The sequence below is a fragment of the Helicoverpa armigera genome, chromosome 2 (genome assembly GCF_030705265.1).
Source record: "Helicoverpa armigera isolate CAAS_96S chromosome 2, ASM3070526v1, whole genome shotgun sequence".
Taxonomy (NCBI): Eukaryota; Metazoa; Arthropoda; class Insecta; order Lepidoptera; family Noctuidae; genus Helicoverpa; species Helicoverpa armigera.
In genome coordinates this window covers 9,189,254-9,301,860 of record NC_087121.1, presented here as the reverse complement: position 1 = coordinate 9,301,860, position 112,607 = coordinate 9,189,254, and the positions used below count along the sequence as shown (strand labels likewise).

At 35.3% G+C, this 112,607-nt stretch overlaps 4 protein-coding genes across 5 annotated transcripts; 3 read left to right on the top strand and 1 right to left on the bottom strand.

Moving 5' to 3' along the window:
- Nucleotides 1-2,874: 2,874 nt before the first annotated feature.
- LOC110378426 (globin-2 A chain) lies at nucleotides 2,875-54,552 on the bottom strand. Of its 2 annotated transcripts, XM_064039350.1 has the most exons (5): nucleotides 54,249-54,552; nucleotides 11,579-12,302; nucleotides 5,616-6,060; nucleotides 4,127-4,355; nucleotides 2,875-3,447 (listed from the first exon to the last, which is right to left on the bottom strand). In XM_064039350.1, exons 3-5 carry the CDS (start codon nucleotides 5,768-5,770, stop codon nucleotides 3,322-3,324), a joined length of 510 nt encoding a protein of 169 aa, XP_063895420.1. In that variant the 5' UTR covers nucleotides 5,771-6,060; nucleotides 11,579-12,302; nucleotides 54,249-54,552; the 3' UTR covers nucleotides 2,875-3,321. The 2 variants fall into 2 exon arrangements, with proteins under 2 accessions (XP_063895420.1, XP_063895423.1); XM_064039353.1 differs by lacking the exons at nucleotides 11,579-12,302; nucleotides 54,249-54,552 and adding an exon at nucleotides 6,846-7,000.
- Nucleotides 7,591-10,821, top strand: LOC110379136 (deoxyhypusine hydroxylase). Its single transcript, XM_049843553.2, has 4 exons — nucleotides 7,591-7,969; nucleotides 8,355-8,678; nucleotides 9,815-10,004; nucleotides 10,396-10,821. Exons 1-4 carry the CDS (start codon nucleotides 7,690-7,692, stop codon nucleotides 10,514-10,516), a joined length of 915 nt encoding a protein of 304 aa, XP_049699510.2. The 5' UTR covers nucleotides 7,591-7,689; the 3' UTR covers nucleotides 10,517-10,821.
- Nucleotides 52,612-53,453, top strand: LOC110378780 (glucose 1-dehydrogenase A). Its single transcript, XM_021338185.3, has one exon. The coding sequence runs from the start codon at nucleotides 52,661-52,663 to the stop codon at nucleotides 53,420-53,422; it is 762 nt and encodes a 253-aa protein (XP_021193860.3). The 5' UTR covers nucleotides 52,612-52,660; the 3' UTR covers nucleotides 53,423-53,453.
- An 873-nt stretch (nucleotides 54,553-55,425) lies between the features above and the next one.
- LOC126053484 (glucose 1-dehydrogenase 2-like) lies at nucleotides 55,426-56,342 on the top strand. The gene has a single exon (XM_021338193.3). The coding sequence runs from the start codon at nucleotides 55,474-55,476 to the stop codon at nucleotides 56,233-56,235; it is 762 nt and encodes a 253-aa protein (XP_021193868.3). The 5' UTR covers nucleotides 55,426-55,473; the 3' UTR covers nucleotides 56,236-56,342.
- The last annotated feature ends 56,265 nt before the right edge of the window (nucleotides 56,343-112,607 follow it).

Here is a 112,607-nt window from a genome sequence, read left to right as displayed (position 1 = left end):
CTACAGTCTGAAATCACCAACCCGCATTGAGCAAGCGTGGTGATTAATGCTCAATCCTTCTCCGTGTGAGTGGAGGCCTGTGCCCAGCAGTGGGACGATAAAAAGGCTGTAACAGTAAGTAATGTCAAGTTCCTATCCCTGATACGCAAAGCAACAGTCAGATAGATTATGGGGAAGGGTCCTTAACGGTCGAGGTGCGTATGGCGTATGTTAACGATTCAACAGAGAATTCAGTAATAGAATTAATATTAGTTTAACACAAATATGGCACGCTCATTTGCATGTCAAATATTTACTGGCTAATGTAGTAAGTGCGTGCCGGGTAATTAGATGAAGTCTCAGGGGATGGGATGCCGATAGCTAATGCCGTCCCTACGCTGTGAGGGTTGGTCGGAACACGATATGGATTATAAACGGGGAAATATCAGGCGTATTTTAATATGAAGTAAAATAACTAGGATTATTTTTCCGACCCAAATATCGACCAATAGAATTGCACCATTCGACGTCACGTGGTACAACCTACATGGTATTATACTGATAATTTTTTTTGAATATTTTCTCTGGTCGTTGCTATGTCAAACTGACAGGTTGTGGCCGACATTTGGGACGGAAAAATAATCCGAATACACACGAGCTTCAATTCTCTGGCATTTCCCTCACTGCAACAATAGTCGTCAAGTTTTCCAGGAAAAATCACTCGCGCTTCGCGCTCGTGATTTTTTAACCTGAAAAACTTGACTCCTTCATTTGTTTGCAACGAACCTATCGGGAAATACCCGATAATTTTGAAGCTCTTGTGGTATTATAAGTGAATATTTTTGTTGGTGTTACAGAAATTTCATATTTTTCATCAATATAAAAGTGCATCCAACCGAACAGCCAGACATGTGTTGCAGGAGAGTTTGGTGCACAACTTCTTCTTCTGTGTTTTTTCTGAAAACACGGGCTGGTTGCTGTTGAGGCGTATTGATAACTGTCTTTATATTTTTTAACGTTCAAAAAGTGCAGATATTCAGCCTCCTTTGATCTAATAATAAAAATAATAGTCATAAACAAAGACGAATGTGTATCGCACAAATATTTGTCGCGGAACAACCTTGACTTTGGAACAATGGAACGACCTTGAACTACATTGAGATATACATTGTCAGGGTACCCTCGTGGAATGCCAAAATTTTCGGAACATTTTCGACATTCTTTGGTAGATATTGCAGGTAAGTACCTAGAGAGCACAGAAGTAGGCCAAGACAATTTTGTCTACTTTAAAAGTGAATCTAGGAGTGCTAAGTGATTGTTAAAATTCGCCAATATCACCATATATAGTACCATAATCGAAGTTAATAATTGAAATGAGGTTTTTTGTTTGTTTTTGTTTTTTGTAATGGCTCCGTTCATCATGCAATATTAAGTACCTAGAAAGAAAACACATGTTGAGTACCTACTTAGGTAAATGAAAGCGAAGAGCGAGATAACGATTTATTACAGATTAAAACGATAAAATGGAATTGTTTGAGATAACGGAGATTTTTCAATTAGGTACCAGCTGTAACACATCGTTATAAAGTAGCCTATGTCGTTTTTCGGACTTTACATTGTCTGTGTACCAGAATTCATTTAAATCGGTTCAGTAGTTTGGTAGTAGAAGTATCTGTTCGAGATGAAGTAGTTGACATTGGAAAATAATTAATGATAATTAATAATTAATATTCTTTGATGAAATCACATCTTATTATCGTATTCACAAATCGTACGTTCGTTCGTACAAAAAAATAAGGTTTGCAAAATTAATACGGCTACGCTAACAGAATGTAAATTTCGTTAACTGTCCTAATATGCATTGTCGACAAATCACTGTCAACTCTGTGTCAATCATCAATAAAATATGTACATAAATACATGCCAATTGTTTACATAAAATATTTATACCTCTCTATTGAATTTTAACCGGGAGATTTCTCGATTTATTTGATCGAATTTTCAAATCACTGGTACTTACTTTTTTTTTCATTTTTTTTAACGACATCAAAAATCACCAAATGACCCCTCCCGCTGTGGGTTAGCAGCGGTGAGGGAGTGTCAGACTCTTAAGCTTGGGTTTCCTAGGAAAGCGGTGCCGTCATATAGCGGCCGTCTTATTACGGACGCAAATAGACGGTCGTCTTTATGGTGATTACATGTGGAAAGTTCCACGGCCGTTTTAACACACCGTCATGAACTTTTTGTTAGTTGTATCATACTTACTAACCTGTTTAATTTAATATTTCTCAAATTTCACAACACCAATTCTGATTTAGTTGACTTTTCTATAATCTTTACTTTTTATGTTAGATATTGCCTTCGTGGTTTCGAACGAAATCTATTAAAATTTCGTTGTCCTCGCCGCTCCAAGAGTTGTAACAAATTGACGTTGTTCCGAAAAAAAAACACAAATACGTATTAAAAAAGCTTCACCGCTTTCAATAAAACGTTCACCAAACTATCTGACACCGTAAAGACGGCCGTCATGCAAATGGCGGCACCGCTTTTTGAAGTTACGGTGTCAGTTACCGCTCTCTAGGAAACCGCCCCATTTTGTTAACATAGACAACGTTCTGGTGATGTCTTTCACCGCTGTATTACGGTCGCTATATGACGGCACCGCTTTCCTAGGAAACCAAAGCTTTACTGACTAAAAACCGTCGTGTTCCGTCATAGGCCTTTAATGTACCAGGGCCGCGGTAACACTTTCGAACAATCCCGCAGCCCCGCCGCTGCATCTGGTGAGACAAGAACCTCTCCAATAACAAATTGGTAAAAGGGTAGGCGAAGGGAGAAATATACAACGCTTTGGTTTCACCTTTTCATTTGTCGGGGGTAAAAAAAACACAATGATCTTAATAAATCACAATTTAATAAAAAATTGGATTATATGTAATGTAGATAATTATGCAGTCAAATATTAAATTTTTATGAAATTATCAATACTCTTGATAAATACTCTTGGTATTTAATGAATCCGAGTTAAAACTTATAAAAAGGTTTACCGTGTATAGGTAAATAAACAACAAAATATAGCGAAAAATTGAGGTGGAAAGAAATTCAAACTTAGTTTTAACACGCTTATTTGTTCCGCAAGTTACAATTTTTTTTTAGACCATGCATGAGTGCAGAACTACTTATGTAGGTATATAAAATACTGGCTGAAATACTCAATGTGATATAAATTAAAAACTATCTGATTGATCTCGATCCACAAAAAGGACGCGTCTCCAGACTAGATGACCTTAGTAAACGTGCAAAAATATAATAAAGTTGAGCTATTTTGCCAATTAGTGCAGGTTATGAAGACAATTTCGGTAGTATATGACTATATATGAAGGTGACGTATCTGCCCCAAGACTTGACGATCGGCTCACTTAACTTGAGGTCGTTCTGCAAAATGTTCACCAGAACATCTCTGAACACCTGAAATAAAATTTCATGTTTTAGAAGGTTCTCCAAAAACTAAAAAAGAATGACTAAAATGTGTAGGATTGGTAGTAATTTCTAGGGCAGTAAAATGTGAAAGTAGAATAAAAATCATAAGAGATAAAGCAAACTCTACCTACTTTGCAAGTAAGTCATTAACGTAGGAACGTGTTTTTCTAATGAGTTTTTCTATGCCATTTAGTTTGAATATTGCTGTGACTATCTTCACTTTCTCATATAACGTACATGCTAATGTATGTGCCAAAATATTCTATATTTATCATCTGAGGATCATATTTCAAAATAATGTCACCCGCCAGCGTTCATTTGATATCAGACTACGAAAGCTAAAATTAGATAGGTACTCGTATCTTACGCTCTCTAAAAGTTGCGCTTGTTGAAGGGTAAATCTACTAGATAGGTGGTCCCAGCAGTCATTTGAACATCTTTAGCTGTCATTACGGTAGGTCAGAAGCAAGAAAGTCTATGTTATCATCTTATTTATCATTTGCCCTATAACTGGGTTGAGGAGTTCAGACCGGCAGTTGCTCTATGTAAAACGCCCACTGGTATGACTAGCTGCATCAATTACACTGGAAGCCGACCCCAAAAAATTTTGAAAAGACCTGGTAGATAACGATTTTATTATCCTTCCTTGCCCAAATCAAAAACTCACCCAAAAATGTCGTTCCCGGATATTAAACTTTTGATGTGCGGATCCTAGTTTTTCCATCCACACCACTACAACTTCAGGTTTGTCTAAATTCACTACGGAGTTGTTGAGTGCCCCCATAATGTTCAGGATGTGAGCTTTGAACTTCACATTAGCTTTCATATCGGCTTCAGACCTCGTGTTGTCTAGGATCTTGAAGAAAGTCTTCGTTTCTGGGTCTGCTTCGAAGAGTCTGTGAGAAAAGTATATAATTGGTACCAGCTTCTTATTTAGGTTTTACTTCCCTTCATGGCTTTTCGCATATAGGCAAATAATGTTCTATTAAAGTTGTTGTGCGGTCAGCAATTCAAAAATACGTTTATAGTTAGGCAGATACTTTATTTATTCTTATACTAATATTATAAAGCTAGGGTTTGTTTGTTTGCTTGAATGCGTTCTATTAAGTACCTATATAAAATGCATATAAAATGCGCGAAATAGTCTCCACGGCACACAAGTGCTGGTAACTTAACAAAAACCGGTAGTAGCTTTATCAGAATTGCGAACAATTTACCAATCTTTAACATTCGCCAAAGATAATGTGCACTTAAATGCTTTAAGGAAACTAGTTAAAGAAATATGAAGAAATACAAAATGCTGTATAGGTACTACCATTGCATTCGCTAGTCACAAAGCACAATAGGTCATTCTTAGGTAGGTACTTTATTTGTCACGTAACTCTACACGAATACATTGCTACGATCTCTAGATTTGTGCAAAATGTATAAACTAAAATAATTTATGAAATAATTTATGAAATTATTTTAGTTTTCAGTTGTTAAAACCAAAATATAAAATAACAAATGGATTGAGATGACGCACATAAAGAAAGCACATAAGTGGGGTAAAGCACATAAAATAAGTAGGTATACGAGATTGCGAAAATTACGTAAAAGTAATATAAAAATATGCCAAAAGAAAGAAAAATTCAAAATTCTTGCCAATGAATAAATGTTTCAAAATAAAACTACGCTGCAAGATCCTGGCCGTTTTTCATGAAAACTTTATTGTGAAGCCTTTAACTTAAGAAATATAAATTATTAAAAAGAAAAGTCAAATGGCATCTCACATTTTTTTCGACAGAGACAGCCAGCTTTTACACTAAAGTAGGTACCTACCTAGGTACAACCTTTTTTGTTATTGACCGTTCAACCTTTTTTTTAACTAGGAGTTTTATTGATTAATACTATAGTGTACATTCGTGCCTGATCATGATTTATTTTTCAACGGCAAATATTTTTTCTAATAAGTGAAATTTCAGCAACGCCGCAAGATAAAAGCGTAAATATGTTCAAGAGATCAGACGGCAAATTAAGGTAAGATAGTTGGATCCTAGGAGACTAACATATAGGTTACCTAGGTACCTTCAGCAATTTTCAGCTTAAAAACTCTATTCTCTCTATTCCTTATAATTAGATCTAAGCTCAAAAATTTTCAAGAACCTTTTACAAACCTAAAAAACATTAGGTATCCGTTATCCAAGGGATTTGCGTGAATGGTCTTCCAGGACTGTTGCACATTGTAAACATCCCTCAATGACATGCCAGATATTACATTTATTTGGTCCGGGTTCCCGCCCCACCACCAGCGGCTGAATGTCTCACCCATACTTCCAGAAGTCTGGAGAATACTTGACTACAAAATCTTTGGTGTTCTTTTATAAGATATTCTGGGAAAGGATAAACAGTTGGTGTGCGGTCCAGCGATAATTTGCCCGAAGCATAAACAACCAACAAAGGTTTGTGATGTTTTCGAATGTAGCGAACAGGACTTGTATTTTCTTTTTGGTTGGCTGTGTTTTGATTCCTTTGCTTCTCGTCGTTGCTTGGTATAAAGTTTTCGTGTTCACACCTTTGGTTGCCAGAGATGCTCTAAATTATTTTCATTTGTTAGGATTCCTAAAATAAATAAAAAGATATCAATTGTGTTATCATGTTGTGTTCATTTGCGAGTAGAATCTCTATTTAGTAACCAGTGAGTGAAGGGCCTATGAAGAGCAAAGTGGAGAGCCTTGGGGAGGCCTTTGTCCAGCAGTGGACGTCTTACATCTGACACGAAGGGCCTTTGCGGAAGATGATGATTAAGTGGGTGTTTGATTATGGCAGATATCCAGCCCACAGATAAGTAAACAAGAGGGGTTTACACAATACCCACACGGTTTAACGTAAGGACATCTGTATTTGCAAGCCACTCACAACGCGACCTAATGTAGGTATACCTACAAGGAGATTGAATTCACTGAATTTATTTGGAGATTCCATAGACGAAATCAAAAATAGAAGGACCACCTACTGCATTAGGTAAAGTAAACTAACATGAAGTTGATTGACAAATTAATAATCGTTAATTGACTATTGTTTGAAAAAGCGATGCAAGATATACTACTTGACTCTATCTCTCTATCTAGTTAATGTTGTTTTTAAGTACATTATTATTTAAAATGATTAGGTACTAAAGCGTATTATCATAAACACTTGACTTGACAATGACTTTAACAATAACATTCAATTTATTATAACTGAAGTTCAAGGTTTAAGCAATATTTTGATTAGCACTTTTTGTGTTCCAAAAAAACAACGGAAATTAATTATGTCACGCACTTGCAAACATTCTTTCACAAAAAGTTTTGATACTTTTATGTGCATACGAAAAAAAGATTAGGTACTAAGATATTATTATTTACCAATAGGTCCAATGTTAATTGACACTTTTAACTACCGATATACAATACTGAATATTAAATTCTTATCTTTTTCGACGCAAGAGCATTTGGACTGAATGACCGCGATAGACTGGTACCTAGTTGGAACTTGATCTACGATTATGGATTTCATTGTATTTTATTGCATTTTACGAGTTTCGAGTAGCGTCGACGTGACAGATTTTGCGTACCTTTGTGTAAACCGGTTGCAGATACACGATTATAATAAAGGTCATATGAGGATAAACACCTAACTTTCATTGCAACTTTATTATTGTTAATAACAAATAATTAATATATAATGGCTTGGAATGGTAAATGCAGAAATCAAACATGTGATTTACTATAACTTGACAATATTCATCCTTCAACTATCAGAATACCTAATGCATTTCATAGGTTTAGAGTTTAGAATGTAAATATGTTTTGTTCCTTATCATTATTTTTTGTGTGGTTACAGTAGTGGGATTATTTTAGAGCTCTGGTAACTCTGGGCTTATTCGGATACACACACATAATGTACCAATTGAAACGGAAGGACTCATAGTGTTATCTGGATGTGTGAATTGGTTTTCCATAATATATATTCCGAAAAAATCGTACCATACAACTGGTTGTACAAATCAAGAAGCTTAAAAAAATCACCTATAATATCTAGATGGTATGCGTAATCTTGTGAAGGTATCCGATTATTTATTTTAACGTCATCTTTGACGTCCATGTCAGTGTTGAATCGGTGTCTGTCACTGTCATTACCGCATGTTGTTTCTCTGAATTGGTCGAGAAAGCGATTCTGTTTTGTTTTCTTTCATAAAAATATTATAAAATGGCAAAGGCCAGCGAATCTGCTGTGAAGAATATTGGAAAAGTCCTCAACGATCCGTCGAGGCCCATGAAGGAGAGGTTCCGTGCTTTATTCACGCTTCGGAACTTGGGAGGCGAGGCTGCAATCGAGTGTATCAGTCAATGTTTTGTCGACGAATCTGTGCTGTTAAAGCATGAATTAGCTTACTGTTTGGGTCAGATGCAGGATGAACGCGCGATCCCGGTGCTCAGGAGCGTGCTGGAAGACAAAACCCAGGATCCCATCGTTCGCCATGAGGCAGGTTGGTCCTTATCATTGTTATTGAAATGCTTGAGATAAATTATGTGATAATAAATACGTGAGGCAGTGCATGTAAGCATGGGGTTGTGAGTCATAGTTTTTCCATGAAGTGCACTCTACATTGAGTATGATTGTCTCAAGATTTATTCAATAAATAGATATTTGTTTATACTGCAGCTATTTAAAGTTGCATGTGTGGTTTAGTTCATTTTCCTTCTATTGGTAGGTACAATCCTTGCTTGAAGCCTTTATAATGTCATTGTTGTGTAATGTAAAAAGCTATTTAATGAAACATATTCAACATCTTTTTAATTACATTATGTTTAAAAAAAAAACAAATATTTTTCTCTGTTAAAACTATTAAGTTTTTTACTGACACATTCCAGGTGAAGCATTAGGAGCTATTGGGGACCCGAAACTGCGAGAACTTCTAGAAAAGTATCAGAATGACCCTGCAATTGAAGTGGCAGAGACCTGTCAAATCGCACTACAGAGGTTGAACTGGGTTGCCAACGAAGCCACTAAGGAGGCCAACCTATCAAAGAGTTTGTTTACATCCATAGACCCAGCACCGCCGAGCAGTGAGAGTGATGTAGAGAATTTGAAGAATACTCTTATTGATGAGACAAAGACCTTGTTTGAGAGGTATAGAGCTATGTTTAGTCTGAGAAATTTGGGCACTACTGAAAGCATTAATGCTTTGGGTGAAGGTGAGTTTTTCCTTTAATAATTATTAAGGCTTCATCAAAAATTTGTGAGGGTCTGACACCTACGCTGGCTGCTACTAGTCTAGGGTATTAAAAGGTCTATTCTAACAAACTGATATTTCTTTGTTTTAACTAAGAATGTTAGAGAAAACTTTCTAAAGACATTGATAGCAAAGTAATAAGTTTAAAGAATAATTTGGTATATATGTCACCGTAAGATTACAAACATCGTTAGATTACAATCTTTCTCGAGAGATTGTAAACTGTCGAATTATTGTGAACCGTAACATCTGATTGCAATTTAACACATTATTTTTCGCTATATTATAATCTATCGATGAGAAATTGTCAAATTGTCAACTGTCCGAAAGCTCTCCCTGATTGGTCAGTCTTTTGTAAGATCGACCAATAATCCGTTCTGTTCCCATGGAGTTCCCGTAGAGTTAGGAATGAAATAGAGGTGTCAGTTAAATAAAATAAATGCTCTTCAAAAATTCTTCAAGTATTTATTATTTACTACGAGTATGTAATTAATATTCCTGACATATGGAGAGAACAAATTGTAACGAAATATTTATTCTTCAAACACAAATTGAAATTGGAAACATATTGATTTCTGACACTTACGCGAATATTAGACATTTAAATAAAACTACTTTTACGGATTTTATCGCGGTTATATTATATTATTTAATCCCGACGTTTAAAACCGACCGCGAAAAAATCCGTAAAAGTAGTTTTATTTAAATGAAATTGGAAAATTATAAGAAACTTTTATAAAAAAAAAAACAAAACAATTAGGTAGTTTGTCTTCAAACACAAATTCATTCCTAACTCTACGGGAACTCCATGGCAACAGAACGGCTGGTCGTGATTGGTCAATCTTACAAAAAGACTGACCAATCAGGGAGAGCTTTCGGACAGTTGACAATTTGACAATTTCTCATCGATAGATTATAATATAGCGAAAAATAATGCGTTAAATTGCAATCAGATGTTACGGTTCACAATAATTCGACAGTTTACAATCTCTCGAGATAGATTGTAATCTAACGATGTTTGTAATCTTACGGTGACATATACACAGAAAACTTCATTGGAAATGAAAATATTTTTACCAGCACATTCTGGCTTTTCAGGTTTCAAAGCATCCAGTGCATTATTCCGCCATGAAGTGGCATTTGTCTTCGGTCAGATGCAGGATGAGCGCAGTGTGCCCTTCCTGACAAAGACTCTAGAAGACACCAATGAACATGAAATGGTGAGGCACGAGGCTGCTGAGGCTCTCGGCTCTATTGCCACCAAAGAATGCACTGAGGTTTTGCAGAGGTATATTCATATTGTATTTTCGATTTAGTTAGCCTAAATTAAATTGGAAATGTGTTGGGGATGTTAGGCTGCTGCTACTAAGCAAAACAAGTCTAGTGTATCAAATATTTGATATAGAAATTGTTCACAAGTCGAGTATCATTAATCATCTCAAGGTTTGAAAATAGGATGTGTGTAATTTAAGTATTGAAAGCTCAAGTTTTTTGTCTGTATATGAATTCTAAGTATGCTTATAAACATGTGCAGTCAAAGAAAACATTTTGACATTATGTATAGAATTAAAATAGAACTAACAAGGCTACAATAGTGTTGAATAATGTCTTGTAAATTCTGTAAACCACTGCATATATATATTTTAACTTTTCTAATACGCATTTTTATACATTTTCAGGTACTTAAAGGACCCCCGCCCAGTTGTTCGTGAAAGCTGTGAAGTGGCATTAGACATGTCAGAATATGAGAATAGTCCAGAGTTCCAATATGCAAATACTCTGCTTACCGTTGAAGGCTGATACTTATCTATGATATTAATTTTTGTAGTTAATTTTTTCACTGATATATGACAATTTTGGAACTTAAAATTCAAAGAATTATGTTTACAAGACAGTGTTTTGATATTGTGGCGAATATTTAGCCCAGTGGTAAATTTTATATCAACCAAACAAACTAGATGATTTATTATTTTGATTTTTCATATTATTTTTTCTGCTGGATGGAAAGACTCCATTGCAATGACAAAAATATCATGGCGAATTCTGATTATCATATAATATTTATTATAATGCCAGTATTTTTGTAAATAAATTCTAGTTTTCGATATTTTGCTTTTCTTTTGAATAACACTGAGTTTTGACCAGTTTTGGAGAGCATTTATGACATGAGTTTTTATAGTGTGTTGAAGTGACTGAAAATATGGTTTCAGCCAATATTTATAGAAGTTATCGGTTTTATAAACCTGGTTGAGAGTATTCCAATTTATTTTGCAACGTTCAATAGTAATAAAATGTAAGTTATAGTTTATTATCAACATTTTATGTCTGAACTTTGTATTAGAATGTTCGACAATATCCGCTGTGTAAACATTTTTGACAGTGATATACTTTTTTTTAAGGAATTGTGAAGTAATAATTTTGGGAAAATAATGTTGTTAATATTTTATGCTATTCACGTGCAATGATTATCGTGCCCAAGCAATATTGCATAGTTTTATTTATTTACGTTTCTACTGCAATGGCGGTGAGTACCAAAATAGCATATCATCAGCCTTCTTATAGTTTTTACTGTCTTTCCGTACGTACAGAGAAGGAATGGGAGGCAATCACCACGCTTCAAGTGGGATTGATAATGTCAGACTTCGAAAGTCCAGGTTTTTTTTTGTTTTCCTTCATTTAGTTAATGGTGTCTAAAATACACTCGAAAGTATATATAATTTCTGAGTACATAGTACATAGATATGTACTTATGATTTCATAACTATGTTGCTGATATGACTGAAGCTGTACCGTACAGGTGCATTCGAAAAATATTGTCTTGGCATACACATAGATCATCACTTGATAAAGTTAGATACTTACCAAATATAATAGAATCATCAAAACTTCATCGAATGTGGTGTGTAGAACTTATTAATATTATTGATTTCAAGCCATAATGTTGAACGTTCTGACTCCAAAAGACGCGTAGTTTCCATTCTTTTAGAATGTAGTTTTCCTTTTTCTAAACATTTTTGAAGCCTGTCCCATTAAATTCAAAGTAACTGATCCGAGTTTAGTGTACTGAGGCGAGTTGTAACTATGGTGACTCCTAATCTTTACCATCCCGATTTATGTTTAGGTAACTTAAGACTCAATTGATTCTTATACCTATATGATTTTTACTGATACAAGCTTTAGGTACTTTTATCCAGGGATGATACGTGTTTGGCTAAGGGTACTTAAACTAACTAATATAATGTTTCGTAAAACACCCTTACGCAATTGTACTTACAACATAACGTATTTGGGAAAAGACTAGGCAGATGAAGACATGAAGGGACCGTCAAACAATAGATACATCACAATAAAACGGCTGAACTTTAATAAAATCTCACAAATCTTTATTCATAGACTTCAGATGTCCTGGAGACGGAGCGAACCTCGTTCCTTGGGTTCACCCACGAGTTGGTCCTAAGTTCCAGCACCATGGAGTTAGTGGCCCAGCTCACTGAAGTCGTGTTAGACAGTAAGCCCGGCGACCGGCGGGTGCGACGCTACTTCGAGTATTATGACACACCGTTTGTGGGAGAACGGCGGTCGGGCTCTGTAAATTAAGGTTTTAGATTAATTAAATGGTTGTTAAATGTTGGTTGTGTTATTTGTGTGCCTCGAAAAAATTATCAGAACAAGTCCTGAAAATGTCTACTCTAAGTCTACATAAATTTTGGGCCACTAGAACTAAGTAGGTAATTACATATAGAATGTTGAAAGAGCATAATATGTTGAGGCAATAAGAGAGAGAGATTATTAATTATATCTAAATACCCTGATCATTAGCCTATATCCTCTAAATTCTACTACATCCTATATCGATGTATATATGTAGGAAGAATATCAAATCCGACGAGTATCAAAAGACGATTCAGACAATAAAGTCAGTCATAACAAAGCTGACCAATCTTCCAAGTGGAGCCATTATTCCTTTACTCCACAATACAATATTTTATACGAGCCACATCCCAGTCAATGTTTACTATAGAGGTTTTATCCGACGCTCGCCGGGGGAGGTCTGAAGAAAATTGGATTGTCAGTAGCCTCCAGTGAACACCTGCACTTCTTGAATACTAGACGACACGACCGAGCCTTTTATGACAAGATATTTTATTTAGAAACGGATTACTGGTCTGCTGGGATAAGTGGAGTCGGCTATGTAGTGTTAAGGAGTTTGTCTGCAGGTGGGTTAACGGAATTTTGAAGTTCAGTGAATACATGGGAAGATCGAGTTTCATAGTTTTCAATCTAACAAATTGCTTATAAATATCCTGCCGTAATACTATTGTGAAAAACATCATATTTTACGTAGGCAGACATTAAGTAAATGAGGTTTTACTCTTCATTGAGTCGAGAGGTAAGGAAATGTTAATAATCTTTCAGTGTTCAACATAGCGTGTTACACGTAGGTGGGTGCAATTTCTATAAATAAACATTTAATAGGTATAGGTAACAAGTCTGTGAACTCACAAGTCCTGTTGAAATTGAGATGTTAAAGGAAATATTTTGCTAAGCACTCTAGCAGTCAGTAATTAACAGACGTTGTTACAACAAGATTTGAATAACTCACACCCTGTACCTATGGGGTTTTTAGGTTAGCAGATCGGAACTTACAGGTATGTAGGTAGGTACTGCTGGAAGACTACTAAAGTAAATTATATGTAGTGAGAAGTAGAAGTTGACATTGTAATGTTTAATTGTAATGACATGACTGTAATAGTAACTTCATCAATTCAGCCATTAGATCACTCATATCATGTTCAATACTCACTAGTAGTCGACTTCACAGTGGCAAAGTTACCTATATCACGAGAGCTGAAGCTAAATAAGCCACAGCCGCATTATCCTTTTTTTTTTTTTGGGAGGGGGAAATCCTCATGGACTTCCTCCGCCTGGGGAAAGGCGGAGGGGTATGCCGGACTCCTACCGGCTAAAACCCCCTTGTGTCCTCCTTGCACGTGTGCGCGGGGCCGCGGGAATCCAGATTCTTCCGCAGCCCCACACTAGTGCTGGCCCTCGCACGGGCCTCGTCTCTTGCACGGGGTAGTGAGGTGTTCGCCTACCCCGTGCATCATCTCAGGGGCACGCGCCGACACACGCGCGTGCCACCGCCTCGGGTCCACTGAGTAGGGGCGGGAACTTCCCCAAGTCCCTCGCCCTTGAACCCATTCATGGGGGGCGGAAGAGGGCGTTGTCCGCCCTTCTCCTGCGCCCGGTGCGCCTTCTGCGACCGGGGAAGGGAGTCAAAATCTCCTCTCCGTTCCGCAGATTCCTTCTGCGACATCACGTCCTCGCAAAGGAAACCACCGCGTCCCACGACTCTGCACTGCCGACCATCCTCTGCACCACAGCCGGCAGCGACAGATCGTCTCCGATTTCGTTTGTGGGGACACGGCGCTGCTCCTCCCAAGCTACACACTCAGCGAGCGTGTGTTGCGCCGTGTCCTCCCCGCAATGGACGCAGTGGTGACACCGAGCGTCCGGCTCCCTGTCTAAGCGACACAGAAACTTGCCGAAGCACCCATGCCCCGACAGTACCTGCGTCACCCTGAATGACAGGGAGCCGTGCCCTCTCTCGAGCCAGTCGTCGAGTACTGGCCGGATCGCCTCGACGGTAGCAAGGCCGGCGGTAGGGCGCATCAGCCTTTGCCGCCATTCCGCCACTAGGACTTGACGGAGCTCCTCTCGGCGCAGCTCGATCTCCCGCTGCACCGGCATCGAGCCCCGTGCCCGCTCTTCCTCGCGCCATCGGTATAATGACGCGAGTACTTTCGCCTCTAGGTCCCAGGGCGGGGATCCGGCCAGGACACAAGCCGCCTCGTAGGAAATCGTGCGGTACCCTCGGATGACTCTGACGGCCATCGCCCTCTGCGGTTTGCGCAGGATGGCGAGCGTGCCGGCCGTCATGTCCATCGCCCACACGGGGGCCCCATATAGGCCATGGACCGCACGATTCCACGTACAACCGCCTACAGGCGGCGCTCGGTCCCCCCAAGTTGGGAAGCAACGATGATAGCGCGCCCGCAGCGCCCATCAGCTTGGGCGTCAGCCGCCGGAAGTGAGGCCCGAATTCCCATCGGCTGTCGAGCACCAAGCCCAGGTACTTCATGGTGGGGCCGACAGCGATCCGGGCCCCGCTGACCACGATGTGTGATCCCGGCGGCGGCGCACGTCGGGGACCATGGAACACGATGGCCTCCGACTTGTTTAGGGCCACCTCCAGGCCCAGGCGCCGGATGCGGTTCACCACCTGTGATACCGCAGCTGTGGCTATCAACGTCGCTTCCCTGTGCGAGCTCCCCCGGGCAGTGACAAGCGTGTCGTCCGCATAACACGTCATGTCGGCGCCCGGTGTGAGCTCACCCCTTAGCACCCAGTCGTAGCCGATGTTCCACAGGAGGGGTCCCAAGACCGATCCCTGCGGAACACCGCACGACATAAGGTGCCGACCGGCACCGTCACGTCCCCGAAAACTGACGCATCTGCCCTCAAGGTAGGCCCCTACTATACGGCGGAGGTAGGGAGGAACTCGATGATATTTGAGAGCCTCCCGAAGCCGCATTATCCTAAACTAACCCAAACCACATTTAGGAATATCAGCGGCGCACTCTCTGCATAAAATACCTGCATTTAAAGAAACCCCTGAAAGCTGGTCACGTACAGTCGAGCGGGCAGGTGTACATATGCGGCCACTTGCGCACGACTGCTCACGACTGTACCTATTCAATGTGTTACCTAATCTCGTGGGAAGCTGAGATATTATATGCTTGTTTAAAGGCGCTGATGTTTTCTATAGGATCTTCGTACTTTTTGTGGAAACTGTTCCTCTTTTCTTATAATTTTTTTAGGGTATTTTGTAATGCTCTACATCACGCTACGCTACCATTAGTTACATATTTTTACAATGAGGTGTAATGATGGAATATGAAATGATGAATTAGACTTTTTAGATTCAGAGTCTTAGCGACAGTGGTGGACCGTCCAGAATCTAAGGAAAATTTACGCTTCAACATATTCACATACCTATCGTTCCTACGTGACGTAGGTACCTATTTACCTTCTTAGAAAGGTATTCTTTACCTCGAAAGTCTCTAATATTCCAAAATCGTTTAGCTACTTCGTGGAAATCTGGCCTAAACTATCAATAAACACTCTCGCAGGTCAGTGCCACTCTTGATCGCATTGCGCCAAAAATTACACAAAGTAAATAAATAACACTAAGCAGGTAGGCTGTACTTCAACGTTCTTAAATCTCCGTAGATCTGAGCATATTTTGTCAAAGTTTACCAACTGAATTATTAACGAGCGACCACGCTTAGTATGCTGGGAAGTACCACATAACGTATGTCACTCTAGTCGTATTTGTACACTTTGGTCCCGTGGCTTAGGCCCTTAAGTAGTCCGTTTGACATATATAAGCCTTTAAATAGATAAGCAAACTTCTTAGGACAAGGTCCCGGTGAGGAAGGCACGTATGGTGATGGTGTTTGGAGTATAGTGAGTTGACTTCCTGATGCTAAGTATATACCTACAACTTGAATTGAGAGCTTGAAATTAAAGCTAGATAGCTAGGTCTGTTCCTTTGTCTTATCTAGCTTAATGTGTATCAGAAAATTAATAAAACGTTACGAAACTAGAAGATTAAATACCATATTTTATTAGACCCAACTTTGTTTACACATTGATTTATTTCAGCGCAAACATCAACACCGCATTACTTCACCAGGACCGCGGAGTAAATAAATCACAAAAACGCCTTCCCAATATAATTGAGAATCTATTTACCCTGTTTTTGCTACGGGACCGATGCTTATTCAGCAGAAAAATCAGTAACGAAGAGCTTTCCTTTACAATTTGCATCTCAAGTTCGCGTTTTTCGGTACATTTAATCAAGAAATTGCTTCAGCTAGACTCGGTTCTATTATACTTAAATAAAATGTAGTGTAAGACAAGAGAGTTTAATCAAAGCCTAATTTTGTAGTGGATCTCTTTATATAATATATTAAAAGAAAGGTAGGTTTTATGCATAAGAACTAGACTGGCCTGTTAAATAATAAAATAGTTTTTCAAAATATCTTACATATGTAGAGTACCTACATTATGTAGGCCTAGGCGGTCAAATTGAAATGGCTGTGCTATGAGTTTTGCGTTATACATTTGGTACTTTTCATACTGTACGGAAAAAGAAATATTAAACAACATTAACATTAAAATTTTATTTTAGTAGCCGCATACGTGGGTAAATATTAATATTTCAGAGTTACTGCCGTTCTGTTCCGCAACTAAGTTCGAATTGAAATAAATTCCAATTGGAGACTTCGAAAGTCGAGGTCCGTACTTTCCAGTTATGAAAACGTTACTATTTTATTTAAAAATATATTTATTTTTTATCAATACTTGGTTGCTTTTGGACTATTTTTATTGACTGTAAAAAAGAAAGATGGTGAATCCTAATTCACGCCCAGCACCCTTGGTCTTAGCCCAGATGACTTTCTATATGTACTCTATAGGTTCTAGGTATAGGTTTCTACCCATAACGATAGCTGAAACAAGTCTGGTTGAAAATCAAACCAATAGACGCGGTGCCCCATTAAACTTATTGGTAAGTACCTATATGTCACATTCAACATAAAGACGCATTAATACAAGATTAAATGAGTGTGATGAACGTAATTGAAACTCAATGATACCGCAACTTAATTCACTTAATCGTCAAACGATTGAGTTTCAACAACCAATTAACTGTAAGAACGGCGTCACTATAAAATCTACTTTGATCATGCTTAATTTGGTTTAATTTGTGCTTGGATATATTTACTAGTAAGATCTGCAAGCAGATAAACAGTTATTTTTATAACACTTTTGTTTTTCTAGAAAATTACATACAAATATGTAGTAGGCTTCCCTATTTCTCTATTTATGAATTAAAATATGGAATGATTACCTATACCAAAACCTACGAAACCTTAAGCTACCAAATATATTTTTAACTATATTCTTATACAAAGAAAATTTTTTTTTTCTTTAACGATAAGAGTGCACTTACTTATGCCTATATGCCCACTATATGCCTAAAGTCTGTATTGGCCTTGCTTCCTAAAATAATAGCACAAAGTTTCCAACCAAGGAGTTTGATCAGCAAATTCTCTTACGTTACAATTTAACCTTTTGAGAGTAAACAGACCTAAACTCTATGGACCACAGAGTTCCGTGTTCCATTTTCGGAATTAAAACATTTTCAAGATTAGCTGGAAAACGTATAAACAGCTACTTAAGGTGGTGTTGGGGTAACCAAGTCGCAATCTGAGTAATGCACCTGAGATGCCTCTTAGAAGGGACGGATCCACCACTCAAAAAAGGTTGTGAGCAAATAAATCCGATATTACCAACTGAAAATTCAAATACATTTTCATTCATTAAATTTATGTCATCATGAAAGAGCAAAGTAGAACTTTTGAATTCAAAGTGCTGTGTCGCGGATGTCAATTAGTTATCTTTTAGTTATATTAATTTTAATATCTTGCATTTTCTATTCACATTAGAAGTGTTGGCAATTATTGAAGCTCTAGCCTAGCAGATATATTTTAGTCATAGTAAGAAAATTAACACAGTAAGAAAATTAACAGAAGAAAGAGACTGTTAAACCAAATGTAAGTCGCAATTATATTTATTTTTTAGTGACATTCCGCTTACAAAACTTAGTAGGATAGCAAAGTATAAAAAAAACAATAACCGTTCGACTCGCAGTCTCAATCTAACAAATGGAGTGTAACCATACAACAGTATAAAGCCGCAACATTGTTCATACACTGCTAATAAAATAACAAAGCTATCAACTATTTACAGGTTCTTCTCTAAGCCAATAATTCCACCGTAAATCTTAGAAGAAGGTCGGCTGTAAGGCTTTTCATTGCCGTAATACCTGTGTAACGACCAAAGTGAGTTGTATTTGGAAACTTTCCTTCCTTGATGTAGGTAGTGCTACTCAATTCATGCGTTGACATAAAAAGCACTGGTGAAGTGATGCCAGATTGTATGAAACTAAGGTTATATAAATATGACTTATTTACTTGGATATTTTTGCAATTTCATAGGCAGTAAAGAAGAGATTTATTTACTCGGAAATACCAGTCAACTATCTACACAAAAAGGGTTCAAATTAGTATCTATTAAAATTATGATGAGAGATCCACGAACAATTTTCTGATTGAAGGAGGAATTATAGGGATAAGACATTAAAAATGGTGTATAGAGGGAAAAATGATGAAGAGAATGGATAAAAGAAGGTGATGTCTTATCTGGCCATCCTTGTATCAAGGCAAAGTTGGAAAAACTTAACTTGTAAGACTCATCTGCAGAATACCTCTCAGTTACCAAATATCTTTAACAAAACATTGGCCATTTGCCAGCAATATGGTTTGAAGCACGTGGCTAAACTAAGTAAATAGATACTTAGACATAAATAGATAACTATAAGGTAGGTAATATTTTAACCAGACTTAGAAAAATATAGAACTATACCTGCCATAAGCTAAAATTCCATGACAAGGGCTCTCCCTGTCACCATTAATATCATCAATCAATAAATAACATTTGATACATATCTTACTCAAGTCAATATTGTGTTCCCCTGATCGTATTTTTTTACTTTTCCCATCCGTTCGCAGGGAAATCCAATTTTAATAGACTAAAACGGATTTTCGTTGGCAATGTGAGTTCCAATTAAATAAATTGGGTTGAAAGGATGTATGGCGGTTAATGCCTGTGCCATGGGCATCACTGATCGTATTCGCGAGACATGAAATATCGTTTTGTCAATTTTTTCCGAATGTTTTTTCTCTTAAAAGGTGATTTAATTTTGTGTTTTTATGCGATTGGTGATAGGTGATTTTATGAAATAAAAACACATCTCTTTAATGAGTGAGTGATACTGTGATACTGCTGCAGGATTATAGAGAAAGTTTATTGTCATTTTTATTAAATAGAAAACCTTAATAGGGTAATGTCCAGGGTCGAAATAATGAAATAATATTTAGTCCGCTTTTTAGATAATCAAAAAATATTGGATACGTATTTATTCTTTTTTTAATTAAACATAAAATGACAAAGATAATACACTTCAAAAATTAGGAGTGGGGGCCTTTTACGTCACAGTGTCCTGAAAATTGTAGCAACTTGTGACGTCACACTCAACTTTAACACGCTATATCTTAACAAGTTCTGATCCAATTTAAAAAAGAAAAAATACGTATCGCTTAATTTTGGACAATCTACAAGACGGACTAATTATTATTTTTTAGGAAACTAGCCTATTGTCAAATAAAAGTTCGAAATACATTTTTGGTTACTTAACTAAAAATAGAGATAATAATCGAAAGATTATTCTTCAAAACCATCCCTTTGTCGAGTGCTTCTGGCTTTTCTGAATATTCTATAGGTATAACATAATATTCGGACTAAATAAGCAGGCCACTAAATAACATGGTGAGGACAGGTGGGAACTACGAGGTCTGCACAAGAACTGAGCCGGCGTGAGGGCACAATGCCAACTGCATTGTCAAGGAACACGCTGTGACGTCACAACATTCTCACTAATACTGTTTTGTGATTTAATTTGCTTAAGGGCTGATGTTTATGAGATAGAGGCTTAGAAGTACTAGGTTTAGGCCTGCTTCGGGCAGCATTTTCTTGCGAGAGCAAAGAATGCCTAAAAGATTCTGCCTATCTATATATAGCTTCTTTATTGCCTACGTGCATCAATTTATACAGTTAGGTAGGTCTTAAAAATTAATAAGAGTACGTGACACAATGAATGTTCTTATCGTTAAAAACGATCTCTTCTACGCTACCTTTGCATGGATTAACATGGGAAGGAAAAGTATATTATTATTAACCGGTGTGCCTAAAATTATACACGTTACAAAAATATTCAATTTCATTATTGAATATAGGATGTAAGAATATAAATCCATTGATTAAACGTTTGTGATCAAAAATATGGGCTCGCGATTGGAGATTTTGGAAACGTCTAGTTACCAAGTCTTGCGGTAAATATAAACTCCATTATCTACCGTCTAGTGGGTAAGTTGAACGAACTGAATTGTGCCAAAATACAGCCTTCGTATTCAGACGTTCTATCCGTTCGTAGGTAGGAATAGCCAATGGCCATACTGTACAATAGCCTAGCCATTGTAAGCCCTATTCAATCGGTCCACAATAAATTCCAAATCGATACAATTGTAACGGCAAAGAGGTTTTTTCGTCCATTTAACAAATTCACGAGTAATGGTCCCAATTCCGACGACCACAAAAGCGAAATCTGAAATACTGATAATAATTTTTATGGTTGAAACGTGAATTTGAATGTTTTTTTTTGTGTAATGTTTATTTATGCCTGTTTTTGAAAGCCTTTTTTAATTGTTTTTCTTTGGTGGCAGTTTTTTTAAGCTGCCTATGTAAGCTGATGTCAAGTTCATTTTTATTACTTTTGAAAGTAATTGTGTTAAAAAAGAAATGTTATTTGATATAAATGTTCATTCGTAGAAAGGAGCCAAAACGGGCCTTTTTCTAATATCTTGATTCACTGAACCAAAACCAGCATAGAACCTACATTTTATAGCTTTAGAAAACTAGCAGTTACATGCTAGTTTTCAAGCGCTGTGTGCTCTCCGATGCTTGCGAATAAAGAATAAAGTATAACAAACTTATTAAATTAAAATATGTACCAGTACAAACTTAAACAACAAAAACCACTTCTAAATAACTTATTTAGTTAACATTACAAAAGTTAAATTAATGTACTGAATTCTTAGAGTTACATTTACTTAGCAATGTTTAAAACTTTCAAGTCTTGCTTATAATGGAAATATGATCCTGATTCCTAGAAACGAACCATAAGCTGATTATTTTAGCAGTGCGCAGTTGAAACTGAAATCAGCACTTTAGTTAACTTCTAAATTAAATATATTATACTAAATAATAAAATGGACGCTAACCCCATTAAAGTTTGTGCGAAGGATAGTCTCGGTGGAGAACGCTACAAAACATTATAAATATTTAACTGAAATACTAATTACTCCTGGATTCTCTTAAAACATTCTAATAATCAGATCAGTACAATGTAATAACTGTAATAGATTAACGTAAAGTTTGGTTTTCAGTAGGTATTAGGTAAATAATATAATATGAAATTAAATTAATCCTCCACCCTCATACTAGGCAATAAGCCTGTCTATGCACTTGTATGATTAGTGAAACAAAGTATTCTTTATTTTGTCTTATTCATGAAAAAATATTTTTCTCGATACTGCAGTACTTTAAATCGGTCCAAGTCAGTGTTTAGTATCGATTATACTTTTTTGTATCGAGTCAACCTCCCTCGGAAATATAGTTGATTGAGTAAAAGCGTCACGTCTTATGATCGACAGCGGGCTCATATTGAGTCAGTCACGTCGGCCCAATAGGCCGTGATAGAGCTTCGGGACTCCCTCAATCTTCGGCCTTAGGCCAAGTTATGGCCTGAAGATATAAACAAAATAGCTTCACGTCATATTTTTGTCATATTGAGAGGACAACCTTGACCTGATGTTGGAAAAAGTATTTGAAAAAAATGTGCGGGAATTATTTAATAACTATACACATTTCTAACACAGTTTGAAACCAATATCAACAAAACAGTTTAATTTGTAAACAGTCATCCATTTTTGACGTATTTCCCTTTATTGGACATCAAAGCAGCGGAAACACAAAGTGTGTTTTTAAACTAAATAAACACGAACTGTCATTAATCAAAACCAAAGTTAAACAAGTTGATCTAAGCCTTTAAAAGATCAATAGATCTGGTATCGGCGAACTTCAAACCACGGTATAAATGAGGCTCAAACTTCGACACCCCTTCCTCGTCACCGTCACACAATTAACTCAAGAGGGAGATGATAATTTATAGATTTGCCTTCAATTCAAATACCAGTAGAAAGTTTAACAAACTTTAAATTGGTTTTAATTTAAACGCTGCCCATTTTACTCCGGAAACAACCTCGATCGAAGCCGGTTATAGCCATGTTTCCAATTTTAATTCAAAACATGAAATTATTTACGAAACACGTAAAATTTTGAAATAAAGGAACTTCCAGAACCCCTAGATAAGGGAAGTTTTTTTTAAACGCAAATATTAACTTTGGTGAAAATTTTCGAAACTTTAAGGATCATGCCCTTTCGGGAATTCTTAAACTAAATATTTTAGAAGAAAATTCTGATCGGATGAAAATTTAAAACAAAGTTCAGGAGTTCCCAACTCGAGTTTGTTCCCCTTCTATATTAAAGAAGAACCGTTAAACGTAACTAAGTGTTAGTCGAGATCATTTTGTACGACAGGGCATGAAGTGGTATTTAAATTCAACGTGAATAACGAAAACCCCCTTGAAAATTCACATTCAATCTTTAATAAAAAATATTCTAGCAATCATTATTAATGATATTAACGTCACCCCCAGAATAAGGAAAAAATATTTCCAAACATCTAAGGTCAAAAAAATCCTGTCAAAATATTCGGTGATCTTTACAAATTGAAGAAAATACACCCAACACGCAACATTGTGGTTGAATTTTGAGAAATTTTGTTTTGGTCCAATTTCTTTTCAATCTGTGGTGTTCAAAATACTTCTTGCGCAAATCTTCAAGTTTTCAATGAGTTGCCGAGTTTTGTGTATGAAAAGGATAAAATTTCAGCCCTTACAGGGATGTTGAGATTACTTTTCTAAAATTGGAGATTTATTTTGGGATTGTGCATATAACGAACTTTCGCCTAGTCGTTTTCTTACATTGCATTTTAAATTCAGGTACATATAGGTAGCTATAGTTGAACGACGATTTTCGTGCATTTTTCTTACAATAACTGTGTGTACGAGGTTTGAGGGCACCTTTTTCTACAAAAAAAAGTATAATAAAAAGAACATGAAAATTCATAGTAAATAGTTGTTTTGTGTTGTAGGTGAACTTTGCCATGAAGAAACATAACGATAAAATTTTGTTACAAATACTTAATGAGCGACGACGCATGATGACTCCCATGCTTTTCATAATTAATTGCTAGTTGAATCAATAATACAAGAACCTAACCAGATACATGGAATACATATGAATCTTTAATTTAGTGTCCTACATTCAGATTGCTAGTTAGTTAGGTCAGCTCTAAAGCTCAGTTGGAACTGTCCAACTTAAAACGTCCTTTACTGGTAATTCGTGAAATTGTCAGGGGACATGGGAACTTAGTTTAAAATACAGTATGTAAGTCATTTATTTTTAACTAGCTGTCTCTCGTGGTTTACCCACATCTCTGGGGAACTTTTGCCTTTCTGGTAAGCCTTTGTAAAAAACCCACGAGATATTGCTTGGCAACTTTTTCATTCATAAATGTCATTGTACATGAATAAAACTCGATGTTTCAAAGTATAGACCCAAGAATCCAACATTTTTGATAAGTAGTTACCGCGGGATTCAATGATTCGATGGGTATACGTATGCTTTTGTATAATAAGGCTTCATGCTTGTCACTTGTTGAGCCTATTTTTACGTGACCCAGTTGACCCAAAAATAAAAGTAGGTACGTTAAATAAAATGGTTTAATCTATTGGCCAATATTCCAATTCAATTTATTAACAATAGCGCCATACAAAAAATATTTTTCGCAACTAAAATTAGTTGAAGCTGTATTTTTGTAGACAAATTCAATAAGCCTGATCTAAAACTGGATCAAATTGGGGCGACGGATCTGAAAAATGTTTTCATTCAATGACTAGAGATATTATTTGGGTAAATATTTTAACCGTGTACTTTACATAACAAAAGAAGATTATAAGGGTACCGAATGTTTTGTGCAATTGTCTATGTTCTGGGGAAAATATTGCTGTTTGCGCTGACGGCAACTATCAACTGCACCAAAAAATGGATCAACTGTAAGTATGCCAAAGTTTATTTAAAAAACGTAAATTGAGCATACGTAAATAAAACAAGTTAGGTAGATGATACTTTTTGTCACATTATGACTCTAACACTTAGGTATGTATTTATTTTTCATCCAAATCGGCTCAGATAAAAACGACAAGGCGCCTGAATCATCCACCTTATGTTATGGCATCTCCACCCATCTTTCCTTATTCCATACTTTTACCCTACTTAAAGGTATTCACACTTCCATGACATGTGTGACCGGATATTATGAAGAAGGTACAGTTTCATTCACCCTAAGGCTTTGTTTGCCATGAAGATTTATGGTGTTGACAGCAGGGACGCTATAAACTACGGTAAGCTTCATGATAAAGTGATCCTGAAAAACATTATTTTCAAAATTGGAGATTTTTCTCGGAAGTGTTAAAAATAAATAAATATAAGTGTGGAAAAAAAAATAGTTTTTACTGTAACTACAGTTTCAGCTACTACTATTATGATACTAAAATCTCTTCATATCAGTTATAGCCGTACCTTTCATAACACAAACTTTACCCAGAAAGCTTTAACCATCTCTCTTAAATTTTGCCCGTCTACATCTATTCAAAATTTTCACAATCAATGTTACGGCATTTTTCACATTTTCCTAAGGTAAAATTAATTCAGTATTTCTACATCGTCCCTCTTTTAGTAAATAAAACTATTACTTACAAAATAATATAAAAATAACAAAATAAAAAGACGTTACACAAAGCGTTCGGTAATCATTAAAGATTTCATCGTATAAAAAGCTAAGTCACTTCACCGCAATTAATCATTGGGCTCCGTCAATTTTCAATTAAGCAAAAACAAAAAAAGGTGGGCCGCTATTTTGAACGAACCTATATAGATACCTATTGAAGCCCTCGTTTATCAGGTCCAAACATAATAGTGATAATTTAATGTCACGTTGATATGAAAAGATGTAATGGGCTGTCTGACCGTAGCCTAAGTCATTGTACTATTGGCAAAAGCAATGTGTGTAAAATATTGTCTAAGTTGTTTAAAAAAAAATGTGTGTGCGTTTACAACAATTACAGTTTAAATAGAAGTGCATTTAACCTGGTAAACAGTAATATGTAAAGTTTTAGTCCAAGTGACTATTAGTCTGCATGTACAAAGGAGATGGCCAAAAAATACATAAGAGAGTATATAAAAGACTACATAAGATAGTACATAAGAGGAGTACATAAAGATGGCTTGTATTATGTTAGTGTACCTTGTTTTTAACCGACTTCCGAAAAAGAGAAATGCAGCGATTATAGGTATATTTAGTAATCCTATAGTAAAGTTATTCCGAAGAAATTATCTTTTCTTTCCCCATAGTTTTATCAATTTTGTCATCAGTACATAAAGGTGCTTACATGTGATGTAATAGGTGCGGGACGCGCTGGTATCCAGAATTAATGCGGGTTAGAACACCGTGAGTTGGCAATAATATGTCCCTTACTGAACTTATTGAGATATGATATGTGCCTTTATGTATTTTTATTCTAATTAATGAGGTTGTGGAGAATAAGCTCAACTGGTCTTTTCTGGAAGGATAAAAGATTGGCTGCCTTAGATCGCAAAGTGTGGAAAAGCCTTTTGCAAGCCTGAGTAGAAATAACAGAATGTCGTCATTATCATCAATGCAGAGTAAGGAAATAATCTTTGAAGTGAAACTTGAACTACCTATTATTTGAGAAAGGGATAGTTACTAAGTCGATATTGAAATTTACGCATGCTATGAAATACAATGAATGTGCCTTCGATAATTTGAAAGGTTTTTATTTTAATGTTTAGCAATTAGACAATTAACGCCTAAGTCAATAAGTATAGCTGCATACTTAAGTGTTTCAGTTCATGCGAATAAACGTGAATGGTTAGTAGTACAAACTAACTACTTTTTAGCCTTAGACCATTTATTTAATTGTAATGTGTATAGAGATACTTTGCAAAAGTAATTATTGTAATAAATAGGTATAAATAAGTTCGTAAACCTGTTAATACAAAGATGATCGAATGCTATTAACAGTTGTTAGAACCATATCACACGATTCAATAAACCAATTGAATTGACATTCTAAACTTCCAAATTCAAAAGTAGGAGAGCGTGTGATGTAAACGGATCCACGCCATTTGAATCTGGAACATAGAACGACAGTTTAGATATATTTTCTTGTAAACAGTTGTGAAGCTATGTACGAAAGTTCGTAACAATGGCACTCACACACGCATGTGCTCGATGCACGACAGTTAGTACTGAAAGCACAGAGAAAAGAACATAAAATCTTCTCGATGCACATGCGTGCGTGAGTGACATTTTTAACGTTAGTAGGTATCTTCCCAACTGTACATCTTTATTCTGTGGTATGGCCAACTTATGCACTTACCATAGTACTGTCATTGATAAGGTTGGATGTGGTTGGGTCGTGGCCGATAGGCTTAACTTAAATCAGATTACAAGGGATTGTTTCGGAGACAGATTGAAGTTCAACAAGATCTTGCATGTAAGGTTAATTGTGTTTTAGTTCATTGAGTAGGAGTAAGTGGTAATTGCCCTAATTTACGGATTCCAAGTTCTTAGTTCGAAACAGGCGCGCGTATTTTGTTTTGTGTCATCTTCACTGTAGGTACACAAAAACCTGGTACTTATTTCTACTGCATATAAAATGCAATGTTCTTCATAAATCATAGATAGCGAAGAAACATTTGAGTTCTAGTGAGAAAAGTGCCAATAAAGCAATCAAAAGAAAATAAAATGTCTGCATATTATTACCAATTTACGGGCAATCAAGTAAAAACGACAAACTTACTCCATCAAATAACACCGTTCAGAAAACGTTCGAAAACAAACTTTTTATTTCACCTCATAAAATCGAGACGAGAATATGATCAATAATCGATATTTTATAGTACACCTCTAGTTTGATACTGAAAACTCGCTTGGAGTTGCCAAGGTCAAAAAACAAAAAAGGGGGATGTTCCTTAGTAATAAAATTATACTAACATCGTCAAAACTTTGACAGTTGTCGCTAGATATAACGAGAGAAAAGTTGGAGTTTCGAAATAATGGCTCATAACGATTTAACGATCACGCTGGGGAGGGCCTGTGTTTGTATTTCGCGAAGTTTATTGGGGGGAAATTATTTGCTTGATGGAGGCATACGTTACACGTGATTGGCTAATTGTCGTCTCTTTGTGAGCTCGTGGAGCAAGAATTTTAAGGAGTCATAGAGATTTTATATATTTTTGTTACAATAATATATGAATTATTTTAAGAAAAACTGCTAAAGTATTTAGAAATATTTTTGAATAAGTGATATAATGTACATACTTTCTCAGACACACGAACGTTAGGTTAGAATAAAATTTGAGTTTACAAAGTGCTGAAAAATTGTAATGTACTATCTTTGTGAGACTTGAGTCGAGACACCTTTTGAGTTCTTTTTTAAATTTCCCCCGAGGGCCTTTATTTTCTTTTATGTAAAAAGTGCTTTATTTCAATCTGGACTTTAACATGAAAATCTCCTTTAAACCTAACCTGAATTGGTTGATAGGCTAAGAATGGAATATCTATAGCCAATCCAGCTGGCTTAAAATGGAAGATAAAGATAAATTCTACTTAAGTTCATAACTAGATTCTGCCCGTGACTCCGTCTGCGAGTACTTCAAATTTTAATTTTTCCATAGAAGTTACCTGTGGGACAATTGAGGTGGGATTGTTCAAAGGAGGTACTTGCTATAAAAAAGGCCTATAAAAGGTTGTTTGTTTTATTTAATTGCATTATTTGTCATTCAGATCATCTCAGTAGTTTTTGAAGGAGACGTAATTATCAGAAAGAATATAAACTATAGTTTCCTGATGACTAGGGCATGAAAATGGAGGTACTTATTTTAACTACGGCGGAACGTAATCCTCCTTACTATGTGCTACTACAGTACTTAACCCCATGTAGACTAAAAGGACTATCACCAGCATTAACTATTAACCTTACATAGCCCTATAAAATAGTAACGCCATTGTTAAAATAAAATACCGCCACTTAAACATAGGCCCCGTATAAAATGATACCCACTATTACGCCTTAACTACACATTCAATTTCATTTAAATACACCATGCCGTTGCGAAACTCCAATAATTTTGATATACTATACGTTTAATATTCTGAAACGTTCAAAGAGCCAAAACAAGATATCAAAACACAGCCCAAGGCTAAAAGGATCGCAATAATTTCTGTAATTAAGTATTTCACAGTAGTTATCAAGCGAAATGGTACAATAACACTTATGTTCTGTAGATGGGTATCGGACGGAATAAATTCCGCAGTCCTATCTACGTAATTAAGAAGGCTAGGTCCCTTAATATAGCCCGACCTCTGTCTTTTAAGTGTGTGACCCCCACAATTGTACACTCACAACCAAATAAATGACCCAGTAAAAAAACTTATTTGAAAAATAAAAAAAATATATAGAGGTAATAAGCACGTGTGTATATAAATAAAATCTGAGCTTATCTGTGTCATAAACATATTTTTTTTGCTGTTTATTTCGTGTCTTTATGAATGTTGTTTTTTATGAAATGTTTTATTCAGATTTTGAGGGCAATATAATGGAAGTATCTTTTATACGCAACGCATTAAAACGAGCTTCTTGTTAATAATTCTGGTGCCCCAATAAGGTCAGGTTTCTCGCCCTTTCTTACTTATCACCCTACTTATTTGGGGCAAATTAAGGTGAATGACAAGCATCATTTTGCCAGTATTACTGAAACAACTGTGGTTAAAATGAATGATATTATACTATTATGTTCCCTGTAAAGAATGGTCCTGTTTATGAAACAAAAATATAGTATGCGCTTCAAAATATATATTTTTTAATATGGCAAAATAGACTGTCATTGCAGTAAACATAGGCAATTTAACACATTCATAGCTAAGTCACAATACATTTGACGAGCTTAAAACATCATTTATTTTTATTTAAAAACGTGCGTTATATTTCGTGGCCTCCAGTGTATAAGTAAAAATAATAGCTGGCCAAAATTAAATACCCTTATATAGACATTAACTTGCCTGAAGATTCGTGTTAATGCTAGATTTTAATAAAGTAGCGCATAGTTTTATTATTATGTGCAATAAACGTCAGTGAAATTGGAAATTTTATGAAAAGTAATAGCGTGAGGTGAAATATGTTCGAGTTCTCTACGTTTTAGAGGTAGCCCTGAGAATGGGGTGCTGTAAGGCTTTTATGGGATACAGAAATGTATTTGAATATGGGGTGTTATATGCTATGTATAATTAAATAGTATTAAAGTTATGCCTTTAGTCCATTAGGTACAACTTTAGGTAAACATCTCGACAGATTTTTTTACACAAATGCATATTAAAAAAATAATGGTTCAATAGATTAAGTACCTAACTGTAATTATTGTATTAATATTGAGTTTTAGCCGCTTTACATTTATAAAACAGAGTTTTTATTTAGACGTTTATCTTTACTTAAGTACAACTCAAAAAATTATGTTCACAGTTCACATCAATTTCCTTAATTGCGTTATTAGTTGAAATAAACAAATTTTAACATTATGCCATTACGCGTTATTAAATATTGTATTATAATAATGACTATTTATTCGAATATTGTCAAGTCATCATTTACGTTGTTAAGTGTTTAATATGAGGAACATGAAAGGAAGTGTTTTATCTTGTCATCCATATTAATACTTAACCTTGTATGTTATTTAATATGTTACACACATCTTATTAACTTTGTTGCCTTTGTACCCGATTTAATATTCTTTATTAATTGTGTATGTAAGTAAAGAAATCTGAATGTAAAAACGTGATCCTATAAAGTTTGTTTATTTAATTAGTGATGATCGACGAGCTGGTCTCAGGAAGTATTAGTCCGGTTAGGAAAAAATCTTTCTGCCTTCTTCTTCTTTCGTGTCGATGACATGTCATATATTGAGACTACACTTTGTCAGCCCAATATGCCGCTACAGTGAGAGCACGGCCGGGTGTGCTTTCTGCCTTATACTTACATAGCCCATTCGCATACTCCCCACATCGCAGGCACAGATGAAAGTTAGTCAAAAAGTCCCATATTATGGGGTGTTTTAAGCAGTACGACATTTGTAACCCACTTTTGAAGAAGGAGGGTTCTCCATTGGTCGGAATCTTTCAAAAGAGGGTTCTTTTTTCATCGGAATCTTTTATTAGGAAAAAGTAACGTAGTTCATGATCTTACTAGTAAGCAAAATATATAAGCGGAAAGATACTCGTAGAATTGACCACCACCCACGTATCCAGCACGTGAATAATTCCCTAAAGACACAAGTGAAATAGTAGGCACATATAGTTTCATGTGATCCTCAAGGTTATTTCCTGTACCCGTATGTAGACGATAATATATTTCAGTCCTGTAACGACATCTTAATTAGAATAAGATATGGGAGGGTACAAACGTTTAACAAGACCTCATCAGCATACTAAGTGAGTGAAAGAGATGGTAGTTCTATTTGGTGTGGGAGGAAGAGAGATGAAGGTATAAGTGTCGGGTCCCTCGCGAATTTATTGAAGTGGAGCGCGTGTGTAATTAAATTAATTGTAAGAAAATTATTTTATGAAAAGGTAATAATGTTGAATTAGATAGTAATAGAATTGATTTAAATAAGTTAGAAAGATAGTGGAGTTTAAATTATTGAAATGACATTGAATACATTTCTTTGGAATAGTGTAAAATACACATATGATTTTCATAACTATGTCGTTAACAAGTTACCAAAGGTTTAACCGGTTAACTGGCTTACCTTTTGCTAACTACAATTGTGAGTACAGAACCAATTATTATAGCTACATTATAGAGGAATATTGTTTTAGAGATCTTTAGCCATTTAATAAATTGCAATCAATCATCCTCCAATATCCACGCAAGTACCCTTTGAGTTCTAGTTAACGAACTTAGTTATTGCTACCAATAGCATTAACAGTTGGTTAAAGTTTCCGAATGCGCAATCACTAGTTAGCTAACTGTTGCAAGTTGAACGATACATTGCCGTAACGGTACACCTAGTGAACTAGCTTCAACTTATAAATAATAAAGGAAATTTAGATGGAGGTGAATGCTACTTTCAAGAGTTGGCGGTTGTGTGAAGGCAAGTTTCTAATGAGCAGTGTCTATCACAGTGACTCTAATGTTCTTCGAAAAGTTCCTTCAAAAGGACCTCGGAACGCAACTTACTTCCTCTCGGAACGGAAGAGACAACCATAGTGTCAAACAATATCAGTTTATTGAAGTATGTTATGCCCAGCAGCGTAACATAACTTTTCAGATGACATGGGATTTTCAATAGAGGCGATTCAAAGAAGACGCGGTTTGCGGATTCCGCATTCCTGCTAAGTACTGCCAACGCCACCGCTGCCGCTTGCGTGAGTGGAGAGAAGACTGGTTTACCACGCGATCAAGCTTTGTATATGTGAAAGATTTTATAGAAGCTACGCTAGGTACGAGACCGGAGGTTCAGGAGAACCTATTTCAAAACTTTTTAGTCAATGATTATTACATCGTCGTTTGGATTCAGGATTTACAATGAAAAGTTAAGCTATAACACTAAAATCTTAGGAATTTGATGGTACAACTAAATTACTAATTGTGGAATTAACTAAATTGGTGTTCTTGCTTCTGTTCGCAGTTGCTGGCACTTAAATTGGTAAGTTGGTTATTAAATACAAACATTATTAAGAACACACTTATTTCTTTAGAAAAACTGAAAAAAAAAACTTAAATATATACCAGTGATATTGTGTGGCGATCCCCTTATTTCCAGTATCCAGTAAGTACCTAGCAATTAATCCTTTTATCTTACAGCCTGTTTTTAACAAGACATCTTATCGACGGGTCCCGGGTTGGGCGCCAAAACTCGATCACAGAGGAAATTATAACCTCATTCAAGCACTAATATAACACAGTCCTTTGCAACAACGCTCCAATGCAACCTATTCGGTTTCCACCTAATTTCGGTTCACAGCAGATAACAAATTACCTATTATGGTCTAATTATGGTGTGTATCTGTGTGCGCTAACCATGCTTAGCCCGCGGGTACACGGCTGTAGACTAGCCGCAACTAGTGTATGCGTGATCATTTTGTGTCGCGGTTTCGTTCCTGAATTTTGGTATTTGGTTCGCTGAATATGGGTATTGATGTTTAGGTGTTTAGATACCTACTACGTATGTTTTAGATTTAAAGGGTATTTAAATATTTTGGCATTGTTGAAATTATAATTAGTATTGTCTATCTAACTGTGACTCTTTTTACATAGTGACAAATCTTGTATAGAATTTAACAATCTTGTAAGAAACGGTTCGAAACGAAAGAATAGTAGTTAAAAGTAAGTATTCAATAAAGTTTCGCCAAAACCGACACTTTTTTAGTTACACCTCAAAAACTGGTCTAAGTTTTATCCCCTCAAAAATATCAAAAGCATAAAATTTTTAACCAAGATTCGGTTTCAAGACGCCAAAAGTTCTACATAACTTGATTCCGTTTAGTGAGCAAGTTGCAGTTACCTACAAAGTAGAGAATTACATTGTAAATACTTATTCCGCTGTCGTGTAATCCTCTGCGGGAAATTAAAAACTTTCATCGTTCAGTTTAAAACTATAAAAATGATTTGCTTCCAAACGAGCGTCTGGAGACAGCGGTTGTTATTGAAAGACTTCATTTATAAATCTTCAAATGAATTGAAAGTTTTTGAGAGCTGTTATAAAATGTGGGCTTCTCCTTATTTATCAACGGAACTGAAAATTGATGATTTACATCGCTATCACTTCAATTTATAACCTACTTTATTTACTCACATTAACTACTCGGATAAAGAGTAGACTTTTAAATAAAAAAAAACCGGCCAAGTGCGAGTCGGACTCGCGCACCGAGGGTTCCGTACAAATCCTGTACAGATAAAAAGTGAGTCTCGCGCCAACCGTTCAGTTTAGAACAATCATAGTCATGGTAATTTCGTGAGAGTCAAAATAGTTAATATTTTTTATTTTATAATATAACTAAAATAGTAGGCCAGTACCTTGTAAAAGTTATTTTATTAAAGTTATTTATATACAACATTTTATAGTCATCATTCAGAAATTTGATTGAAAATAACTAATTATGTCTTAAAGGTCATTGGGCATATCTGATCCGCTTTGTAAAAAGTGACGGACATGAATCAAAGTAGTTTTAAATCGTAGAGAATGGTATGACGTTTCTTTGAATATAAATATTTTATTAAAATTCCATGAAGACGAATGTCCAGGATCGTTTGAAAAATATAAAAGACAAGCAGTTTCAGAGGATTGTACAGGATGCAATGCTAGTTTTTATTGTTAAAGACTTTTCATAAAGAAGGAAGATGCCAATTCGGATGACCAGGATCTGATGAGAATCTGGAAACCCTGAGAAATCGAGGTCAACTCTTGAATATTGTAGGCACGCATCGAGTCATAACCAGACATGTGAGTGTATTTTTGAGGATACTGGTAAATAGTGAAGGTTTGGAGCTGATTTGATTATGGAGACCACAGAGAGTCGAGGGAACTCCTGAACGGTATGTTGCAACTACCACGTGCTTGGGCTTATTTTATTCGTATTTGCGAAGACTTTCCACATAGATAGGTTTGACTGCCATTGTGTGATCGATAGCAAAGATCAGATATAGTTATGGGAACTCCTTTACAATTTATAACGTAACCTTGTGTTGGAGCTTATTTTATTTTAGGTGACGAGAATTCACTACTAACTTGGGTTAAAGCAGCCATTGCAGGAATGGGATCTTTTATTTTTGAGGGATTAATCACCTAACGAGCCCCAGTTTCAGGTTTTTTCGAAACCGCCTGACGACTTGTAGCTGTCGAATTGTAACAACGATTTCTAGAGAGTAGGATTCGGGGCTGCTGGCTTTACGTTTCTGGAGCCTTGACAAAAGTGTAATTCTGTCCCTTTCTTTGTTTTATAAAGTCGGCTTTATTTTATTTTGTAGCATTTTACAAACAAATCCAACTTCAAACATATAAACAAGCAACAAGAAAACAAAAGCAAGAAAGAAATTAAAAAGTTGTTAGGTGCATCGGTCTAGAAGTCGGTGTCTAGAGGATGCATCTATATTTACCACCGAGATCTAGACCGATGCATATAAACAGTTTTCTTATATATATAATATCATTGGTTTTCTTGTTGTTTTTAGAAGTTGTTTTTTATTTTTTGTAAAAAGTTTTTATTTTTAACTTTTGTGAAAAGTTCTCGTCAATACGAATAATACATATAAGCCCAAACACAACGTAACTAAAACATACCGTTAAGGAGTTCTCTCGACTTTCTCACGTCTCCATCATCAGGTAAGCTCTACACCTTCACTGTTTGATAGTATCACCAGACATACATCTGAGAATCAAGTTTTAATCCTATGCATGCCTACAATTTCTGATAGTTGCCCTCGATTTCTCAGGATTTCCATCATCAGATCCTGACCTGATGACAATGGAAATAAACGGTGAGTATACTCTCTCACTACAAAGAAATGATTTCTCAAATCCGTCAAACGTGGTCGTTTAAATTCCCCATTGAAATGAGGAAAATATTTGATGTTTACACCTGATTTGCTCTATACTTCATTCAAAATAACATTAGAAATTTAAGTAAACCTATTTTACTGTTTGTTCAAACGATTTTGACTTCTATTGCGTTAGTAGTATGATTAATGGCGGCTGCAGTAAATACTTGGTATTGTAACCACTATTTTGCTTTCAATTCCGTTCTTTTGTGTACGGAATAGAAGCCAAAATCGGTTGAACAAACAGTAAAAAAGGTTTACTTAAATTTCTAATGTTATTTTGAATGGAGTATAGATTCCCATGGTTAACATTGATACGACTAATGCCTAATAAATCAGAGCCTTATATCATTATACTGTGCTATATTTCGTTCGTGTCCGCCGTGGGTATGGTTTCCATACTAAGGTGCCCAATGACCTTTGAATGATTTAAAATTTTTCACAGTTTAGAGGCAATTATATTTAAGAAGTGTTTGATATGAATTTCACTTTTTATTCAAAACTTTAATATCTCTACGCGTTCATGTGAAAAAGGGTAGGTAGTAAGTTTATAATCATTAAAAAAATGTTTTATGTCATGTAAGCAAAAATAGTATTTTAATATTTTATGTAACTTCAAATTTATCATTTTCGCAATTTTTCCTTTATCTGTACTATATAACGTTGCTTCGTGCCGAATTTCAAGTTTCTGAGTTCACGGGAAGTACCTTGTAGGTTTTGATTCCCTAGCGTGTGACGGAAATTCGTCTAGGGTGTCGGTAAAACTGCTGTATCTTTTGATCGCTTTAACTTAGAAGTTTGATTTTTTCATTGCTTAAAGGGACAATAGACCTAGGTATTTGGTATAAATTTCAATTTGGTACCTTTATTCGTTCGTGAGAAATAAGGTAGTAAGTTTAATTTTATTAAAATATTTTTATTAATATTATTTAACTAAAAAATGTGATTTTCGCAATTTTTCCTATATTTGCATTATATGACAATGCTTCGTGCCAAATTTCAAGATTCTGAGTTTACGGGAAGTACCCTGTAGGTTTTGATTCCTTTGCGAGTGTCGAAAATTTGTTGAAAATATCGACATAATCGGTTGTATCTTTTGATTGGCTTGGCTTAGAAGTTTGATATTTTCACAGCTTAAAGGGGCAATAGACTCGAGTATTTCATGTGAATTTCAGCTTGATACGTCCACGCGTTCTTAAGATAAAGGGTCTTGACAGACAGACAGACAGACAGACAGACAGACAGACAGACAGACAGACAGACAGACAGACGGACAACAAAGTGATCCTATAAGGGTTCCGTTTTTTCTTTTCGAGGTACGGAACCCTAAAAAATATCAAATCATATCATTTATTCATTTTATCAAAGTTCACACTAAAATAAAATATTATTTCTTAAAATCTAGACATATAATATGTGTATATAATATGCGTGTGTAAGTATAACCTTCGCAGTACCAGCTATTTCCATGCCTGTAGGTATTAATCGATTCAGCAAATATTCGAGAGTTTTCATTACCTCACAGAGACACGTTTTAACTCTCCGGCTCACGAGCACAAAGGTCAAAGCGACTCGCAGGTAAGTAAATAGGTACCTAACATATTTATCACTTTCAACGAATTCCATCAACAAATAAAACAAAACGTGCTCAAATAAAATGTTCGACATTTCCAAAACACTGTTCACCGAAAACATATAAAATGTTAAAAAAATACAAACAAACGGTCCAATACACATTTGAACTTTGGTTACTCGATGGTTAATTCATCGATACGTTTTTTTTGAGAGAAAAGCATCGATTTTATTACTCGTTTACCGATACAGAAGGTGTTTAAGGGTGCACAACACTTGGTAATCCAATCTTTTATTTATTTATAACTTACGAGGAGCAGACAGTCGATACTGCCTAGACGACGATAGGCCGACCGTCACACCGAAGTTTCTGCAATAATTTCAATCGTTCCGAGTCTCATTCCTTGCTAAGTAAACGAAGCCAGAACACAGACATTTAAACATTAGCTACTGTTGATATTAGATTAAAATATTTGTTTTAAAGATCAACAAGACAAATTAAAACGTATTTACTTAGTTTCTTATGATCCCTAGAAGCAATGAAACAAACAAGTTAGTTTCTCTCTTCGAATACAATTACATACCTAATAAGGTTTCTGAAACTATTTCAAGGCATTTGCAATTCTGTCGTGAAAAGTTTACATTTAAAGTAGTCTTCTGAAATCGAGATTCCTTGGCACTGTGATGCACAATTTGCATTTCGTTTGTTTTTCTCGCTTTAGCACACAGTAACAAATTGCGTGCGAACATTTCCGAAAATGTCAAGTAATGTCGACTGTAAATTGTTCTATGTCGGTGTAACAGGCATCCTCATATAAGTAAAGTACAATAACCATCGTTGCTTCCAATTGGTACCTGATGAAAAATGCATCGCCAATAGATACCCGACACCCTATATTGCTTCTGAAATGCTTTTGGTATTACCTTACTTTACAGTGAAGATTACACTTAGGTAAAATAAACGTACTGTATATTTTGAGGGTTCATATTACGTATTTTAAAATTGATACTTTAAAGAGCATATCTATCTACAAATTTTAAAAAAGAAAGACCCACATCGCATCTGTCTATGTTCGCGATAAACTATTTTTAAGCGGTTTTCACCATGCGATAGAGTGATTCTCGAGGAAGCTTTTAGTGTATAATTTTTTTGTAATTATTCCTGTGTACTATGATCGCTAGTTTTTTGGTTTAAAACTAAACTATATCAAGATCTACAAGATAAACATCCTGTATGTCCAAATTATGCTATATCAGACAAAAAAATACTCTTTTTTCCAGTTAACAGAATAGCTAAACACATACCTATATGTACAGGAATAATTGAGTAAAGCAAACAAACAAACAAGCGGTGACCAGTAGTCAAACACGAAACACTAACTTTGCTGAAATAGAGACAAACACCAACATTTTGGACACAGAATATACAACAAAGTTTCGATATTAAATTACTTTGAATATTGGTTGTCGATAAATTCGGTTATCAGCCTTTTTATCAGCTATTATAGTAGGCTTGTTCGTATTTCGGGATTATTCCAAAGCATTACTGCTGCCCTGGTACACCAAGGGCTCTAGAAGGAACATGGTGGGTTTTAAGTCAGTAAAATTCAAGCACTACTTTACGCTGCATCCACGGTGTGTGTAGTCATATTATTATGATGACTTTCCACCTCACAAGATATAAGCTTTCTTTGAGGTCTTGAGTTCTTTGGTACTTGACTTTCGGTGTGACATTTCCTACCTATAATAGAATTTCGAATTATCATTGAGTTTTTCTTTGTCTTCCATTATTCTAGACAAATACAATACTATCAACTTAGTAGGTACCTACTATCAGACACTGATCAAGGTTCGTTACCCCGACAATCTATAACTGTTTCATACATTCTATTTCAGTTTTTCTAACTGTAACACAATAATATGTAGGTACCATAATATCCGCTTGCCGTCCGTACACATGGAGCTTGTCTTATTAATATTAACGGTGTTGTACATACTACATTATCTTATGTACGGAACGTTGCGTCAGAAATTATGGGACTCTATTAGAGGCCGTCCTTCGCTTCACAAATTACTAGGTTTTTAGGAGGAAAGGGAAATATTTGCTCAGAACCTTTTCCCCATAGCATTATGCTGACGTTGATAAAATGGTCGCTGTTTAACATCATCAAATATGCAACGAAGTCCGCCAAAATAATGAGCACGTGTCAAAGGGAAAACAGTCTTGTTAGGAATAAGTAAGTATTTTCCTCATTCATTGATTACAAAGCTTTTGATATACCTGTAAGCACAAAGATAATCAATTTTCCCTAAATTCCTTTCATTCCCTTAATTGTAGGTGTATTTGGCATCTTTATAAAGGACAATTATCTCAATGTATTCTCCTAGGCCCAGATTTCATTTCACCAAATTGTACCTCATTGTTTTCCTGGACAAAGACATAATCGTAATTAACAGTTTGTGAAACGGCACCCACAGACATGATAAACTTCAATTTATTTTGCGAACAAACGTAGCCAACAACTGAGCTTTATATACCCACCCGTATTCCATTACCTCAAACTACTCTTAAACGAAATAAAATACTGTATAAGAATCCCTGAGAGAACAGGTAACGTTCCTAGAAGATTATTGTATGGGTTCAAGCAATTACATAAGAAACCATAGAAATGTTGAGGAAATTTCCTACATGCTACATGCCACTACGATTTGTAATTGTCGCCTCATCCCCAGTGGAGACGCTTTAAGTCGCCATTTTTCTAATAAGTGTCTTTCTAGTGACATGTGACGTCACTGGTCGGTTTAAGGAAGCGTTTTGTGAGACGGAAAAGTCCTTGTAACAGTTTGTATGTGACACTTTTGTTTTTGGATTACTAGATGACCTTTTCTGGTGTGGGTGCAGTAGGAGACTGTCGAATTTTTTGCGAATAAAATCTACCAACTCGTTTCGTTCGCCCATAGAGTACCGAAGAGCAGTATCTTTTTCGTCAATTAGTTACGTATGTCGAGAGAGGCTGTACACATAAACATTAATTCCTTTATAACTTGGTCAGGCCATCACGCCTGAACGGGTGGACCGATTAAGCTGAAAATTTGAGGGAAAGTAGCTTAGACCCGGGAAAAAGACATAGAATAGTTTTTGTCACGATCCAGTTACGGTAAGCAGTTAACTCGGGACGTGGGTGAGACTGCGGACGAAAGCTATATTATATAACTCTTTGCAAATTACTCAATTCTATATCCTCAGTAATTTATGGTAAGTGCAACCGTTTCCCACGCTTACAAGGAAGAGCTCTTACACAGTATACGAGTATTCTATCACTCAACGTTTAAACTAAGTTCAACCTTGTCTCTTTAGCTGAAACTTGAAACGTAAATATATCTGTGCACGAGCTCACTACGATTTATGTTCCTCTTTGTGAAGTGGAGGCACTCGTACGATTCAAAAACGTGGATGAAACACTTGGGTTGTTACGCAAATGGTGACTGTAATCGGCGTGATAGGACGACAGAAAGAATAGAGAAAAACGTTTTTTTATAATCAAACTACATGCCATTTTGATACAAAGTACATGAATAAAGGACCGCTTGACCGATTGTGTGCAAACTTCACATTAACCATCTACTAAGTAGTCCGAAACATTTGGTTTGGATAGGTGAAACCCTTATTGAGTTATAAAATTAAAATGAATTATGCCTTATTTTTATGCCTCACTTTTTATGCCTTATTTTTGCCTTATTATTGCCTTATTTCTATATATAGAAAGAGGACCTGTACCTTGGCCTAGGACATCATAAAAGGCTGATGATAGTGATTAGTGCCGAATACTTAACGCAGACAAACCTTGTATTACATATGCGACAACAACAACTCCAGACTCCAATATGTTGTTGTCATTTATGTGAGAGCAATTGTTCTGTGATGTCCTTAGAAATTAGACTTGATTGATCGAACAAGCAGAATGCTTACAAATTCATTGATATTGATTACTGCATTGTGATTAAATGACAATACGGTGAACGTTGAACGATGATTTTAGAATTCACCATGGCCCGAATGATCACAAATTACTATAAAGACAAATAAGACAAAGTGTGGTAATTTTGTCCAATGTACTATCGGGGCCACTAGCTTGACCACCACTAGGTTCCTTTTTGCTTATGTATTAGAAAAAAAACATTTTCTTGCTTTACTCTAAAGCCCTTGAATAAACGATATTATGCTTTCCTAGAAGGTTAAATCTATAAAGGGTTTTCTTTGAACAGGGCCGTGGGTGCCAGGTGGAAAAAATCACGGTGGCTCTGAATATAGCATTGTCTTAGATAAAAATGACTATGTTTGTTTGTCATACAAGCAAAAACTATAAATTTCACTTTCTTCTCTTTAACGTATTTGTTGCAATATTGCGATAAGAAAGGTTGTTTCCCTAATGTACCCCTAATTATTACGATTTCAATATGTAATGTACACATTTTAGAGAGAAATCCCTCCGAAGTTCCCTTGAGAAATTACCTTTAGAAATTCATCATATAATTAGGTATGTATTTAATTACCGTATGTTAATCCATCGACATTTTAAACAACCACACTACGCAACAAAATACGCACAAACAATGTTAATAAACATCAAATTGCCGAGATTGTATATCATTCGGATTGCCAAATGGAAGCCTGCTCATCAATCACCATGCTCATCTGACAGTTTTAATTATATCCAACAATGTAAATGCGGATAACATCAACGGGAATGTGGATATTTTTAACTGAACACATAATGGCTGCATAATGGGAGCAGTTTAAATACCACGATATGAGTCATTCTGGTGTCATTTGAACATCCTTCGCAATCAAGTCTGAAAACCAGTCTTTACTAGGGTTATTGGGTTGCCCGGGTAACTGGGTTGAGGAGGTCAGATAGGCAGTCGCTTCTTGTAAAACACTGGTAGGTACTCATCCGCCTCTAGATAGACTGGAAGCCGACCCCAGCATAGTTTTGGACAGGCTAAGCTATTAAGAGTTCTTGGCTAATGAGAGTCTATCTGTCACGCTTTGACGCCAAAACCGTTGAATCCATAAGGAATTTCTAAATGTTTGGTACACAGATAGCCTTAGAAAGGACGTACCTAAAGATCCTTTTTACCGCAGTCCTGTCACATAAAGGGCTTAAGAAGGAACATTTAAATCAGTAAGTGGCTGACACTCCTAGCGGGAGCCTAGCGGGAGGGAGTCATTTCATGAATTCCCACAAAAATGTCTTTTTACCGTGTTGGCAAGTGGTTCACCCAGAAATTGGGTGAAATAGCTAGTATATTTTACCATAAACCAGTTATATAAAGTTCACCAAAATTCTCTCAATGTTTAGTACTTAATCAGAGCATCTGTCAAGCCAGCCGCGAATTCTCTCGACTCGAGGAATCTACGTTCAAAATTTGACGCGAGATTTAGTTTGATATATGAATGTGTTCCCGCGTCTTGTTCTGCGGTTCAATTGTGGGGAGTATTGAAATCAATAGAGAATGTTAAGGAAGATTATTATAATGTAAGTTACGTAAATATAGACATTAATACTATATACTTTGAATATGAGAATATGTATTTTGTTCTTACCTACAATTACGTATTCAATGCTTAGAAAAGAACTACATGTTATGAATGGCAATTGGTGGCAATACTCATATGTTTTTAAATTACAAACCTAGTCATGAATGTTAGTATACTCATAAAATCAGGACCTAACTAATTATTATTTATTAATAATCAGGTACTAATAAGTACCTACATTTATATTGATGACCATGTCAGATAGTGATCATTTTATGATGTGAATGAATGCTCATGGAATATTATTTTGGTAAATCACGTGATTCAAAGGTTCTCACACTTTGACCTATCTAGTTCCCAAAACCTTCCTCAAACCAAAAGTACAATAGCCTATGAACTCAATAATAATCTCAAAAAGAAATCCTTAAAATATCCACCAAAAGCCGTTTGGGTATTTTAGTTATATGGCGAACAAAATTAAGGAGTAAAAATAGCGTTAATAAATCGAGTTTCTTTTGTAGTCGTATAATGACTTGAACACAATATACCTAGTAATTCCTTTCATCTCGCCTAGGTAACAATGTAGGCTTCACCTTTCATTCTATATAAGTGCTTGTTATACACAGACAAAGGAACTGGCTTTTTATTAACTTGGACACGAGATTTTGGCGAAATTAGGAATTAAATTGAGGTCTCAATGTACTCGGATAGAACAATAGGATAATTATATTTTATCATCTCATCTTAAAATTAGGGGATAGGCAAAAATGCTAAGAATAGCTAAGAATATAATACTGTCAACAAACCACCCTTATTTTGTCTTCTTTTTATAGGTCACGTATACCATTGCCTAGTTTTCTAAATTCATTAAACGTCTTTGCACAGACTAATTGAAAGCTATCAGCCAATCAGATTCTTCAGACAAAAACAAATAGAGTTCGCACGTGATGGACATTTTTAGTGAAATGTCTGTATTAGCCTTGATTTACACCTCTTTCTAATTATTCTATAAACGTCGCGAATTTGGTGGCAAGTTTTATTAACCTTTTGAACATATTTTTCTAAAGGCACTTTTAGTTTCGATAACGTGACTTTTTACGTGTCAAACCAAATTAAAACAAAAACTGTATAGTACTTGTGTCCCTCTACACGTTGCTACGCGCTACGAGCTACGAGCGTAGCGTTCGTAGCACTTGTCTACGTTACACGTCGACAACACGTCCCGCTCGGCGTGCAAGCTACAACACGGTGAAAAAGGATTTTCATAAAACGCCATTTTCATAGAGGCCGTTTAAAAAAAATACACGACACGGCTTGGTCGTTAGTTGAAAATCTGAAAAGAATCGTATTGTAGCATTTTTTCATTCATTCATTTAAATCGGTCCATATATCTGCGTAAATGTTCCCTTCAGGCTTTATGGGGCTCTCTGGTGGACTACTCTAATGGATAGTCACGGGAACACTGGAATACTGCCATAAAAAGTGGTAAATTTATTATTATTTTCTTATGATGCGACGTGGCTTGCATCGAAACAATAGAGGAAAAGTTGAGAGAAAAATTACCCCTATATAACAGTATATACTCTATATACCCTACAAAAGATTATAAAATACGTGGGATTTTATATTATTTCTCAAATTAGTACAGTTGAAATTACAGGTTTCGATATAATAGATGTATTTTGTGAAGATGGTTAATTTAAAATCTGTCTTTTAAACAAATCCTGCACACACAAAGTCAAGTATTTACATACTAAAATTGCGTCAAAAAGAAACATATAATATTATTTATTGCGAGTCTAACTGACCCTCGATCTAGTGTCTGATAGCGTCACTAAATCACTTCCAACGTTTGTTTTATTTGTTTGGCGGCCATCTTTCATTGGTATGAGGGTAGCAATTGAATACTAAGTCGGACATACGTAATTTTTGTTGCTCAGGTAATTTATTTGAGTGATATCTATTGTTTGTTGTAGAAACACATTTGTTGCAAAGATGTTTGTTTTTGTGGTGGTTATTTCGTGTTATTGGATTCACCTGTGTGTTATTTATGTAATAGTTACCTACTAATAGTTTAAATGCGAAGGTAATTTTGTGTGTCTGTCCAGATTTAACGCAAAAATTAGTGAACCGAAATGGGTTATAACAATGACTTTTTTATTATTTATTTATTACTTACTAAAAGTAGTAAGAAGTAGTAGTAGGAAGTACATAATTTCCAACAAATACAACATAGTTTGTCTGTTGGATCATATAAATCACATATGGCATTGTATCAAAATTAACACGATTTAATCGGCCGGTAGTTTTATGCATTGTTAAATATTACTGCAACTGTAGTATCAAGTCCATGAAATATATTTAGTCATCCCAAGTGTTGGATCCAGGTTCTTTTTGTTGCACATGAAGAAGAGATACCTACTAGTTTCTAAGTTATTTCAGAAAATAATTTAAAGCAAGTTAATATGACACACAAACATAAGCGTATGTAGGTAGGTACGTCTAACCTACCACATATTACCAGTAGTCGAAATACAGATAAAACAGCAATAACCATTCGACTGGAAGTGTCAATCTAACAAATGGAGGTGAGAGCCTGGAACACATTGTTTATACGTTGCCAATATAAATTACTACACATATCAACTATTTGTAGGTGTACGTACAGTTAAGGTGGCTATGTCTTTTTGTTATAAGATGCTAGCCTTAGTTCGCTGGTTCTTTACACCGTATATAAGTTTTAAACAACTAAATGGAACGCTTGACATAGCTAGTCCACGTTTTTTCAAAATCGATTTCCTTTACCATTACTCAGTGATTCGTGTTTTACATTGTGAATCGAAAATTCAGAGGCAGGTGCTTTTAGTCAGTAAGAGTCTGACACTCCCTCACCGCTGCTAACCCACAGCGGAAGGGGTCATTTGATGATTTTTGACGTCGTTAAAAAAAGGTGCTTTAACCTCAACGATTGAAAAAGACATCGACTCATTTAGCGATGTGAACATTTTCATGTTATCGAAATCTACTAGACGATACTGTGACGTCACAGACAAACTCCGTCATATAAGTGACAAGAAATAAGTTCTAGATCTCAACAGAAGTTTCGAGTCTCTTCAATCTTTTGTTACGTGTCTTGTTTATGAGGCTGATCCCTAAAACTCGGTCAAGGATACTTGAGAAGGCATCAAAACTAGTTATTGTTGTTCGTAAAATGTTTCAGCACTTTCTTGAAAGTTTAATTGTATATAAAAGTGTCATGATAATGAAATGATTCATTCAGAAATTGCTTACATTTGAGTTATTCTATGATATTACTATTTTTTTTACGGAGATTGTAGGGCTTATCAATATAATATTAGACCTTATGAACCCTCGGTTATTGACTGATACCATTTTGAAGATAATTTATTCGAGACTATCTGCATTATTAGGCACATAACATATAATTGTATTTCACCATTAGTTATAAAAGCATGAAGTCATATAGGTATAGGAATTTTCTCCTATCTAAGTATCTTTTTTCGTGATAAAATATTGCAATATCATACTGACTTAGCAATGTTATGCATATTTTACACCATATTTTGCAATTAATTTGATTTAGCAAATTAACAAATATTGTCATGCAATAATGTCAATTACAATTTTCTAAAACTGTTCAGAATAGCCGCACATATAATAACAAATAGGCCATAAACAAAATAGGTCCAATAAGCCTAACTTCTACCTCTATTATGTACCCCACTTGTCCAATTCAAAATACAGGCAACACCCAACATTTTTCACGTAACTTACCGGCGTGGCAATTTGTACAAAAAACTACCTGACCTTAACGACCAAACGTTTTTGGTAGGAAAGCTACAAAAAGTACAACATACACTTTTGTTCAGAAACAAGTCTGCTAGATATATGGTGTGGGAACGCCGACAATTTTGTAGTGTTGCGACAAATTGGCGAAGTGAAAAATTGTGCGACTGACAGAACGGAATTAGGGATGCCAAATGTAATATCTAGTTTTGTGGGTGTCTTTTTTGGAGTACTAACCTCTTTGAAAGTATTAAAGGCCTGCGTAATATGTTTTAATAACATTATCAAACCAACACAATTATTTTATAAAACGTGTGTTCGTTATTTATATCAATAGATATCTAAATTAATACAGTTTTCACAAAATATAAAAAAAGAACAGTTAGTTAGTCTTACCTACATCACATTTTACAATGACCCGGTTTAGTTAAAAAACGTTACATTCATAATCGTCTGCCACAATATAAAACTTATTCTCATTTCATAATCCAACCTTTCCTACGCTCTTATCACTAAAATACACCCTTGACTCCAGTAATTATTGTCGTAACAACACTAATGACCACCCGTTTGAATTATTACAAAAACTCGCACCCCTGTATCTTTTGAGAACTTTACCCAAAGAAAGATAAGCCGGCGTTGACTCTGCTAAATTAAAATGTAACCTCCCATTCATAATTCTCTTTGTAGCGGAATTATGAAAAATAGAATAATGGAGTAAGTGAATACGAAAATGTTATTTTTCCTTTAACATTTTTATTGTCTTTATACAACTCTTTTTGTCATATTTTTTTGGTTATGTAGCTGTGATAAAATGCGCTGACATGTCATATACTCTTATGTCAACGGTAATCATAACATATTAAGAAGTGAAGAGTTCACTGAAAATTAAATATTCAGTCCCTTTACTTCAAATAACTGCCTTTCCATATCATAATTGTTAAGTCATAACATTTAATATACCTACTACACATCTCTGCAAAAACCCTTTACAAAGAAAAACATTAGACTTTTGAAGCACATAAGCACGTGTTATAAGAAGCAAATAAATGCGCATAACTCAACTTCTTCAGTGCTATTTGATAAACAAAAAGTAGCTTTTTGCATAAACAATCTAACTGCCCATTTTATGTATTTTTCACAAAGAAAACATGCGCCTTATCTGACCTTTGCTGGGCTTTCTCAAACATAAGCCAGTACACACTTAGAATTTATCGCAGTTACTGAATTCAGAGTTCGCGATCATTACAATAAACTACATAAAACACGAGCCCACCTAACCGAGGTGCGTTTATCTCTGTTAACGAAAGTTTAACGATTAATTAAGTTCAGTTTTAATCTGAGTGGTGTAACTCACCGGTCGTGAAGTAAGTGAATTGTGATTATTTATCGTGGTTCGTGTTCATTACGAAACAATTTATTCACTTTTATAATCCCTTTCCTTTCCTGTTGAAATAAATTTTGTTTATTGATTAGATTTTCAGTCGATTGAGTCCGCAATGTTTAAAAATAATACTAAGACCTTTGCTCAAATACCAGCAATTCACAGAAGCTCGGACACAGCAAAACAAAATAAATTCATTAAATAAACATAAATCTTCACTTGAAGGCGAGGCTAGTAAAAATAGGAAAACAAACAAACAGGTAGCATAAACCTGAAAGGAGAACTCATTAAGTTATTCTCAAAGAAAAACAGAGACGGGAAATATTAATTAAAACCTTCGTATAAGGACCGCGGTTAGGAAGACTGGGAAACTTCTTCGAGTGCAAAATATTCTTTGAGGAGAAAAAACTGGTTCGTTGTAGTTTACGGAGCTAGCTTTTGAGCTCTAGACTCCGATCTATCGGGCGCAGATTAATTGGGGTCCGGGGTGAAAACTTATTTAAAACTCAGCTTGACTGCTCGATAAACAAAACAATGATCCGATAAAGTTTTGATGTCGGAATAATTTACACAGGTTCTCGTACCTACCTACCTACAAGTTTTTAATTGAGGTGAGTAAGATGAAATGCTCGAATATTTTATGTTTGGAACCTACATATTGTAATGAAAGTTTTGCTCGTCATGCTTACACGACAAAACGGTGGTGCCGATTGTCGATTGGAAAATTATTCGCATCCGTGTTTACAGTCCATGCGTTTAGTACTTTTTGAGTTCATCTCAGATAGAATAACAGATAAAAATAAGCAATACAGGATATAATTTAATAAAAAAGATATTATTAATCAATGCTGTGAAAATGATGAGCGCGTAACAACAACACGATGATTGTCTTATATTTTATTTGATAGCCGTATCTACTAAGTGCCATATGTACTCCATTTAGTAGGTAAGGTAATCTTAATAGATTTTATTGACATATTGCGCATTTTAAGTAAATAAGCTACTGTTTAAATTGATAAAGTTACTGTGTTTTTACATAATTTTTAGCCTCATTTCATTAACAAACTGAGTTATTAAATAAAAACTCATGTACAGTTTGTTTATCTCTAGTTACTCTAATGGAGCGCATTTTATTTGCACCTATAATGACATGCAATGAGTTGCAGTTTTTGTTCTATGCAATTAAATACGTCGTAGGTTGTTTCTGCACCTATAGAATGCACTTGCAGAATCACCACATATGATTGTATGACATTAAGATTACAACAATGTAAAGATTATACAATACTTGCAAGGTTAAAAGGTATGTTATTATGTACATATGTTTAGGGATAATAGAAACTGACCGTTATTATGCTAAGCATTTGACATAGTAAGACAAAAGTACCTGTACTGTCTAAACCTACTAAAATTATACAGTTGAAGAGTTTGTTTATTTAAACGTTTATCTAAGCAAATATATGACCGATTGAAAAAATATTCCAGAGTTAGATAGAGTATTTACCATGGGACGCGGGTGAAACCGCTGGCAAAAGTCATACTCACAATATTCAGAACTGAAATTATATTTAATTAATTAAAACTTACCAATCTTGATGAATGTACATCAACAAATTAATATGCTCGTATTATCGCAACACGTTGGCTGTCTGCCCACATTTTTAATATTGGCTATTTTAATTAAATTCATGTTTTAGGTCTAACCGCAGTCACCGTGGACCATTCATTATGCACAGGATTTAATAATAAATGGATGCGATAATGGATGAATAGAATACATCTGGCACGCTGATAATTAATTTCAAATACTTTAATTCAATGATATTCAAGTTTGGACCTTTAAGAGCTCGCAGACTGTGGAGTGAACTGTCAAAGGTCAGCTGGCGTAATGGTTGGCTAACTAAAGCCCTAACCTACTTAGTTATTACACAGTCACACTAAGTTTATTTATCATTGTTAAGGCGAAAGTTTTTGAGTCTATTTGTTACTTTAGTATACAAATACTATAAAACAGTTATATGATGATTATATATTACATTACATTAGGATATCATATAGGCAAATTTTCGTCCAGCTCTGAGAAATACAAACTCGGGATCCAGCGAAACTGCGGGGTGCAACTAGCGATTATTAGAAATAGATACTTCAAATTTAATCCCTAAGTGCTGAAACAAAACCTTAGGTACTTTACCAAATATTTACACAAACAGGTGATGACACTGTAATGTGTGTTCATTATCATTTGGTGCAGGTGCATCAGCGCTCGAATGGGGATGCGGTGGGTGGCGATAGGGTTAACGTCATCCCTACTATGGGTGAAAATGACATTTGTGTGATTGTGAAGTGATAAGCTTTTAGCAAAGGTATAATGGAGTATAAACTTTTTCGAGGAAACTACTGGGTATTTTATTTTGTTGATTTGGAATGATGATGTAACTGTGAAGAAATTAAAAGAAAACGGATTCTGTACTTTTTGGAGCAAATAACTTTGTCTTTAAGGTTTTAAGAAGATTTAGAGAGGCGTTATAAAAAACTTCGATTGATTTAATCGTCTTTTGCCTTTTTAATTGGAACAACTAGTAGTGGCCCGGTCAGTATGGATGCAGGAAAAGCAAAAATTCACATTTCATCGCCCCGCACCGCTAGCCGAATGCTTTTTTTTATATTTCGCGCATTTTAATATTGAGTGCGACTGTACATGTCACATAGTAGACATTTTTGCAGTAAATCAATTTAAATTTTGATTTTAACATGCAACATTTTATAAATTTTATAGTAGTAAAGTTAGAATGCTAATAAATATTATTAACATCCTTTACAAATAGTATTTATTGTGGGATTTAGTGTAAGTTTCCGATTTTCGAGTGAATTTCTAACATATTATTTCGATTCTAATAACAAAAACCCTATGGCAAGAATCATTTTTATCACATTAAATAAAATGTAGATAGGAACTGCTTGTTAGTTGCTAAAGTCAGCCAGTTTTAAAGAGTAAATCAATAATAAAATCTACATTTAATATTGAGCGCAGTCAACCTTCTATAAAATATCTGCCACATTTATTGTTTTACTACTACAATACTTCAAACCGAGCGTCGTTACACACTGTAATAACGATCTTAACACAACTGAATAAAGTTGCAAATCATACACCACTTCATTCACCTGGCATTATCTTCGCCGATATGTCAATATCTGTATTGGCGACAAAAGTGTGGGAAGCTTACGTGATTCGTGATTTAAAAACAGTTGATTTCCAGTTGAATTGAATGCAAAGGATAAAAATTACTGTTTTACTGTTTGAGCTAGTTCCTTTTAGCAGTGTTTGGTATGGAGCGATGACGGCTGCAAAATAAATGGGGAAGAATTACTGCGCTTTTTTGGTTTTTATTTTCGTGTGGAATAATGTGGGTACATTTTTTGGCGATTACAAATACCATGTCTTTAACACTAAGGATAATTTTCTCAAATATTAACTACATAAATGTCGACTTTGGAACACAAGAACATCTACTGAGTGTAATTGCGTCACATTAATATATGTGTGTAATATGTGTTCAAGGTTCTTAATCTCAAAGATTTTCCGTTATCACATACCTAAACCTGTCTCGTTAACCTTTCTATAACAATATATAGTTGGAATACCAATTCAATTGAAAAACAAACTTCTGATAAAAATCCGAACAAAATCCCTTAAGTTGCTTTTGAGTTTAGGTACAAAGATATTTACACATGTACTTATTTTTGTATCTTCTTTCTTTCTCAATCGCAGATGAATAGATAGATTGACATATTATAGATACATTGGTAGGTACATAACATGTATTTGTTGGTATTTGCTCTAAGACAGATATTATTATCAACTACCATTGTTATCAGACACTTCGTGAGAAAGAAGAATCTAAATATATAATAAAAAAATTAAAGCAACGTTGAAAAGAATTGTTTATACGGAAAACCAGTTTTTATATAAATAATGATTGATTAATTAAATGTTTTGACGTATTTTATCGACTTAAGATAATTGGAATGAAATAAATCAATAAGATTAGATAATTATTATATAAAGAATTGCATTGTTACTAACTAGTACTAACTAGTAGAGTCTACAAGTCAGCGGTATTTCATTTTTGGTTCCTGGGAATCTATTATATTACCTCTATATCTATATTTATGCATTTCGCGGTCAAAGGTTTTAAGTGCTGTAGTTGACAAACGGCATAAATTCTTGTGTGTAGTCCAAGTTAAAAAAGTGCATTCATATCTAAACAAACTAATACATATAAGAAAACAAAACTGAAAAAAAAAACTCATTAGTTTGACAAAAAATGGGACCATTCTGATAGCTCTTTCCTCAGTCGATTCAAAGAAAAAATATCACGAAATGAAAACCTGTTTTTAAAGTAGTTTGAAATATATACTTGTACCTATGTATAGTCAAATATATCACATTATCATACACCTTGTCTCCATATTAATTAACTTGAAATAATCAGTAAAAAAATCATATAAGTAGCATTTTTATTTTTAATATTTTGTTAATTAATTAACACTACTATTATTTTTGCTATTTCAAGTTTAAATTAAAACATAAAATAGTCAAAATCTAGTAACATTCAAAAACCCATAACATAACATTAAGTTTTGCTTTAAAGACCTATATTGAACGTCAAAAGTATTCAAGCATTGTTTATCCTACCTGCATATATTTTTCAACAACACATCTGCACTTTTTTGGTGTCACCAAGTTTTATATTGTTAAATTACGTTACTTTATCATATTTCCATAGTTTATTATTCCATAGTTAATTAAAAGTGTTTGAAAGGTAAATTATAATCGAAAAATTACTTAAAAGTAGTTTTACTCCACAACATTTATTTTGCCGACGCTATCCACTCAGTTACTATCAAGTAGGTACTTTGTTTGAGAGAAGTGATTATGTCATAAATTATAATAATAGATCTTGCTTATATAAAACCGTTCGCAGTTTACGAATTGGCTTTAGTTTATTTATACTCAGTGCAGTATTAACATGAGTTTCAAAGACAAAGTGGTTCTGGTCACCGGCGGCAGTTCTGGCATCGGAGCAGCCATCGCCATCAAGTTTGCACAGGAGGGCGCTAAAGTCGCCATAGTGGGGAGAAACCAAGAGAAACTGAAGAATACAGCCAAGAAATGCGGAAACCCTTTAGTGATCGTCGCTGACGTCACAAAAGAAGACGACGTCAAAAGAATTGCCAGCGAAACGTTGAAACATTTTGGGAAACTCGATATTCTGGTCAACAATGCTGGCATTTGTCCATTTGCTAGTATTCAAGCTGACAACGCAATGCAGGTCTACGATGAAATCATGTCTACAAACCTCCGGTCTACTGTTTTACTGACACATCTTACCGTCCCTGAACTTGTGAAGACTAAAGGCAACATTATCAATATTTCAAGTGTTGCTGCTTTCAAAGTAGCTCTAGGTCTTTTTGCTTACTGTGCGTCGAAGGCAGCTATGGACCACTTCTCTAGAGCGATTGCACTAGAGCTCGCTTCAAGTGGCGTGCGTGTAAATGTAATCAACCCAGGGCCTGTGGCGACTGACATCGGTGCTACCATGTTCCCAACAAAAGAGGAACAAGACAATTTCTTTAAAAAAGTCGTGGATGGAACTGCATTGGGCAGGATATCGGAGCCTGAGGAAATAGCTGATATAGTTCTATTTCTAGCGAGTGATAAGGCTAGAGGTATCACCGGTTCAAGTTATGTTTCTGATAATGGATATTCGGTTAAAGGCGTACAAGCTTGATTAATTTTATTAATAAACGTAATTCTAAATAGTGTTTGGCTTGGTATTTCTTATCTATAAATCTCTGAATTTTGCTTTGTCATTTTGTTTGCTGTGGTCTTGGTATTCTAGTGTATTAATAAATAAGTATGTTATCATTAATTTGTTCGTGTTTATCAGTTGTCTTGTTCTTGATCAAAGTACAAAGTCTACTTTCATATGTATGTCAATGTGTAAAAAACATTTCGATATTATTATTCTTTGACCAAATACTCGTATATTATTAAAGCAACTAAGTCCCCATGACGAAAAGGTGAAAGCGTAGAAAACGGGTTAGTTGTTGTTGATAAACAATAATTTATTTACTTGAGCTATTTTATATGCAATACAAAATAGTAGATTAATTCACTTTGCATTTGTAGATAACTTAGTAAAGGATTGGGTAACAATTTGGAAAATAATTTAAATAACTTGTTTGAAGCTATTTAGTTTGTATATAAAATATTTACTTTTTGAGTATTCAAATTTAATAGGTACACCTACGACTAAGCTGTTATTATGAGACGGCCCACATGTTATTTTATTTAAAAGTGGGCGGCTATGATTGAATATTGTTTACATGTTCATAATTGAAGTTTAGAAATTATTTTTTTTACCTCAAAAAATAACTTAAAATATTTGTATATCATTGGACCAATTCATCTTTTAATTTACGTCCAATATTCATCCCTAATTTTACTAGAGAAACTGGCTGTGTTCTATTATTATTTTGACCATGCTCCAACAGACTATCCCTAACCGGAATATAAGAAGCTTGTCACCAAACAAATAAATAACATAAACTCACTTTAAATTCCTCGTAGTACTTTCATAGCTGCACAATTGCTTCACTTTCTCCATATTGTTTTGACACTGACAGTCATAGGACTAAAGGCAATTTTCTCAAATACTCCACATGCATTTGCGTCGTTATAGAATACTCTAGAAAATCGGAGTTGTTGGCTTACACGGTAATACTGCGACCCCGACTAGCATAGCATTACTGAGGAAGTCTTTATATCCCTTCTAGAGAGAGCAATTTCGATTCATATGTATGGAGATCTAGAAGTGCTTTCACTCATAATAATATTTCGGGACACATTTCGGACACGGTTGGTTATTCCATGGTAAGCTGTTAATTAGCTTGTGTTACGGGTGCTAACATAACTGATGAACTACTAGAACTACAATTATACCAAATAATTATAAGATACATCTATTACCCTTGACCCTTAGTTCGACAGTCCGGCTTGCTGACTATGACGCTAGAGGGCTCGTCACAATAAATACGATAGTATATTATTTAGTAAATGGTAATCAATATAAGTAAATGGTCGATGGTTAATAAATGGTGTTTTTTTATATAAAAACGACCATTTCTTAACCATGATTACTTATGTAATCAATAAAATCTGACAATTAGAATTTGTTCTTTGTATTGAGGCGAATGAACTCAGTATTTTTTATTACCTTTAAATTGAGTTCAATTCAAAGATAAGCTTGACTAGAACATTAAACAAAACCTGATAAGTAAGTAAACTAACAATAGTGTTAACTTTATTACCTTTTGTGTATAGTAACAATTATGTACTCTATAGACATCACAAGGTTATTTATATATGCATTCTAATTACCGGCTCGAACATATTTTCTTAACATTTAGCAAGACTGTGCAATATTAACCGCAGGTGTCGATCGAATCAACAGAAGTGGTGCAAAACTGTCTAATAATATTTATCTGGTAACTTTTGTTCTTTTTTATCGTTGCCAACTAAAAATCTTTTACGACTACGAATTTATATTTATAGGTACATACTTAAAAAACAAAATGTCATTTCGTGCACTTGCACCCACACACGGAAGTAACAGACGAATGGTTATTGAGCAGCGCAAATAATTTGTTAACAAGAAGGTAATACATTGAACGCTGATGTCATAATTACTATTACGATAACAGATTGTCAACAAATAAATATAAACGCCGGCGATACACATCGGTATCAGTTCTGATTTGTAAGCGGTGCAGTGTCATCATGAGTTTCAAAGACAAAGTGGTTCTGGTCACCGGCGGCAGTTCTGGCATCGGAGCAGCCATCGCCATCAAGTTTGCACAGGAGGGCGCTAAAGTCGCCATCGTGGGGAGAAACCAAGAGAAACTGAAGAATACTGCCCAGAAATGCGGAAACCCTTTAGTGATCGTCGCTGACGTCACAAAAGAAGACGACGTCAAAAGAATTGCCAGCGAAACGTTGAAACATTTTGGGAAACTCGACATTCTGGTCAACAATGCTGGTATTGCTCCATTTGCTAGTATTCAAGCTGACAACGCACTGCAGGTCTTCCATGAAATAATGTCTACAAACCTCAATTCCGTGGTACAATTAACGCATCTGACTGCTGCTGAGCTTGTGAAGACTAAAGGTAATATTATCAACATTTCGAGTGTTGCTGGAATGAAGGCCTATCCAGGTTTGTTTGCGTATTGTGCATCAAAAGCGGCTTTGGATCACTTCTCTAGAGCGATTGCACTTGAACTGGCTTCGAGTGGCGTGCGTGTAAATGTAGTCAATCCAGGACCCGTGGCGACTGATATCGGTGATAGTATGTTCCCGACTAAAGAAGAAAAAGAAAAGGCCATGCAACGGGCCGCGGATGGGACTGCTTTGGGCAGGATATCGGAGCCTGAAGAAATAGCTGATATAGTTCTGTTCCTAGCGAGTGACAAAGCCAGAGCGGTCACTGGTTCGTGCTATGTCTCTGATAATGGATTTTTGTTGAAGGGTGTACCAACTTGATTGAATGTTTGAATAAAAGTTGTTGATAATTAAAACCAGTTTTTCAATATAATATAAACATTTGTGTAAAATTTTCTAATTTTTATAAATAAAAAAAGTAAAACATATTACTTATGAATTATTTATTATCCTGCTTGCGGTTTTAACCGTGTCATCACCAAGCTAAAAAGTGGCTTATGCCCGACGATGTCACATATACAGCAATGAATTTTAACAAAAAAAAATGGTAGTTCAGAATTATTAACCGAACATATCTACATCATCAGTAATTTTTTTATCCGCCCTTATATCAGCAAAATATGGACACTACGTCAGTAAACCGGTTTCGCGATTCCACCGTGCCTACTATGACGACTGTGACCGTACAATCAGTTACAAAATAAACATCTTTTGCCATCAATAACTATTATTTTTTGTACTAAAACACAATAAAATAAAAATATACCTACCTATAAAACTTTTTTAACTATAAGTTGACAAAGTTCGCGCACTGAATAAAATTCATTCCTGTTTATAGACTTCACCTCGATATGAATTTGAAGGTTAGAATTATTTTTATATATTGTGTAAAAGTCTTCAAGTTACAAAACACGGTTGAATGTATTTTAAGAAATTTGTTTTTGTCCATTTTTCGTATCACGTCCCAAGAGACAGGTGGGTAAGACATGAATTGTAAAAATTACTAAATTTTAGACAGGGCATTATAAAGTCATTAAGGCAGGTACCACAATGATTCTTTAGAAACTGGGGTAATTTTTCTCTAAACATTTTTCTATTACATCGATGCAAGCCACGTCGCATCATAAGAAAATAATAATAAATTGAACACTTTTTATGGCAGTATTCCAGTGTTCCCGTGACTATCCATTAGAGTAGTCCACCAGAGAGCCCCATAAAGCCTGAAGGGAACATTTACGCAGATATATGGACCGATTTAAATGAATGAATGAAAAAATGCTACAATACGATTCTTTTCAGATTTTCAACTAACGACCAAGCTGTGTTGTGTATTTTTTTTAAACGGCCTCTATGAAAATGGCGTTTTATGAAAATCCTTTTTCAGAGTGTTTCAGCTTGCACGCCGAGCGGGACGTGTTGTCGACGTGTTACGTAGACAAGTGCTACGAACGCTACGCTCGTAGCTCGTAGCGCGTAGCAACGTGTAGAGGGGCACAAGTACTATACAGTTTTTGTTTTAATTTGGTTTGACACGTAAAAAAGTCACGTTATCGAAATGAAAGCCTAAAATAAAATAAAACTGGTGCCAATCGGTGCAAATCAATGCTAAATACAGTTTTAACAATTTGTTTGGCTGATAGGTGTAAAGATGTTTAATCAATGAGATAACTGGGAAAACGTGATCTATTTAGATATGATAATAGATAGAAGTAATGATTATAATTAAATATTTAGATATATAAAAAAAGATGACACAAATAAACTTGATAATTTGCTGATTGCAATATCGATGATCATGCTTAAACACATATTTCACCATGTTTAGCAATGATGATTTTCAATAATATTTCGCAAATAAGACACCGTCATAATGACAAAGCATGAAACAAAATTATCCACGTCGGGGATAGGAAATGGAACTAACTGGATAGCAGCCCTGCATCAGAACTGCATGACCTATAAAAAAATTTAAAACTCATAAAAAATAAACTAGCAGTCCTAGAAATAAATTGAAACAAAAATGTTTGCAGCTTCCATATAAGGTTTTCTAAATTGGACCCTATCTCTGTGATAGAAGGGTTCAAAGTCGAAGATGAAGTGAATTGATATAAAAATGATAACAATACACACGTATTTGGAATACTGCCATGTATATCAGTGACTGCACATGACGTCGTTTACCTCGCGATACAATATTGTAAACACAGAAGTACCACTCTGTACAAATCAAAACACTTAACTACACTACTAATATTATAAGCTTGCTTGTTTGTTTGCCTGAACGCACTAATCTCAAGAAATGCTGGATCGATTTGAAACATTCTTTCAGTGTTACATAGCCTATTTATCGAGGAAGGCTATAGGCTACTTTTTTATCGGTGAAACCGCTGACAGAAGCTACAGCTGTTTGTACATAAAGTTCGATGTTTTGATTCGTCAAACGTGACTGATAATTTGGCAAACGTTCTGAATTCGATGCTTAGTGCTTAATTCTATATTAGAATTCCAATCGCGAAGGTATTTAAGTAGCCCAACCATTAACGTCCATAACAGTACTTCTGCTACCCCTGTCGTATGCCATCTCTAGCACCCATTAACCAGTGTCGGTCCATGGGCGAGGCATTCAATATTAACGGCCTTAAATCCTCTCCAATTAGCCATGACACGGCCCAGCCAGCCATTTGACCTGGCTCCGAATTAATGCTTGCACATCATACGACTTCCCAATGTACGATTGAACGTAACATTGACGAATTGGCAGACAGAGGTCAGATTTATTGGTTGGTTCTGACCTGAGTGAGTGTTAAGTGATATTTGATTGGCTGGTTTTGGGTTGGTTATCGCTAGCTTTTTGGGGAGATTTTATAAAATGATAATGATTAATGCTTCTGTGTCCCTTTTGGTTAATGTCTGAGCTGGGTGAATAAGACCCAGTAACGAAAGATTAGCTGTTAAAACGTAACTTGTGTGCTTTATTTCATCTATTTGAAATAGTAAGTCGATGAGGTAACATCTATGGCAGATGCATAATAGACAGCATTAACTCATACAGTCAACTTCTAAACTTACTTTATCTTATCTTACTACATTGATAAATATGACAATGGCTTGACGACTTAGCAGTGGCTATTACGATTTTATCAGAAGTCTATCCACAATAAGCCCGAATTATAAAGGACCCATTTCTCTGACACCAATGTAAAGTTTTACTACAATTAAATTAGTATTAGCAGTTCCTTTCAGCACCGTCATTCTTCAGGATCTTACATACCATTACATTACAGCCAAGAGGCTCCCTACACTAAGAACCTTTGTAGCATTCTTGAGTCAAGGGTTCGAGTAAAGCCGAACTGTTTAAAGAACTATGCATATACGTGTTACTATAGATACCTATAGGGATTTTAGGGAGCGTTCAAACTAAATAGGTATGTGAAAGCACCCCCATCAATCAAATTCTTTTAGAGAGTACAAAAAACATGAAAAAACCTCTGTGTATAAAAAGAATTGGATATACAATATGTTGTGAAAAGCAGGTTAAATTACTGGGTACCGGCTGTCATTTCAATTTTGGCAGTCGTTACGGGCAGTCAGAAGCTAGAAAGTCCTACCACTCTTACCAAGGGGTACATGCGTTGAGGAGATCAGTTCAGGCCGGCAGTTGCTCCATATAAAACGAAGGCACTCAGCTATATCCGGTGAGACTGAAAGCCGATCCTAAAATAATTGGAAAAGGCTAGGCAGGTGATGTAAAATGATGCAAAAAGTTTTTTGTTAATTAGGTCTAAACACATCCTAAGAATGGCTGGCTATATGTTTAAAGGTAGGTACAGGGGAAGTGAGAAAGGTAAAGGAAATTATGATCTGACGTCGATTTCCACGCAGAATAAGAAAAGGTCTTTGTGGTTTTACAAGAAACTTGTTTTTTTACAAGATTTTGAAGACGGAAGAAATTATACACGTAGTGTTTTCTTTACTATGAAAATGAAAATATATGCTTTTAAATAACTAATGTGGTTGAATGGATGTTTATCTGAATATGTAAAGATCCCATGATATGATAAGTATTTTCGTATTTCTATGAAAACTCCGTCTCTTCTGTATATTATTCAGAATTTGAACGTACACTCAATGTGAAAATCCCTAGTGAGTTGCGACAATTCTGATGTGTAAAACGTTTATCATGTTTTGCTGGAAACTGCTTATTCTATACCTCACTATAAAACTATTCAACTCTAGACAATTCAGTCTCATATATTATTTACAACATGAGAGAAAAATAAAAAAACAACCAACATAAAAAATACGACCACAACGAAAGATACGCACTTTCTATATAACGTTCTAAAAGACATACGCTCCTCAATAAAATACTAGAAAGAAACCTATCACATAAGACAGCATAATAAATCCAAACGAACAGTAAAATTAATCAAGAAATCACAGTAAAACAAAAGAATAAATCAGCTAAAACTGGCAAACAAGACAAAAACCATAAAAAACATGGAGAAAAAACTATGTTATTACATGAATTCCTTCGATTTTCGTTTACATGTATTGAGAAACTGGTATTTACATGGGCGTCTATTTTATGAGCCTAGTAAAGGCATATGAAAGAGAACTTTAGAAGTATCACTACTAAAGAAAGGTTAACTTAAGCACTTTTTTTTGAACGGAATTGTTTATGAAGCTATCTCAGGAAATAAGAGCCAATTTGAAAAAAAAAATTGTAAGTTCGTAGTGTTACTGTTGTTAAAGCAATTCTTCCTATAAACGTTAACATAAACTATCTTATTTAATACACAAGTAAAGAGTCATGTCAATGACCTATGTTAATTGGTTATGTACATTGGTCGTCACTATTAATCAAAATTACAATAATCTGATTGATTGATCACGACTTTTCCGACTAGGTGTCAGCAATTAACTAGCCTTTACAAAGTTTGTGTGTGTGATATTGTGTATGTTTGTTTAATAGTAATTTTATTAATGATGTCATTGACGAATTATAAAACTAGGAAGCGGTGAACTTTGACTTAAAAGGGCTTTAAAGCCTTAATTGTAATAAACGGATTTAACATGACTTGACAAGTACTTAATCGTTAGGTTTCTATTCCTCTAAGTTATGTTTCGAAGTGGTTCTTCTAGAATTATCTACATTGTGGTAATGTCGTAAAATCTCTAAACTAGAGCGTGTATGGAAGTACGTCACGTTATCCTGAAACCCAATAACTTATCAGATAGACATTTTTATGTAAGTACAGAAAAGTATAGCGGTTAAGCTTCGTATGGTTAGGAAAATGCAGCTAGGAAAAGGAAATATGTATTGTATTTTTAGCACCAAACAGCTTGATTTATTTGTTACATGGAATCATATCATACATTGCTGTTCAGACTTACAGATCATTTATATTTCAAAATAATTTAACCGTTTGCATATCTTGAGCAATACATTAGCTTTAATAGGAATTGGTAATAAGCATATTCACATAAATATTTCGCAGTCAACTGGTTGAAATAGCCGTTCAGTCAAGCAGCTAGCACTTTGAATGAACAACACTAGTCAATCACACATGGTTATTTGAACCAATTGACTGCAGCATATGAGCACTAAGCTAGGTTTAAAAGGTCCCTCTCATGGTTCTTCTACAACCTTTTTAAAAGGACACTGACCCTACATTACCTGTACAAAAACAAACACCGAAATATTACATGAACTATTTAAATTATTCAACTTTACATTTCATCCCCATCCCCTTTATCCCTCGCCTCATCCCTCGCCTCATCCCATGACAAAATATCATTATTCTGGTCCGCTATGAATACGTAATAGGTGCTATTACTCCCAAAGTTACTCGCAAGGGCACGTTAAAGTATAAGTACAAAAAAGTATTAATATAGCTATCAATCATGTTATATTTATTTATTCATCCATCATGTTTCAAATTAAAAAACAAATGGTTTGAATTTGGAATTCTTTTTTTTATGGAAAATTAATGTTTATTCATGTTTTTTTGGGTATATAATTCTCAATTATGAAGGAGTTAAGAGAGCCCTTGATATGTTATTAAATATCTTAGATTTTATAGTTAAAATATACAATATACATAAAGTTTTTTGCAAGCGATATTTTGATCCTACTCTCAAAATATTTTTTCGCTCCGTATTCATAAATGTAATATTTTTTGCATATGCTAGCTAAAACGTAATCCGTTTTCGACCTATGGCAGTTTATCAAAGTTTTTTGCACAGATAGAAACTGTTTTTGAAAGTTTTCAAAAAAGGATGGTTTTAAGGTTTTTTTTCCAACAACTTCTACCATGTACTTAACTTGATTCTTCTACATCAATAATTTATGGGAATATAAAATTAATTATGGTGTATTAAGACAGCTGTATTTTTACGGCAACCTTGTGCTCAGCTATGTCTGGTTAGGTTAGGTTAGGTTAGGTTAGGTTAGGGGAAGGCTAGGCAGATGATAATGATGATGATTATTATGGTAAAATTTCTAGTTATCAACATTGTGTCTGTATAATCCTACCTACTGTCACATAAACTATTAATTATTTAGCGAACAGGCGACCGCATTGATTAAATGGCGCCCTCCCCTTAATCAGGACATGCTGCCTTTAATTAGTTGCATTAGCAATTAACTATGATATAAACACGGGATTAAACAGAGACAAATAAATACATTTTTATTATACACTAAATTAGCAGTTGCCCTCGGTCACAATACAGCCTCCCAGGGAACTAAGTTCTGCATCTGCAAAAAAAGTAGCAAAGGATATTCGTCTAGTTTGAAAATACTTTAAAATTGATATTAGTATCTTTCGTAATTGGTTTCCTAAAAGTTAATTGTACGTACCTGTTTACAGTACCTAAAGAAGTCAATTTCTTTATGTTACTTATACAAATTCACAGAACTTGAACATCGTCTTGCCTTTTTTATATTTTATCAAAAATGTGTCAATTATATTTACTAATCAATATTTTCAAATCTGCATCACGAAGCTAATTAGAATGACATTTAATTAGATGATATATACTAAATGTAGGTACATTTGAAAGCCACATATAGAAATATTCAAATCAATATATAGACGCAAATTAATAGACAGAATTACATGTTCGAAATCTAATAACACCATTTTGTAGGTACCTATTTAAACCGTATTCATTGAACCGCAAAACGACTCTAATTATAATGATCGTAGTAATATTGGAATTATTATCCTATTTGATTTATGTCACATACATTAATTTGCTATGAAGTTTTGTAATAAATAATTTGTGATGTTTAGTTTAAATAAATGATTACATATAAACAAAACAGCGTGTATCATTTTTGTCAACAGAAACATTGAATTAAATTAGTGAATGAAAACTGTATTAGTACCGACTGCTAAAGTTGTATAAATGGCAGCCGGGATCCACAGTCTGCCGTGCCTTCCGGAATATCAAAGAACTCGTCATGACAAGTCACCCATCCGCGGACCGACCGCGTCAAGCGTTGCTTTACCTTATAATCCATCAACCCATGTGGCTACGACTTAGCCACGAGCTCTGCAGGTCCGAGGGGTACACTTAACTACACATCGACTGCAAATTAAGCTAACCAAAGATGGCGCCGAATCACAAAATAGCCCAAAAACTGCTATTTGCAATTCATTAATTGATCTGTGTAGATACACAGATGCCATCAAACACGAAGAGGAAATCCTAACGTTCACGGTTCATCCAATTTTTGATAGATTAATCGTGACCCGGATTTCGTGAAACTGTGTGTAGATAAACACTTTACTTTTGACTCTGAACTGTTCCCATTAGGATTCTCTGTGTGGGTAATGCCATTGCAAACATGATCAATGTGGCAAATAGACCGGTTTGTATTCCGATATCTGAAAGATAGGCACTTATGGAGCTTATGTCATATCGGATAGAAATCGGCGTAGTCGACTTTGAGTTGTGAAACAGAATTTTAAAGTAATTACTGAATTGACGTTAGTTATAAATCTCTACTATAAGATAATATATTATTGGAGCTGATATTAACCTTCCATTTTCTAATGCAAATCTGACATTTTAACTATATAGTAGGTAAGTTAACAATACTAGATCACAATTTTTCTAATGACGAAAAGGACCTTACAGTATGTTATTAGCCTGATAAAACAACGCTGAGTGATGCCAGTTTATTTTATTTGCCCCTTTCAAGTCAAAAATACAGGCCTTTGTAGTTCATGGTATATCATATTTACATACATGGATCTGTATAAAATCCAATCTAAAGCGTAAAAAATATTTTTCAGGCTTATAGGCAGGATTTTTTTATTTAGAAGTACTATAAGCTTTTGTATTTTTATAAAATGTGTCAGTGTATTGGTGTTACGTCGCTTTTATCTAGCTCTAAAACCTTTGTTCGTCACAAAAATATGTATATTTTTCAACAAATACAGTGAACTTAATAAACTAGAGAACACAGCAGGCTTTTTATAATACACACTTTTGTACCAAACTATCAGAATATATCTTTCAGTATCGGAAAACACCGAAACAACAGCATAAATTATTCTTATACGAGAACGAAACAAATCATTTACTAAGTATAACAAAAAGAAATTTACAACAAAAATAAACTTTCGTATAAATAATAAGTTGTACTACTGTTTTACTCGTGAACTTGAGAAACGACTAAGTTAAGCCGTACACTGCAAACAAAAAAGTCGGCCGAGAGCTGGCTTAACATTTTTTAAAGAAAGTCTTGATGCCAACCAAAGTTTTTCACTCGGTTTGATACCGGCTAAATACCTTATCTTGGTAATGTGTGTACTACATTGACATATATTCTAGCGATAGACAAGAACATCCATACAAATAATTTACCCGCTTATGTCTATTTCTATTCTATTTTTGGTTATGGCAAATTGTCGATGCCGATGTCAACGATTCTGCCACTGACGAGTGAAATGAGAAGCACGTCGTGATGCCAAACAAACAACTTTGAGAAAGAATTATAATTTAACTGATTGTAGATCTTGTTGGGTTAGTAGGACGGCACTGAAACAAAAATATACATATATAAATAACAATTATAAAAGGTTAGTACATTGACATATTATATAATATATATATATATAAAGGGGGGAAACATTAAAATACCACATTTACCTAAACGGTGACCAAAAGTAGGCCACGGTCTATAATTTAATATTGTTGCGAAGGATAGCAATCATGAGGACTTGGAGTAGTTCTGGGGAGGAATATGTTAAGAGGGAAGGGAAGTTAATTGGTACAGGAATCTTTAATTTTGGGAGACGACTATATAGGTCGAAGGATGAGGTGTTGATGGGGCAGCTGAAGAATATGTGCTCCAGGCTACCTTCATCCAATCCGCACTCACATAAAGATGAGTCCTGTACATGGATTTTTCGCAGGAAAACAGGAGTACAGCAGTGGCCTATACGTATTCTGCATAGGACAGATATGACGAACTTGGGGAACTTTTTGTAATGGAAAAACCAAGGTTTAGGTTGTATGAGGGGTTGGATGGCGTAATAAGAACTACCCTTTTTCCTACTGGACAAATTCCAGCATTCCTGCCATGAAGTCTCGAGGTGCGCTTTTGGAAGGTTTAGCAGGTCATACCCTTGAAGGGAGAAGTATGCAGGATCGGCTGAGGCTGACGTGCAAGCATCCTTGGCCATTGCATCTACACATTCATTCCCCTTGATACCGCAATGACTGGGTATCCATACTAGGTGAACTACTTTTTGCTGATGTGCACAAGATAATAGGGACTTTTTAATATTTAGGATTATAGGACTGTGGAGTTTACTTTTGAAGGGATTTTGGGATAGGGCTTGAAGACAGCTTAATGAATCTGTAAAGATAACACTTAAACTGATTTCATGGGACTCTATGAAAAGGCAAGCTTCCAATAATGCCACACACTCGCCTGTAAATACGGACGACTCCTTTGGACATTTAAATTTTAAAATAATTTTTGAGTTCTGATAATAAACAGCAGCACCAGTGTTGCTGCTTGACGATAATTTGGAAGCGTCGGTGAAAAATCTTTGGAACCCATTCCATCGCTCTCCCACCACCGCATTAAAGGTCGAATTCGCCGACGGGGATTTCTTGAAAATACCAATATCATAGTATATTTTTGGAATAAAGCAAAGGACTTCATAAGAAAAGTTGAAAATAGGTAATCTAGGATACTGGGCAATAGGGCAATTTAAATTTAATACAAAACGGAATGCTTTTAAAATGAGAGGAATTTCTTTATGCTCCCAGTATTTTGAGGTTTTACATAAAGCATCTAAATCTACAAGTTTAGGGATTAGGGGGTGAGAGGTTTTAGGAACCACCCTTAATAGGAAGCGGGACGCTAGATATTGCCTCCTCAAGGCCAAAGGAGGTTCGGCACATTCAACCTGTAACGCGTTAATGGGAGAGGACTTCATGCAACCTGAGATGATCCGAAGGCATTGAGACTGAATCCTTTCTAATCCCGCCAAGGCACCCCTGTTGCAAGGAATCAAAACAAATGAACCATAATCTAATATACTACGGACTAAGGCGTTATAAACAAGTTTCATGGTGTAAGGATGAGCCCCCCACCATACACCAGAAAGAACTTTAAGAATTGGGAGCACCCTTTCGCACCTTTTAACCAAATAGCAAAAGTGATCGACACCAGTTAATTTTGCATCCAGATAGACCCCTAAAAATTTTGCCTTTTTAACAACAGGGATCCCTTGACCCTGGATTTTAATAGATACCTGAGGGATTGAGCGTTTCCGCGAGAAGATGACTACCGAACTTTTAGGAGCAGACAGAGAGAGGCCGTGGTCAAGAAGCCATTGGTGCAGAGAGTCCAAAGAAAGGCAGAGGGATTTAGCAGCATCAACAATCGAGGCATTGGTTACGTATAGTGCCAGATCATCGGCATATTGTAGAATACGGCAGTCGTTGTTTAAGCAGGAACCAATGTCGAATGTGTATAGATTATAGAGCAACGGGCTAAGGACAGAGCCTTGGGGAAGGCCCCTCCATGTGGTTCTTTCCTCAAATACCTCACCCTGCACTCTCAGCACCAAGGATCGAGACGTAAGTAGTCCACATATGCATTGAATCATCCTTACCGGGAGACTCAGCTGTTGCAATTTCTGCCTGAGAATGGGAAGGAGGACGCTATCATATGCGGATGAAACATCTAGGAAGGCGGCTACAGCAGTTTCATTTTTAGAAAAGGCTGTCCGAACATCAGTTACAAATGTTGCCACACTATCCATTGTGCCAAGACCCTTTCTGAACCCAAATTGGTGGCTCGGTAGTAAACCCTTAGATTCGACCAACCACTCAAGCCTATTTTTAATGAGGTGTTCCAAAAGTTTAGCCAGAACGGAGGATAGAGCAATTGGTCTAAGGCCATTCGGATCATCAGCATTTTTGCCGGGTTTCAAAAGAGGGATAATGATCTGAAGTTTCCATTGGTCAGGAACCCAACCAAAATAATAACAATAATTGAAAATATTTAGTAGGTAATTTTTGGCATTTATGCTGGCATGGGTTATAAATGAATATGGAATGCCATCAATGCCCGGGGCAGAATCTCGAACGTGACGCAACACCGCATTAAATTCTTCCATTGTAAATGGATCGTCCAAAGGGTCACCCGCGGTACCCACAGGCGAGTGATCTAATTCTGAAAGTAAAGGAACATAGGCTGGAGCAATTTTATCGAAGAATATTTCAGCAGTATTTCTGGTTATAGGGGACGAGACAGATGGAGAGCACCCACGTCTGAAGCGGTTTATACTCTTCCATACTGCTGACACTGGGGTTGAGGGAGAAAGAGAGGTGCAAAACTTTACCCAACCACGACGTTTCTTCTTACGAAGAAGCCGTTGGGATTGGGCATACACTCGTTTGTACTGTAGAAGGTTGTCGATGTTCATCGCTTCATTGAACTTTTCTTCAGCTACCTTTCTTTCGCGTATTGCTGATGTGCAATCTTGGTCCCACCACGGGGGTGATGGGATTTTGTTCTTAGCGCAATTGCGCAGAGGAAACGTGGAATCAGCACTAAGGGAAATGGCCGAAACAAAGCCGTCATAACAACTCTTAGCATGGCAGTGATCAGGAATTTGCGGGAAAGAAGAAGTTAAATTTGGAAGTTCACTGATTTTCTCCTCCAATAGTGAAGCAAACCTTGACCAGTCCGGTTTCGACAAGTTGTACTTCAGAAGTGGAGGGGAAGTTTTCTCTAAATAAGTTTTGTTTAATAATGTTACAACAATAGGATAGTGATCGCTACCATGCGTCAGAGGGGTGCATTGCCAATGAAACGATGCCGCCAACTCTACAGAACAGAAAGTAAGATCTACACAACTCTTCTGCTGTCCGGGAAGGGATCTGCGGGTAGGACAACCATCATTTAAGATGCAAAGGTTAAGGTCATCGAGGATTTCTACTAAACCTTCCCCAAACGCATCACAACGGTTGGAGCCCCATCTAAAATGGTGACAATTCAAATCTCCCATAACTAACACAGGCCCATCTATATTGTTAAAAACGTTTCTAAGGAAGCCTAAAAAGTTTCGGTGTGGGTGGGAGATATAAATGGAAAGTACAGTAATACCTTCAAATTTTGCAGCAACTATATTAATATCACCATCCAGAGCAGGAAGCGACAGGGTCGAGAATGGGACTCTATTATTAAGAAAAAGAGCCGACCCTCCATATCCATCAGACCTATCGCATCTCAAAATATTAAAATGTGGTATGCGAAAACTAAGACTTGGTGTAAGCCAAGTCTCAGCAATAGAACAAGCCAAGGGCTTGTATTTGTTGAGTAAGAATATGAGGTCATGTTTCTTATGAAACACGCTCCTCACATTCCATTGTAGGAACACCTGGCGAGGCGCCATTTTTAATATTAAGCAACATAGTTACAAGTTGATGGGCGACGTTGGACGGTATTTGAGAATTGTTAGACATTATAGTTGTCAGAACTTTAATAAGGATTTCAATTAAAGAGGATGTATTGTTAGAAGCGTAAGGGTTATTAAGAGCGCAGCCATCAGGCTGTGAAAGTGCGGGAGAGTTAACAATACGCTGATGAGCAGCTTTATCATAAGAAGGCGGGAGGGGAGCATGGGTCTTTGGCTTTAAAAATACTGTTTTGCGATATGACTGAGATTGATTTGGAGTTGATGTAACAGCGTTCGCATAACTGCGGGAAGCAGGTGGAACTGTTTTGCTGACCTCAGCATAAGATAAGGACTTCTCAGCCATAATGGTTTTAATGGCTTTCTGTCTGCCATGCTCCGGGCATGACCTGCTGTTGGCAAAGTGATTACCAGAGCATAACACACAAAAGGCCTCATCTTCTGAAATGTTGCAACCATCACCGGGGTGATCGTGGCCACATTTACAACAGCGTGGTTTTGATCTACATACAGACTCCACATGACCGAACCTGCAGCACTTGCGGCACTGGATGGTGGGGTATACGTATTGCACAACAGGAAGGGAGGTGTAACAACAATAGACCCTATTTGGTAAAACCTGGCCATCAAAGGTGATAACACAGGTCTCTGTTGGTTTAAATTCTGTGATACCATTGTTGAAGACTTTTCTGCTGATGCGACGAACTTTAAGAATCTGTCCACATCCTGAGGGCACTGTGAGGTATGTTTTTGCTTCCTCCTCACTTAAGTCGCTGGGGACGCCAGTTACAACACCCATGCGGGTAACATTAAAAGTAGGAATTGCTGCAACATAACTGTTTTTAGAAAGAATACCATTAATTATAAATGAGTTTGCATCCTGGGGGGATGAAAACTCAACAGACACTCTATTACGGCCAACTTTCTTCACACCATCACGAACAACGTTTGCAATGTTGTTTTTAAGCAAAAACATGCCAAAGGTTACCGGGTGCAGTGTAGTACCAGTATTAGGTTGAGGCTCCAAACGCGACACATGTACTATAAAGGGAGCTTTATCTGTTGCAGAGTATCTGCTACGACCTACTTGGTTTCTCTGCTGTTTTGGTGGTATCCGACTATTTTCAGCATCTGCAGTACGCTTCCTACCGTTCGGATTGGGAGGGTTCTGGGATTCGGGATGGGATGGATTTTGGGACTCCGCGACGCTGCAAGCAACCTCAGCGAATTGGGAAAGAGGGAAGTTAGGGGATAATGGTGCATAAGAGATATCAGGCGGATCTGGGTCCGGCGGTTTGTTTCGATCCATAATTGTGATTAAAACTTACTTAGCTAGACGAAAAAAAACGTACACACACGAGAACACACACAAGGACAACACACCACACCAAAAACAAGTCACAAAAAGCCAGTAATTCACTGAAAATAAACAAAAATTCTAGACACACGTGCTAACCAAAAACACTCTGTGGCGAGAATCCTCACCCGCTTATGTCGTCTGTTGACATCTCGTTGACGTATTGTGACATGTAGTCATCCTCATTGATGTTAATTGCTGAAGTGTCGCTCGTATTTTGCCTACATTTTTCATTACTCAAAAAGTTTATATCTAAGTGAATTCAAAATCATGTAATATATCAAAAAGTTTATTTATATCTAATTGAATGCAAAATCATGTAAAATATTAAAACCAGGAACTTATTTTTAGAGTTTTTTATATTAATTACGATGTTTTTTTTTCTTAAGAGGGCTATCACAAATTTTCGCGAATTTAATTATTTTTTCTTGAAAGTAAGAACATACCATGACAAAGTGAAGTCTGTTTTCATTGATATTTTACCTACTGCCAGTTTTATGGCACATCTGTTTCTGCACGATTTTCTTAATCCATAATTTAAGATGGCGGGCGGGAACAAATTAATGCATATTTGTAAAATTGAATTATAAATGAAAAGTATGATATACAAGCGTTGTAATAGCATGAACAGCGTGTAATTTTACTAACTTGACTCTCGAATAGTTTATATGTGTAAGTTTATACCTTGATATGTATTTTCTATTTTATAATTGTCGTTTCATAGACATCCATCTGACGCAGGCGTCAAAATCGCTCTGATTTGCCATTTTGGGCACTGCATAGTCTGCACTGCAGTTCAGTGTGGTAAGCTTTTTGTTCGGAACGTTCTATCTAGTACGTAGTACATATATATCGATGGTGTACTATCATTCGCCTTCACACTGACTTAGGAGCCTAAACAAACTATCGGCCGACTAAAAGTGTGCGGTGTGGGGAGAATATAACTGAATATAAAAAATGATTGAAGTTTCACCCCAAAGGCGATCATTTCGGGAAGTTGTGAGAAGTTTTCTCAATTACACTCCGGCTTTATTTACGACAGTTACATTCAAAGGTTAGGGAAAACATAAATAAACGGCTGATCACTTTCTGATGGCGTTTGAGACGTTTACACAATATTTTACTGTTTCTCGATTGGTTATTATTGAGGAAATGGATAATTCATGTTTTTTTGTGTCTTTACTTCGTACTTTTTTCTGAACAACAGTTTTGAACTTCATTGACAATAGATAAAGACATCATCTTCCGAGCCTTTTTTCCCAACTATGTCGGGGTCGGCTTAAAATAATACAGATCTATACAGGCTACCCAAAATTTTATTTAAAAATTCATAAAGTTGGTAATCCAATTTGATTAATGTTCGCCAACTCTTAAACTTTACTCAGCTGCCAAGGTCGGTGACCTCAGTAGGTGACAATGAACTTGGTATAGCTCAGTTAAATTTTCAAGTAAAGTGTGACACAAAAGTGCTTATCTAATATTTATACATGTGACGCGCAAACTTTGCAAGTAGTAGTAGCTCGCCTTATTAGACCCTACTCAATTACCTGAGTGTAAATTAGTCTAAACCACTACTCAACAGCTTTAAAATATATTAATACTGTATCCGAGGTAGAGAGTCATAAAAGGGGGGCTTACGCTAAGATCAATTAGGCATAGATATATAGAAAACATTGATCACCTCTAAGCATAAGATTCAAGTTTCGTTTAGCCTAAGATTCGACTCCATTTTATCTTCTTCTTCCCCATAATTTAGTGAAAACACCCAAAACATCTTAAAAAGTCACATACACAAAAAAAACATATTCTATTATATCATACGTACAATGAACCCTCAAAAATTACACACCCAATATCAAAATATTGTCTTACTTATTCGGGTTCATTAGCTCCAGGCCAATCAACTTTTCCTCTATCTGCTAACATTATAATTACGTTAATGCGCAGATTATCGCCGACAAACGCTAGCTTAGCGTAGATTAACAGTAAGTCACGTACCAAATGCCGAGACGAGAGACTCCTTTGTGCATACAATACGAAGCATAGACAATGGTATGCATCCTCTATGATCTTTGCATTGATTATTGAAGGTTGGATAACATAGATTTATTAGCGTAATGGCGTCTTAAGCTTTTAGAGGGCGAAAATAAATAAAGGCAATTTTACGTAATTTTACAATCGCTTATTTACTTGAGAATCTACGTAACTATTACTCTTCTGATTTACTCTATTTAATCGTGGCTATATGACATACCCACATATACATAGCTGGCAACATTAGCTGAAAACATTGATACAGGTCAATACCCCAGAGAATAACACGAAACAAAAGGTGTTCCTATACATTATGATTAAACCAAGTTTAACATTCATCCGAGAGTTAACATTAAGACCTGGTAAATAATTAAAAATATGTGTAGGACTTCATACTAAAATTAGGTGTTGTAGGTTATACTATTTATAGTATATCTATGTACTGTTTCGACTCCTCCGATCCGATGTCCTTTTTGAGACTCTAGATAATTTGAATAAAGGTATTCAGATTATCAACTAAATTAAGTTCAGTAGTTTTATCGTGGAAACGAGACAAAGAAACAGAATTACTTTCTCATATAAAGATTTATTTGAATCCGAATCAAAAATAATTCTAGGTATAAAAATCCAGCTTAAAAAGATTTCTTTATTTCAAGAAAGCATTAAACTAAAGGCCAGCCGAAATTAATCTAGCGATACCGACAGTCGGAGACCATTACTTGCCTTTTCAAGCGTTTCAATATGACAGCGGTCTTTTTACAATAGGCCAACTAAAATACTTCGAGACTAATGACTGGGAAGATTTTTTTGAAACAATAAAAAAGTCAAACTGGGAACAGGCGGGACTCGATTCAAGTAAATTCGGTGAACGAAATAGATACAGGGAAACGTAAAAAGTTAGGGGAAACTTCATTTGAATAATAGTAGTGAGGGTTAGTCGTTTTTTCATTTGTAACTGAAAGACTTTTGGTTCCGATTGTACAGTTTCTAAAAAGCGTTTAGTTTGTTTAGTTTAGAGGAATATGCGGGATTAATTTGTAGGATTTTTTAAGTGCGAGTAGTGTTCATTGCAAAAATGTCTTTCGATATTTTTTGCCTATTTCTTATTTAGATTATAAACGAGAAGAAAATATTAATTACAAGACATTATTATGTCATTATAGTCAGCTATTTTTTTTTCCTAAAAAGTTATTGATTAATTAACAAAACCTGAGCATGTTCGCAATTTATACCTATTATTTTTGCAACAAACCAACATTTGAATCACTACACTCTATTACCACTCACACATTGTCCAGTCATAGTCAGAAATCAACCGACCTATAGGTATACAACAATCACTTTACTAGCAACATCTCTCGGGAATCGCTGAAAGCGCGACCTGACCTCGGATTAAGCTCTGACCGACCTGTTGTTGGTCACTGTTAACATTACCCAATAGGTGTTACACGGCTACGAAGTATTGGGATGTCGATTACATGTGGCTAGATTATGTAGGTCTGTATCATTTGTTAGGGATAGATTCTTGATGGTATTGAAAGAAGTTAAACAGCGTGAGAGGATAGACAGAGTTACTTTCGCGTTTGCAATATTATTTAATAGAGTATAAGTAAGGATTATTTGAGTCGCCGAAAATCGATCTCAGTAGCGTGCACTTGGAGAGGCCTATGTCCTGCAGTGGACTGCGATAGGCTGATGATGATGAAGGATTATTTTTAAGCGTAGATATGTTATTTTAATAAATACATAAATGTAAAAACATAAAGTGTACTTAGATTGCATAGATAAATAAGTTAGTATATAAGTTTTGAATCATAAAGATAAAGCTCATTTACCGAAGCCAACATTTTAATATCCTATTCGAAGCTGCTATTTCCTAAATGCCTAGATTCTTATAATATACTAATATAGATATATCCCTACTCAAAAGTGCAAAATGAAAACACCATTGTATTTAAATATGTAAGGAATGTTTAAATGTTTGTTCACTCAATCAACAGAATTGACTAATCGGATTTCGTTCAATTTTGCACTCAGATAAGCTGATTTAGTTGTAACAACATAAATATGCTAGAAATCTAAAAACCAAACTAAATGCTAAATCCCATTAATAGAACAATTTGCATCAAAACAATAATGTTTTATTGGCTGTGTGTTGTTTTTATAAAACTTTTAAAATTAATCTACAGTGGTTACTTAACATGTATGACAAGACTGAATTAAGCTCTTAATAACACACGAAGTGGTACAAAATTAGGAGAAGTACTAACGACAGAAAATCTAAATCTTTTTATCAAAAAAGCTTTCAAGTGTTAGCTCTTTCTATTTACTTGGTGAAGGGCGGGCGTTTTGGCTGTCTTTTGTAGATTTGACGTTCAAAAAGTGCTGATTTTCAGCCTACTTTGAATAAATGACTTTTGATTTTGATTTTACTAAATACCAAAATATAACTATGTATGTACATACTATGCAATTCTATATTGCCCACGCAGACGAAGTCACGGCCAACAGCTAGTGTATAATAAAGATCATTTTGTAAAACTATTGACTAATCCTACTAATATTATAAATGTGAAAGTTTGATACTTGTTAAATTGTAAATATTATACTAGTAAATAAATAAATAAATGTACGTAAAAATATTATTCTCATTAAACCACCTAATCGGTATACACCAAAAAAAGTTTATAATCAGCGAGGAAACCACAAAACATCGGAAGGAGTGAAGTTCTCTCACTTGATACAGTTTCTTAATTAAAGGACAATGCTCAAAAAAAACCCAAGCCCGGCGCAAACGAAAAGTAACTCAAATTATAGGTAATAATAAGTAATGAAATACTGCATAGGAGGCATCATCGAAATCAATGGCTAAATGTATGAAATTGCTATTTGATTTTTTAAAGGGGTAACATGAGCAGCTGGGGCTTATAGTTTAATTAAAGTGCTATCTGAAAACAACAAACAAGTAATATGGCAAGTAATAAGCTTCTCCAAAAAGATAAATCAATACCGAAGTACAGGCTGCAGCGCCCACGTCATCGCGTCATGAGCGTTTTACATTACTTAGGGTGGGCTAGACATGAGGAACAGTTCGCGCATCCCGCAACATTTTTGGATCTCGTCGTGTTAGAAATAAAGAATCGATGACTTTTAAGCGTTATTAGATATTAAAATGAAAAGTACATTAATATCCTGTTTTAGTTCTATCATCCTATTATTTTGTAAAAGTAGGTAGAATAGTGGAGAAGTTGCTATAAACATGTCATTATGTTGCTCTTAAACCACAACTGTATCTGTTTGCTGTTCCTTTTACTAATACATTATGTTACCTCTAAAATCTTGAGTAGCAATGTTCCGCAGATGTTAAAATTCGAATAGCAATTTCACACATATAGCCACTGATTTCGATAATGCCCCCTATGTAATATTTAATTACTTATTTTTACCTATATTTTGAGTTACATTTCTTTTGCGCCGGGCCTGGGTTTTTTTCTCATACTTCATGAGCATTGTCCTTTACTTTAGGAACAGAACTCTGCTACTGGACTGTGGCCAGAGAGTATGCGGGTAAAAGTATTAATTAAAAAAATAGATTATTCCACTTTAAGAAACCACCATGTTTTAATAAAAAGTAAAACCGAATTTTAACCGTATGCAGCCGTACAATTGTGAATGTTTGATTGTACGTGGAATAGAGAACAGTGAAATCAAATTATATATTCAGTTTTTTAAAGTTAAATCGAGGTTTGAAAAAAAAGTTAAGGAAATTAATTTCATTATTTTTTTTAACATTGTTTACATGATTCAATAAATTAATCACCAACTGAATAGGTAGTTGATGTCAATATGAAGGATATTCAATACCAAAAATAGTTCAACGCAGTCTAGTTGAGAACTTGCACAATAGCTCTAAACTTTACAGTATGTTACAGCGTCATAACAATAGTCTAATATTCAATAGGTAAAGTTTGATCATCGCTAGTTTTGTCGCCCAACACATTTACTTTCAACTCGATGTGGAGAACGAACAATTACTTCGACCACTTCAGTCACTGATGGAATGTAATGGAATTTCCAAATTGTAGAAAACATTATTACAAGTTTGCAACTATTGCTCCGTATACAAACGTGTAGGTGAGTAGGTGGGCCTTTTGGAAAACTGTCTGTAACTTGAAAGTTTTATAGACCTTTGTAAGACTAACAATAAGGGATTTATTCTTAGTCTGTAAAATATTTTTTCGCGAATATTCGCGATTATTAGCTAGGTCACGAATTACGTATAGGAGAGTATGAAAACATGCTGCGCCGCCAGCGACCCCAAATAAAATATAATTTTTGGGAGCATATCAAGTCTATATAAAAAGCAGATTGATTTAATGTTTTTATTTTCAATAATAAATTATTTTAAAAGAAGTAAAAGTATTTGGTCATACTGTTTTAACACAAGGCTTTCATTCTTTAGTTTATCAATCCTCGCCCGCTTTCTTGTTGGTATCACCGTCCAAGTAAGATAGTATCCAACTGAAGAAAGTTATAATGGAAATATAATACTGTTACAAATAATTATAATTTATGTAAACTCCAGAATATTTTAGCGTCGAATCATATTACTAGGAACTTTCCCACACCTAATAAAATTCTTCAAGCAAACTAGGTAGTCTAAAATAAACTTACTATTATTTAATAACTTCGACTAACGTTCAGTCAGACTAGTAAGAATTTAAGACCATTTTGAAACTAAATAATTAATTTGGTAAAGTTTTCGACGAGCTAAAATAATAAATTTGTTTTCTATTAAACGAGATCTTGGAAGGATTCATTTCATTATTTTAAAGTTAAAAGGATTTGTTTGATATCTATCATCATTTGCCTACATAATAGTAGTTTTTCAAAAAGTAATGTCATGCATTCTGTCATAGCACAGTATAAAGAACATACAGTAGGTCGACGCCTTTGATCTCGTGTAAAATGCCGACATCGTCTAGACAGTAACGCATAGGACAGGGTTGTCACGAGTAAACAATATTTGTGAAATTATTTATTTATTGCAGACCAACATCGATAGCAGTATTATAAATAAAACAATATTACATGATATTTAAATAATTCTTAATCCGCTCTTTACTGCATGTATTATTAAGGAGTTGAGTATGTCAATAAAAAATGCAAATTAGGCGTATACAAAGAGATTTAAAAATGAACTGATGCGGTCTTGGTAACTAGTTACTGTGACACTAACTGTACCTACTGTGATCGTGAAGTTTTTAAATAAATAAATAAGTCAATTGTTGACGTGACTTCACGGTTCGCCAAAGGACACGGCTTGAATTCTGCCCGTGACAGTTGTTTTTAAATCTCTTATAGCCTAAGTATACGAGGGATTTTTGTCCGCGGACTTTTTTCTCTTGGATTTCAAAAAGGATGGCTTTTTCGTAACCAGCACCTCAATTTAACTCAAAATTGACACCCATATCAAATTATAAGAAAATAAGGTCCGCCATCTTGGATTTCAAAAAGGCTGACTTTTACGTAACAAGCACTTCAATTAAACTTAAAACTGACATCCATTTCTTATTATAAAAATTACGTCCGATGAAACCGCAGATCTTTATTTATTTGAGATGAAGACTTGCAATCACTCACAGCACACGTCGCATGCACCATTTTAAATTAACAAAAAAAAATATTATAAAAAAGAAACTTGTTAGCCCTCAATGATAGATCCCAAACTACTAACATCATTTTGTTCGTAGTTTGGGAGCGGCCTACCCGCGTCTCGCCCCTCACACCCCGCACGATTGCCCTGTCTAGACGTCTTCGTCGGACGACTGTATGATTTTTAGACTGTGGTCATAGTATGTGTGTGTGGCTCACACTTGCTCTAATGAGGGTGTTCAAAACTTTGTCTGCGCACGCCAGCAGCGGTTCGCATGCGTCAGATTCAAGCATATGTTACACAGTACAGATTTAGACCAATGCTTTTTTTTTTCTGTATAAATTCCATGTAAATGTCAATAATGTAAATTATATTATATATAGGTTTACTAAGAACAAAGGTAGAAAAGGGAGAAAGGCAGCTGAGCTACAAGATCGAGCGGGATAGATATTTTTTTTGAAACTCTTCGTTGGAATTTTCAGAGTCTACAATAAGGCAAATTTTAAATCAAGGTAAACTATGTTGTTGTTTTTCTGTTTACGGTATATTGCTTTGATTTAAATATTCTAATCTTTTGTGTGATTTAAAATCCACAACAAAAAGTCCGGTCTAGCTTATTTAAACCACTGTTAATAATAATAAAAACCTCAGTAATACTACAGGTAGCACCCTAACTCCAAGTTAATCTAAATAAATACGCAACCTACAGAGGCTGTAAAGGCGAGTGACATATAATAACTTTCTACATATAATCACGTGGAACAAAGCATAAAAACTTTTTTAATCTCATTTATATTCATAGGCTTGTACGAGCTCATTCATGAACATTATGTGTGTAATTCATTTGGTTAACGAAAAAGGTCATTATTTCAAAGTTTTTTTAGTGACTGTTTACCAGAGCTAAGGCTTAATAACAACTGACTGACTCTCTCTTTAAAGGTCCACCCACTCTTTGGTATTTTTATATTTCCATCTAATGGTAGGGTCTGCATTTTTATTCAGTTGTTTTTCTCTAAGGTTCACTGACACTATAACGTGACGCCCGTTATTCTCAAATCGGCGGTTTTCTAAAAATTCATAGTAAACAACTGTGTTAAGAAAGCAGACATTTATGTTGTGAAAAAATACGCCCAACTATTTCTAAAACAGTCGAGCGACCTTCAATCGATGGCTGGATCTAGGATTCATGTAGCAACAGAAAAAATATAGGTCGTGAACGTAATTTTTCTTTAATGAAAATAATGAATGTAAGAATCAGATTCGTTTATTCACAAAGGCATTGACCATATTAAAACAATTTACTTAATCACCAATAAATATCTCGAATTCCATAAAGTTAATATTTCAAAGTCAATTTCATTACGAAGTCACTTTAATTACAATGACTTATCAATTTCTTTGATGATAACTAATAATTGAATTAAATGAATATTTCACGGAATTCATTAAGAACTTTGTGTTATTGAATCGTCTTAAGTTTCAAGTTAACTAAATGAAAGTCAATGATTCTAGTAGTCAGGTAAAATGATACATATTAAGAAGGCTTATTCTTGTTATAGCAGAATTTAAAAGGAAATTTTAAATTAAAATAAATGCTGAAAAATTCATCAACTTTTAGTAAAATAGTATATTTTGTTATCAAAAAAACCGGTTTCGTGGGTACACATAAGTAATAATGTGAACCAGACCTGCAGCCATTTGAGTTAGCTGGACGGGAATCAAACTCGTGACACGCAGCGCAACAGCCGCTAATCCGACCACTACTCCATACGTCATACCACTTTTCTAAATAACTCCGAAAACCAAATACGACAAGCTAGGTCTCAGAATCTCGTTGACACTGTACAAAATACCAACAAGAACACATATAAATCCTAGTTGACTAAAAATAGCCCTCTATTATCTTGAATACAAAGGCAGGAAAAGCGACATAGACAATATGGCCACACTAATGATCCATTATCTCTTATTAATTGACATTTCCTCGTTCATGAGAGAGCTCAGATATTTCAAACTTAACTTTTAAAGAGCTTATCGATTCACTAATAGGGATTTATTGCGACGTGTCAGCGCTGGCAAATGGATTTGTAACGTTTTCATTTGAAGGATGTGGTCGTCTGTGTTATTAATTTGGTAGAATTTATTGTTAATATCAAATTGTTACGTGGCTGTCGAAATGCGTTTTAAGAGGTTTTTCTACTTTAATTCTAGTATAGGATACATACAAAACCAGAAAGCATACTCCACTTTTGGCTTTTGAACATTCTGGACATCATTTAAAAAGGAAAAAAACATTACTTAAGGAAGAAGACAATATAGCGCTGATAAATTTATAATAAGACTCATGTAAAAATTGCATTGGTTGCATTAATCAGAAAGTGAACTAGTCAGTTTATGTACATAATCACAGATATCTTTACAAACATTAAAAATGAAACAGTGAGTTTCTTAAGCTTTCACGCTAAAATAGCTGAACAGATTGATATGAAACTTAATAAGAATATAGGTAGGTGGTGCTCTAGAGGCTAGGATACGTTATTTTTTATTCATTTCAAGAACGTAGTGGTTCATAGGGACGCCGACGTAGCCGAGACCAAGTTCTAGTATCCCATAATATTTGAGCTAGGTGCATTCTTAGCGAAATGAAATGTGATAAATTTCTCGACGCCTCCTTACTTAAGTTTAACGACTAATATCTTTTATAGCTGCTACTGCGAATGTTGTATGACGTCATGCAATTTTGACGAGACTAGTGCTTCTGAAGTACTGGAAGCATCTCTAGTTTTCTGTTTTATGTTCTACAGGGATAAAGTTGTGAGCCCGTAGTTTTATTTTAAAGATATTGTTATTGCATTTTATGACAGTATAATAGATAATGAAGACCTACTTACATTGATGGGAAGTTAATATTTAATAGGTTGTAAGCGAAACACAAATTCAATTTAGGAAACTAATAAGGACTGATAAAAATTTGGTTCGGTTGTGTATTTTAATAAATTATGCATAACGGCAATATATGTAATGTATTATATTCTAAAAATTTGTACTGAAATCTGTTTAAAAGCTATTGAAACTATTGAAAAAACCTTTTACACGCGGTACCCTAAATCTTCAAGAAAATGGTTCTGAAAGACAAGTTGGTACAAAGTTTCACTTTGTAAAACCTTGCATAAAACGCTGCAATTAAAACCATCTCCATGCATAAATGCACTGAAGAAGAATTTCAGTTTTTAGATGAGCTACTGAGTAATACGTATTTATATTCTAACTTGTTCCCAGTGGTTTACCCGGTCTTGGCAGAACAACTCCCCACAATCGGTTAGAAGGAGCCTGCATCCTTTGTGAGGTTCTAGTCTAGGCTATATTTATTTAAAACTTTATTTTCAGGCATCAATGAACCATACATAAATACTTTAAAAACTGGCATATAAATATATGTTATATACAAACGAAAACTAGCATATATGTATATGTGAACGACACATTTAAATCTGTTAAGTGGTATTACCGTGAAAGCGTGACAGACAGGCAGAAAATTTTAAGGTCCAAATTCACTAAGATCTTCTCACCAAAAGTCGTACATTGACACATTTATATGTAGATACTTTCCTGACCTGGAATCGAATTTGTATGCTTGTACATAAGATGTTTTACCCATGACATATTTAGAGATAGATACTTTCCTGACCAGGAATCGAATCTATATCCTCGTACATAAGATGTTTTACCCACTGGGCCACCACGACTTCATTAACTAACTTCTTTATGAAAAAGTGGGACTTAATATAAAATGTTGCTCGCAGAATATTATTCATGGCGGCTAAAACCTTTAAAAGATTTTACAAACATAAGCAATAAAAACTGTTTAAGACTAAAGAAAAGAAGCCTTAGATATTGAAATAAAAGTGTTTTCTCTTTAATCAAAATGAAGAAATCAATAAGAAATATTTTTGCATAGAGCTTTGATCTGGGGTCGCTATGAAGATCATTATTTTTTTCTTAATATAAAAAGCTCTTTTTGTTACAAAGACTTTTCGTTAAAATATCGGTTACTTAGAAGTTTATTTGATTTTCAAATTATGAAAGAATCGTAATAACTACTTACTGCCGTTGTTTTTTATGACTGATGACAACTAAATGCAATTATATTGCCTCGTATTTAAAACACAATATCATGAATATTTAAGATGATGACATGACTAGCTAGAACCTTAATCTTAATTAGGGTCAGCCGGCAGTGACAGCTACATTTTGATAGTTTAGTTAGAAGACCCATCCAAGCTTTAGTGCTTAAATAAAAGATACAAAAATATAAAGCGAGTAAGGGATTACTCGCTTTTCGGTAGATTTTTGACATAAGCCTCATAGGACAAAAAATATGTAGTCGTCATAGCTTTAAATGTTCACTGCTAGACAAAGGCGTTTCACAAGTTGGGAGGGCTTACCCATGCTGTACTCACGGCGCTAGACATGCGTGTTGGCAAGCTAATTGTTTCTTGTAGCCATAGAGCATACATTAATCCAGCGGTTCCCAAATGGGGTTCCGCGGAACCCTGAGGTTCCGTGACAGGCCCTCAGGGGTTCCGTGGAAAATTCAAGATTTCCATATGGTAAATCGTTTCACTTTTGACAATATTAAATTATTATTCATTTTCAATTAAATTGTTTTAAATATTGCATTCCAAAATTCCATTTAGGCATCATGTAGGTGGGTACCACTCGGGAGTGTAAGTACGAGTTCGCGACAAGTAGCGGGGGAAGGCCACGGCAGCAGATAATTTAATTCCGTTTGTTACAAATTGTAGAATAACTTAATACCTACAGGTCTTCGGCAATCGGCAAAAGTAGGTAGCGAGTCGGCCAAAAAGCACCGCATTTTTTGGGCTTATTTCATCGCCAGGATTATACGTTTTCATACATTTGACAGGACGTGAAATGACACGGCATACGAGTGTTTCCAGTGGCTATTTTTACCATGAATCAAAGTGTGACAATATTTCCAACTTTTGCACCTCCGCGAATCCGAAAATTTCGCGCTCGCTTCGCTCGCGACTCCATGTTACGGGTGATGCTTATATATTCGTTTAATTGCTCAAGTATCCAACACCGAAAAAATTTCGCGCTCTTCCGTCGAGGTTTCCTTTTATGTTTATTTTTTATTCCTCTGGTTCAGAAAAAGCAATAGCGCTTTCTTCGCTAGCTGCTTTCACTTGCATTTGCTTTTTTGTGTGGATATTATACTTTTTGAGACCTTATTAATTTACAGTGTTTTTGTTTATTTTGTGTAGGTACTTAAACTAAAAAAAAATTCGCGCTCGCTTCGCTCGCGCTTCCGGCTGCCACTGAAGTCTTTCAATGCTAGCGGGTGCTTGGAACTTCTTCTTATAGTTAAAAAAAATCGCGCTCGCTCGCCTCGCACCTGTACAAGCCCAATCTATTTCTTTTTGCGTTTACTTTGTCAGTCTTCAAAATGAAAACTATACACATAATACACAAACTCAAGGGCGGCTAAATTGTTTTCTGGCCCGTGTGGCAGATAGTCATGCTACGCCTGAGTATACTGAATATGTCTCTAACCATATAACCATTTGGTGCGCTACCACGCGCCACGAGCCGTACCTAAGTGTATTTACGTCTTTAGTTTACTTCTTACTTAAGCTAAGGTTCCGCCGAAAAATGGTGAAACGAAAAGGGTTCCGAAGCCAAAAGAATTCGGGAACCGCTGCATTAATCTACCGAAACGTAGGTATACCTAACAAGATTGAATAAAACAAGCTAACTAGTTGTACGAACCACTCTCATCCTTAGATAACATTAAGAGCCATCATTTGCTGAAGTTAGGTATTCTATCCCCGTGGAACGAGACTTCCAAACTTTTCACTTCTAGGTATAGGTAGTTATCGACCTAGGTAGTTTATAGTAAGTTTACTTGTACTTTTGTTTCTTATTATTTTAAAGTAGATATCATGGAAAAAAAAACTGTAATCATGAAAACAGTTATAGGAAATGACCCAGTTTAAAACAGGGAAAAAGACTGCAGAATTCTAAAAACCAGGTTCTATAAATCTTTTTAACACTAAACTTACTCCCCTGCACCGCTTTTGTACCAAAAATATTTCAAGAAAATCATAACGCAATATTTTCAGATTACGTAGCTGTAAAAAGGAAATCATACGGAGAGTTTTCCCAGCTTCTCAGCGGCCATCTGCCAAAAATGTTTACTAAAGCGTTTATGAGAGATGAGAAAATATCCCGCTTCTAAGCCCTTGGACCCCAATTTCACTTGAATCCTACTATCATTCAAATCTACAGAATTGCGTTTTCCGTTGAACCTTTTGTTATGTATGTTACAACAAACTTTTACAAAAATAAACAGAATTTTAACGTCGATTTTTATTACAAAGCAATTTTAAATGTGATTTAAAACCTCTTTAATCTTGAAATGAGATAAGTTTTTGTTGTCAATGAGAATTATAAATGATTTTGATAAAGTAAATAAAGGTTTGCTTTTACTTATCGTAGTCCAATAAAAAAATGCTGTTAATCTTTGAGATAGATAACAAAGAAAAAGCTTGGTGTCATTTTTTGCGTCAAAGTTATCACGACTTACGATCAACATTGATGAGTAAATATAAATAAAATACTATTGGGATTAAAAAAATCGCACGGAGTTCATTATGAAGTCGCATAAAATAATATATTAAACAGATCTTGGGAGACCTTTCATATTCTATTACCGTAATTTGAATGAAATTCAAGAGAGGCAAGAGGATACTAGAAAGCTAAACTATTCCAAAACTATAAGTGGTATAGTTATACATAGAATAATGTTTGTTGCTAACTGGAATGTATCAGATGTACTATACAGGTCTACACAATGAAATAGAGACGATCTGCAGAGGAAATTATGGATAAACTCGTCTCGGCTTCTAAACAAATACGACTGACTAGTAGTCCTTCAGCACTATTAACTGACATTACATGTCATACTAAAATGTCTTTACCTTCAGCTAATTACAAAATACCGCTAAATAAAAGCCTAAGACTACCTAAAAACACACACAAATTACCCCAGATTCCCTAGAAATACCAAGACAGAGCTTTGCGTAAGTTCCCCAAAAGCTACCCTGAAAATACTAAGAAAAGTCCCCAAAAGCTACAATTAAGCTAAACTGCTTTTTACCTAAGAAAAAGTGGGAATGTAATAAGCCCACAGGCATCTACCACGGTAACCGTCCCAGGCATGCGATGCTACGCTATGCCGTAATATATTATTCCGCTCGGCCTATATGTTAGCTGTTTGGAGATGAATACGGGAACATTAGTTACACCCCTTCTATTTGGGTGTCATGTTGGCGATCGTTACTTGTTTTGTAAGGTGTTTTTTCTGGGTTCCGACTATTTTAAGGCTTTTATAGGTTTTTTGATATGCATTGTTCACGGTCTCTGGGGCCCTAGCCACCAGTACCGCCGACCCTGTATTTTTTATATTTATTTTGTATTTAATATTTGTTAATGTAAAAAATATGTGCTACAAAATAAATAAATAAAAGTACTAATAAAAAAACAAGACTGAAAAATAGGGAAGAAAATGTAGCAATGAAACCCGCTCGTCAATATAACATCATAATCCACATATGCCTTTTAAGTGTAAGCCGATATGTCAAAGGCGATTATGAAAACTTTCAGGCCGCTCCAATTAACCGCAAAGCCTTTAAAGTAGGCCAATTTCATTTATTCATATTCCCGTTTTCACTTAAAAGGAAATAATTTCTAAGCTCTTCTCTCAAGGGAATTCTGGTAATCCGTCTTGGCAGGTGGCTGCCGAATTGCTTGTGTAGTAGAATATTTAAAAAACTGTGTACTGGGGACTACTTTTACTGTTTACTTGTCCATTGGGAACTGCTTTATGTAGCCAGTTATAGCTGGCTTTTATCCTTTTTCATGATTAATTTATCTAAGAGTACACACTGCAGACTAAACAGTCAGCCGATACACGAATCGATGGTTAAAAAAAATTGATTCTAATGAAAGTTTTCCGTCGGTCTGATACCCGCTAAATACCTGATACATGTTATGTGCATACTAACATCCATCTTCATACCTACTGATTCATGAGCACAAACTATCGACCGATTAAAAGTTTGCTCTGGTAGTTAAATTTCATCCATATCGGTGAAGTAATTTTGTTTTGAAAGTCTATCTTTTATCAACTCCAGTTAAACTAGATCGGGACTCCAGACATATTTACTAACAAAACTGGTTACCGCACTATAGCGTCTTTATTCTGATGTATTTTGTCTAGACACCGTATGATATAATACACTTGAGAACAATCTTTCGTGTCAGTCACAAGTGTTTGCATAACCACAGACTACAGAATACAGAATACTACGTATAATACTATTTATAGTATATATTGTGAATACTTTCTTTGGGATGTGTGTTATGATCAAGAAAGTTTATATAAGGTAGTTCGATATTTATACGCTTAGTTGCACCATTTGACTACATATAGCGACAACACAACCAAACTATTTAAGTTTTCAAATTATCGATTTGACAAAATGGCGGCAATAACCTAAACGGCTGGTAATGGTTTGGTATAATTTAAGGTGCGATCATACAAACCAAATAGAAATACCCATTCATTCTTGTGACCTTCAAAAACTACTTGAAACTTTCGTTCTAAAACTACAGAGATAAAGAGAGTTTATGACGGTTCTATAGTGATAATTCCTGAGGCCAGATTATAATATCCCAGGAAACATTTCTGGTCATAAATTAATAGTGTCTTCCTTTCTGTCCTTGCTTAGAGAATAAAGACAAAATATTATCCTTTATCTTTAACTATGTCAAGGACACTCTCGTGTTTGTGTTTTGGTAAGACAATGGGTTGTAGGTACTTATGTATTATGTTTACGCCTCAATGTGTAGGTATTTGGTAAGGCACGCTTAAGTTCCCTACCTAATAATAATTGTCTTTATATTTTATTACATTTCAGAGCTCGACAATGTCCTTTAAAGGGTAGGTGTAGGATCAGAACCCTGATGTTACAAAAAGAGGTCATAATTAATTAAGAAAGCAGTTATCCAGCAAAAAAATAACCAGGGCCATTGCTGCTGTCTTTTTTTGTGATCTCAAACAAGTAGTCCATGATAATCATGTCGAAGATACCTAATACGATACATCTTTAAAAGTATCATTCCTAAAACTTCTTCATGGAACTAAAAATGATATCCTAAAAAATATTTTTAACCACAATATCCTTTAAACCCCATGCATAATTAAACCAAACTCCACTAAGATTACAATCACGTACAGCTAACTCGTTTACAGTAAAAACTCAATCAGTAGAAATTGAATTAGCAATAATTACGAGTCCTGATAAATGAAAGTTTGTTTGTTTTAGAAGGCGGGCGTCACCTCGTACCGTTGATTTGAACAATTTGATAACGAACTCGCGGCTTCGACGTACTTTCAGAATTAAGCTGACGCGTGATTGAGTAATGCTGGCTTTGGGTAGACGTTAATGGTATTGAGGTTCGTTTTGGAGAATTTTGTTTTGCGTGATTTCACTCGTTGACTGTTTTGGAAAAGATTTTTGGGTTTCGTTGTCGTCATCTTCTGAAATAAAAATACCGTTGTTGTTACAGAGTCAGCTAAAATATTTTGTGAAAGATAACTACATAGATCATTCAGAAAATAATATAACTATTGCGTACCACACTCATACACAAATTCTCAATCAATTTTAAAATAACTTAAAGTTGTTCTTGAATCAAGACATTTTTTTTCTAATCACCCCTGTTTTTGTTGTCGAACGAAACGATGTACGTCAAATACCCAAAGCATCTTCATAAACAGAATCGTTACACACAACAGAATCTAGCAAACAGATCCCAGTATTCCGCCTAAACCACAAGAGAGAGATCATAATCAAGTCCGCTCCCATTAACGGCACTTGTTAGTTAACAAACGCTGAATATTTGTGCCACCTGTTACGTCACAGATTGCTTTGGGAATGCAATTTGCACTTGATTTACAATTAACTGTGTTAGAAACGTGATTTGAATGGAGATTGTTATGAATGAGTGGGGGTAGTGGCTTCTTATTGATTGTGGTGTCTTGGGGCGCTTTTAGAACAAACAAATGACTGCAGATATAGAATACGGCTTTTTTTTTCACAGTATTTCTTCTTTACGGAATTATTTCTATGAAGCCAGATGCAGAACATTCTTTTCTTATCCGCTCAAAAGAATCTGATAATTGAGGGAAAACATTACTAGTTGAATTTAATTTATTGATATGCTTTGGATGTTAGATGCCTTTGACATGTGTTATGTCACTCAGTATTATATTTAGCTTGAAGCATCCAATTTTAGCCAGCAACCTTTTCCAGGTCACATATTACAAACCCAAATAGTCTCCATCAACAGGGGTCTTTTCATTTAACCCGTATATTTAACAAAATGTTAATATCAGAGATTTTGTATTCTCTCCTGCACAATAAACAAAATACGGCATTACCTCGAAATCTGTAGTAATTACATGAAATGTCCGTGATTCGCCATTCATACAATCGTACCTTGCCGGGACACCGCAGGCTGAACGGGTTCGGCCCAAAGGTCAAGCACGAGGTGAATATTTTTAAATAAATCGATACCTTTTATTTGGGACCTTAGTAGGGTTGCCATCGTAGATCTTTAATACCGAATGGAAAATTAATAGGTCCTGGCTTAATTTTTTTTTGTAGATTACAGACCCCGTATTGTTGGCATAAAAATATCTCTCATGTGTCTCATTCTGATTTAATTTACAATCAAAATTGTTCAATTAATTGATTTTTTATATAAGCTCGGACACTGTTTGTATTTATGTTATTATTGAAACTAAGATTATCACATAACTCAAGGTAAAAATCAAGCTGGATGTTTTAGAACTAAGAGATTCAGGAAACCCGTACTTTTGGCAGCCCTAGCCGTCGTCCTTCCGAAATGTTAGGGTTAAGCATTGACATTTTATTTAGGTAATTGGATTGATGTTTTTGTATTAGCTGTTGTATTTATTTACATTATTTTGAAAAAGGGCAGGCAGATAAATATATCAACTTGTATAATTTCGTTGCCCAAAATATTCGTACTGGATTCATTTAATCGCAAGCCTTTAAAAGAACATTTTTAAACGGTCTACACTTGCTTAATCTATCTAGCTTAGTTAGGCAACCCAAATTTATTGTGATTAAATTCTACTAAAACGAAGTACATTACAGAATGTCTAAATAATGGGTCAACCAGACCCAAAGGACAATTTTATTTAAAACAATTGAATACTTATTTCAAATTAATCTAAAGTTATCTAAACTAAATACGAATAAATCATAAGAGTAAATATTCGCACACATTCATATGAATTCCAAATATTGATTTAGTGAAAGTCAATTCAATTTTTGTTACAAATATTAAGCTAAGGTTTGTTTGTGTGTACTTATCATTGTATGTGACCGATGTCCAATGCACTCATTCGGTTACGAACGTATTTTCAACGAGCAAAGCGTAAATAGAACTCGAAATAGGATTTATTTACATCCAAAACAATGGAGCTTGGAGTAAATAAAATTGAGTTAACATTTGGATAAAGTATTTTGTGGTTTCAGTACTGAACAAAGAACAAATGAAGTATACAACCCATTGTTGTAATAAAACGAAAATACAATGCTTTATTGATCCAGATATCTTTCACAGACTATCTGTCTATATCGCGGTTTCACCCGTGTCGTTCGTTGCGTCACTCGTTGACTGTTGTGAAAAGATTTTTGGGTTCCGTTGTCGTCGCCTTAAATGAAACTAAAATAAAAAAGACACCGAAACCTGAAATATTTTGTGTAAGATATGCATAGATCATGAAGGAAAGGATATAAATATTGAGCACCACACTCATACACAAATTCTTAATCAAGTCAAGTAACTTAAAGTTGTTATTGATCCTTTTCGGACGAAACGATGTATGTCAAACACCAGAAGCATCTTCATAAACAGAATTGTTACACACAACAGAATCAAGCAAACAGATTCCAGTATTCCGCCTAAACCACAAGAGAGAGATCATAATCAAGTCCGCTCCCATTAACGGCACTTGTTAGTTAACAAACGCTGAATATTTGTGCCACCTGTTACGTCACAGATTGCTTTGGGAATGCAATTTGCACTTGATTTACAATTAACTGTGTTAGAAACGTGATTTGAATGGATATTGTTATGAATGAGGGTGTAGTGGCTTCTTATTGATTGTGGTATCTTGGGGCGCGTTAAGGATAGAATAAAAAATGACTGCAGTTTTAGAACACGGCTGTTTTTTCACGGTATTCATTCTTTACTGAATTATTTCTATGAAGTCAGATGCACAGCTTTTTTCGCTATTCGCTCAAAGAATATGATAATCAAGTTAAAAAAATACTACTTGGCTTTAATTTATTGATATATACTTTGGATGCTAAACACCTTTGACATGTATTATGTTACTCAATATTTAGCTTGAAGCATCCAATTTTAGCCAGCAACCTTTTCCAGGTCACATATTTTAAACCCAAATAGTCTCCATCAACAGGGGTCTTTTCATTTAACCCGTATTTTTAACAAAATGTTAATATCAGACATTCTGTATTCTCTCCTGCACAATAAACAAAATACGGCATTACCTCGAAATCTGTAGTAATTACATGAAATCTCCGTGATTCGCCATTCATACAATTGTACCTTGCCGGGACACCGCAGGCTGAACGGGTTCGGCCCAAAGGTCAAGCACGAGGTGAATATTTTTAAATAAATCGATACCTTTTATACGGGACCCTGGTAGGGTTGCAATCGCAGATCTTTAATACCAATAAATGGAAAATTAATAGGTCCTGGCTTAATTTTTTTTTGTAGATTACAGCATGTCGATTCTATAAAATATCACAACTCACTTCGACATCACTCTCACTTCGACTTCGATCTAAAGGTAGAATTCCGTGGACGCGACAATAGTCAACCTATGAAAATGTATGGCACCGTTGCCGAGGCCCGTGACAGTCGCGCGCGGCCGACGAATTTCGTAAGCTGCTCGCGGCATTGTCAACAATTTAATTCTGGTTTTACTAAAATTCTATAGATGTTATTAAGCGCTAGACCATGTTGAGAAGCGTACGGCCGCGAGCGGCTCACGAAATTCGTCGTCCGCGCGCGACTGTCGCAGCCCTCGGCAGCGGTGCCATACATTTTCATAGGTTGACTTTTGTCGCGCGCGGCTGCGACAATCGCGACCCACGGAATTTTACCTTAAAGTTTCGTGATTGACATTGTCAAACTACACTAGCGCTACACTATCGAGCGTGTTGACAAGTTGAACTAAATTAAACTCGAGATTTTGACAGATCTGCCAAAATCTGTCTATCTATAGGGGAGGTAGGGGAGAGATGGGCAGTTGGGAGACATGATCAAATCAGAATAAAAGGGGGGTCCTTTTATTCTGATTTGATCATAGTTTTTTTTTTTTTTATTGGTTAGTTTACGTTACCGACTGGTAACGGTGTTCATCCATAGACTATCTGTCATTTCTGTGAGTTGTCAAGAACAAACACTCGTAAAAGTACTTAAATATTTTGTTGCGGTTTCGGATCGTTATAAAGAGAAAACTAATGAAAGGTATGTGTATTTTCTATTATTAATGATTGATTGTCAAAATCTCCAGTTACGATTATAGTAAGTCGATGCAATCGGTGTGGATATTATACCTCTAGAAGAGGTACTACAGCAATAGTTTATGGGCCCCACGTTTTTATTTTAGTCTAATATGACCGGGACCACCTACGTAGGTTGACAGGTAAGTAACTATTTTTTATTTTCTAGTTTTCAGTGCACATAAGATAAAACTGTTTTACTTAAGTTTTTTTACCGATTTTTTTTTATAAGCTAAGTCAAAAGTGTCCAATGCTCCCTATGGTAGGGAGGCTTGGATACCATGTAATGTATAATTTGTAAATTTTTATTCTTCTTCTTCAGTGAAAATTTGTGAGGTTATAAATCTGCGCTAAAAATCCTTTATAGAATCTTGTTTCAGGTACCGTTGCCAACTTGATCTAGGGACTCCATATTTATCAGCTGTTAATTTTATTTTTTAACCTTTTGATACCTCTTGTATTGCTCGTTATATTAAATCTTTAGGAATTTCCCGTCGCAAACCATTCTTTTTAACCCCCGACGCAAAAACGACGGGGTGTTATAAGTTTGACGTGTCTGTGTGTGTGTATGTGGCATCGTAGCTCCCAAACGGATGATCCGATTGTAATGCGGTTTTTTTGTTTAAAAGGAAAGTCATTCGGGAGTGTTCTTAGCTATGTTTGGTGGAAATCGGTTCAGGTCTTCAAGGTCATCAGCTCGTTTGTTAGGTGTGATAGGAATGTTACACGCTCAGTTTACTTGCAAGCATATGTGGGATCTAAAATTTGAAATACTAATGTCTTCTGAAACCACTGAGCTGGTCTGCTGTTAGGACACGAAGATAGGAGACGTAACCCTGAACTGCCTTTTAGTAAACCCATCGAGTTTGGGCTCGTTTAATTTGTCTTGACTAGTTTTCTTCATGTTTCTATTTGACGAGAACCTAATGCTGGAAATGGGATGTGGCGGATGAAACCCTAGAATGGTATATAACCCTGGATCAACAAAGGTCCATCTTTATTGTTTCTCAATCTGTGCAATTCTCCCAGAGCCAGTTTGTCATGAGGATTGTTAAACAGCTTCCTTTGGCTGAGATCGCATAATTATAGCGAACCCATCATAAAAAGAAGGAAAAATTAAGGAGCTCCTTTAAAAAACCATGAAATAAAATAAAATTATAAATTTAAAAAAACCCCCGACCCAAAAAAGTACGCAATTATTATGACAAAATGTTATAAACGATAAACCCTATAAAAAGCAAAAAGTAACTTTAAACACTACGTAAGTACCAACTAAAGCATGTCAGACTAAACAAAATTTTGACGTGTCGACGGTTTTATTTAAACCGTTTAAATATCTCGTAATGTTGAAACTGATTGTAATTTTTAGGATAGCTCTTTGATTTTATCTAGCCAAACATAAGAAATGGCAATAAAAGTTGATTATCTGTAAAATCTGATTTTTTATGCAATAAATGTGAAAAAGTGCCCATCCCTCCCCTACCTCCCCTAAAGTATGAAATGACATTACGAATCGAAGTGAAATGCGAGTTGTTGATCGAATTTTATAGAATTGCAAAGCAGGCCCCGTATTGTTGGCATAAAAATATCTCTCATAAGTGTCTCATTCTGATTTAATTTACAATCAAAATTGTTCAATTAATTGATTTTTTATATAAGCTCGGACACTGTTTGTATTTATGTTATTATTGAAACTAAGATTATCACATAACTCAAGGTAAAAATCAAGCTGGATGTTTTAGAACTAAGAGATTCAGGAAACCCGTACTTTTGGCAGCCCTAGCAGTCGTCCTTCCGAAATGTTAGGGTTAAGCATTGACATTTTATTTAGGTAATTGGATTGATGTTTTTGTATTAGCTGTTGTATTTATTTGCATTATTTTGAAAAAGGACAGGCAGATAAATATATCAACTCGTATAATTTCGTTGCCCAAAATATTCGTACTGGATTCATTTAATTGCAAGCCTTTAAAAGAACATTTTTAAACGGTCTACACTTGCTTAATCTATCTAGCTTAGTGAGGCAACCCAAATTTATTGTCATTAAATTCTACTAAAACGAAGTACATTACAGAATGCCTAAATAATGGGTCAACCAATCCCCAGGACAATTTAAAACAATCGAATACTTATTCCAAATGAATCTAAAGTTATCTAAACTAAATAAATCATAGGAGTAAATACTCGCAAACATTCATATAAATTCCAAATATTGATTTAGTGAAAGTCAATTCAATTTTTGTTACAAATATTAAACTAAGTTTTGTGTACTTATCATTGTATGTGACCGATGTCCAATGCACTCATTCAGTTACGAGAGTATTTTCAACGAGCAAAGCGTAAATAGAACTCGAAATAGGATTTATTTACATCCAAAACAATGGAGCTTGGAGTAAATAAAATTGAGTTAACATTTGGATAAAGTATTTTGTGGTTTCAGTACTGAACAAAGAACAAATGAAGTACAGTTACCCATTGTTGTAATAAAACGAAAATACAATGCTTTACTGATTTAGATATCTTTCACGGACTATCTGTCTATATCGCGGTTTCACCCGTGTCCTGGATTTCTATTGAAATTAGCTTAAGACTCTCACAAAATAAGGTTTTTTGTCTATTGGCATAAGAATCAAAATCGGTTCTCTAGATCAAGGGATAAGTAAGTCTTAGAACCTCACAAAATTTACCTCCTTTTAATTCTAATAGGTATAGATCGGTTAGAATTATCTTGTGACTTCGTTGAGGTTATTACAAAATTATGTAACAAGATTTATTTGGTAGAACGATAAAATATGGCAGTTACTAAATAGATTTTCTGTAGGATCTAGTTAGTCGGGATGGCAACCTCAACATTGTTAGTTCTGACAAGATGGATAAGGCGCGGACGCCCGATATAATTGGTTAACTGACTAACGATGTAGTATATTCAATCATTTTGTACTAAATAATATAATTCTCAGCTTAGCTTGGATATTTTGTTCAATAATATTATATTATCTAGTAGACTTTGACCGCAATTTTGTCCATTTTGGTTAGTTACACGGTTATCTACGGAACTGCAATTTGCACCCCGTTTCAAAGACACCATCTATCTCCGTGCCAAGTTTCGTAAACATTGGCTTTGCAGTTTTTATGTGAACACGTCACTAACAAATTCATTTTCGCATTTTGAATATTAGGAGGTAAGGATTGATAAATTCCAACTCACGATTGAAATATTACTACCACGTAATTTTTACTGCGTTTCTTCGTCAAATGGTTGTATTACCTAAGTTCCAATAATTTAACCCTGCACTGCAGAGCCATAAAAAATGCTGCAGCCATTCAAATCTCTATTGGATAATGTCGACAAATTATATAACATCGTCAATCGCTATTTATAAATTCATAGCGAGCGTTGGTAATGGGTGAATTTTCTCCAATAGTCTCACGGCTCTTTTTAATGGTTCAAATTGAAATGCAAATGTTCCCGCTTCGTATCTGGTGGCTAAATAGAATATAACACTGAGTATAGAGCCTCAATGCAGCTGTGTGCTGAATTTAATAGGTTTTATAAACGGAGAATAGGAATTATGTATGTATGTTGTGTATTATTTATTGAGCTGGATTTATTGATGGTTTTATTCTGTTGGTGGACTTGATGGTTTTTTTCTTAACACGCTTTTATAAGGTCAATATGTATAGTTACTAAATACGTAATGGAATTTTATATAACATGGATCGTAACGTCGTGTAAATTGGTAGCTTTATGTGGTATTGTCAAACTGATCTGGTGGAGCCAGAAGATATGAAATGGAACTTCTATTAAGGTATTTGGACTTGTTAGAAAAATCTTGCAATTAACTTTTACTTTCTTTACGTGCTAACGTGCTACATAATACACATATGTTAGTTCTGATTGCGCATTATTTGTGTTGAGTTGTACCTACACATTGGTCAGCACTGTCGTATGTTAGAAATATTCACTTCATATCCAATACCTATATATGTAAATGCTAAAGTTCAAGTACGAACAATAAAAAACATCATGCTCTAAAATTATATAAGACATTTAACTAAACGAACTTTCCAGACATAGAATAGTTATTCTCTTTGGGCCCACGTATTGATAAACATAAGTTAAACCATTCATTGTAAATTGTAATCCCTAGCCAAACAATAGAAGTTTCGAACTAATCAGTGCACGATTAACTAAACGGACTGTTTCGTGATTAAATTGGAGTCATTTTCAATAACTTTAAATTGGGATGTATATAGTTACTTGAAACTTTTTACCTTTATTAGGCTTTTGGTGTTTTCTTGTGGTGATTAAAGCTCAATCCTTCTCCGTGTGAGAAGAGGCCTGTGAGTGTGTGTGAGGACGATAAAAAGCCCGTAAGAAAATATGTACTTTTGTTTCTATAGAGTTAAGTGTAAGCGACTCAAACGATCGGTGCACGTGTGTGACGCGAGAATCGAACGCAAAGTTCGAATTTGTTGAGAACTGTCGTTCGTGGTATATTATTATACCATTCATATATTTTCCTATTAAAAAGTGTGTAAATGTGAATAAATTAAACAAAAAAATATAGGTTCGAGTTTAGTATAATTATAATTTTAAGCTAGTAGAAAAACTCTATGAAAACGGTCCCAAGTAAAATATAGAAAATAAAAACAGGATAAAAACTTAATTAAAAGTTGTAAAACTAAACTACGTCTGCCTAGATCCGTTCCATTTTTTCAGGCAGCATATTATATGAAAGGAAAATGTTCATTTTAAAACTAATAAGAAATCTGACGCCGTGTGCTTCTGACAACGACCTGGAGTTAGTAAGCGCTTAGTCTTTACGACTTCGAACGTAGTGATTGGTCCTTATATTGGATGATAGGACCGTTTGTGTACTAAGTTAGTGTATTGCAGCGTTGCTGCAAGCTTTTTTAACGAGTGTAATTATTGATGTCACTATTGTGAGTTTAGTGTGAAAGTAGTTGTTGAAAAGGTTTTTAATCTAAAATATTGCTAGGATTATAATATAAACCAGTTATTTTTAATCTCGTTTTGTTGTTAGAGAGAAAACATAAAGCAGTAATCAAAGAACAAGTTTGCGCTCTGCCTTACTGAAAATAGAGGTTTGCTTAAGTTGTGTTAACCGACGCAAGCAATGAAGAACCTTATGTGTCCAATTAATTCTTTGTCAGAATATTTGAGAACTTAGGGTGCAACCATAACGATAACAAAACCACATAGCCTGCAGCCGTCGTACCACCAATTTGACCAATTGACGGTAATTTGATGGTCATTGCTTGGTAGCCTTATATCTTTCATTGTGCAATCAACCCACCTGAGATACTAATGATACTCTCGATTCACCGGTCACATCTCCGGTTCAGCGAAAGCTAGTTGCGTGCGGGTTTCACGCGGTAGTGCTCAGCCAATGTTACGGATGAATAGTTTGCAACCCTAGTGTTCCGAATTTGTGACCCCTTTTACACGAAAAGTGTTGTCTCTTTAAGTACCCTAGAATTAGTTTTATAAATGATGTTTTATTATGAAGCTTCCAATAAATAAAACTGTAAGTATACATTTTTTATAAGTATACTTAGACACCAATGGCTGATAAAAAGGTGAAGGAAAACATCTTGAGGAAACCTGGACTATAGTCTGAAATCACCAACCCGCATTGAGCAAGCGTGGTGTTTAATGCTCAATCCTTCTCCATGTGAGAGGAGGCCTGTGCCCAGCAGTGGGACGATAAAAAAAAAAAGGCTGTAACATACATTTTTTATTAGTTTACATTTTTTAATAAAAAAATATTCAATATTATTTGCTATGAAAACAACGATGAGTAGGTAATACCAAGTACTTTTATAAATAGCTGTTACCGCTATCTAACACTGTTTCTGTGTTCCAATTTCTGAGGATCTACAGGTTTGCTAATGAATGAAGCTTGAATGCTTGTGACATTTCCTGAAATTGGCGCATTGCATTGGCAAGAAAGCCTCTTATTTCGAGAAACGTGTTCTTAAAAAAGGATATATTTATTTAATCACGTATTTTTTTCCGAATTTCTTATATTTTTGCCTCCGCGTGTTTCCCTGCTAGTGACATAACGAAGTGAGATTGAGCGATTAGTATAATAAGTTGGTTTGGGCCATTCAGATTATGTTGATGTATTCAACCGACCCGCTAATGGATGGTCATTATGGTACCAGCTAAGCAGGTACGAAGGTCACACGACGATTTATTTATGAAGCGAGTAAAAATAGGAAAGTGTGGGTCGTATTTTTGTGTTTAGGATTATGGTGGAAATCGCTGTGATGATACTGACTGAATGGTGTAGATTTTTATATGGTTTGAAACGCACAATTACATGAACAGGAAATGATGTTTCATTTGTGTAAAAAAAACTGCAATTTTTGGCTGAGCTTCTTTCACGAAGTCGATCTGTAGGAACAATGTCGGGCATCCGGACAAAAAGTAGGCTTAACCTCTGAAGCGAATTTCCGAGATTAGGGCGTAACAAAATATATTCTTCAGCTTTATAATACTACCCTACATTTAGGCTATAAACCAGTTCAAGAATAGAATAACATTTAACAATAAGATAGTTTAATATCTCAGACTAATGGTCAGTCTTGTGTTTCAGGAATATCTACGACAGTCGTTTTGGGTCGACAGACCTGAAAATCTGGAAACCGTCCAGGTTTACAATACCTTTATTACCCAGAAATTGGATAGTGGAAATCTGATAGTAAACGTTTTATGTTGAATATTAACTTAGGACGTAAAATTATTTATCTAAATTGAAAATATCTTTGGTGCTGGTTAAGAGAATGTTGAATAAAATTTGGATGGATTTATATGATTTGTTTGGTCCTTAAGTAAAATAAGAAAGAAGTGTCTATGATGTATACTTTCACACATTTATATCACTTTTAATTATTATTTATTATGTTAAATTGAAATATTAAGAGCGTTTCAAAATCTGCAATCAATTTAATGGAACCCTTTTTTAATTTAAGATAAAGCAGGATAAAAATAAGCAAACAGGAAAATACACAATCTCTTTTTAAGGCAACTCTTTTCGGAGAAATTAACGTCCAATAAACAAACAATAAAAGTCATCCATCATGTTTTTTGCAGCACACTAACTTTATGTGATTCCGTCACAGAGTTATAAAAAAGTAGAACTACCTTTGTCATAAAATCTGATAACCTTTAACTTAGAAGGCACTGGCAAAATGGCTGGAGAAAACAGAAATTTAAGAACCTGCATTTGTAAACCTAATAGGCCAATAATTTAGGTTTCATTTATGCCAACCTTAATGGCAGCTCGAAAAAACGCGCGCACCGACCCGCATAATCCATTATCAGTTCTCAGCGGCCTGGAGAGCAGCCTAACTTGAGCGTGAAGTTAGCTGCAATCCGCCTTTTAGTTTGGCGAGAACCATGGTGTTGGAATTTAAGGTTATCCTCGATAATAAAATTCTGTATTCATTTTAATTTAAACTTAAAACTATACATAAAAAGTCTTCTGAATACTGCTTACAATAACCCTTTTAATAAACTAACTTCGAAAGAAACCTTTCACCACTCTGTGGAAACCAATAATGATGTATGGGATCGAGTAACAAGAAAGGGAAATAACTTGTGATGGATATATTTCCTCGATTATGTGTTTATATTTTGTCATTGTTATTTGAGCGATGTTATTTCTTTGTCATTCATTCTGTTTGCTTATTCGTGAAAATCTTTGCGGTTATTTTGAGTGAGTTGACAGTTTATGTACGAAAAAAGGATCTTTATTTTAATATTTGTTTTTTTTTTACGTTGGTCTTATCTTTGGATTATATTATTTATTTTTTGTTTTCCTTAATAAAATCAGCTTTTATCTACTTAAGTAAAAGTTTATTTATCAGTAGATATTATAATGCATTTACTTGTTTCCCAGTGCAGAGGCCGGGGAGAGATCGCAATCTCGAGAGAAAAGTGCAAGAAAGCTACGTTTTTGTTTACTTTCCTTTAACTTTAGCTATTTAAAGCATAGACGAGATCGAAGAGGTGAAGAAAACGGGCGCACCTATATGTTTAGTCAGGATAACTCATTAAAAATAATAGTTTAAAAAACTAAAAAACACGCTAGCATGTATTGACATCAGAACCCAGAGCGTGTGCGAAATTCCATCCTAATCGATGACCGGGAAGTGGGTCAAATTAAGATTTTAAGATTTTCTTACATACATAGTTACAAGTAAAGCTAATATAAGCGTGTTAAAAAGGATGTCGACTACAATTACTATCGCTAAGCTGTAATAAAAGAAAAGGATTTAAAAACAAAATCTGAACATTCACAAGTTCAATCAAACAGCGGTTTAGCATCAAAATAAAATGTAATCATAAATCTTCCTCAAAGTCAGATTAATTAAAAACCCCGCAGCGGCGGTTCCAATTAAAAAATCTACTTTATAAAATACTGTGGCATATTTATTTAATGCGGTAGCCATTTTGGTATTTATTAAATAATGTTAGGACAGCTGTTTTGATAGGTTGTCACTTGTTTTAGAAACACTAAAAGTATCCGCACATTGCAGATTAAAACTAAACAATCGGCCGAAAGTTGCCCCGATGGTTGACGTAATGGGTTTTTAAAGAAGATCCTGATTCCAATCATTGTTTTCGGTCATTCTGATACCGGCTAAATACCTGATCTTTGCAATCTGTGTACTAGCAATCTTCTTCATACTGATTTATGAGCACAAACAAATTATCGGCCGACTAAAAGTTTGCGGTGTGTACTAAGGTAAACTAAAGTGGGTATGCTCGATTCTCGTTTGTTTAGGCTTCCTCGATTTTATAGTAAACGTTGGTAAATATCAAATATGGGTTGTAACGTCGACATATTTGTTCCATGAAAGTATTATCTATATTGGTTTGAAGATGTTCTGTGTAAAGTTTAGCACTCAACTATCTAAACAGGATCCTTGTAAATTAGGGTTGAGTATTTTGTTTAAGTGAATAATGATAATAATAAGTTTGATTCACATGTAGATATTCTTGCGTTATAGTACTTATGTATGTACCTAGTAATTTAAATATACTAAATCAGCCGAAATTTTTTCCCAACTTTCTATCAAAATCAATATTCTGAGTAAGTAGTAGAAAAGTATCGATAGACGAACTTATAAAACCGTTAACATAACGAAGCGAAACTTCAGCTAACTTACCTCCGCTTAACTATAATAAGCAGAACTTATTATTTAAACTCAAGTATTAAGTTGTTGAACGGTGTGTTTTTTATTTGAGACTACTAAGCTCAGTTTTTAGTACTTATCCGTAAAGCAGTTTAAGAAGCAAGTCTTTAAGGACCGGGTTTGTTTATTTTTTCGTTTTGAATAATATGAGACTAAGTCGCTTAAGTGGCTAGTTTGTGATCATTTACATAACAGTTAATTTAATATACTAAGATCAAGTAAAGCTTCGTGCTAACTACAACATTTTATTTTATGATTTTTTAACAGTAGGTACTTATTTTTGTATCGAAAATCAATGTGGTATGTTATGCGGAGGAATTAATATCATTGTTGCGAGGAAGGTTTTTGGCCTGGACGTGGATGGATACAGAGGAAGATGACGACCAAAAATATTGTCTATGGACTGTATGAAAAGCTATGGCTAGAAATAATGTAAGGTACTTGTGAGATGATGGAAAATGGCATGGAAGAAGAAAATATGTATGCTGCGTGATCGTAAATAAAATTGGGATTATGTATAATTTTTTTAGCTATCTAAAATGCCCATCAATAATACTACCACTGGCTTTATAAAAACAGTCCTTTTAAATAAGTGTGACAATAAAATACAATATAAACACACATAACGGCAAATACGAACCTGTATCACTTAGTTTAGGGACGCCGGACCAATATTTACGTTTACCTTTTCAAAATAAAAACAAATGACCTGGCTGCTTTTGTAGCCATTTTACGATTCTGTAGATAAACAACTGAAACGGTAGTAAACGTATTTTTCCCGTAGTCATGTCCCTATAGTTATTATCATTGTATTAATAATTCGTATTTATTGGTATATTCATAAGTTCCCAGATGATTGGTTCGATTCCCGGGTCGGGCCGAAATCGCTTTGTGGGTTTTCTTAAACTTTCACAAAGCAGCACGTAGTCTGGAAGTTGGTGATTGATTCACCCGTGCATCGGAGAGCACGTTAATGCCGGTCCTGCGCCTGATCTCTTTCCGGTCGTGTCGGATTGCCGTCACATCGGGTTATGAGAGACACAGGTGCACTATAATATGTCCTGCGCACCTGGCTCGATCTCCTCGATCTCCTGCAATCTCCTTAAATGAGAACAGCCGCCGTGGCCGAAATCGGCCCTGGACGCCATTATTATGACTAAATAACATTATTTAATGAACATCATAAACTATTCTTACTCATAAATACTCAATATTCTCCAAAATCACAGACCTATCAACTCATCAAAAATTGCATCCAAACCAACCATCTGACAGTTGATTATTACAAAGAAACTACGGAACCATCAAATGACTGTTCAACTCAAACTTGCCATCTCAATTTTTTTTTAGTTATTTTTTAGATTTTGAATTTAGTAAATTTAAAAAAGCTTTCCAGTTTAGAAATCGTAACATATAACGTTCAACTTCAGTAGAATTTAAAACGCGATTAAAACACTACAACATTTCATTTGATAACTAAGTTGACTAAATAGGACCGACATAGGTCCTGTGCCTGATCTCTTTCTGGTCGTGTCGGATTGCCGTCCCATCGGGCTATGAGAATGAAGGAATATAATAGGGAGTTCCTGTACCTGTGTCTGCGCAAATGCTCGTGCACTATAATATGTCCTTCGCACCTGGCTGATCTTCTTAAATGAGAACAGCCGCCGTGGCCGAAATCGGCCGTGGACACCATTATTATGACTAAATAACATTATGTAATGAACACCATAAATTATTTTTACTCATAAATACTCAATTTTCTCCAATATCACAGACCTATCAACACATCAAAAATTGCATCCAAACCAACCATCTGACAGTTGACTACTACAAAGAATCTACGGAACCATCAAGTGACGGTTCAACTCAAACTTGCCATTTCAAGACAGTTACCACGACGCTCAACTCAGCAACTTGAAAGTAATTAAATAAAGTGACAGTGAGACCGTGACTGGTGATATTGAATTTAGTAAATTTTAAAAAGCTTTCCAGTTTAGAAATCCTAACAAAAAACGTCCAATTCCTGCAGAATTTAAAACGCTTTTGAAAATACTGCAACATTTTTCATTTGATAACGAAGTTAACTAAATAACATTATTATAAATAAATACATACTTACATTCATAAATACCTACTCAATATTCTCCAAAATCACAGACCTGTCAACACATCAAAAATTGCATTCAACCAACCGACTGACAGTTGATTATTACAAAGAAACTACGGAACCATCAAGTGAGGGTTCAACTCAAACTCGCCAGTTCAAGACTCAGCAACTTGAAAGTAGGTAATTAAATAAAGTGACAGTGAGACCATGACTGGAGATTTTGAGATGCCTGTAGCTATTGTGAACTGTAAAGGTATTGTAGATAATGCGAGTTATTAAAGGTTTCGGCAAAAACAATTGAATTTTGAATTTGTATGCATTAAGGTGATTATGACTAGGTATGATGTCTTTTAATTGCTTTTGACATTGAAAAAAAGGTTATTTATTTAAATTGTATTTACATGTATTATTTAAAATCACATTGAAAAACATAATTAAGTTTGTAAGATTCTCTGAAGCGCCGCGATTCGCTGACTGCCGTAGACGAATTTTGTTAATCCACATCTTTGGAAAAATGTTTCGGTCTCTCGAGGGTACTAGTTATCGCAACCGGCTAAAAAGTAGCCTATGTGATTTTATTAAAAAAAACGGTTTATCAGTTTTTGTCTAAAAGCCGGACAGACAATACTTTGCACATTTATGATATAAGGAAGGCTTTCTTTACGCTACTAATAAATAAGAATAACTTTCATAAACAAAAGGAAGTAACAACGACCAACTTACCATAGAAGAGCACTTCCCAACTTCGAAATTTTCTATAACACTATTTTCATATAATATTATGTAACCATATATTATTATAACAGTCGACGAAGTTGCTCATAGTTAGAATAGGAGTCCTAATTGAACAAGTTGGCTGTACGGGATAATTCTGCGGCCGGCACAATTTTCTCAACGACTATGAGGCTCTAATTTCATTTAAATATCAATAGCTGCTGCGGTGGTGTAGAAAATCAATTATGTACCACAAAAATGTGATAAAAAAGTAATATAGCGGTTATAGGTTATAATAATGTCTCAGACATCTTGAGGATTGCGAGTCATGGACGTTTTTTATCTTTACAAAATAAACGATCTAAAGATTTTTAAACAATTTTTAATCATGACAAAGCATGAGTCGTTGAATGTAAATGTATAGTTGTAATTAATTAAGTTTATTTTATAGTCATCTTAAATGAATCTAGCTAGTACCATCCCTTTAGAAGAACAGTGCCGCTGCTGAGCTTTTTGCTTGGCTTTATATAGCTTTTTATATAGTTATATAGCTATTTAACCCGGTATTACTCGGGTCCTGTGAGAACTGCTGCCCATACCCGGATAAAAAATAGAATGTGTGTAGCTACCGACCAGTGAAAGAATTTTTCGAATGCCTTCAGTAGTTTCGGAGCCTTCAGGGTACAAACAAACAATAAAAAATGTTTTCTTTTTATTACATTAGTTCCGCGCATACACTATCATTAAGTTTAAGAACCTTCAAAAGGCTTCTCCTAAAGTGAAAATATCTGTATAAATTGTTATACTGCTTCACAAAAGCGGCAATTTTATTTGCTTCACTAAAAAATCGTCTCATGAAGACAGCTGTGAGAATTGACCCCAAAACCTCAAGATCCAGTGATTCAGTAGTTTTGCTTGGCATTGATGAATTACTCACCTTTGTAGTACTTGAAGGGATTATAACACTTTAGATTTTACCTAAAAGACTGGGCTTTTCTCTATTTTGCATTGCCTCATTGATCCAATTTTTACAAGGCTCTGAATTTTATTTGGGAGAACATTGAATGTCCATTATGTTAGGTGGCCTATAGGTCTTGTGGTAAACTTTCACGAACCATATTTTTATACGGCAAGCATAATTCCAAGTTGTATTATAGCAAGTACTATCCACCATTTTGACATACCACTAGGCTCCGTATCCACGAAAATGCATCACTAAAATAATCTCATATTAATTCCCATGATTTTTATTCCACGTATGAAACTTTTCACATAACTGGGTCTTCTAACGCACACAACCCTATCATAGGCTTGTTTGTATAAAGCAGGCATTTGGAGTTTTACGACGTACATACGTAGGGTTGCCAAATGGGCTCATGAAAAAGAGATCTTACCTCGATACCGGGGAATATGTAAATGTATTTTTTTTATATATTTGAATATGTCTGAGGAACCTGCTGATGATTAGATTCGGGGAGACAGGTTGATACAAAGGGAGCATTGTTTTAGTCTCCATTGTTTCACGGATAGATTATATTTAGGTATTGCGTTACTTTAGCGGGCATGTTGTGACGTAGGTGGAAAGTGATATGATCCGGCTTTGATAAAAGGTGGAACAAAGGGATTGCGGGATATTACAATATTGTTTTTGGAGATATTGCCGTGTGAAATTGTGTGTTATTGTCAGAAAATCTGGTATTTAATGGCAGCTCAAAATATTGTTTATGTTGAAGCATAATTTCTATTAAAACTGGGTGTGAAAAAGCGCATAAATAAACATAATAATTTCGAATGTGTGAAATTACTTTTAAAAGGGTTCCGTTATACGCTGGATGTATTCATTGAATTATGCAAACGTACCCCGGGTGGGCCAACCTTACATTTTACGGCGTGTAACATAATTAAATTCCAAAAGTGTATGTATGTATGTTTCGTGCCGTCAATCTTTTAAAGAAAGCTCGTCACGATGTGAAAAATATTTGATGTCATCCCAACATTTAAATTAACGACAAAAACTTGGGAACCGCGGGAACTTTGTCAATATGGCGGAACAATATGGCGAACAATTTTAATAATCCACGAATGACGCCACGAATGGACGCGTTTGCAATTTTTTCATAGCTTTGTCGAACGTTAAACGCGTTGAACTTGGGCGATGACTCACATTTTTGGTTGAATACATGCCTATTTTAATTTTTTGTAGGAAAAATTATTAAATAAATTCCTTTTGTTTCCGTGGTGGCCTAGTGGGTAAAGGACCGACCTCTCAATATGAGGGCGCGGGTTCGATCCCAGGTCAGGCAAGTACCAATGCAACTTTTCTAAGTTTGTATGTACTTTCTAAGTATATCTTAGACACCATTGGCTGTGTTTCGGATGGCACGTTAAACTGTAGGTCCCGGCTGTCATTGAACATCCTTGGCAGTCGTTACGGGTAGTCAGAAGCCAGTAAGTCTGACACCAGTCTAACCAAGGGGTATCGGGTTGCCCGGGTAACTGGGTTGAGGAGGTCAGATAGGCAGTCGCTTCTTGTAAAGCACTGGTACTCAGCTGAATCCGGTTAGACTGGAAGCAGACCCCAACAGGATTGGGAAAAGGCTCGGAGGATGAGGATGATGAGGAAATTCCTTTTGGTTTATTTTTAGCCGTAAACTTTTACTGTAATTATTAATTTATATAGAGTTTCCAGAGACCGAATTGTTGTTTTTATTTTACCATTACGCATACTGGGCTTCTATATAACTTGCTAGTACCTAATAGAATGTCCCATCAATAACAAATATAACACCATATACGCTCGACGAACGCGAAAATATTTTCCGTCGAAGCACAAGAAAGATGTTATGCCGAAGGTACGAATTTATAGAACATTGTGCCATGAATAATGTTTTTCACTGGTTTATGTTTTTCTACGCGAAAAGGAAAATGTTCCTTCCATTTTATAACCGTAAGACGCTTGTTTGTATTACATTGACTTCCTCGATTTCAATTCTGGTAAACAATATAAGGAGCTCAACGCATCACTGTGTTTTTGATTCACAGAATTCTTTATAAGGCTGCCAGATTATTATGGGCTCAAGGATGTTTTTTTATAGAAGAGAAATCTGATATTGTGGAGAAAGTTTTTCTGCTTTCACATCCGCTGTCTGGGATTATTTCACGCACTTGGAAAAGACCTTGCTAGAGCTTTACTAGCTTTTTTTTTTTAAATCTTTTCGGATGTTTCGCGTGAAAACTTGAACCATAGGTACACAATATATGTAATTTCCACTATAATTATAGAAAAGAACCATTGACACACTTAAAATATTTTTAAAAGACATTTTACAAATCATTGGTTTACTTATTAGTTTTATTAATTAAGAGGTTATGTCTCGCTTCTAGAATCTCTGTTGTAATCAACACAAGCTAATCAATCTTTGTGATCTAACCGACATATGTGCAATGTGCATACAGGCTGGGTTTAGTCTACTGACATTGCTCTAATTGGATTAAAGTCTTATTGCATGAACAGCTAATAGGAAGGGAGGCGTTACATGACTCATGTTCTTTTGTTTGCTTCCACGACCATGCATAGAGTGTCTGACGCGGACAGTTAAGAAAAAATCTTTTACTAGAACTAGAAAAAGACCATTCATTCATAGTACTTTATTTTAGCAACGAGCGATCCCACGCGGAAATCCCACGAGTGTGAAACCACGAACGTCTGACATTCCGAGCTTCAAAAACCTTCGCGGTTTTCACTGGGCATCGTTTGGACATGTGGTTGCCAATTGTTTGCTTGGAAAACCAGTTAGGTTGACAGCGTTTAAAAAGCGCTGTAAAATCCGCTAGTGTGAAAGCGTTATCAAAATTGTTGAATCGAAATGTGTCGTGTGAGAATTATCAAAATTGTAAAACAAGACCTTTATTTCTGATAACACAACGCTAGATTTAAAGCATTACCTGTATAAGTACACCTACGTTATCAAATTGATAAATAATCATATTCGTAGGATGTATTGAAATGTCACGCAATTACGAAATGTATGATGGCATTTAATTCTAAACAATTCCTGAATTTGAAACATTTTTACTCTGAATAGAGTAAATATCAATTAACTTCCGCAGCATTGATCAAAGCTAAATAGGTTTTATTTAGTCATATTTCATAGAAATTGTATGATTGGACAAATTAAATGTTCTATCTAACATTTAGTATTTCGAGGAAAATAGTTTTTGGCATCCAGTATATAGGCAGCTAGGCGGTATGCTTAATTTGCTATCAATGTTAACATTGTATTTATATATTATAGGTTAGATTAGTTGAAAGAAAGATTTAAAGATATAAAGGAGGGTCGAAAGCAAGGACATCTAAAAAAAGTTTCACCACGTTCTATAACTCAGCCCATTTGAATAGTCTGCATAATACTTGATTGGTTAACTCCCAGAGCAACCATGCGTAATCGGTAAAGTAATAGTGACAAGCAAGCAAGACTAACGAACTGTCACCTTGCTCTGAACTCCAACTCGTTACTCCTTAGAGCCTGTCACGGAGAACAAAATGACTAGCGGGGATGTCAGAATGCAAACTCTTCTAAGATTGTAGCGCTAGGAATGTTACTAGCTCCGCCATTACACGCATTCTTTAGAACCGCCATTAATTTTTAAAATAAAGTTGCTATACAATTAAGACAAAAATACAAGCGATCGTATCTAATTTATAAATTTTGCTGTCGTTTGTTTTCTTTTCTTTATTTCTTTTGTAATAATTTCACTACGTTCTTAGTTAGTAGTTTTTCTTTTCTTCATTCCCATTTCTCTCTTTCTTCTTTTTCCTTTATTTTTGTATTACTTAATGAATATTTCTAGAGTTTATTTATTTAAATGTTTTTATGGAACCCTCGTTACTTTTAGTAACTGATCGCGCTTACCGTGCGTTACGCGTCTGACCTACCTGCTTTATGGCATCTCCACTACATTACCTTCCTCTGTGTTGACTATTCACACATGCACGGGCCCCATTCAGACTGCTGCATGGCTCAACGATTGTACACAAAGATTCTCTCAACTTGAAGATGAAAAGATCATGTGTTAGGAGCTTTATTTTTTATGCGACATAATTGACACTTTCGGTTTTTTATTGTGGTGTAAAATTTTAAAATTGTGAAGACTTTTGTTTTATTTTTGTAACTGAATACGATCTTTATTTTGTGCAAAAATGAAAAATATACTGAAAAAGACTGAACTTATTTGAAATTTATAAATTACTTATGCCTTCTTAAACGTTATATTTATAAAAAAATCTTTTAATTATTTCCACAGTTTGAACAAATAGGATCATGATAAAAAAATACACCCAATAATTTTTACTTTCATAAAATTTTTCGTTCAATGCAATTAAACAAGAAAAATGTTAATTTCCTTAAAGATACTTTGATGAACTCATTTCGTAATTAATTTGAAAATCTTTTTTAAGCTCTGTGAAGTAAATTAATATAAATACTTGGCTCACTTTTATTGGGCATTAATTTTGTCAAAGAATTTGTAATCATTTTCATTTATCATCTTCCTTTGGGCGTTAAGAGAAGGTCCTGGGTACAAAATCATTAAAAAGTTTACAGTTTGTATTTTATTTGCATTGTTGAGTAAATAAGTAACACAAAGACATACCGAACATTCCATTTGCGAATATAAATGAGCTAAGCCTTGTAATTAACTGAAAATAAGAAATAGCTACTAGCATACTTAAATCCCGCCTCGAGAAGTTAATTTTGTTTAAGACATATTTAGCTCTCTACTTGAGTTACGTACACACTGCAAAGCTTCAATTTTTTTAGAAGGGAATAAAAACAATTTATTTATATCATACCTGCTATCGAAAGTAAGAATGAACTAAAAAATATTTAAATGTATGTTTATACTATAAAACTTTTGACATTATGAACTTCGTCATTTTATTTTGTATAACTTTTCTGCAATATTCATCATTTTGTTTATTTTACGTACGTAAAATGTTCATTGGCTTTTTTCCTTTATGACATATCAGAATATTCTGGCCTTTGAAAAGGTTAATATTAACAATAGGTTTTAAAACTGAATTCATACACATATCAAAAATATTTTCATATTTTTAAGCTCCTGTCAACAATAGTATTGAAAAATGTCCAAAATGTAATGCATTTCAGACACACTGTCACCTCTTTGTTTCCTGCTATACATCCCATATGGTGGTGGGGTCAGTCTTCTTAATCCTTCTTTTCCACTTTGCTCTATCCATGGCATCACTCTCGGACACCTAGCACTCCTTCATATTCCTCGTCATCACATCCCACCATCTGTTTGTTTTGGGGCGACCATCTAGAGGCCGCCCCAAAACTTTGACCGGGAATGTAAAGTTGCAATACCCTTTCCATGTAGGTAATCTGGTGGTCTCCTATTTACGTGGCCATACCACCGTAGTAGTAAGATATATTTTAGTGTGGTCAGTCGGGAGCGTGTCACGTCAATAAAGATTAGAAGTAAACTCAACTGTGTACCTATTATAAATTCGTTAATATGTGATGATGATGGTGATGTTATCCTCCTAGCCGATTATCGGTTACGGCGGCTGTTCTCATGTTAGGAGATTAGCCAATTGATCAGGCGCAGGATCGACATTTACGTGCTCTCCGATGCACGGGTGTATCAATCACCAAACAACGTAACACTTAATATGTATGTTTTTATTAAGTAGAATACTAACTAAAACTAACCAAACAAATAATATCACCTTTCATATTTGTTCTACTAAAATAATTCGTCAAAATGCGTTTACACATGAGTTCTAAAGCTTACAGTTAAAATCTACACCGGGCAGCGACCAGCTGTGTCGTGTCCAAAAATAAACTTGCCTAAGCATTGCATTCATGTTAGTCAAACGTATATTTAGTTACAATAGTCCTTGTACACTGGACTTGAAAACTATTCACTGCAAACTAGAGCAGTGAATAGTTTGGTAATACACTTAAGTGCCAATAATTTGGGTTCGACATAACATTGGTTCATTTTTTTAGTCAAACTGGTCCTTTTGTATTCATCTGTTTTTTTTTTTAATATTAAAGTAGGTATGCCTTTCGATTACCTATCTAATATGTGTGATGTGGTCAAGTAAGTCTTTTTCCAATCAAATTAAGCAGATTTTTAAACGGACCGGTTTAGACGAGTTTGATTATGTAATATCATTTTCACGTTTTTTTTTAAATAAAAATCTTTATTTTTCTCTTCAATTACAGTGTTAAGTGTTGTTCCATAGAGTAGCCAATTAATTATTTGATCTGCTGATAGACAGTTCCATCATCAAATCTAGTGATCAACTTTCAGTCAAAACTGGGAACAGTTTCCACAGCAATCAGCAACTTGATACAAACGTCACATACATGTACACCGTAAACCCAGTGAGAACTTGGGAAATTTACCAAACAGCCAGTCGTTAACATTTGTCATTCTACACAATATAACAGTAACAGTGTTATTGAGTATTTACAGTATCCGCAAACGGCAGACTTTTAGTCGGCCGATAGTTTGTTGGGGCTCATAAATCAGTATGAAGATGAATGGTAGTACGCACATTACAAGGATCAGGTATTTAGCCGGTACGACCAATTGAAAACAAGTCTGTAATCAACATTTTCTTTAAAAAAAATTGCCAAATATCGGTCAACTGTCGGCCGACTATTTAGTCTGTAGTTTAAGGGTACTGTAACAGTGTTATTGGACATTTACGAACCGCAACGACTGTATTCACTAGTGACTAGTGTGCAAGTGGACGAAATCAAATATTCGAGACATTCACCAAGAACTCAAGTCCAGTTCTGTTTTGTTATTTTGCTTGCTAAATCTGTGGTATTCAAAGAATGGGTTTATTTTGCTAGCTTGTTGCTACGCGATTTGAAGTGAAGAATTTCGACTTGGCATAGCTTCTTATTATGTATCTTCAGAATAATGCAAGACATCGTCGACATCGCCGAGAAGTCCACCTTCTAAGTCGGTAATACAAAACCTTCTAAGTCGGTAGACTTAAGGTGGAACTAGGCTTTTCAATCTTCCAAGAAGATTAGAATAACAGCCTAGAAGACAGTCTCAATTTTCTTTATTCATAGCTAAGTCATTTCGTGCGAAAGGCGAATCCACTACAAGTGCTGTACCTATCCCAGCCTTACCCCTCACAGCCAACATGATGTGATATTCATAGTATTTTTCCACAAACTTGGCACGACCGACATTAATAGGTTTATAACCTACTTTCGACCTCCTCATAAAAGGAAACCTGAGTGTGACCTAAGACACTTTTCAGCTCCAATTTCAGTTATTGGATTGCGCCCAAGAGCAAGGTTTGGAAATAAATAAGTTTTGTATCTTATTTTAGAAGATTCGAACGCTGGTCACAACTCTTGGGTTCAGGACAGGTCGCATATGTATGTATTTACGGAAAATAGTTGGGTGAGTGAGTATGCTGTCTAGAATACACTGGCGGAGTGTTGGTTTTATTTGCTAGTTGTTTTAGCTGTTCGCTTGATGGGCGTTGAATTGTTTATTTGTGGGTAGAAGAGCTGTAAAACTTTTCTACCGTGAAATTTATATACTTAAAAATCTCAATATATTCCAACGTGTAAAAAAATCCAGTTGAGTGTTCGTATTTTATTGTGTTTCTACTTACGAAGGGCTGTCACGCAGTCATACTAATCAGGATGAAGGTGAAGGTAATCATTGTTAGGGAAACCAGTACTCACTTCTGAAATCACAAACCCTCACTGTAAGAGAAGTACCTCAATCCGAATGTGGGCAAAAAAGATACATTCTGTTAACCTTCAGCCTATTTATAAAATACTGAATAATGTAACATCTCCTAAAGACCAAAAAAGTACAGCTTACCTCGTATTAAAACATTACCCTG

Excerpts from the sequence above, each read along its gene's own strand:
- LOC110379136 (XM_049843553.2), top strand. The coding sequence starts at position 7,690 with ATGGCAAAGGCCAGCGAATCTGCTGTGAAGAATATTGGAAAAGTCCTC. Across the intron at positions 7,970-8,354 it reads CATCGTTCGCCATGAGGCAG|GTGAAGCATTAGGAGCTATT; the intron begins GTTGGTCCTTAT and ends GACACATTCCAG. Across the intron at positions 8,679-9,814 it reads CATTAATGCTTTGGGTGAAG|GTTTCAAAGCATCCAGTGCA; the intron begins GTGAGTTTTTCC and ends CTGGCTTTTCAG.
- LOC110378426 (XM_064039350.1), bottom strand. The coding sequence starts at position 5,770 with ATGGGTGAGACATTCAGCCGCTGGTGGTGGGGCGGGAACCCGGACCAA. Across the intron at positions 4,356-5,615 it reads GGATACCTAATGTTTTTTAG|ACTCTTCGAAGCAGACCCAG; the intron begins GTTTGTAAAAGG and ends CTTTTCTCACAG. Across the intron at positions 3,448-4,126 it reads TCCGGGAACGACATTTTTGG|GTGTTCAGAGATGTTCTGGT; the intron begins GTGAGTTTTTGA and ends ATTTTATTTCAG.
- LOC110378780 (XM_021338185.3), top strand. The coding sequence starts at position 52,661 with ATGAGTTTCAAAGACAAAGTGGTTCTGGTCACCGGCGGCAGTTCTGGC.
- LOC126053484 (XM_021338193.3), top strand. The coding sequence starts at position 55,474 with ATGAGTTTCAAAGACAAAGTGGTTCTGGTCACCGGCGGCAGTTCTGGC.